The sequence below is a fragment of the Balaenoptera physalus genome (genome assembly GCF_965194825.1).
Source record: "Balaenoptera physalus genome assembly, chromosome: 12".
Classification (NCBI taxonomy): domain Eukaryota; kingdom Metazoa; phylum Chordata; class Mammalia; order Artiodactyla; family Balaenopteridae; genus Balaenoptera; species Balaenoptera physalus.
The window spans coordinates 83,557,908-83,702,086 of NC_138897.1; the positions used below are offsets into that span (position 1 = coordinate 83,557,908).

The 144,179-nt window shown below is 44.5% G+C and overlaps 2 long non-coding RNA genes across 2 annotated transcripts; one reads left to right on the plus strand and one right to left on the minus strand.

The window, feature by feature from the left end:
• Nucleotides 1-11,463: 11,463 nt before the first annotated feature.
• On the minus strand, nucleotides 11,464-90,791 carry LOC309639549. Its single transcript, XR_014251729.1, has 3 exons — nucleotides 90,715-90,791; nucleotides 33,352-33,514; nucleotides 11,464-14,030 (listed from the first exon to the last, which is right to left on the minus strand). It is a non-coding gene; the product is annotated as an uncharacterized lncRNA (long non-coding RNA).
• LOC309639543 lies at nucleotides 71,919-101,626 on the plus strand. The gene is made up of 3 exons (XR_014251723.1): nucleotides 71,919-85,480; nucleotides 85,793-98,832; nucleotides 99,156-101,626. It is a non-coding gene; the product is annotated as an uncharacterized lncRNA (long non-coding RNA).
• Nucleotides 101,627-144,179: the final 42,553 nt, after the last annotated feature.

Here is a 144,179-nt window from a genome sequence, read left to right on the forward strand (position 1 = left end):
TCCAGTGAGGTAGAGGTATTTTTCACCCCCATTTTATAGATGGGGAAATAGTCTGACTAAGGTGAAGAACATGAGTGAAGGTATAGAGCTAGTGAGTGTCAGAGGCTGGGCTTGAACCCGGGATATTGAACTCGGGGTCTCACAGCAAAAGGCAGGTTCAGTGGATTCTCCATCCATTATTGTAATTGAGCTTTGTCTACTTTATTCACTTTTTCCAATGTCAGAAACAACAATCATTAAGGGATGCTAGATGTATATGAGGAGTGTTCCAATGAGAAAAGAAATAAAAGAAAACCAAAGGAAGGAAAAAGAAAGGAGAGGGGCAGAGAAAGAGACAAACTCTAGGGGGTAGATAATGAGGGGGAAGAGAAGAGAAGAAGGGAGAGGGGGAAGAGAAGGTTATGGTTGCATATGATGCCAGTGATCTAAAGACAGCTACCAACTCTGATGCTGTTGGAAGCCTGCCTGTCGAGTCATGGGCAGGCCATTGACTTCTGGAGATACCCATGGCAGATATCTGGAGGATGCAGGAAGTGGTGCTTCTGCATCATGACCAACAGAAGATATAATGCTTTCAGCTTGTGATCCCTGAATACCATCCATTTACAAGTAGATTTAGAATCTTCTGCTGAAGGCAAGTAGAAGGTACTTAAATTTGAAACTGATGAATATTTTAAGTTACCTGGGTATTATTTTCCTCTAGAATAGGGGCTCTTAATATTGGATGCCTGCACTGAACTTCAAGGTTAAACGGGTCTTTGAACATCTTGAAATCAAATGCAAAATATTGCGTGAATGTTCAATTATCTTCTTTTTTTTTTCATATTTCCACCTCCTTATTTGTAATATGACTTTCGAACACTGTCCTGATGGAGGTACGGCTGATAGAACAAAGCAACCCCAGAGTCTGGAAGAGGAGCCCTTGATCTCAGATTTCGATCACTCACTCGCTGAAGGACCTTTGTAAGCCACTTCCTCTGTGTGGGAGCAGGACGGGAGCTAGAAGCAGTTAAAATGTATTCGATTCTGTTTGGAGAGCCAGGGAAGGCCCTGAGAATGGCCACCTGTCCTCCACCATCCGCTGCCCACCTCCAATAAGGTAACTTTACAGCGTATGTGCTGTCACTGTATATGAAACCCCATAGCCACGCTGTGACTGACTGGAGTAGGCCACTTCAGATGCTCTCTCTCTGGGACTTGGAATGGAACACAGAGATGCTGGTCAGTCTCTGCTGGTTGGTTAAACCAAGCAGATGGAGACCCGAGAGCTAGGGGTTCACCATGTTAGCCACGGGACCACAGACGCAAAGGCGTGGACTCTTAGGAGTCGAAGGGAGGAATAAAGAAGATGTGAGGAGATGATCAGAGAGAGCCTGTGGGGCGGGGGCGGGGGAGGCAGAGAAAGAGAATGTGTATATATGCGTGTGCGTGCCTAGAAGAAATGTCTGGAAAGATAACACACCAAAATAACAAAAATTGCTCTGGCTGGGGAAAGTGCGTGCTTTCTATTCTTCAGATTTCTCTGTATTGCCTGCCTTTTTACAGCCGGCACATATTAATTTTACAATCAGCAAAAAAATGATGAATCTATTTCCATTTGGGGAAAATTTTCTTTAAAAGGAATGCGTCTGGGGACACCAGAGTTTTCCCCCATGCGAAGCCCAAGGGAGGGATGGAGCCAGTGCTTAGGCCTTTGTAGTAAATATCTCCAGACCACACTAAATCCAATCTTCTTATTTGGGGTTATTTGCTTTCCGGATGGCAGGGCTGTGATGGATCCCAGATTCAGCACTCGTGGCATCTCAATCAGCTGTGTTTAGATGCTGCTGTGACACAAGATTATGACGTTTTGATGGGATTAGGAGATAACTTTGCTTTAATCTATAAAGCCCTGTATGCTTTGGGATCTGATTACCCTGGCAATTCCCTTCCTCAGCCCTAGCAATTAAGATTAGCCAGAATGCTCCTGTTAATGATCCCCATATTGAAAGCTCAGGAAATCAGAAATGGGTGGTTTTGTTTTGTGTTGTTTTTTTCTGATTTTGTTTCCTGTTTCCCTTTTCTGCTGAAGGCTCTAGGCTCTCTCTGAGGCTCTTGTCTTCAGATCCCAGCAGGCTGCCTGTTTCATTCCTCTCTGCTTCCTGGAGAAGCCATCTTTGGGATGCCTTCTCGTTCTCATTTCTGCAGCTATAGCTCTCTCCATGTTCTAGCAATTTCTCCCCCCTCCATGCTTACCTCTTTGGGCCTAGATTAGGTAATAGTTCAGGCTCTTGCCAACCCCAGGGTATTTCACTAGCCTTAGCAGTCTCCTAAAACCCTGCCCACACTTTTGCCAATGGTCCCTTAATTACATTTACTTACATTTCTCCTGTTGAGTGAGCCTTCTCTCCTGTAGGGACCCTGACCAATCCCACCATCATGCTTGACAGCTGGATTTCTGGAATCAGAAAACCTTCAAACTCAGAGGCTCCATCCCTCCCTTGGTACAGGAACTTAGCACGTGATTTCATGTCCTTGAAACTGAATCATCTCATCTATAAGTAAGCACACAAATAATACCCAGCTCATAGGGTCATTAGGATGGTTAAGTCCACTTAGAATGGGATAGTCTGTATGGCACATAGTAATCACCCAATGAAAATCCGTTTTCTTCCATTGACTCCCATACCCAATACCAACTTCTCATTAGGCCTGGTGTCCATTAATTGTAAGGATTTTCTTCTCTGAACAAGTTATTTTTTCAGTGAATGACATGATTATGACCCATTGACATTATCGAGTACCATGCGTTGGAAAATGAGGTGAAAAAGAAAGACTCAGTAGAAAGAAGGGCCACCCAAGGGCCCATCAGTTGCCCTGTCACCTTTGCTAATTTTATCAGAATAAACCCAGGACCTGGCAAAGTAATAATATCTATGCATATTTTATTGAATATTCATTGAGTATTTATTGAACACTGTCCTTCCAAAACTGGGTTAGGCATTCTTTCCCTGTGTTCCCACAGCCCTCAGTAAATCGCCTTACTTATTACAATGGTTGTGATGTCTAGTTTTTGTTTCATCTATTTTCCTCACTACACTTTAAGGTAACATGGCCTAGAATTTGTCCTCTTCTGAATACTTAACATACTTCCTGAGACTCATGAAAGTACTCATAAAGCATATTAAGTAAATGAGTGAATGAATACTGTGTGTCTCTTGAAGGATGAATAATATAGGAAGGCTTCACCAAAGAGACGGGACTTAATTTGGACCTTAAAGATGAATATAGTTTGAAATGGGAAGAAAATAATTGAGAATATTCCAGGCAGAGGACATCCAAGCAGGGATGGAGGAAAGAAGTATATAAACTCTTTTGACCAGAGGGGAGATTTTCTATATTATAGTGGAGAGAAATGTGACTGGATACCGTATTAGTTAGGACAATGCTAGTTGCTATAACAAATAAGCCCTCAAATCTCAGGGGCTTAAACCAATGAAGTATATTTACATAAAGTCCACAACAGGTATTACTAATCAGCAGGAAGCTCAGTTTCAATAAGTGAATCTGGAACCATGTTTCTTCCATCTTGTGGCTCTCCCATCCTCTACGGTCACCCAGAAGTGAAAAGACTGCATGTGATTGCACAGCAGCACATTGCATGTGGACATTTATGGACCACATGGCAAACATCACTTCCACTTATATATATCCCGTTGGTCAGAATTCAGTCACTTGATCCCACCTAACTGCAGGCAGGCTGGGAAATATAGTCTAGGTGGGTGACCACGAGGGAGAGTAAATGGATTTGCCCGGCACAGATTGCTAAGATTGGAAGATCCCGGAGAGCCCTGAGTATCAGACTTACTTCTGTATATTACGTGGCCAGAAACAATTCTCCTTTCAGAAAATAGAAGGTGATCTATGGAAACATGATCACAGTTGAAAGACTGCCAGGGAAGGGCTCGAGAAGGTTCTGGGGTGACCCTAAGCCCAAGGAGGAATAAGTCATCTCCTGTGCAGAACCTCAGCCCCAGAAAGTAGCTTTCTCCAGACCCAGGCATTATCAGGTTTCAGTAATTCTTGAGCCTCAGCCAAAAAAAATAAATAAATAACCTCTTCTCCTGCAGTAGGCGATGCAGGAAAGGAAAAAGAAGAAAGGAGGAAATACAGTTCTTAAAAGACACTCACGATTGGTAGTATCAGGGTTGCTCTCATTGCTTCCTCCCCTGACTACAGGCCATCCTGGGTTTTCCAGGCCTGAGGGGGTTTTACGGGACTCGGGGCTTATAGCACTAAAACTGGGAATGTCCCAGGCAAACTGGGACAAGTTTTCACCGGAGCTCTGGCATCCAAGAAACGTGGGTTCGCATCCTAGCTCTGATGCTTAGCGAATTTGTGACTTCGGGCAAGTCACTTAATCTCTGTGAGTTGGGGTTTCATCACCTTTAGTATGGGAACAATGAAATAGCCACCTCCTTGGGTTGGAGCGAGGATTGACTGAGATAATACACGGAAAACGCTTAGCAATGTGCCTGATGCGTAGAGTATGCTCAGCCAGTGCTGATGGGGGCTCTCTTCCTTTAATTGAGGCTTGTTTAAAACAGAGCCCCTGACCAGGTTGAGGTTCCCCGTGGAGGAAAGTGAGACAGGAGCACATGCCGAGGCCACGGCGCTCACTCCCCACTCAGGTCCTGCTGGGAATGCGGCCCAGGCGGTGCTCAGATGCACCAGGCAGGCGGGGCTGCACGTGGCTCTCAGCTGCCTGTCGTCAGGGACACCAGGGCGAATGGGGCTCAGATGATGCGTGAGGAAGGCAGCCCGCCCAGGAGGTTCTGATCCCCAACTCTCGCCACCAAGGGAGGAAAGGCAGGGGGTGAGGGTGACGTGATAAAAAGGCCCCGAGGAGCGTTTTATTCCCGAGCTTTCAAAGTTCACCCCTTCCTCTTACAGGAACCTAACTTTAATAACCAGAGCCGGGGAGTGAAAGAGAAAGAAACCAGACGAGCAAGCCAACCCCCTTGAAACAGGTCACGTTGTGCTCAGGAGGTAGCTTTGAAATTGTGCATGTGTAACCACAGCACAGAAGGTTAGGGCCTCCTCTACTCCCGCCTAGGCGTGAGCTGGAAGAAAGAGAAGAAATGAAAGGGAAGAAGAAAGGGGAGAAATGAAAGGAAAAGGAAGGGACTAGGAGAGATGATCAGGAGAGAGACGAGAGAGGAAAGAAAACCATTTTCCTGCACATACACACTAGACAGAAGGGAGCCAGCCATGGACCACCCATCTTTAAGATTCGTCATCTTCTTGAGGTTGTAGGCGATGGTGAAGAAACACAGATTTTTTTTTTTTTTTTTGAGCAGTACTCTGTGCCATTTTTCCTGGGCAGTATCATATTTAATCCTCATAACCAACCTCTGATTTTAGAGATGACGACAGTGATGCTCAGAATGGTTAAGTAACTCATCCAAGGACACACAGCCAGTAAGTGGCAAAGCCAGGATCTGGACCCAGTCTGTAATTTCTAATAATGTTGGAAATGTGAAAACCAACTTTGCTACCTAGCATGCTATAAAGGCAAAAGGGTATGGGAGTACCAAGTATAGTACAGGGATACCAAGGAGGTAAAAGTACAGAATGTACGGCCTAAAGCAAGGTTTCACAACCCCAGCACTACTGAGCCTTCGGCTGGATAATTTCCTGTTGCAGGGGCTGCCCTGCGCGTTGCACGATGTTGAGCGGCATCCTTGGCCTCTCCGAGCTCAATGCCAGTAACACCTCCCTCCCCCAGTCCTCACAACCAACCGAAAACGCCTCCAGACATTGCCAGATTATCTCCTGGGAGCAAAGTCACCTTCCGTTGAGAACCAGTGATGTAGAAGCAGGTATAAAAAATAGAAATTACTGGGCTTCCCTGGTGGCGCCGTGGTTGAGAATCTGCCTGCCAATGCAGGGAACACGGGTTCGAGCCCTGGTCTGGGAAGATCCCACATGCCGCGGAGCAACTGGGCCCGTGAGCCACAACTACTGAACCTGCGCGACTGGAGCCTGTGCTCCGCAACAAGAGAGGCCGCGACAGTGAGAGGCCCGCGCACCACGATGAAGAGTGGCCCCCACTTGCCGCAACTAGAGAAAGCCCTCGCACAGAAACGAAGACCCAACACAGCCATAAATAAATAAATAAATAAATAAATAAATAAATAAATAAAAATAAAAATTTTTTAAAAAATAGAAATTACTATGAATTGAGAGGCTAAACTCACCATGGAAGACATTTCATCCCCTTTAACCTCATTTAATATCTCATTTAATCCCCACAAGAACCCAATGTGGAGACATCATTTCTTCTGTTTTATGGAGGAGGCATCGAGTTCTTTGAGAGTTTAAGTAACATGCCCAAGTTCATACAGCTGGTAAGGGACAGAGCCGGGGTGTGAACTCAGGTCTGCGTACTCCTCTCCCCAACACTGTTCAGAGAGGCAAACAGAAGACAGGACGAATCAAGGACAGAGACAGAGCATCACAATGCCAGGTAGTAATAACGAGGCCAAAAATGCAGGGACAGGTCCAGCATGGGGCCTGCTGGTGTCATGCCATCTCCGGGACAAAATCGCTTTAAACTGCCGTGTCGCAGGCAGCTCCCAAGCTCTCACCTCCTTCTCCTAATCCATCCCTTCCTGTGAGAGTGCCCTGCACCTGAGTCCACCCTGACTCTCTCCATCTCTCACGCTCTCTCTCTTTCTCTCTCTCATATCTCATAAGCAGAGACAATATATTCCCAAATGCTCAATGATTTATGGGGCAAAGCCACTTCCCCTGACCAATCGTCTCTCTTCACAGGGACACATATGTTGGGGAGCATCTATCCCAGAAACGGCCCACGTTCATTTTTTGCCAGCAGCCAATGGCTTGGGGAATTCAAGAAATGCCCCTAAATTACAAAGGAATGGGGGTGGGGAACCTTCCTCTAGAAACCTTCTCCCCAGCTTGAGCCTAGCTGTAAATCACCCTCCAAGCATCACACCCCACCGTAAACCACAGATGTGTGGGGAACAGCAAGGTGAACTTCTGCTGGCAAGAGAGAAAGCAAGATTGACCAAGAACTTGGAAGGGGTGGCTGTTTGAGGAACTCACCCTGACCTCCCCCACTTCCAGCAGCCTGTAGCTTGGCATTTCAGGGCTGATACCTTTTGAGCAGGAAGCAAGTTTCTCCCAAGGGATTTTTTTTTTTTTGCCCTCACCTCCCCCCCTCCACCTTTCCATCCCCTGTAAAATTGCATAGCATTTGTTCTTAATCTTTTCGGGGGTGAAGGTTCCCTTTGAAAATCTGATGAAAGCAATGAACTCCTCCCTTCATTACATAAATGATTGTTTACTTGTGCTAAAACCTCTGAAAATGGTTAAGACTGGTTTATGGTGGGTTTTCTAGGAAAATAAAGGGCTTTTTCCGCTGTCATATTAAAAAAAAAACAAAAAAACCTTTTTTTGAATGTATTGATTTTTTTTGAACTTTTACTGACATACACATACAGAAGAGTGCACAACTCGTTAAGTGTTCGGCTTAAGGTATTTTCACAAACTGAACAAACCAGTGTAACCTGTGCTCCAATCTCGAAGGAGAGCATTAGTGCATCTGGAAGCTTCCTTACATTTCCCGCCAGTAACTACCCTCCACCAAGATTAGCCACTAGCCTGACTTAAAAGAGCCTAGATTCGTTTTGGCTGGTTCTGTTCTTTGCATCAATGGATTCATATAGCATGTGGTTCATTGTGTTTAGCTTCTTTCACTTAATATTACATTTGTGAGGTTTATTTACAGCATCTTGTGTAGCTGCAGTTTGCTTATTCTCATCAGCACACACGGTTTTCCATCGTGTGAACACACCATAATTCATTTCTAGCCTAGTGTTAAGAGGCATTTGGGATGTATTCTCTGTCACAGAATTTTACTGAAATTTTGTCCTTTAGAGTTGTAATTTTAACTTTCCCTATCTTTGAGCATGTTTCACTTGCTAATTTATGTTAGAAATGCATAATAAATTCTTTTTGTTAAAAATCCAACATTTCAGGGAAAGAAAGCAGGGAACGTTCCTTTTGCTTTCCTTTCTTCTCTCACCCATTTTAACGTAGCTCCATTGTTACTGGTTTGCTGAGCACCATTCCAGATATTTCTCTATGCATCTATACACAGATGTATGCAATGCATGAATATAGGCTTTTAAATTTTGTTTTTACATGGATGCAGTTGCTGTGCCATTTTTTTCACTTACCAAAGTGTCTTGGGGATCCTTCCATAGCTCAACCTCACCCTTTAAACTGCTGGACATTCTTCTCTTGCATGGACTTGACATGATAGATTTAACCAGTCTCCTACTGATGTGCGTTTAGGCTGTCTCCAGTTTTCTGTTCTTGCAAAGAGGGCGGCAGTGACCATCTTTTTATGTGCTTCTTTATGAGCATTTGCAAGTGTTTCTCTAGCAGATAAATAGGTGGAATTGCTGGGTGTACACATTTGCCTCTAAGTGGTTTTTATGAGGTCAGATGGATTGTCCAAACCACCATGAATTCTGGGTAGCACTTGCAATGTATGTGAAGGCATTTGGCAGAAAGATCCAAACCCACTTGGATTTTCAATTTCACTTAGATCCCACTTAGAGACAGTTTCCCAGCACCCTGGTCCCTTGGGATGTGACACTTTCCAGAGATTTCATGAAGGAAAGAATCTATTGTCTGCCTATGGGATGGCTGGTTGGAAATGGGATATCTGAGACTCCAGGGACAGTCCTTCCAGGACAACTAGAGTAATCATCATAATAGCACAGCAAACATTTGTTGAGTACTTACTATGTGTCAACCACTGTGCATGGAGTGCCTCATTTAATTCTTATCACATTCCTAGGGGGGAAAGTACTATTTTTGAGTCTCATTTTCCAGCTGGACGAACTGAGGCTCAGATGAAGTCACTTGCCCAGAGTCACACTTCTGTGAATTACTGGGAGATTATATCATGGAGCAAGCTTGACATGGCTTTCGCCTACAGAAACCTCACTGTCTACTGGTAGAAGCAGAATAAGGCACCAGGCGTTTACAATACAGTTAGGATGAGTTGCGTCCTGGAATCCAGGCAGTGTGCTTCACAGACTGCTTACAAAGGCTGCAAAGGAAAGGCAACTTGGAGAAAAGAGGAACCTACAATCCGTCCCAGGAAGATAAAAATCTGTCTGCCTCTCTGGTCCTTCCAGGCTGTGCTATCCAATGCTGGCACCCTAGCCAGGAAAAGGCGACTCATTAACTAGTTCATACTAAGAGCACGAGTAGGAATCGACTGCAAGCGAACGGCTCCCCCGCATCAATCCTCCAAACAGATCAAGGGGGAAACTGAGGCTCAGAGAGAAGTGACTTTCTCAGGAGCCAACGTGAATACGGACCAGAGCCAGGAGTTGAATGGGGTCTCTTTGTGCAGCCTGGAGCCTCTGAGTACGCAGCGCACCGCCCACCCCCGGCCCTACCCCTACCCCACCCCGGCCTTCCTGCCCTTCGGACAATCACAGTCTAACATTCCCTAATCAAAAATATTCCAGGGCCAAATTGGTCCGGATGTGCTTGAGTGGTGGAAAGGGCTGAGAGCTGTTTAGATTCCAGCCCCAGCTTCCAGACTCCTCACTTAACAATTAAAAATATCAACTCACGAATGTCGTGTAATATCGCTTATACGTGGAATCTAGAAAAATGGTACAGATGAACTTAGTGGCAAAGCAGAAACAGAGTCACAGATGTAGAGAACAAACTTATGGTTACCAAGGAAGGGGGGGGTGGTGGGATGAATTGGGAGATTGAGATTGACATATATACACTACTGTTTATAAAATAGATAACTAATGAGAACCTACTGTAGAGCACAGGGAACCCTACTCAGTGCTCTGTGGTGACCTAAATGGGAAGGAAATCCAAAAAGGAGGGGATATATGTATACGTATAACTGATTCACTTGGCTGTACAGCAGAAACCAACACAACATTGTAAAGCAACTCTACTCCAATAAAAATTAATAAATAATAATAATAAACAAACAGAAAGAAAAAAAATAAAATTAAAACATATATATCAACTCACAGCCCATTGTCCCCATGTCAGATTGATGGATGCCAACTTTCTCCATTTGCACTGATGCCTCCTGACTTTTTGATGCGGGACCAGTTGATGATGACCCTTTTTAATTTTTCTTCTGTTTTTATTTTCAAGTCTGCTAACCAGGCAATCGCTGACACTGTCCATACATTCTGGGCCTGATTCTGCAGAGGTCTGACAAACCCACCCAGGGGCAGGGGATTAAGCTCTTCCAAATTGCTCAGATCAAGGCGAGCCCAGATTGGGTGCTCTGAGGCTGAAGTGGCGGTTGCGGGGGACATCCTTTCATTCCTGCCCTTTGGAGACCTCCAAGACTAAACAGTTTAGGCCACATCTTGAAGAAAATTGCTTTATCCTTTCACCTTTAAGTGGATTCAGGCGCAATCAGTTGACTCGGGAGCACGTGGAGGTCAGCGCACACACGCCAGGATGGGAGGTTGTCTGCAGAATCACCGGAAGAGGGGAGGCGAATACAATAAAGGAAGATGGAAAAGCTAGGGGGTCGGTTTGCAACCTCGAACATCTGGTGACAAATAAGAGTGTGCCGGGCAAAGCATTTGGGCTTGGAATGGGGGAGCGAAATGGAGAGGAGGGTGCGGTGGAGGAGGCTTTCAAAGATGGTGACCGGGACAAACAAGGCCGCCTGTCCCTCTCAGATATCATGGGAGGAAGGAGGGGCAGGGGTGGGAAGAGGAAGGGAGAGGGAGGAAGAGGTCAGGTCTCCAGTCCCCAGAGCGAGGGGACACTCAAATGCTTGCAGATGGGATGCAGAGGACGGTGGAGTGCAAATTGCATCTGGCTGTCCGGGAGCACAGCACAGAGACAACTGGATTTATTAATACTGGGAGAACCTTTTGCACAAGTAGGAACAGCAAAGTCCCCTTGACCGAGAGCACCTCAGAACTAGTGGGCTGGTGGTAAGGAGCCCTGAAAGCAGAAGATCTCCCACTACCTAAGTTCCTAGCCTGAGCTCCAATGACCCTGGCTGGCCGTGATTTCATGAGCCCTTCCTCCTTGGTGGCAGTAAGCCTGGCTCCCTAAAATTAGATCTCGGGAGAAGACACCCAGGGAGCGATGTTTAGCTGTATGAACAACTTGGATCTGTTCCTCCCTGAGATAACAGGAAAGATGCTCCGACCTGCTCTGACCTGTAAGAGAGCCAGACATCCACTCAGATGGCCAACATCTAAACTGCTTTTATGTGGGGGATTTGCATGTGTTCAGAGACCTTCTACGTATCCATTCCAGCAAGTGCATCCATCCCCTCTCACTCTGTTTTCCCAGCACAGGGGAATAAAGTTGCATCCCCACCCTCAACTTGGTTGACAAATCTCTCTTTTCTTCTTTCATCTTTCTCAGGAAGTTTTCAAAGGGACCTCTCAGATACTTAAGAGCCCAAAAACTAAACTTACTTTGACATCCGTTAGGATTCCTTCAGCTGCAAGCAACAGAAAAGCCAGCTCACAGTGGATTAAACCTTAAAGATATTTAAGTTGGATATATTTGAACATGTGTAGACAGGAAGTTGTTTTCCGTGTTTGGGGAATCCACTCAGCCGGGCATCAAGGCAAGCTCTGCCCATCAAGCCAGTCTACTGGGCTCAACATATTGACTTTTCTTCATGCTTGTCAACTCATGCTCACAAGATGGTGGCCACAGCTCCAGGTCACGACCTGTGCCCAAGGCAGAAAGTGTAGGCCAGAGGGGAGGCCTTTTTCTGGCATCACTTTCTCTTTCGAGCAATAAAGAAGCCATGTTTCCAGAGTCGTCATAGCCTCCATCCTACTCTCACTGGTTAGAATTGGGTCCCATGCCCACTTCCAGACCACAGGCCAAAACATAAACAAAATCAATTTGCAGGGAATAAGGGGGATGGCTGGTGGGCTGGTAACCATAGTGTCTGTCTCACCATCTCCCCCAAATCTCCTCCTTTGGTACCCTAATCTGATGAATGGCTCTACCATCGTACCTGGTCACCCAAGGCAGATACGTCGGCCTACATCATCTAATAATCAAGCCATCCCCAGGTCCTCCCTCTCCCTCATTCACTCCTTCCCCTGTTCCTGTCCTGTACACCCTTCTCTGAGCTTCTGAAACCCCTCACACAATGCTGAGCTTCCAGCAGGTACTCTGTAAATGCCAAGATTCACTCTGTTGTCTCTGTTCTACAATCCTGCAGCTCTAGGACCAACTCAGTGAACTAGGAAATTCCCACTGAGAAACTCAACTCTCTGAGCCCCAGTCATTACTTAAGAAGAGATTAGTGGTTAAATGACCAAGTATTGGAGTCATAGAGCCTGGATTCAAATTCCCACTCCACTACACCTTAGCTATCGTGGCCCTGGGCAACCTGCTAAAACACTCTGAACCTTGGTTTTCTCATCTGTGACACGGAAATGATAGCACCTCATAGAATTCTTGTGAACGTTAAATGTGGTAATACATTTAAGGGCTTAGCACAGTGTCTGGTACCTAAGAACTGAAGAAATGCCTGCTATAATTGCTATCATTTCCCAAATGTTCGAGTGAGTTGCTGTGTAACTTCATCTCCCAGCCAACACTAGGTGCCCCACGAGCTCTGAATCATCTCTGGAACTTTTCTCCTATCCTGATTTATTTTTTTTAATTGTATCTATTTAAGGTGTACCACATGATATTATGATACACATACACATATGCTGTATGAATAGATCCATATGTGTTATGATGTACATATACACATGTATATATTAACATATCCATCTCTTTATATCATTACTTTTCTTTTTGTTGAAGTGGCGAAAGCTCCTGGAATCTACTCTCTTAGCAAATTTCTAGTTTTCAGTACAGCACTCTTAACTATAGTCATCATGCTGTACATAAGATCCTTATTCATTCTACATTACTCCAACTTTGTATCCCTTGACTAGCATCTCCCCACTTCCCCCACCTCCCCACCCCTGATAACTACTGTCCTACTCTCTGCTTCCATGTGTTCAACTTTTTTTAGATTCCACATGTTCATGAGATCATGCAGTATTTTTCTTTCTGTGTCTGGATTATTTCACTTAGCATTATATCCTCCAGGGTCATCCACGTTGTTGCAAATGGCAGGATCTCCTTTTTTAAGGCCGAATAATAATAATATATCATATTAAATATAATTTATATCTCATATATATGACAATTTCTTTATCCATTCATCCCTGGACAGACACTTAGTTATCTTGGCTACCGTGAGTAACGCGGCAACGAGCAATGGACGTTTTCTCCCCAGCCCACCCTCGGGAGGCAGAGCACCAGCAAAGTTCTTGAGAGCCACTGGATTCCCATTGCAACGTGGAGACCACATTCTCATCCTCACCAGTCCTGGGGGCAGCACAGGGGCTCGGTGATTGAGACCTATTTCTATTGCTTTAGATGGAAATCGGGCAAGAGAGCTCTCGACAGCTTGTCTTATATTTATTTCTGGCCAGATCAAAGGTCCTGTCGGCAACCCGTCCTGACGTCTTGATTCCTGTTTTCCTTACCGAAATTTTTTTTCCGGATGGTGTTCGCTCCAAATAAGCTACTAAAAGTTCCCCTGGGAATAAAAGAGAGAGAGAGGGAATGAGAGTCTGGATGAGCAGAATTTAGTTATGTCTTGCTATAAATAAGTATATGGAATTGTACAGATCTCAAAGGCCTGAGATCAGCCACTGTTCTCCATGGTGGGAAAAAGACAGGCTCGTGGTTATTTCTGGATTCCGAGTGAGATTCACACAACTCACATGCACCCAGTAAAGACTGGAAAAATAAAATACTGATCATTTATCATTTATTGGGAGGAAGTAGTACCCAGTGGTCAAGGGCACAAGATCTGGAGTCAGGCATCCTTTGAATGTTCCTTTTACGACTTAATTTGTAACCTTGGGAAAGTGACCTCATCTGTCTGTCTGTTTCCACATCTGTAAAATGGAGACAAAAATAGTTCATACCTCACAGAGTTGTTGGGAAGATTAAATAAGTTGATGAATGTAAAGTGCTAAGAATAGTACCTAGAGACTCAGCCATAAAAAAGACTGAAATCCTGCCATTTGTAACAACATGGATGAACCTGGAGGGCATTATGCTGAGTAAAATAAGTCAGACAGAGAAAGACAGATACTGTATGATCTCACTTATATGCGGAATCTTAAAAATGCAACAAACTAGTGAATATAACAGAAACAAAGCAGACTCACAGATATAGAGAATAAACTAGTGGTTACCAGTGGGGAGAGAGAGGGAGAAGGGGCAGGACAGGGGTAGGGGATTAAGAGTTACAAACTACGATGTATAAAAAAAGCTACAAGGATATATCATACAACACAGGGAATACAGCCAATATTTTATAATAACTATAAATGGAGTATGACCTTTACTCAGCCATAAAAAGAAACGAAATGGAGTTATTTGTAGTGAGGTGGATGGAGTTAGAGTCTGTCATACAGAGTGAAGTAAGTCAGAAAGAGAAAAACAAATACAGTATGCTAACACATATATATGGAATCTAAGGGAAAAAAAAAAAAAGGTCATGAAGAACCCAGTGGCAAGACGGGAATAAGGACACAGACCTACTAGAGAATGGACTTGAGGATATGGGGAGGGGGAAGGGTAAGATGTGACAAAGTGAGAGAGTGGCATGGACATATATACACTACCAAACGTAAAATAGATAGCTAGTGGGAAGCAGCCGCATAGCAAAGGGAAATCAGCTCTAGAGGGGTGGGATAGGGAGGGTGGGAGGGAGGGAGATGCAAGAGGGAAGAGATATGGGAACATATTATATGTATAACTGATTCACTTTGTTATAAAGCAGAAACTAACACACCATTGTAAAGCAATTATACTCCAATAAAGATGTTAAAAAAATTATGAATCACCGAATTGTACACCTATAACTTATATACTACTGTGCATCAACTATACTCAATTTTTTAAAATTAATTAGTTAATTAATTTATTTCTGGCTGTGTTGGGTCCTTGTTTCTGCGGGCAGGCTTTCTCTACTTGCGGTGAGTGGGGGCTACTCTTCGTTGTGGTGCGCGGGCTTCTCATTGCAGTGGCTTCTCTTGTTGCGGAGCACGGGCTCTAGGCGTGCGGGCTTCAGTAGTTGTGGCACATGGGCTCAGTAGTTGTGCCGCACGGGCTTAGTTGCTCCGCAGCATGTGGGATCTTCCCGGACCAGGGCTCGAACCTGTGTCCCCTGCATTGGCAGGTGGATTCTTAACCACTGCGCCACCAGGGAAGTCCCAGACATACAGTTTCGCATTCAATCCTTGCAACAGTCTTTGACATAGACGCTGCTACTCATAGATGTTATGTCCATGTATAACTCATTTTGCAAGAGAGGAAACAGAGAAGCATAAAGACGGGAACAACTTGGCTACAGCTAGTAAGCAGCATTACCAGGGTTCAGAACCCGGTTTGCCTGATTGCCGATTGCGAGACCGATGCCCTCTGCCCTCTGCTTCTCCTAGTTAAGTGGGACCAGCTGTGCCGATGAGCCGGCCCGGCAGGATGCCATATGTTTACCAGGGGCACCTAGAGCAGGGCCCACCTTGACTGCTTAACGTTTAAGGGAGTTACCCCAACCACGCAAATTAGCTGCTCTAAGTGCATCATGGAAAAGGGAGACAAAAAACTCCGTTCACCTCTGGCTGCCTAATGGTATCTGCAAGGTAAGCTCTGGACCTGTGTAAACATGACATAGTCCAGGCCACAAGCCAAGCCTGCAGGTAGCACCAGGAGTGACGGACTGCACAGTTAGAGTTTGGGATAACTTGTCAGCTCAGAAAAACTTTGCCTACAAACTGGTTACGCCACCCTGGTTAGGACATTAACAAAGGCCCACTACCTACCCCACCCATGAATGTTCTCGAGTTGCCCTCTAGGAGGGGGTCAGCTCCTGCAGACTTAGGAAGAGGGAGCCCTGGTTCCTTGAGATGTTCCTTGATTAAAAATCCAGCCTGAAAAACACATTCACCCCTTGCATTTCAAAATCCTTCCAAACATATCCATCGTGTTCCTGCTTCGGTCAAACCAGACACTTTGAAGATTTCTTTGAGAAGTTAAAATCTTAAAAGAGGACTTCCCTGGTGGTGCAGTGGTTAAGAATCCGCCTGCCAATGCATGGGACAGGGGTTCGATCCCTGGTCCAGGAGGATCCCACATGCCACGGAGCAACTAAGCCCGTGCGCCACAACTACGGAGCCTGTGCTCTAGAGCCTGCGAGCCACAACTACTGGGCCCATGTGCCACAACTACTGAAGCCCAAGCCCACATGCCACAGCTACTGAAGCCCGTGCTCCTAGAGCCCATGCTCCACAACAAGAGAAGCCACCGCAATGAGAAGCCCGCGCACCACAACGAAGAGTAGCCCCCTCTCGCCCAACTAGAGAAAGCCTGAGTGCAGCAACGAAGACCCAACGCAGCCAAAAAAAAAAAAAAAAAAAAATCTTAAAAGAGCCTCAAGATCCTGAACAGGAACATCAAAGACATTTGTCAACACCGGACAGGGCAACAGTAGAGCAGCTTGGGCTGCCTTTCTATAGACCCAGAAAAGGGCTTTGTTTTGTTTTGCTTTGCTTTGCTTTGCTTTGCTTTGCTTTGCTTTGCTTTGCTTTGTTTTGCTTTGCTTTGCTTTGCTTTGCTTTGCTTTTTCTTTCCCTAATTTCTAATACATGCATGTGCCCTCTGATTCACTTTTTCCTTTTGAAAGCTTCCTCTGGCTCCCTGGGTTCCCCTGGAAATAATAGCAACTGCTGTTTATTGAGCAATTCTTGTGAGCCCAGAACTGGGCTAAGCCTTTACACATCTCCTCGGCAAACCTGTGAGTTGGTACTAATAGGTCATTGTCCCCATTCTACAGATCCAAAAACCAAGGCCCTGGGAACCAAGTGTCAACCCAGTGCATAAGCAGAGGCGCTGGGTTTGGAACCAATATCTATCTCCAAAGCCCGTGATGCTAGCCTCTATGCTTTTCAGTCTCTCATCACTCCCTTCAGTTCTGTTTCTAAAAGCACCTAACCACATATATTATCAATTTTTTCCTATTACATATCTGTTTCATTTGTTAACATGAAGTTAATCCTAACAACCACTTATTAAATAAGCCCTTATATGTGTCAGGCGCTATGCTGGTAGATCTATACGCATTTTCTCTAATCCTGTTGACAGCCCTGAGAGCTAGGTGTCAGGCACTCCATTATACAGATGAGCAAACAAGTTCAGAGAGGCTGAGTGAATGGCCCCAGGCCAAGGAGCTGGTGCGTGGTGGAGCCAGTTTCGGGAATCAGGTTTGATGGGTCTAAAGCCCATGCGCTTTGTTCTGTGTCTTAACCACTCCTACTAGTTGCCAGCTTCTCAAGGGCTGGGCTGACATTTGATGTTCTTAGTGTCCCTGAGTGGCAGGCTGTGAACTGGAGGAATTGAAAAAAAAAAAAAAAAAAAGGAAGAATCAAGGGGCCAAGCCAGTCAGCTGGGTGTTCTGCTCAGAACAGACTTTAGATTTGCAAGCTGGTACAAAAACGATGGAAACAAGATATGCGTATTTCTTTTTGTTTAATGGAGCAACTGAAGAAAACTGGAAATAAAATTGAGTGTCAATCTCTCATATCCAGGATGACTAAGTCCCAGGTATATATTTGAGCCCAACAGATATCTGTTGAGTGAATAGATGCATGGATTCCACTGTGTCCTTGATATCACCACTCAGATATTGAATAGGCATCTCAAACTTCTTAGGTCCACAGCTAAACTCTTGGTTGTCCCCACCTCAGAACTGCTCGCCAGCCATCTCCCCATCTTCATCAACGGAGATCTATCTTTCTAGACTCTCCAGCCTTTGTGTCCTGCTTGACGCCTCTCTTTCTCTCACACCCCTGCGTTAATCCAGCAGAAAAGCCTATCTGCTCTACTTTCAAAATATCTCCTGAAATCGGACTTTTCAGCTCTCCTACTGCTGCTGCTTTGGTCCAAGCCACCATCACCTCTCACCTGGGATATGCCAGTAGCCTCCGCACTGCTCTCTCTGGGAGCCCTCCTTCCTCTCCCCTCTGGTTTATTCTCCACTTGGCAGCCAGAGGAGATCCCTCTAAAACCGAAGTCAGATCGTGTTACTCATCTTCTCAAAACTGAGTGGCACGCTTCCACCTCAGGACATTTGCCCAGCAGTTCCCTCTGCTTGCAATTCTCTGCCTCCAGAAACCTGCAAAGCTTGCTCCCTCATCCCCTTCTTGATGAGCCTTCTCTGACTATCTTTTATAGAGCAGAACCCTCTCCACTTCCTAGCACCCAGAATTCTTCCTTAACTTGCTTTATTTTCCACCATAGCCATACTCTATTTGTATCTCTAGAATGTCTGTTATCATATACTAGCATTTAAGCCTCACAAGAAAAGGAACTGTCTGTCTCAACTGAATTCTCAGCATCTAGAACAATGTCTGGCAGGCAGTAAATATTTGTTCAATGAATGAATGAATGAAAGGCTATCAAACTATGGTTTCCTTTCACTCTTTGGAATGTGTAGGGAAGAGTCCAGAAAGGTACTATTTCCCAGACCAAAGTTGTCCAATTGAACTTTCTGTGATCATGGAAACAGTCTACATCTGTGCTTTCCAATACAGTGGCCACCAGCCATGTGTAGTTACGGAGCACTTGAAACGTGGCTACTGCAACTGGGAAACTGTATTTGCTTTTAATTCATAGACTTGCATTTTTAGAGTGGTTTTAGGTTAACAGAAAAACTGACCAGAACCTACCAAGAAGGGACTGCACGTTCAATTTTATTTTGTTCTGGTTCATTTAAATAGCCATACGTGGCTACTGTCATGAGCAGGGCAGACTTAGATGGAGCCGGGGAAGTAAAGCCCTGTCCTACCCTCACCGCTCCATGTATAGTTAATCCCGCAAGGGGATCTGGTGAGCAGCCCCGGGAAGACCTGCAAAGGGTTTTCTCTGGAAGGATTCGCCAGAGCCCCAAAGGCTGCTTCAGCCCTCCGAGCAACAAAGTTTGCAGATCAATCTTGAGGAAAGAGGGAAGTAGACAGCACAGCGAGTCAAAACGTTCGCTGGGGCTTCCCTGGTGGCGCAGTGGTTGAGAGTCTGCCTGCCAGTGCAGGGGACACGGGTTCGAACCCTTGTCTGGGAAGATCCCACATGCCGCGGAGCAACTGGGCCCGTGAGCCACAACTACTGAGCCTGCGCTCCGCAACAAGAGAGGCCACGACAGTGAGAGGCCTGCGCACCGCGATGAAGAGTGGCCCCCGCTCGCCGCAACTAGAGAAAGCCCTCCCACAGAAACGAAGACCCAACACAGCCAAAATAATAATAATAATAATAAATAAATAAATAAATAAATAAATAAAATTTAAAAAAAAAAAAAGTTCACTGAAGACGTGAGGATGGCAAACAAAAAAGCCCCCCGCTGCTCCCCCCCGCTCGCCGTCTGGTGTTCCTGTGAGCTTCTGTTGAATCAGCTCCTGGGGTCTTAGGTCTGAGTCACCTCCTGTCCACCACCTCGTCCCCCTCCCACTTCTCTGTGCTTCTCTCTTTATCTCTCTCGTTATCCTCAGGGCCCCAATCTTCCCCTTCTGTTTCACATCCATCCTTCACAGCCGTCTCCAGCTGGGCCAAGGGCTACCTTGGGTCCTCCTGCCCATTCTTCCCTTCCCAAGCCTGCTCTGTCATCTGGCTCTTCATCTCCATAACAACCAGGAAAGCAAATATCCTCCAGAGGCGACAAAAAAAATTTTTTTTTCTGATGGGTGAAATGGAAGAAGAGGACTAGGAAGAGAGTTCAAAAGCAAAAAAAAGTAGATAACCCTTGCCAACAAATAAACAGAGACCTTTCTAGGGAAGAGCAAAGGGACTTGGAGCTGCCTGTAATTAGCGGCTACCACAGCCCAAAACAAAATCAGATTTTCAGTCCTTGCAGCATCGTTGCCATAGAGATGGGATCCAAGATCCGCCAGGCTGTCCTCCTAAAACGATTCCTTCCCTGACCATGCCCACATCAAAAGAAGCCCTTCCATGCTCCTTGGTGGGATGGACGGTACCCAGGACCCCAGCGCGTCTCCAAAGAGTGCAGGCAAGGGAGGGAAACAGACCCAGTAGGAAAAATTCCAAAGGGTCTCATGCCAGACATGTCAGCTTCTCACGAGACACAGCAGGGGAAGGATTCAGCCAAGTAGGACTTAGGGACTTTCTATTATATGATGCATGTGCTGGCCATCAGAGGCTGCCACTGATCACTTTGATTCTTTTCATTCATTTTCCTTCTTTTTTCTCTACACACTAAAAAAATAAAATACTCAGCGATACAGAGAACAAATTGATGGTACCAGAGGCGGAGGGTGGGGAAAATGGGTGAAGGTGATTAAAAGGCACAAACTTCCAGTTATAAAATAAATAAGCCCTGGGGATGAAATGTATAGCATAGTGATGTTAATAATGCTGTCTATTGGGAGAGGTACAAAATAGGTGAAGGGGATTAAGAGGCACAAACTACTAGGTATAAAATAAGTAAGTTACAAGGTAGTAATGTACAGCACAGGGAATATAATCAATAGTTTATAATAACTTTGTATGGAGTGTAATCTATAAAAATATCGAATTACCATGTTGTACACCTGAAATTAATATAGTATTGTATGAAGTCAATTATACTTCAATTAAAAGATTAAAAATTTAAAAATAATACTGTATATTGTATATCTGAACGTTGCTAAGAGAGTAGATATTAAAAGTTTTCATCACAAGAAAAAAATGTGTAACCATGTGTGGTGATGGTTAACTAGACTTACTGCCTACTTGTTGAAATTGTAGACTTAACTAGCCTACATTTTGTAATATATATGTACATTGAATCATTATGCTCTACACCTGAAGCTAATATAATGCTATATTTCAATTATATATCAGTATTTTTTAAATTTTTAATGAAAAAGACGACTTAAAAAAGATAGGTAGCTAAGAAAAAAATAATAAGGTTCCAATCATATTGTTCTGATAGTTTTGCTTTCTGTTTTTTTTACCCATTTCATATTAGAAAGTAAACATGGCCACATGTTATTTATCCTTTGCATAGCTGTGTCTGTCAGTCATGACCCAGGCTGGAGACAGAAAGCCCATCACTTATTCTAATAGAAAGAATTTAATAGAAGGAGTTGTTAACTAGGTAGTAGAGAAGAGATTATGTATTGTGTTATTTATGCTATCTCTAGAAGGTAATTCGCTTATTGTCTATTACCCCAAAGTTTCTTCACTTACCATCTGCAGGATGCAGGCAAAGTGTCCTCTCCAATCTGAATCATCCTGTAGAATTTCCCACTCCCTGATAGCTGATGAATTGCCTGCACTAGACTACAAGCTCCTTTGGGGGCAGAACCTATATCCATTTTGGTCACCATGGTATCCCCAATTCCTAGCATGAGGTGGGGCACATAGTTGATGTGCAACAAATATTTCTTTGAAGACAAAAATGAATGAGCTAGTGAATAAAGCAGAAACTAACACACCATTGTAAAGCAATTATACTCCAATAAAGATGTTAAAAAAAAAATGAATGAGCTAGTGAGTGAATGAGTGATTGGATGGATGAATAGATGGGTGGATGGGTGGATTCATGGATGGATGGATGGATGCATGGATGCATGGATGGATAGATGATGAGTATTCCATTTAGAGAAGCAGTAAATTAAAGTCTAGCCTGGTCACCCTCTCAATTCTCAGGGTAACTTTTCATTTTCCCTGAGTTGAGGCAAAGAGCATCTAAACCAAGGAACAACTACGATACTCCCCAACCACCTCCCAAAATAGAAATATCCTTTCCAAGGAAGAACTGGCCTGTGGGTCCCATAGCACTGTTTTCTACTGCTGAGGTTTAACTAGTTCTCTCCAGGAAAGATAATCCTCTGATTTCATAATATAAAAAGAAGCAGATATGATCATACATATGCTGGGAAAGCCAAAAGAAAATCAGATACCCAGTAGTAAGAGATGTTTTCTGTTTTCTCTCTTTTTCCCAAACCCAAAAGGAAGAAAATAGAGGAGGAGGCTGAAAGAGAGAGAGAGAGAGGAACACAGCAAGGGAGGAAGAAAGGAGAGAAGACAGCTGCCCCTTTCTGAGGGCTTTCTAGATGTCGTGTGCTGTATGCATGTTGTGTCATTTATTCATTCAGCAAACACTTATTGAGCTAGGCAGTCTCCTAAGGCACTGGGGACACAGCAGTGTCACAGAAAAATATAAACATAATCTTACCTTCACAGGGCTTACATTCTAGTGGGAAAAGCCAACTGAACTCCACCAAGATCTGAGCCCAGACAGCTACATTTTAAGTGTGGAGTGCCAAGCTTCAAACAGGAGAAAACCAAAGCTCAGAAAAGTTAAGCAACTTTCAGGGGCAATTATCAAAACCTTTACAGATGAATTATACATAAGAAAAAAAAATAGTGTGGATGCATAAATGAAGGGAGAATGAATTAATGTCCCCTCTCTCATTAAATAGAACAAGATCACTTTATGGCTCCCAGACACTTCTTGCAATAATCCATCCCTGTTAAACCTACAGTGTGACGGTAGGGGATTTATTCAAAATAAATCCGTACCATTGTGAGCTGTGGCTTGGCTCCCCAGGGAGATCAACACATTTCCTCTGATCAATGTACAGTCTATCACATTTTTGAGTGTTTTCATATGAAATCATTAGCATCAACAGAATGACATGGAGATTTATTCTTCAGCCAGGCCTTCTCCACATGCTAATGAAATCTTTACACAGTGTGTCAACTGTGCTCATTAGCTAGGCAAATCCTAAACTGTCCTGCCCGAGGGAGGTCAAAATGACCCAGACAGAAGCCGGGATCAAAAGACTGATTTCCACCTCAGCCTTTAAGCTTCCCAGGCTGAACCAGAATGTTCAAACTCTCTCAAAACCCTCAAACCAAAAACCTCTCTTTCCATTTCAACAGATGGCTCTACTTCTCTCTCACCCTGTATCCACTTTGTCATCAAATCCTGCCCATCCTTCCTCCAAAATATTTCTTGAAAGCGTCCACTTCTCTATAAATCAACCATCAACTCCTGGTCTGAGGCTCCTTACCTAGCCGCCCAAGGGGACTCCCTACTGTGTGTCTTGAAAAGCAAATTTCATCAAGTTCACCGTTTCCAATTTTTCACTGATGTCCCAGAGGCCCCAGTATAAGTGCCAGAAACTGTTCCATGGCCCCTGTGGGCCTGTAGAACATGGCCTAGGCTAACCTTTGCCTCCCTTCTCAGAGGCTTATTGCTGAAATGTTCAATCCAGCCACTGGCCTGCTTGTCCTCCCTCCAGTGTTCAGACTCTCTTTATTTCATCCCCTTCACACACATGGCTCTCTGTACCTGGAATAAATTCTTGACCCTCTTTGTATCAGTTAGCTATGCTGCATAACAAATTATCCAAAACTTAGTGGCTTCAAACAAAAATACATTTAATATCTCGCGATCACTGTGGATCAAGTATCTGGACCTGGCTTAGCTGAGTCCTCTGCTTTGGGTCTCTCATCAGGTTACAATCCAGTTGTCACCTGGGGCTGCATTCTCATCTGAAAGCTCAACTAGGGAAGGATCCACTTCCAAACCCACTGGGGTGTTGTTGGGACTCAGTTCCTTGCTGGCTGTTGGCAGGAGGGTGCTCCCAATCCCCTGTCACGTGGACCCTCTTCAACATGGTCATCTCATCTACACGCAAGCCAAGAAGGCAAAAGAGACAATCTGCTTGCAAGACAGAAGTTGCAGTCCTCTGTTAAATAATCATGGAAGTGACATTGCATCTCCTTTGCCTTATTCTATTAGTCGTAGCAAGTCACAGGTCCTGCCCACACCCAAGGGGAGAGGATCACACAGGGCGTGAACATCAGGAGGCAAGGATCATGGGGGACAATCCAGGCCTCTGTCTGCACATTCCTCCTCTAGCATGACAAAAACGTTATTTTCCCTCCAAGCTTTGCTTATATGTCGCTTCTTTAGCTTCCAACAAAAACTGCTTCCCTCCATACATGCCCATGCAGTGGCCTGCATTTTCCTTAAATTACACCTATGCACTTTTAATGGCTTGCTTCGTGATCGTCTTCACCATTAACCTGTTCAGTTCCATAAGGGCAGGGCAAATATCTGCTCATAGCTGCATACTCAGAGTCTAGCTCAGAGATTAGCTGGTCTGTTGTGATGCTCAGTAAATGTATTTTTGAATGAATGAATGACCAAAGTATTGTGAGTGCACCCTTGTCCCAAACTGGGCAACTTACAAAACTACCCAGACCCTCACATGTTGACCTGCCTCCTCAATATCTCTGCCTGATCTTATTCTCCCTGCCCTCTTATCAATACTGGAGTGAAAGGAGATCTTGGAAAACTTTAGGGACTTTCCAAAGTAACACTGCTTACCCTGGGTAACCACCCATGCTCCATCCTAAGATGCCTATTCTTTCCTACTCAGTGATGTTTACTCATCCCATAAATCCAGAGGAAAACTGAACCCATGGTGAACTTACCATATTAGTTCAGGAAGAAGAGAGTGTGCTGGACAGGGAGCTAGTGTGCCAAGGACCATACTGTGTCAGTACTTGTGAAATCTTTCAAGGTCAGGATTTATATCCCCATTTTTCAGATAGGGAAACAGGCTCACAAAGAGGAAGTGAATTTCCCAGTGATGTGCTGGCAAACTGGTGTGAGGGAGCTGGATTCTAGTGTGTGCTGATTTTCTTTTCTTTTTTTTTTTAATAAATTTATTTATTTATTTGTTTATTTTTGGCTGCGTTGGGTCTTCATTGTTGTGTGCGGGCTTTCTCTAGTTGCCGTGAGCGGGGGCTACTCTTTGCTGCGGTGTGTGGTCTTCTCATTGCAGTGGCTTCTCTTTGTTGCAGAGCACGGGCTCTAGGTACGCGGGCTTCAGTAGTTGCGGCATGTGGGCTCAGTAGTTGTGGTGCACAGGCTTAGTTGCTCCACGGCATGTGGGATCTTCCCAGACCAGGGCTCGAACCTGTGTCCCCTGCATTGGCAGGCGGATTCTTAACCACTATGCCACCAGGGAAGTCCCAATGTGCTGATTTTCTTGATGAGTGTATTCTCACCTGGCCAATCTCAAGCCACCCACAGTTTAACAACTAGCTCACAAAATTCCTGAATGCTTGTCAATTGGCCTTTGCAAGCCCATGAGTGCTGGCTCCAGGTCACCACTGCACCTCCTCAGGAACAGGCCAGGGGTCCAGTTTTCTTTCTGTCATCTCTCACCTTCCACCAGATAAAAACGCCACTGAAATGTTGGGTTGGCCAAAAGGTTTGTTTGGGGTTTTCCGTAGCATTTTAAGGAAAAAAACTGAATAAACTTTTTGGCCAGCCCAATATTAAGCTCCTGGAGGTTGAGGCTTTGTCCAGCCCAGAGCCTTGCTGGAGGGAAATGCTCAGTAAATATCTGTTGTGTCATTGTGATTGGAATTTTCAAGGGCAGCCCAAGAGGAGCCAGATCACCCCCCTGACAGAGGCTAAATGAGGAAGCTGCAGAGGCAAATACAGGAGGGACTGGAGACCTCCCCTGGTGACAGCCTACGAGGCAGGAGCCCGTGGAAATGGCCCTCCTCTGACTAAAGCAGCTGAGCAGGAAAGTAAGCAAACCAGGGTGACGCCAGCTTGGTGGGGGACTGGGGGGCATACCTCTCGCCTTTCTGCCCTCCCGGCCCCTGCTGCTTCTGAACTGTTGCCCAGCAGATGGATTTGTGGACTTAGGATCTTGGGAGTACCAGAGAGAAAGCTGGTGTCTGACAGGTGCTGGAAGCATACCTGGATCCTTCTCACCTGCCCCAAAGCTCCAGAGAGAAAGAACGACATGAGACCAGCCCTGAGCAGGATTTTGGAGAGCACCTGAGTCTTTGCTCGTTCATTCAATAATCACCTATTAAAGGTTTTGTTGTAGGCAGAGTGAAATAGTGATGAGCTAGACAAAATTAGTTCTTGACCTCATGGAGTTTACTGTCTGGTGGGAGAGAAAGAGAGAAATAAAGCATAACGTCAAGATGCTTCTGATTCCTGCTAACCAAGGGGGAGAAAGGGAGGAGACATCTAATCCAATCTATATAGAGCTTCCTGGAGGAAGTGACATTCAAGGTGAAGCCAGTCTTACTGAGGCCAAAAGAGGGGAAGGGACACGCCTACTGTGTCACATCATCTGATTCTGTGTATCTAACCCCTTGTTATCAGCCTTGCCTTTCTTTATCGGATAATGAAAAGTCTATTTTCTTACCCGTTGCTGTACACCAAACTACCCACCACTTAGAGGCGTCAAGCAACAACCATCTTGTTACGTCTCATGATTTCACAGGTCAAGAATTTGAGTGGGGCTCAGCTAGGTGGTTTTGGCCCTGTGTGGTATTGATGGACGGCACTCTTCTAATCAGCTGGAGAATGGGCTGGTCTGGAGAGTCCAAGTCTTTTATCTGTGCCTGGCGATTTAGCAGGGATGAATGGAAGGCCAAGTTCATCTGGGATGGTTGATTGAAGGCCTGGACATGGCCTCTCCACATGGCAGTCTCAGGGCTGTCGGATGTCATGTATAGTGGCTCAGAGCTCCCAGAGAGAGTATAAGAAGATCCAGGGAGTGAGGCTTCCAAATTCTTGAGACTTGAGCCTGAAATCTGGCACAGCATCTCCCCCACCGTATTCTATCTGTAAACAGTTACAGGGCCTTCCCAGAATCCATGGGAGGAAACAGAGATTCCACCTCTCCACGGGAGAAACATTAAAGAATTTGAAGACAATGTTTTAAAACAATAAGACTCACAAGAAGTTGCAAAATAGTACAGAGAGTTCCTTGTACTCTTCACCCAGCTTCCCCCAGTGATAATATCTTACATGACCAGAGTATATAGTCAAGACCAGGAAATTGACTGCAGTGCTTATTAATTCATGTACAGACCTTATTCAGATTTCACCAGTTTTCACATGTGCTCCTGTGTGTGGGTGTCTATGTGTGTGTGTGCGTGTGTATTGTGTGCAGTGTGTGTGCAGGGTCCCATGAATTATCATCACATGTATGCAGTTGAGTAACGATCATCATAGTCAAAATATGGAACTGTTCCATCTCTACAAAGAGCTTCCCTCATTTGGACAACTTTAATCTACTGCAAGGTCTAACGTTGAGATCAGTTTGATACTTCTCAGTATGAAGCCCAACTCTCCTATTTAAAAGTGACTCCATCACTGATCCTCAATTTCTTTATCTGTAAAATGGGTCAACAATACTAAACCTAGGGTTTGCAGTGGGAATTCAGTGAGAGAACTCAATGGAAATCAGGAAGCCCAACTCACAGATTTGACTTCAAATCCCAATTTCCTGCTTCCCCACCTTTGCAAACATGGGGGAATGACCTTCCGTTCAGTTCATTTCAGTTCAGTTCGTCAGTAAAATTGGAATAAAACAGCACCACACGTTGTAAGAATGTGTTGATGATTATGGGGGACGATGTGGGCAAGACCCTCAGCCCATCGCCTGCCAGAGAGAACCTCTAAGATTCTCTGCCTGCTGTTCATCTGTATCTTTCAACTTATTTATAATTCTGGCATCTTGAAGAGTTTGTATATTTACATATCAGGCTTTGTGGTAAATTGGTTTTGGTTGGTTGTATAATAGGTTAGGTAAAACCTTATATTGACTCTTAGCAGGGTATTGTCTAAAAGAATCCTTTTTGTTTTTTCAGGGTTTTTTTTAGTTTTTTTAAAAATTTTTATTGGAGTATAGTTGCTTTACAATGTTGTGTTACTTTCTGCTGTACAGCAAAGTGAATCAGTTATACGTATACATATATCCACTCTTTTTAAGATTTCCTTCCCATTTAGGTCACCACAGAGCACTGAGTAGAGTTCCCTGTACTAGACAGCAGGTCCTTATTAGTTATCTATTTTATACAAAGTGGTGTATATATGTCAATCCCAATCTCCCAATCCATCCCACCTCCCCCTAAAGAATCCATTTTTAAAATAATTCAAACCATCCTTCTCCCATTACTCTGAATAATCATAGACCATGAAAAATAAGTCCCCAAAAGGGTTATAACCTGACTAGAGAAAACCCAACGTGAAAAATTCAACCATCCAATTTTCACACATCTTCAGTGAAGACGCTCTATTTGGATCTGGGTTCTGAGTAGCCCAATCTCTTACTTCCCTGCAATGTGACCTCAGGAACTATGAAGATGGAAAACAAAAGCAATTTCCCTCCTAAGACAAAAGAATTATGATTCTTTGTCTTGATGTTGGCATCTTCTCGTGCTCAAGAATTCCTTTGCAGCTCCCTGACATTTGCCTTCTCTTCTCGGGCAGTTTTCAGCCTGAATGCATTTCTGAAATGGAGAATCCCTGGATCTACAATCAAAGCAGAATCTCACTGAGATCACAAACGATGCGTCTCGGTCTGCAAAGTCTCGGGGTCTCAGGGCTGCCTCCTTTTTCTCGCCCACGGTCTGCTGCCTCTTTCTCTCACACGACCACGTCCCTGCTACAGCCCATGTGTGTGCTCTTGGCAGTGTGCAGACTTAGAAACACGGCACTTGTATGGCTTTACTTAGGGAGGATATAAACTGAGACAGCCCCATTGCATGACTTTAAAAAAAAAAAAAAAAAAGAGCTTCTGAGAGTCTGCAACGTACCCAGGCGACATTGGACAGAAATTAAATTATGACCATTTTGAAGGAAACATGAGTATTCTTTTGTTCATCTATCCTTTGAGGGAGCCTTGCTTCTCAGCTGGGTGAAACCTCTGGCCCCTTTCCGAGAACATCACAAACTTTTCTTTGTACGTATTTCCTGGAGAAAACACACAGGTGTCTGTTTTCCCTCAGCCTAGAAACAGCATCAAGTGACAGTGAGAAACCCCATGTGCATCCTGAATCCAACCCCCAGCCTCAGTAGCTGGGGACACTCGTCCTACTTTTGCACATTTGTTCACATTCAGGACCACCTCTACTTTATATGTAAAAAGGAAACAACCATTCTGACGCGCTCTCTGAGGACTTCTGGAGAGATGGGTCAGTGCAGGAAGATCTCTAAAATAGCGCATCTCAAAATTTCACGCACACATAGATCTTCCGGGGATCTTGTTTAAATGCAGATTCTAACTCTGTAGGTCTGTAGGCAGGCTCTGCGATTCTGCATTTTATGGGCTGGCTTACCAAGATGACACTGCAGCTGTTGGTCTGGGGACCACACTGAGTAGCAAGATGCTAGGGCAGTTCAGTGATGAAACATTGGGAGAAAACTTTGAGGTCCCTCACAGGTATTTTCTCATTAGAAATCTTATCTCCTGAATGTCAAGAGTGTTTGGGGTAAAGCTTTAGAATCCATTGTAGCCAATTTTTAGGCTCCGACTGCCTCAGAGTGAGCAACTAGGTCACACTCAGTCTATAGTCTTCTGAGTTCTGAAGGCACCACTGCTGGAGAAAGAGGCAAAGCCAGACAGAAAACCAAAGAATATTCTTTTATGTATTAGTTCTCCTATGGCTGCCATAACAAACTATCACAAACTTATTAGCTTAAAACAACACAATGTCATTGTCTTATAGTTCTGGAAGTCACAAGTCTGAAAATAGGTTTCACTGGGCTAAAAATCAAGATATTAGAAGAGCTACGTTCCTTCTGAAGGACCTAGGGGGGAAATCCATTGTTTTGCCTTTGCCAGCTTCTCGTGGCCACCAGCATTCCTTAGCTTATGGCCCCTTCCTCCATCTTCAAAGCCAACTGCGTAGTAGTTAAAGAGAGAGATCAAGCCTGCTGTTGTCATCCCCTCTCCTTCTCCGACTCTGACACTCTTGCTTCCCTCTTATCATCTCTCCATCTCAAAATAATCACATCTGTGAAGGCCCTTTTGCCATGTAAGGTAATGTGGTCACATGTTTCAGGGATTAGGATGTGGACCTATTTGGGGAAGCCATTATTCTACCTACTACATCTTATATCCATTCATGAATCTAGGTGGAATAATCTCACACTGAACAGAACTGAGGTGCAGACAGGTTCTCCAGGAGGTAGTCTTAAGATGTTGATTTCAGGGATGCTGAGAAACATCTTTCTCCAAAGCTAGAAACTCCTTCATAGACCATCTTCTTTGGTTTAAGTCGTGTGGTAGATTATAGTTTCCAAAGATGACCATGACAACATCTCCCACCCCATATGCTCTTATACAGTGTGACCTTGCCAGCCTCCCATCCAGAAGTGGGGGTCTATGCTTCCCCCCTCCTTGAATCTTGGTGGGCTATGACTGTTTTTGACAAATAGCGTCCAGTAAATTATGGCAGAAGTGAAACTGTGTGACTTCATAGGTTAGGTCCTAAGAAGCAATACAGCTTCCATCTTGTCCATTGGGGCACTCATGCTAGAACCTTGAGACATCATGCAAGAACCCTGAGGCTGCCGTACTGTGAGGAAGCCCGGGCCACATGGAGTGTCCACATATAGGTACTGAGTGAAGGCACTTCGAAATGAGCCCAGGCCCCAGCTACAGAGTCACTGCCAGCCCTGAAACTCTTCCAGCTAAGGCCTCAGACATGGAGCAGAGACAAGCTATCTGCACTGTCCCCTGTCCAAATCCTGACCCACAGAATCTGTTACATAATAAAATGGTTGATTTATGTCCCAATTTTCATTGCAGCACTGTTTACAATAGCCAAGACATGGAAGAAACCTAAATGTCCATCGACAGATGAATGGATGAAGATGTGGTACATATATACAATGGAATATTTTTCAGCCATTAAAAAGAATGAAACAATACCATTTGCAGCAACATGGATGGACCTAGAGATTGTTATACTGAGTGAAGTAAGTCAGACAGAGAAAGACAAATATCGTATAATATCGCTTATATGCAGAATCTAAAAAAAAATGATACTAATGAACTTATTTATAAAACAGAAATAGACCCACAGACATAGAGAATGAACTTATGGTTACCAGAGGGGAAAGGTGTGGGGGAGAGATAAATTAGGAGGTTGGGATTAACATATATACACTACTATATATAAAATAGATAGCCAACAAGGGCCTACTGTATAACGCAGGGAACTATACTCAATATTTTGTAATAACTTATAAGGGAAAATAATCTGGAGAAGAATTTACATATATATATGACACTGAATCACTGTGCTGTATACCTGAAACTAACACAACATTGTAAATCAATTATACTTCAATAAAATATATATATGGTCCTTTCCTGCCTCAAAGTCTTTGAACATGCTGTTCCCTCGGCCTAGAATATTCTTTTCCCGATTCTTCCCCCGGTGAACTCCTACTCAGGTTTTCAGCAGAAGGAACTCTCCAGACTCTTTCATGTAAATCAGGCTCCCCTGTTATTCAGTCAAGACAGTCTTTTTTTTTTCTTTTTTTATCATCAAGTAAATATTTTTTAAACAATGTAATTTATGGAAAACATGAAGACCTAAATAAGAAATTGCACACTCGAAAACACACTAAACAATACAGTATTTTTAACTACAGGTACTTATAGTATATAGATCTCTAGGACTTATTCAACTTGCAAAACTGAAACTTTGTACCCTTTAACCAACACTTTCCTGTTTTCCCCTCCACCCAGCCATTTGGTGACCACATTTCTAACTCTCTGCTTCTATAAATTTGACTATTTTAGATTGCTGATGTAAGTAATGTAGTATTTGTTCTTCTGTGTCTGGCTTATTTCACTTAGCGTAATATCCTCGAGGTTCATCCATGTTGTCACAAATGATAGTATTTCCTTCTTTTTAAAGGCTGAATAATATTCCACTGTGTGTAAATACCGCAATTTCTTTATCTATTCATCCACCAGTGGACATTTAAGTTGCTTCCCCATCTTGGCTATTGTGAATGATGCTGTAAGGAACATTGAAATGCAGATAGCCCTGGGAGATCCTGATTTCAGTTTCTTTGGTTATATTCCCAGAAGTGAGATTGCTGGATCATATTGTAGCTCTATGATTAATTTTTTGAGGAACCTCCGTACTGTTTTCCATAGTGGCTGCACCAGTTTACATTCCTGCTAACAATGTACAAGGGTTCCCTTTTCTCCATATCCTCACTAACACTTGTTATCGTCTTCTTTTTTTGATAATAGCCATGCTGACAGGTGTGAGATGATATCTCTTTGTAGTTTTGATTTGCATTTCCCTGATGATTAGTGATGTTGAGCACATTTTCACGTACCTGTTGGCCGTTTACATGTCTTCTTTGGAGAAATATCTTTTCAGTTCCTTGGCCCATTTCAAAAATTATTTGTTTTATTGCTATTGAGTCGTAGGAGTTTCTCATATATTGTGTCTATTAACCCTTTATCAGATATATGGTTTGCAAATATTTTCTTCCATTATGTAGGCTGCCTTTAATTTTTTTGATAGTTTCCTTTGCTGTGTGAGAAGCTTTTTAGTTTAATCCAATCCCACTTGTCTATTTTTCCTTTTGTTGGCCTGTGCTTTTGGCATTATATCCAAGAAAGCATTGCCAAGACCAATATTAAGAAGCTTTTCCCCTATGTTTTCTCCTAGGAATTTTATAGTTTCTAGCAATTCCAGTCTTAGGTATGTAGCTAACAGAAATGAATGCACCAAGAGACAGGGAGAAGAATATTCATGGTGACACTAACTCCAAACCTAAATGTCCATCAACAGTAGAATCAATCAATAAATCATGATATAATCCTACAATGGAATAATACGCAACAATAAACAAACAGCTTCACAGACAGCAGAAATGAAGCTCACACACAGTTTCAAGTAAAAGAAACCAGCTACAAGAGAGTAGTTTCATTTATATAAAGTCCAGAAACAGTCAAACTCATCTTTGGTGTTAAAAGTCAAGATAGGGATCACTTTGGGAGAAGGCATAAAGTATGGCGACTGGAAGGGCACAGAAGGGAGACGGCTTGGGGGCCTGGCAATGTTCTGTTTCTTGGCCTGGGTGTGGTTGGATAGGTGTTTACCCTGTGATTTCATTGAGCTGTTTGTTTAAGTTTTGTGGATTTTTTTTTTTCCTAGAGATATCCTATAATTCAGAAAAAGGTTTTAAAAAATCAGAAGGCCCCCATCTCTGCTGCCATCTGACTTAACGGGCAACGCCCTCCTTACAGCCGCAGCTGGGGGCACTGTTTGCCTTCGCATGGGGAGGGTAAGTGCTCTGAAGCCCCACCATCAGACCTCCCTCTTTGGGCCCAGCCACTCTGATACCTCCGGTTGGCCTTAGGCCAGCTTCCTCTACTCCTGGGGTCCTTTGTGCTTCTCAGGTGGAAGTGTTTTCCCAGCATGCTCCCACCCCTCAGCCAGAGGCCTGGGGGGTCTGGGTTTTGTTTCCTCAGCGACACCCTTCCCTGTGGGCTGCTTCAAATGAATCCTGTGGAAGACAGAGACATGAGAGAGTATTAAAAATGTCAGCGGCAGATCCTGAGATACACAGCTGGGTAAATAGAGCCAGTGGAGATGTTTTTATTAGTGGCTTTATGGTAAGAGTCACTTAAGTTATGGATTTCATGTGGGAGGTGGGACAGGCAAAGAGGACTAAAGGGCCTTCCATCCATTTCCGGACCTGCTGGGACCAAAGCATCTGATGTCCTCAGATCTGAGGGGAGCTCCATCAGTTCTTGGGGGCTCCCATCATTTTAGAAAATGTCAGCCTTTGCATTATCCCTTTACAAAGAAGTTTCCCTCCCAGAGAGGGAAGCTTAAAGCGCCCTTTCTCTTGAATTTCTCTAAGAAGCTTCCCTCCACTGGAAGAGTTGATATCAGATTGTTTCTCTGGCAAAACATGGTTAGTTTTCAAATGGGAAATAGGAAAGGCCAGTATAGCCACTCTGATCAAGTGTCATGGTCAACGTCCTCACAAGAACCAGAAATGAGTGCCGTCTCTGTAATTAAAATGTCCAGAGTGATTATTTCATGATCACTCATTATGTGAGTTAGAAAGACCAGAGTTCATATTCAAGTCTAACGACTTGTTAGCTACATGACCTTGGGGAAATTATTTAAGCTTCTGTCTCTTCATCTCTAAAAGATAAATAAAATAATACCTACTTCACAGCGTAGTTGTGAGGATTAAATGAATATATACCTGTAAAGCACCTGACATATATCAGGCACGTAGTAAACACAGGATAACTGTTAGATACGATCAGTGTTAGAATATGTTTTCCCAACAAAACCATTATCTTAAATAGCAACATTCCCATGTTCATTGCAGCATTATTCATAATATCTAAGGGATGGAAACAACCTAAGTGCCCATCGCCAGATGAGTAGATCAAGAAAATGTGATATATATAACGTAATATTATATATAATGTAATATATATATAATACATATATATGTAATGTAATATTATTCAGCCTTAAAAAAAGAAGGAAGTCTTGTCATTTGTAACAACATGCATGAACCTGGAGGGCATTATGCTAAGTGAAATAAGCCAGAAAGAAAAAGACAAATACTGCATGGTATCACTTATATATGGAATCTTAAAAAAAAAAAAAAAGTCAAACTAGAAACAGAGAGTAGCAAAGTGGTTGCCAGGGGCTGGGGGGTGGGGGAAATAGGGAGATGCTGGTAAAAAGGTACAAACTTTCAGTTATAAGACGAATAAGTTCCGAGGATCTAACGTATAAAATGGTGACTAGAGTTGATAACACTATATCAAATAACTGAATTTGCTAAGAGAGCAGAACTTAAATGTTCTCACAAACACACACACGCACAAAACAGGAAAGATAAATATGTGAGGTGATAGATATGTTAATTAACCCAATGGGGGAAATCCTTTCACAATGTACACGTATATCAAATCATCACATTCTACGGTTTAAATATCTTACAATTTTATTAGTCAGTTATACTTCAACAAAGCTTAAAAACTAATATGTCTTCTTAGAAGACATAATATTTGAGTGTTGCCTTGAAGGAGTATAATAATACAAATAGTTCAGGGCATTCTAGTTATTTTTACTGCTGAACAATCTACCTCAAACATCATGGCACAAAACAATTATCATCTTATTATGCTCATATATTCTGTGAGTCAAGAATCCGGACAGGGCACAGAGGAGGTGGCCGGTCTCTGCTTCACTGTCTAGAGTCAGCTGGGAAGACTTGAACAGCTGGCACTAGAAAATCTGCTTCTAAGTGTCTAGTGCCTTGGCAGGGATGGCTGGAAGGCTGGGTTAAGACACAACTGTTATCTGCAGTGCCTACCAGCGCCTGACCCAATATGGTGGCCTCAGTGTAGTTAGACTGCTTTCCCAGTGGCTAGTGTTCCAGTGAAGAAAGCACCAGTTGCCTTGCCTTTTATGATGTAGCCCCAGAAGTCACATAGTGTCACTTCTGCCATACTCTATTGGTCAAAGCAGTCACAAGTCCACCCAGATTCAATTGCAAGGGTCTTAGACTTCATTTCCCCATGGGAAGAGTGTCAATATATTTGTGGCTCCCCCTCCCTTTTCTTGGTAAACTACCACAGAGTTTACTCTGTGCCAGGTCTCTAGCTAAGTTCTTACTACCCATGGTGTCATTTGATCTTCACGATAAGCCAATGAAGTTAGCATTATCATCTTTATTTTTGTAATATATGTAGATAAGGAAACTGAGGTGACAAGAAGCGGTTTCTGGTCCAAGGGCAAACAGCTGGTCATTTGAACCCACATCTGTCTGAACCATGTTATTTGATTTTAGAATCACTGTTCTCATTAATCTCATAAATATTGAATCCCCCCCATAAATAACAGATAGGATGATAGATAGATAGATAGATAGATGATAGATAGATAGAGATAGATGCGAACCCTAAGTTGAACAGAGTTGAAGCCCAAATTCCTAAGGGACCACATACTCTTGAGAGCCTGACTCTCTGAGAGAAAGAGAAATCTTAGGAACCTAAAAGAATACAAATACCCCTATGATAGCCACCTAAGAACACTGACAAAAGCCTCCTAGGTAGAGTCTACAAGATGCTGAACATCTGGCTACTTCCAAATATTTGGATGATGGACTACCATATTTTGTCCAACTTTTCTTCCATTTGTTTGATAAACACAGCTGGCTTGGAAGTTAGTAGTGGAATCTAAATGCCAGGAGAGCCCTTAGAGATTTTCTCATCCAAATCCCCTCTTTATACAAATGAAGTAAATATATACCCATAGAAAGCAAGGGGCTTGGACAAAGTTGACAACCAAGTGGCTTTGGCATCTTTGTTTCAACATGACTTGAATAGAATCTATCCTGATTTAAGTAAGATATATCTTAGGATCCAAGAATCTACCTCCAGGAAAAATCTTACACATACCTTTATAGTGTAGGTTGCAGTGGAGAGGAATTGGAAATAACCTAGGTGTCCAGCTCTAGGGGAATGATAGAGAAAATGTGGGGAGTGCACACTATGCATTAATTAGAAACAAATAAAAATATAAAATATATGTATACATTTTAATATATTCATATAGCAACAAGGAAAGTTTTTAAAACATAATGTTGAGTAAACAAATTAAGTAACAAAATGAAATTGGTACCTTACCGATTTTATGTAAAATAAGTAGATGCAAAAACTCACTATATGTTTTTAAAGGAAAAATATTTAAGGATGTATTTTAGACATATGAAAGTGAATGCCTTTAGATGCCTTTAGTGGGAGAGGGAGACAAAAAATGGGGATTGGAATGAAGACGGAAAATACAATGCATCCAGTACAATAAAATACAATGCAATACGATACAATACCATGAAGTGAGGGGGTGTTTTGCATAAACTAAGTTGATAATATGCTATCAAAAAAGGCGCATAATCACCTCTACTCTGCAGAAGAAAGCCCTCCTATGTTTCAGCCCAGTAACATCATGGGAAATACCAGGAATTCTTTGGCTGCTGACAACACTCCAGCTCTTGGCTAAAGGTCCACTGAACAAGGTTGAAGGGTGAAAGAAGCATGTCCTTTAAAAACCCTGTTTTCATCAGCAATAATGGGCTTAAGCCACATGTGAAATATGGCCCCAGTTTCACCTTTCAGGACTTCAGGAACCTGGTTTCCCTTCACATGTCTGGGGGATTTACATCTCAATGGGCGATCACACTGTGGTCAGCTAGGGAGATCACCTTTCGGAAATGATGGATGAATTTCCATCTTCCCAAAGTGGATGACTTTCTTCAGCCATCCGACATGCTTTCTGGACGGTCCCATTCACCACCAATATCACAGAGGGAAAAAAAGTCCCTTCCATTTCTAGAACTGTTTACACTTTGTAAAGTACTCTCAAAATCATCACATAAGATATAGATGGATCAGGAGTTATTATCCCTGTAGCAAGAAAGTTAAAAGGCCTGGTGTTGGGGGCAGGGGCATGCAACATTCAATGATGTACATCTGTGTGACTTTTGAATCCAATCCTACATCTTTTTAATACATTCTTTCTCATGTAATATTTGCACTCCTACAATTGCTAAGAATAATAACTTCATTGATCAATTTATGACTCTGTGCCAAGTACTTTACATAGAGGAGGTCACTGCATCCTTTTATGTGTGACATACTATTTTATCCATTTTGCAAACAAGGAAACCAAGGAACAGAGAGGCCACGTAACTTAGGTGAGGTACCACAGCTATACATGGCAGAGCTAATGTCTGAATCTTGCTGATCAGTTCCAAAATCTTCACCTGTAACCACTGTACTTTGCTACCTAGGTCCATAGATCCAGTTTGTCTTGTACTATGTTCTTGAGATACAAGCATCTCATTAATTTATTCATGCATTCACTAAGAATGTTTTTGCACCTATTATTATGTCTCAGACATTGTGCTAGGTCTTTTAGTGGGGACATACAAGCATGAGTGGCCAGGGGAATAATCAGAGTTTCAAATTCTAGATTCAACACTATTTAAGCCTGAGTTCCCCAGAAAGCAGGCTGAGACAAAGATGTATGCACTGGTACTTTGATGGCCAAGCGTGGTCCCAGGGAGCAAGTAAGGGATGGAGGAATGAAACAGGGAAGGAAAGAGAGTCAATACAAGAATGTGTCACCATTGAGTGGACCACCATGAGGCTACAGGACTTTCTGAGAAGCCGCATGATATGGGCCTCTGGCTGGTCTGTCTCTGAGGAGGAAAAAGGAGGCTTTCTCTCGAGCTTGCATCCTCCAATGATCAAGGACTGCCCAAACAGGCCTTCAACTTCTGCCATTTCCAGGAAGATGAGTTAGTTCTTTGCTGTGTCCCATATTTTGACACCTGAAGAAAAGACCTGGGGCCAGAAATGAGAGGTACACAGAGCAGGCCTGAGGTGAAGCCCTGTGTATTGCACCTGCATGAAATATGGTCAGACTTTGTATAGAACGGGACACCAGGTAACGGCTGAAATCAAAGACAGGTGAGGCAAGGGGATTGGAAGTGTTCATCGGAAGTCTCCACATCAACTATTTATCAAGTGAGTTCACAAGCCAAATATTAAATGATGATAATAATTAGAGAAATAGCTGTGTTATTATGAATATGGCACCTGTCACAAAGGACAGATATACTGCCGGCCCTCTATATGTGCACATTGGACAGTGTTTTCATGCATGCAGACAACGCCCCAATTTTCATCATGATCATATGAACCAAGAGTGGAGTTCCTCATTTACAAATGAGGAACTGAAATTGAGTGTTGATGTTGGTTGCCATGGTTACCCAGACAGAGAGTGATGGCTGGGATTCAAACTCAGATCTCCAACCCCAGGGCTATTCCCCTGTTATCTGTGAAAACCTTGAATTCTTGCCCTATCCTATTTCAGGAAAGGACAGCTGAGTCGGGGGAAGAACAGCTGCCATCAGCCTCATAAAAGATGAGTTTCTTGCCCCCCACTGCTACAGAAGGAAGGCAATGAATCTTTGGTTCTAACTGGAAATAAAGAAAATTTAGCTAAACCATTGTGGGACAGGAATATTTTCCCAATTTCATTCAGAAATGGATTTAACCCATTCAGCTGTTCACTACCAGTTCCTGTATGCTTGACTCTGGGTGAGTTACTTTTCTTCATGCCTCAGTTTTCTTATCTGTAAAGCAGCAATAATAATAGCACCTAGATGATTGCTTAGAGGATAATAAAAAAAATCAGCATCGAACACGGTAAGACACCTCCAAAATCAGCAATTATTATTACCATCTCTAGACTACTTTCACCACCTGTCACTGGCCTGTCATGTTCCCTCCATCCAGGTTATATGAACAACTCACATCACGCTATTTTCCTTCTCAGAAGTCTTCAGTGATCGCGTTCAAGTGCGTCCAGAATAGGATCTTTTCTCCCTCTTCACTCATTTTCACAACCTACATGCCATTCCCAGCACGCACACTGCAATTTCCCGATTCCGGGATTCTTCTGTCTATGCTGACCTTTGCGTTCACTCATCCGTTCATTCAATGACACTCAAAGCCACCCCTGCGGCAGGCCCACGGCCCAGCCATGGAGATATAACACTTAACAAGACAGGTGCCTGTCCTAAGGTACTTGCCTTCTCATTTGGGGCAGGCAAATAGGGTGTATCTTGAGAACCAATTCCAGTTAGTTGTAGCTGGTTGGGCTGCCAGTACCCCTATATTGAAGTGGATTCTAGGGATCTAGGGCCACCTTCAGGCTCAGCTAAAATCTTCTGTGGTGGATTATGGATGTCCACCATTGGCAGAGGAGATGGATTTGGAACATCCTATTTGCCATTCCTTCCCAAGGGGAAGTTTGACACACACGTAGCGTCCTTCTCAAAGTCTACCTCCTCTTATCTAAATGGACCACTTTCATCGATCCCCATCCCCAATCAGGTGTCTGTTGTCTCTCCATTTGGACACTACTAGTACTTTGACCCATCAGAGCCTCTGTTTTAGCTTTATGCACTTGGGACCACATGGATGTTCAGGTGGAGACCTGAATTAGGGTCATCTTTTCACCTCCAGGGTCCAGGTTCCTCTGAAGACTTGTAGGAAACTAGACTGGGGATGTTGGAATCAAACTTACTTGCCTTTAAGCCCTGGCAGGAGACCCTTGAGGACAGTGACCACTTATTGCCTCTCCATGTTTCTCTATCCAGTGCCTTGTGTCTGATTTAGATTTATCTTCAGAGACAGAAAAGCAAGGTTTTCTGCTTTTCTTTGCTGTGAAGTTTGTTGGCATTGTTTTTTAATGGGGGTGATGGTGATGTTGAGTGGGTTGGCCAAAGTGCTGACGGCACTGGTGGTGGTGATGGTGATGGTAGTGATGGTGCAGTTGTGGTGGTCGTGATAATGGTGATGTTAGTGATGGTGGTGATGGTTTAGTGATGGTGTTGCGGCCACTGCTGCTGGTGTCTATGGTGTTGCTTCTCTTGGTGGTGGTGATGGTAGTGTTTTGATAGTGGTGGCTTTTTTCCTCCAATTTCCCACAAATTGATTGGGATATATTGTCATGTTGCATTCAAAGAACTGGCCACATGACTCTCAAATGATTCCCTCCAACCCTTGAATCCATGCATCGAGAGCATCCCAATACCTCTCACAGGTAGCCCAATTTTCAAGCAATTCACACAACTCAAAAGAAAGAGGTGTAGAAGGTAGCCATGACAAACCCAGGTGCACCGTTCTACTTGAAGGTAATTTTTTACAAAGTACATTAGATCGTGAGTAACTGATCGTCCTGTTTTGTTACCAAGGGAAACATGTTGTGTATTGAGAACTTATTATGGGAATGAACTGCACTAAGCACATTAGCCATAGTTTCTCCTCTAACATTTACAACCACCCTGAGACTTAGGTCCCATCTGACACATTTTACAAATGAGTAGGCTGTGGATCAGATTGACTAAGAGACGGGCAGGGCTTAAAGGCAAGTACAATTCTAACATCCCCAGTCTAGCTGCCTACAATGTTTTGGAGGAACTTGGACCCTGGAGGTGAAAAGAGGACCCTAATTCAGGTCTCCACCTGAACATCCATGGTGGTCCCAATGCTCATGGACCACCAATCCCATTCTCATTCTGATGCAGCCTAAGATCCACGATGATTATCTCAGGCCATGCACTTGGAAGACTGCACCCCGGACCCCACCTTCACTCCACAACATCATCTGTGCCCTGCTTCCAGCCCTGATGAAGCCTCTCTGAGAAGCACATCTATCCTGCCAAGACATCAACCACATCATACCCTTGTCCTGCTTAAACCCTCAAACGACCTGCTGTCATATTACAATGAAACTCATGCCATGACTGGCCAGTCTCTGCATGATCAGTCTTCAGCCGCTCCTTGACCTCATCAGCTCCCACCTCCATCTTGCTCTCTCTGCCCCAAACGTGCCACCAACTTGCTGTTCCTCAAATACTCCAGACAGTCATCTCCTCTGGGACCTTTCTCTCCAGTCTGTCTAGAACGTTCTTCCCCCAGTTAACTGCATGTTTCTCTCCTTCCCTTCATCCAGGTCTCTCTTCCAATGTCCACAGAAAAGGCCTTCCCTGACCACATTGTCAGAAAGAGCCCCCTCACTCCCCTTGTCCCTACCCGACTCGACGGCCCATCTTAGTCTTGACAGCTACTTGACACACTTGCTTGTTTCATGTCTCCGCAACTTGAAAGGAAGCATCATGAGAGCAAGGTCTTTCCTTGACTTATTTACTACCATAGTCCTCAGCACCCAGAACAGTGCTTGGCACATGGGAGGAACTCAATAAATGGCTGTAAAGAGGGAAAAGGAAGGAAGGATGGGGAGGGAGAAAGGGAAAAAGGAGAACATAAATGAATCAATACCTAAGTGAATGAATAAAGGATTGAAACACATTTGGTAACACCTAAGAGGTCAAGGGCAGGTCCCAAATCGGTCCCCTCCAAGGTCCCCTATTCAGTCCACTCAACCTGGTTCGCCTGCAGTCTTGGAAGGAGCTCCCCACGCCCACCCCATCCGTGTCCTTCATTCTCCGCATTTCTCCCTTTATTGCCCTCCCCCCTCCCGCCTCCCCCCTCCGCCCTGGCCTCCCACCTCCCATGTTAGAGATTAAAAACAACAGCCAAGCTGGCATTTACTGACTGTCAAACACCTCTTTGAGTTTCTTCAGAACAGACAGACTCAGCCGACTTTTTTGTTTGTTTTCTCCCTTTTTCTAAGCTGCTGAGCTGCCCCTGGCATTGTGCAAGAGGTCACGTGGAGGGACTGTCAACAGCTCCCCAATGTCAGCTCCTACCCCAGAAAGGGTGTCCAGGGTTAATGGGCCTCAGTGCCTGGGCCAGAACACACACACACACACACACACACACACACACACACACACACACACACAAACAGATGATTGTTTCCTCCCATAGGTCTGGCTTTTCCCTCATGGGAGAGTGGAGGTTTGAAACGCAGAAGCCTCCCTTCCCTAATTGGACATGAAAAACAGTTTGGATAAACGGAGACGCGTCACCCCAACTGTCTGATCCCTTCCCGGAGACCAGGAAGGCTGGCCGCGTTGAGGGATTTTTTTTTTTTACTTTGCGTTTAAATTTTAAAAGTTTCGCAGTAAAACATTCATGTATTTTATGTAATAAAAGAAAAGACAAAAGTCCCGAACAAAACCTTTATTTCCACATCCCAGAGTCAATAGTGACAGTTTGCTGTTTTATTATGCATCCATGTATTCATTCAATAAATACTTATTGAATGCCTACTATGGATCAGACACTCTTCTAGGTTTGGGGGATGAAATGATGTGGAAAAACAGATTCTGGTTCTTCTAGAAAGTTTCTCTTTGCAGCCCAAAATGAAAGAAGGATCTGTGATAAATAGGAGAGAGAGGTGGTCACATCTGTGTGATCTCACATCCCCCTCACAGAGTGATTCTTCTAGACACACTGTTCTGCAGTTTAATTTTCCATATTTAAAAATACATCTTGAACTCTTTTTCCTATCAGCCCATAAACTTCTACCTTTTGCATTTCAAACACTGCACACTGCCTTATTGTTCAGATGTACCAAAATGTATTTTAACAGTTCCCTGTAGTTGGGTGTTTGGGTTGTGTCCAAGCCGATTTCTAGAAGTGAGATTGCTAGAAAAGGAAATTAGTTGAAAACTTGACAGATATTGCAAAAGAGGCTAAAGATTTTGAAAAGTGAAAAGTGAAATTGGCCTTTTCCCTCAGTTACACATACTCTGTCCATCTCGCCTTAAAAGTAAAGGAACTTGTCCTAGGACACTCAAGGAGTTGGGACTTCACTGATATTTACTTGGCATGAAGCTACACCCAACTTTAAGAAACCTAATTTCCACTTGTCTTTCTGGGTGGTAATTATCTAGTGATATGCTGGTTTTTGCCAGGACACCATGTGCTTCTGAGAAGCCAAGGTCCTATCTTTCCAGTGCCTAGAATAGGACTAGGGACAGAGTGAGTACTCAGTAAAAGTCCATGGAGGAATAATTAGTTAAAGAACAGAGGAAAAGAAGAGCAAATGGCTGAATAGATGTTGGGTGGTTGGAGACACAGATGGGTAGGTGAGGGGATGGATGGATGGATGCATGGATGGGTGGATGGATGGATGGATGGATGGATGGATGGATGGATGAATGGATGGATGGATGGATGGATGGGTGGATGGGTGGATGAATGGATGGATGGATGGATGGATGGATGGATGGATGGATGGATGGATGGATGGGTGGGTGTTTGGATGGATGGATGGATAAATGCATAGCTGGTTGGATGCATGGACAGAGAGGTAGATGGATAGATGGGGAGGTGGATAGATACATAAAAACATGGAGGAATGGATGAATGACTGGATGCATGAATGGGAAAGTAAATGAATAAATCAATGGACGATAGGTAAATAAAGAGCACATGCATTAGTAAGTAAATAAGTGAAAGGGTGGATGGCTGGATGATTAGCAACAGCCAAATTTACATGATTAACAAATTATAAAGATGACTACTTAGCAAAATACTCAATAGGTTATTAAAGAATTCCCCCCATAAGACTCCTTTTAATAAGCTCCTTGGGAAGGAAGAGGTTACATACCTATCAGGGCCAAATGTGTCACGTGAAGTCCAACTACCAACATCTGGAAAAGAGGGATGCCATGCCAGGAACCCTTTGGGCCTGGAACATCACCACCTAAAACCACCACCTTCATGAATATAGTTCCTCCTGCCCAGAGTGTTTCAATGCCCAAGCCATCATCAAGGAATTAAAAGGTCCCCCCAGTCTCCGTAAGTGGCACATGGAGCCATCTTTCCAAAAGCAACAGGGATTAACCAGTACTCCACTTTGGATCAATGCAGCACCAGGCTTCTGTCCCAGCTTGTCTAGCAAGCCCCTTTGACCTGACCAGGAGCCTCTGGGTCTCCCGATCCCTTGCCCCAGCCCTCAAAGGCCACCAGGTAAACAGACCACCTTGGGAGCCATCAGCACATCTTCCAAGGCAAACAAGCCTTGGCCCCAGTGACGTCAGCAACCAGGAGGGTGAGACGATTAAGCCACTGTCTTTGTCTGAGGTTTGTCCCTCACTGCTGTTCTTGACAGACAGCAATGTGGCAAGAATCTAATCTGCATCTGAGAAGAGAGGAGCAAGCAGTATTCATCAAGTACTTACTGTGTGCCAGGTATTATGCTGGGCTCTGTACAACATCCCATTTTATCCTAAGGAATAGGGAGCAGTTTTCAAAAGAGAAAGCTGAGAGGCTCAGAGAGATGAAGTGGCTTGCCCAAGGTCACACAGCTAGCAAGTGACACAATGAAGATTTGAGGTCAGGTTTGCCTTTTTCCAAAGCCATTTTTTAAAATATATTTCAGCTTGTGGCTGAAAGGGTAAGTAATGGAACCTGTCCCCCAGTTTGGTGTCCTCATACTGGGAAATTGTAAATATCAGAACTTGTGAATGCATTTTTTTTTTTTGGTCAAAATTTAAAAGGTGTCATAAAAGGAGGTCTTCTATAGCCCAGTGGGAACAGAGAAGAGGAAACTGATCATTCTTGAGTGTGCCTATGGGCCAGGTGGACGCCATGGGGAACCCAAGCTCACCCAGATCCTGTTTCTCACGGAGCTTTCAGTTGATAAGGAGGAGAGCAAACAAAGGCTCACACGAATAAATCTGCAATTGTGACTGGTGAAGGAACAGCCCATAGGGTACTGCTGGCACAAAACAGGGGATCCTGAATGTATCAGGGTTTCAAGGAGGGCTTCCAGGAGAAAGAGCCATTTGAATTGAGATTGATAGCACAAGTTAGATGTTGGTCGGATAAAAACAGGTAGAAAGAGCATTTCAGGTAGAGAATGTGTGAAGGCCCGAGGCACAAAACAGTATGTGGCACTCGGGGCAAAGAGAAGAGGTCAGTGTGGCTAGAGCACAGAGACTGGAAGAGCAGTTAAGTGAGAAAAGACTGGGGTGGTCTTTAGCCCGTATCGTGCCGGGCCTTGTAGACCACTGAAGTGGACACAGAGGCACACTCTCCAGATCCTTCTAAGGAAAAGCGTGTTGCCCCAGCTGCCAAGAGTTCTGTTAGGATTTGAGTTGACCTTCAGCCATCAGCCCCTTCAAGGATTCCCCCAGGAGCAGACAGCAGCCTAGCCCAAGGTCACATCCCTTCTCAGGGGAACCCACCCCAATGGCCGTCCATGTGAATATAAAGAACGTGAAGATCTAGCCGTGCCAGCGCAGTGTGAAACAACACCGAAGGGCCACTCTAGCTCCAGACTCCTCCAGGGGTTTGGCCAAGTCTGTTGTCAGGCCTGCCTCCTGGCCCAACTGCCCCTTCTGCCTGCGCCTGCTTCCTTCCCCTCCTCTCTGCAGGTGTTGGTCCCAAGAGCACACCTGAAAAATCGGCCTGTGCCCTAGACTCCGTCTCAGAGGCTGCTTCCAGGCGAAAGCAACATGCAGCGGCTGTGGGAAGGGCTCATCTCAGATCGTGAGAGCCGTGAGACACCAAAAGAGGATTTTAAGGAGAGGGTGATGTGACACCATTTGCGTTTTCCAATGTGGAAATGGATGGGAGAGGTAGTAGCAGTGAATCCTTTCCTTATTCTGTCCCAGGTCTCCCACGATCAGACACCCTAGACCCCGGAATCTTCCTTAAATGGGAACATGAAGGAGAGAGATAGCAGAGAGGTGTGTGTCCCTTGGTCCTGACAAAGTCTTCAGGCTGTCTATGTCCACAAGCCCAGCTAAGCCAGTTCCTGGACTTGTGGAGACCAGGTAAGTCCCTCACCCACTGTGCGGGACATGGGGCTAGGAGATCATAAGCAGTCAAAAAGGCCCAAACCCAGCTCCCCATCCTTCCCTCAATGGGCCCCAACCTTTCATATCTGGGCCAAAGGCGCCATCGCTCACCCAGGCACACAAAATCATTTTAATTCCTCCCAAACAATCTTCATGCCCTGCTATCAGAGCCACAAGAATACCAGCTAACTCTCACAGAGCACTTATATATGCCAGGCACGACTTAAGAGTAGTTTTATATGAATTATAGATTATAAATATTCTAAAATTATACAACTTATAATTTATAAAGCATTACACAGAGTGTTTCACATGAATTATCTCATTGAGCCCTCAAGCAACTCTGTGATGCAAGTACCATCAGTGAACCTATTTTAGAGATGAGGAGACTGAGGCTGGGGGAGATGACGTTACTTGGCTAAAGGCACACAGCTAGTAAGTGCATGAACCTTCAAATAAATGCAAACAGTCTCATTCCAGGGCTTACACCTACAGCCAGCACACTTGGCTGCTTCTCTGAGTACCAGTGCGCTTTGCCTGACTATTCCACCAGCCTCTTGCCTTTTTTTCTTTTCCACTCTTATCTGCTTCTCTATCCCCATCACCCTGTGCTCCATACTGCTCCAGAATTAGCATTCTAAAGTTAAAAATTTTCTAATCTGATTATATCCTCCCCTGCTTAAACATCTTTGATAAAGAACCAAATTATTTGGAAATATTAAAACCATACAAATAACATTAATGACATGGGGAAATGTCCCAAGATATATGTTTAAGGGCACCTTTTTTTAATAGTAGGGTCTTAACTGGTCTTAACTATGTGGATAACATGAATAGGAGGAGACAAATATCCTAGAACTATCCTAGAACATTATAAGCAGTGTGGTGTCATTGGGGTTCATGGAGCAGATATGCCAAGACCTGCAAACCATTCCCAAGGTAGGTGTCCAAAGAAACAACTTACACAAGGACTGTGCAGAATTTGGAAGTGTTGAATTGATGTTCAATGCACATTAGATGAATGGACCTTCCTGGGACACTCTCTGAACCCCACTCTTTGGAGGAATTCGCCCATGGATGAGTTCAACGGGCAAGTTCACGTAGATCTTATTAAGCAGAAAATACCACCTGTGCCTCAGGTAAGAGAACACCTGTGCCTTGGGTAAAAGAAGGGCTATCAGGGCTCATGGATAGGAGGCCCTGAAGAATGTCTAGGGTCCCCAGCCTCTCCTGACCTGTGGCTGCCAGACGACATGTTCCCATGGCAACAGAGGAGATGGGGAAAGGATGCCAAGAGCATCCTTCCTTTCAGTCTTGGGATTCTGTCCTGGGCTAATGAGATGGTGATGTGGGTGAAGATCTTGGCTGTTAGTGGGCAACCCAACTCGCTAGTCCAGTGCCAGTCTGATATAGTCATTGTCTCTAGAAACTTCTTTTCTACATTCTTTTCCAGAAAACATTCATGTGCCTAGCTCAGTGCTAGGTACTTGGGAATAATACCTAAGATATGGCCTTTACCCCTAAGCACCTCCACTGAAGATGAGTAATTATTTCTGAAAAGGTCATTTAAATACACTATAGTATGTGGGATTAATTTTAATTTAATTTTTATCTCACAAATTATCTCTAAACACACGAAAAGAGTAGACTCACCACTCCATTTAGCTGAAAATACAGTATGTGCAATTGATTTTTCATATTTATCTCATAAATGATCTCCAAACATATATGAAAAGGGCAAAGCCATCACTTTAATTAAGTTGAGATGCAAAAATGCTTGTCATAAGCTAGATGTTCAATAAATATTGAATGAATAAATATTGAAATATTGAATGAGTAAATGAATATTGAATGAATATTGAATAAATAAATTGAATGAACTAACCATCACGGGCAGAGACTGACTAGCTGCCCTCCCAAACCCCACCTTTTCCTCTCCGGTAGATGGCTAGACTGTATTTCCCAGAATCCTTTGCTGTTAGTGTAGTCACGCGACAGAGTTGTGGCCAGTGGGATGTGAAAGAAGTGTTAAGTGCACATCCTGACGTGGCCCATAAAAACTGCCCATGATGATCATTTGCCAGCTACATGGAGAGGCTAAGGCTCTGGAAGGAACTTGGGTCCCTAAATGAGCATCGTTTGGTGGTCATTGGTGGAAGACATCTCACCAATGAGGAGCACCTGATTGGCCTTCCATTGGGTGAAGCCACTGAAGTTTGGGGTTATTTGTGACAGCAGCAAGCTTATCCTGCCTTACACCACTCAGCCATTCCCTATCCGTTGCCAACTTTCAGACCTACAGCTAACACCTATGGCACCTTGCTGTGATTCAGAAAAGGCACCCTTTCCCCATGCTCACCCTGTCTGCTCTCTCTCCATTTCTCATCTAGACTGATATGTCCCCCAACATCAGTCATCCTGTATTATCGTCATGAATTTTGCAACCTCCATATACTGCCTGTACTGTTATACTTAATGATGTTCTTCATGCCAACTCATTTTGCTGTCTAATACGTTTATTTCAAAAAGCAACTTTATATTACTCCAGTCATTGGCATCCCAGGGTCCTTTACTCCAAATAGAAAGTCACCTTGAAAATAAACATACGGAACACAAACTATTGATGCTAAATTCTAGTCAGATAACTCTGGAAGGGCTCTGGGCCTGAGGGGAGCCGTCCTTCTGTTTAAGAGAGGTTAGCAAGTGTTGGAAGAGGTAAAGCAGTCAAAGCACGGAACGAGGATCTGCTACCTGAAGAAATCCAAAGGAATGCGAAGGAATAGAAAAGAGAATACGTTTTCCACTGAGTGGTGTCATGTTATATAATGTCCTGGTCCTGTATCTTCTGAAAGTCCCTCCCAAACTGAGAAACTTTGTTCTGAAGGGTCACGGAAGATGAAATGTGATCAGTTTCTGGGTCCTAAATATGTGGTTAGGATCAATGACATCTGGAGGGTCTTTGGCATTTTATCTTTTACTTTCAGCCTATCCTGCCCCATCTCTACCAACCCTGTCATGTAAGCTTTCAGAGCCTGTGGACCTGCCCCATCTTGGTTGCAAAACCGAGATGCAGTTGCCTCCAGTTTTTCCCAGGCAGAATCATTCCTGCTCCTGTCTCTGTGCTGCCTCCCCCCCCAACCCCATTAATCAGCTCCAATTTCTCTTTCTCAACAATGTCCCCCTCCTGGGTCCAAGCCACACTTTTATTCCCAGGAAACCGAACTCAGGTGGTGGCAAATATGACCTCCTCCAGGACACACACGGATCCCTCGTGACCACTTCGTCCTTGAGTGCCGTCTAAGGGGAAAAAGAAACAAATACACACACCTCACATATCAAAACCCAAAGCACTACCCAAGGAAGATTGGTGTATGTGTATATGTGTGTGTTTCAGTGGGGTGGTGTTCTCAAATGCCCCACCAGGCTGCTTAACAAGTTATTATTTTAATGACTTTGCAATTTTTTTTAAATAAATTTATTTATTTATTTATTTTTGGCTGCATCGGCTCTTTGCTGCTGCACGCGGGCTTTCTCTAGCTATGGCGAGCAGGGGCTACTCTTTGTTGCGGTGTGCGGGCTTCTTATGGTGGTGGCTTCTCGTTGCAGAGCATGGGCTCTAGGCACACAGGCTTCAGTAGTTGTGGCATGTGGGCTCAGTAGTTGTGGCGCAAGGGCTTAGTTGCTCCGCGGCATGTGGGATCTTCCCGGACTAGGGCTTGAACCTGTGTTCCCTGCATTGGCAAGTGGATTCTTAACCACTGCGCCACCAGGGAAGCCCTGACTTTGCAATTTGATTTGCACAAAACAGAGTGTGGATTTACAAAAGATCCCCAAGGCCCATTGCAATTCTTAAAATAATAATAATAATAATAATTTAAAATATTTTAATTATGTAAAATAATAGTAATTATAATTATCATTATTCTACAACTCTGCCAGGAAGTCTGTAGCTAACCAGCCTTATGATCGTTGGTGAGTCACTTTGCTTCTCTGGCTCTTATTTCTTCAACTATAATATTTCACCTAGATGCTCCTTATAGCCCATCCAGCCCCAAATATTTATGACTTTATAATTCTATAAAGTATTTACAAAGTCACTGCCACTGGGAAGACGGCGTACAGCTCTGTCATCTACTAGCTGTGTGTCTTTGGGCAAGTGACTCGACCTCTCTGTTCCCAGTATCTCCATCTCTGTAAATAGGCATAAGGATAGTGATTACCTGGTTAGGTCATAAAGAAGATTAATCGAATTAATCCAGGTAAAACACTAGGTATGGCACCTGGTATAATGCAGTAATTAAACACAGTGCTGGAATCCAAGCTAGGTGGACTTTTCCCTGCTTCAGTTTCTCTACCCATCAGATGGGGCTGCATACGGCATACCCCTCACAGAGCTGTTGTGAGGACTGAGTGAGAGCAGTGACTGGCACATGGTCAGCCCTTTGGATGCAGTTGTTATTATTACTGATGTGCTGCGGTGGCTGTTGTTATTCCCATGCCTCTGGCCCTGAGACCAGAAGAGGTGATCCCCGCAGGTGAGAGGTTCCTCCTACAGAGGTTTAGATTCTTTCAAGACTGGAAATTTCAGAAAGCCAGAGATAAATACAAAACCATTGCAACAGGGCCCTGCTCAACATCCTGGCTTTCCTGGGCAGCTCCCAAGGCAAGGTGGGAGCCGGGTGGGAGGGAGGGAGGATAGAGCCCTAGAGCAGGAAGGGCTGGGAGTTCATTACTGACACGCTGAAGATTCCAGGAAGACTAATAGGGCCCCCACGGCCCCAGAGATGAACAAACACAATCTTTGTGGCGTGCCTTTGTTAAGTAACTAGGGCAAACTCTCTGTGTGTGTCTGTCTTCCTTCCTTTTATTCTACTAATGAAAGAGAAAGAGAAGAAAGATTGCCCTTTAGAAAATCAGGAGACAAGGGGAAAGCCTTAAATGCTGAAACCCCAGAGGGCATTTTTGGAATCTACCCACACAAGGCAAATTCCTTGTCTTTCTAAATCCTTCCAACTGCTCCGCGGGCCAGGTGTTGGCGGCTAAGTTAATGACTGTCACACAGGAGATGAACAAGTTCAAGTTGGCTCTCGGGATCCGTGACTGTCAGAGTCAAAGAGAGAGAAGGTCTTCATTTGGGGATGTTCCAAGAGGTTGCCTGGGAGAGGCATCTGAGGACAGGGAGGTCTGACAAAACAAAGAAAGCCAGGTAGCACTTTATAGCAGAAGCTCTGGTCTTGAACCCTGAGTTCTTGTTTCAGGTCTGGTGCTCATCTGCTGTGTGACCTCAGGCAAGTCCCTTCCCTCCTCTGGGCTTTGATTTCCCTGTCTGAAAAATCAAAGGGTCAAAACAAATGGCATCTGGGCTCCCCTCTAGTCTTATCTTTTTGTGCTGAGGAAGCTGGACCAAGCTTTGAATCAGCCTCTGGGATATCATATTGAGAAGGCATTTAGAGACAATTATAGTGAACACTTCTGCAGTGATGTTGAGCTATATCCATTTACTATGGTGCCATGTTTCACCAGGCGTCCTTTTATGGGACACATGATAGATTATTCTAGTGTACGCTTTTCCCATGTTTGGGTTCAGAGACGGGATCAGAACCCTCGGTGATAAAGACTTAGCATGAATATATTGCTCTGAGTGCCAGAATGCAATTTTTAAAATGATCACCCATTTACCCATTCATCCGTAAAACCACTCAATCATCCATCCATCTATATATGCATGAATGCCTCCATCATCCATTCATTAATGAGTCCATTCATCAGTTTATTCCTGTATCCATGCATCCATACGTTCACCCATTCATACATATACATACACGTGTTCATCTATCTATTCATTTACTCAATCATCCAAACTTCCATTCATCCATTGATCAAGTCATACACACATACATACATATATACACCCATCCATACATGCATCCACCCTCTCATCCATGCATTTATACATCCATAAGTCCATCCAAATATCCATTCATCTATTCATACACATACCCTTCCATCCATCTAGCCATCCATCCATCCATCCATGTACTTATCCATTCATTCATGAACCCATACATGCATATATAACTACATACCTACCTACCTACATACATACCACACAGCCTCCTATCCATCACTTATCCATCTATGCACCCATTCATTCATTTGTCCATTCATCCATCCATCTATCTGCTCTTTGCAATGCCTTCAGAGAGAGAAGACCTTTGTCCATTCCTTTAAGGAGCTCACTATTTAGTGATAGATAGACAAGAGTACAGATATTTTCAAGAGACTGTGCAAACTCCTATGATAGGAAGTAAAGAGACAGAGGTGAGAATGGGGGAAAATATGTTGATAACAATAGCTACCAACTAATAAACAATTTCTTTATGCTTAGGTCATTGCTCATTGTTCACACCAGTTTTAGGAGCTGCATAGTATAATCTTCATTTTGATGATAAGGAAACTAAGGCTTAAAGAGGTTAATTAATTCTCCCATAGTCACATAGCAGGTAAGTAATACAGCTGAGACTCAGACAGCCCTGTCTGAGAGCCAAGACCCCTTTTCCCATATTCACTCATTCCAGAGGAAGAATAAGCAAAGAAAGTCAGAAACTTAAAGAACTCATCAGAAGCCTCAAGCCAGAAGGGACCTCCAAAAACCTCCTGTCTTGGCAGATAAACTATATCACAGGGGACAGGTGAAGGACCATTTCCTTTTTAAAGGAATGGAGATTCTAACACCCTGTAGGAGGTAGAATAATGACCCCCCTCCAAAGATGTCCATGTCCTAATCCCCAGAACCTGTAAACATGTTACTTGACATGGCAAAAGGGACTTTGCAAATGTGATTATGTTAAGGATTTGAGGGGGAGGAAGATTATCCTGGATTATCCCAGTGGGCTGAATGTAATCACCAGGTCCTTATAAGAGGGAGAAGAGAGGGTCAGAGTCAGGGAAGGAGATCTGAAGATGGAAGTAGAGGTCAGAGATTTGAGTGTGATGAGCCAAGGAATGCAGATGGAACATAGAAGCTGGAAAAAAGCAAGTAAATGGATTCTTCCCTGAAGCCTGCAAAATAAAAAGAGCCCTGCTGATACCTTGATTTTGGCCCAGTGAAACTGATTTCAGACCTCTGACCTGAAGAACTATTAAATAATAATAAGTTTGTATTGTACGAAGCCACTAAGTTTGTTACAGCAGCAATAAGAAACTAATACACACCATTTTGGTGTATACTACCATTATCAGCATCTCCTTCCCCAAGAGTCAAGAAAGACTTTTTTGTATTTGACAGCAGTATCCCTTCTGATTTTGTTTCTTAGAGAATAAACATTGAATAACTATTTTTATAACAGCATTATTGAGATACAGTTCACATGCCACAAAATTTATCTATTTCAAGTATACAATTCCATGGTTTTTATAGTATATTCACAGAAATGTGCATCACCACAATCAATTTTACAACATTGTTGTCACCTCAAAAAGAAACTCTGTACTCTTTAGCTGTCACTTCTCCAACCCCCATCTCTCCCCCAGCCCTAAACAACCACTAAGCTACTTTCTGTCTGTATAGATTTCCCTGTTCTGGACATTATATATGAATGGAATCATATAATATGTGGTCTTTTTTGACTGGCTTCTTTCACTGAGCATAATATTCACAGGGTTCATCCATGTTGTAGCATGTGCCAGTATTTTATTCCTTTTTATAGCTGAATACTATTCCATTATATGGATAGACCACATTTAACTTATCCATTCATCTACTGAAGAACATTTGGGCTGTTTGACCCTTTGGGCTATTATAAATAATACCACTATAAACACTTGGACAAGTTTTTGTGTGAACATGTGTCTTCATTTCTCTTTTCATTTCTCTTGGGTTGTCTCACTTCATCCCATTCTCTTCTAATACCTAGAGGTGGAGTTGCTGGATCATATGGTAACTCTGTGTTTAATCATTTGAGGACCAACCGAACCGTCAGAGTGCTGTGGCATTTCACGTTCCCACCAGCAGTGTAGGAGGGTTCCAATTTCTCTATGACTTCACCAGCACGTGTTATCTGTCTTTTTTGATTCTAGTTCTTCCAGTAGCTGTGAAATGGTATCTCACTTTGATTTGGATTTCCCTGATGACTAATGATGTCAAGCATCTTTTTATGTGTCTTTCTGCCATTAACATATCACCTCCTTGGAGAAATGTCTATTTAGATTCCTTGCCCATTTTTTAATTGGGTTATTTGTCTTTTATTGAGTTATAAGAGTTCTTTATATACTCTGGATACCAGTCTCTTATCAGACATGTGATTTGTAAATATTTTCGTATTTATCAAGTATTAATTACATATTGATATTTCTTAGTATTAATTAAATATTTCAAATATTTTCTCCTGTTCTATGACTTGTCATTTCACTTTCTTGATAGTGTCCTGCAAAGTGAAAATGTTTAATTCTGTTGCTTGTGCTTTTATCTATTTTTCTTTCTGTTGCTTGTGCTTTTGATGTCTATTGAATAATTATCTAAATAGGAGAATAATATATGTAAAATATTTAGCACAGGCAGGGTCTAGCATATTGTAAGTGACTGATCAATATTGAGCTGCTATTATTAACAATGTAAGGAGGCTCTAATCCAGTATTTGATACAGGCACTTGCATAGACATTCTCCCACCGATTGCTTCTAACCACCCTTGAAAGGTAGAGATTATTATCCCCCATTTACTAACAAGATACCCACGACCTGAGAAGTTAAATGATGATTTAGGTGGTTAAGCCAGGATTCTCACCCAAGTCCTTGCCAGATCCCAAGCCTGGCACTCTTCCCAGTATTGAACAGTGGCCTCAGCACTCTTCTAAGCCCTCTGGGCCAACAAAAGACAAAGTCTACACATTAGTGCCTGACTCAGGAGAGGACCATTTCTCAAGAACTAGGGGTCACTCATAGCAGTGCAGGATGGTACCTGATTGAGGAGGGAATGATGACACTCTGTAAGCAGGGCATATTCATAGAAGCACAGGGTTCTGCTATAGGCTGGAGTGACTTGGAGAGGGAATAGAAGTCCGTGAGACCTGGAGAAACCAGGGAAGGCTTCGTGGAGGTGGTGGCTCTTAAACAATAGTAGGATTTAGGTGTTCGAAGCAGGAAGTAGTAAAGATGGTTAGGTAGAAATGACAGAGACAGAAATGACTTTTCTGCATTAGACAAAAGGAGAAACAACTTCTAATAAGAAATAATGATAATGACAGTAACTATAACAATTATAATTGTTCACATGCCAGGTATTGTTCTAAAGTTTATATGAGCTTACTTAAGTCTTTATAATGATCCTTTGAAGCAGGTAGTATTATCATCCCCATTTTACAGATGAGAAAACTGAGGCACACAGAGATTAAATAATTTGACCCAGGTCACAAGTTAGAACTGGGAGAAAACCAGAATCAGCCAGTGGGGTTGTAACGAGAAGTAGAAGGCAAGAGAACATAAAACTGCTAAATAGCGTAAGAGCAAAGGCTATATACACCTAGACATTCATAAGTTGAATCTAGACATTTTGGGGTTCAATGCATGATTCTATCCACTTTCTGGCTATGAAATCCTAGCAAATTTCCTTAACTTTGCTGAGCCTGGAGTCTATGCCTGAAAAATAGGGAAATGGTTAAAGTTCCTAGAACGTTGATGTGAGGATTTCCAGAAATCAGTCATCCAAGTAGGGACTCAGTAAATATTTAAGTTAGTGGGGTGTGCTGACATTATTGTCTTTTAGGGTGAGGGCCTTAGAAACACAAGATGAAAGTCAAAGGAGGCCCGAGGATGTGAGCAGGTGTATCCCGGAGGTTTAGAATGCCACCTTGGGACCCACTCTCTGGATTCAAATATCAGCTTGGCAACCTCCTAGCTTTGTGCCTAGAGATAAGTCACTTTGTGTCTTTGACCCACACTTTTCCACATGTTAAAAGGGGATGGAAACAGGGTCTGTTTCCAAGGGTTGCAATGAAGATTAAATGACTTCAGGTACCGTACTCAGTGCGTAGAACAAGGCTGGGGAAAGGGAGGCTCATTGTGAGGGTTTATTCTCATTAATGCGAGGGGCCAGGCCCCAAGGGCACCCCAAAACCTCAGAACACGCCATGCAAGTGTTTTCTGAGGACGACCAGGCACGATGCATCCAGCACCCACAGCGGGAAAGCTGAGTGTATCAGCTATTATGCTGCCATCAATAGCTGTTGGTGTCATGGCCTTGGAGCCTCCTGCCTTATACATCAGAATCCATTTCACTCCCATGAGCATATGAACATTCAAGAAAGAAGGGGGGCGGGCCTCATTCTGTAGCTGAAAAGACTCCAGCAACTGCCCCAGCCCCAATACACACACACACACACACACACACACACACACACACACACACACACACACTCCCACCAGGAACCAGCCATTGTGTGATGCAGTTGAACTTTCTACTGTTCCTATTTGAGCAGCACGAGCAAGCGATTGCTTCCCAAGTCCTATTTATGGCCTTTTTGTTTTGCAGTAGTTGGCGAGGGCGCGGGTAGCAGACGGATATTGCTGTTTTCCAGAAAGTCTATTTAAAAAACAGAATGCCGTGACGGGTTGGGTTTGAAACAATGAGGATAAACATATGCTGTCGGTGATGTTTTTCTCTTCATTCGTTTGGACTTTTGTTGAAACCCAAATCTGAAACAACCATGAACATAGACATCCTATTGTAGAGACAGGGTTTTTTTTTCCCCCTTTATTTGTTAAAAAGATTCAAAAAAGAGACACCTTCAATATTTGAATCAGCTCTCTGATGAAATCTCTATGAACATCCACACTTGCCCTCAGAAGGTCTGGCAAAATCATAGTTAGTTCATTTGATGTATAATTGTGTAGGGCCATCTAGCTCATGGGGCAGGTAGAACAGGAATCAAATTTTGGCTCTGTCTTTTACTAACTATGACAAACAATTTAACCCTTCTGAGCCTCAGTTTCTGTAAAACAAAAGATAATAAGATTTGTTTTCATTTATTCATCCATTCACCTACTCAAATATTTTTTTGAGCACTAATTTGGGGCCGAGTAGCATTCTAGGCACTGGAGATAGAGCAGTGAACAAAACAGACACAGATTCCACCCTCATTCTTGTGCAGGAGGAGAGGTCATGAACAAAACAAGTAAGAAAACTGCATAGGAGGTTAAATGAAGAAAAACCAGAGCAGGGAAGGGGGATTGGGTAAGTGAGACTCTGTGTGTGTGTGTGTGTGTGTGTGTGTGTGTGTGTGTGTGTGTGTGTGTGTGTTGGAGTGGGTTGAGGGGGAGGGGTGGTTAGATACAGTGATCCAGAAAGGCCTCACTGAGAAGGTAACATTTGAGACAAGATCTAAAGGAGGTAAGAGAGCAAACCATGCAGATACCTGGGCAAAAATGTTTCGTGCAGAGGGAACAGCATGTGCAAAGGCCCTGAGGTAGGAGTGTGCCGGGTGTATTGAAGGAGCAGCAGGGAAGCCAGGGGTGGGGACAGTGGGGGGGTGGTGAAAGGGTGAGGAGGAGGAGATAAGGTCAGAGAGGTAAATTTATGAAGTGTTCTTGAGGATTAAATCATTGCATGAGCCACATACGTAACAGATATACAATGACCAGATTTTAGATGGTGAACCCATGAAAATGAATGAGTGAGTGGAAACTGAATGGATATCTCATTTATCCATCCAGACACTAGGACTCAGAGAGGTCTATTGACTTCCCTAAGTCCACTCAGCTGGCTCATGAAGAATCTGTGGCTAGACTTCAGGACCCTTCCTTACTACCCAACATTTACTCTTCCCTAGGTTATTGACGCAGATAAAAATCTTGATCATTGCCCTCCCCAATGCCAACAGTTGACATTGTGAAAAGAAGGCATCCTGGGTGCACAGGACAGCACCCCATCACAAAGAATTATCCAGTCCCAGATAGCCACAGTACTGAAGTTGAGAAACTTTGGCTTAGGGGAAGAGCCCCAAATCTACTACTGTTTTTTCCCTCTTCGAACTCCCATTGTTTTAAACTCCATTTGGTGATTCTAAGGGTGTGTGAGGAGCTGATAGTACAAGATTGAATGGGGGGTGGGACCCACTAGTCCCCCCACCCACTCCGGGGTTGGGCTGGGGGGTGACTCCTGGCTTGGATGAACTCAATGTATTTCGCCTTCGGGGGGATCTTTGTTGAAAGCATTAGCATGGACTGTGGGGTGGGGGGGGGAAGGGTGGAGCTAGGAGCGAGCACAATTTTCCAAAATAAAGTCATAGATAAGAGATTAAGATCCCTGAGACTGTTGCTGTACTGTTCACAGCACAAAGCCTTTATCCAGGGCTTTCCTAAGCATAGAGGGATAACAGATATTATCAGGGTAGCACATGAAAATAATGGTATCTTAGTTCGAAAGGGTGGGTCTTCTCTTTTGTAAAGAGTTCAGCACACTTCCGTCCACACTCGCCTTTCACAAGGACCAGCCTACGGGGAGACCCCGTATTAAGCCAACTTGGAAGGAGGGACTGGATTGAGAGCACGTTTAAGAGCATGCCCAGGGCTTCCCTGGTGGCGCAGTGGTTGAGAGTCTGCCTGCCAATGCAGGAGACACGGGTTCGAGCCCTGGTCTGGGAAGGTCCCACATGCCGCGGAGCAACTAGGCCCGTGAGCCACAATTACTGAGCCTGCGCGTCTGGAGCCTGTGCTCCGCAACAAGAGAGGCCGCGATAGTGAGAGGCCCGCGCACCTCGATGAAGAGTGGCCCCCGCTTGCCGCAACTGGAGAAAGCCCTCACACAGAAATGAAGACCCAACACAGCCATAAATGAATAAATAAATAAATTAAAAAAAAAAAAAAAGAGCATGCCCAGTGGGAGCATTATAGGGGCCGTAAAGAAGATAACTTAGTTTTCTTGAGTCTCAGCCTATAGATTCATTCATTTATTCAACCAATATTTACCGGGTGCCTACAATGTGTCAGGTTCTATGCTAGATCTTAGAGACACAACTGCGGACAAGGCACGGCCCCTGACCTACAGAGACTCACAAGCTAGAGAGAAAGGAAGACAAAGCTGTAGGTACAATCATATACGGGCTCTTCCCCTGGAGTCCAAGGATCACACAGAGTGATGGAGGCTGTGACAGATAAGATCAGAAGGGCGTGGGAGCCAAGGGACGTACCTCCTCCATCCAGGGATTCAGGGAAGGCTTTCTGGAGGAGGTGAGATCTATACCAGTTTCTCAACCTTGATGCTACTGACATTTTGGACCGGCTGACTTGGTGTCATGTGAACTGTCCTGTGCATTTCAGAATGTTTAACAGCATCCCTGGCCTCAACCCACTAGACGCCGATCAGTAAATAGCACCCTCCCCCCAAAGTCGTGACCACTGGACATTGCCAAATTGTGCCCTGAACGACAAAATCACCCTCCCCTCCCTTTCCTCTGCCCCCGCACCCCCAGTAAGAACCACTGGTCTAGAGAGAGGTGCGAAGAATGTGCGGAAGGCAGGGTCGTAGGAGCCTCTGGACCACTGCACTCTGTGGCCTTGTGCTGTGTGAGCCAATGTAGGAGGTGGAATGTTATTCCAGAATCCACTGAAGCTGCTGGTAAGTGCCATGATCTGGTCTTGGTTTTCAAAACTCCCTCAGTGACTGAATGGCGGGGGTGGGGGTGGGGCGGTGCTGTGAAGGTGGCATGGGTGACCAGAAGGAAGGTCTTCCCCAATGAATCAGTCTGGGGCCTGCAAGTGACCCCAGTGGACCTTGCTTGGCGCCAAGACTGGAGAGAGGAGCCCCTCCCGGGCCAGGCTTGGCCCCTGGGCTGACACATCCTCTCGGGCAGCAGTCCAGGCGCTGAGCCAGGGAGGAGTTCCTCTTCCAGGTCCGCTGGTTCCAGGAGACAATACCGCCATCCCGGCCACCCCGTGACTCAGAGCAAAGGGCCTTTCCCTTTCTGGAAAGATTGCTCAGTTTTCAACGAGGATAACGTGTCAACGGGAGAACATTGAGCCTTTACATCAGAGCCAAGGCACTGTGGGAGTTCTCCTGGCTGAATCCACAGCGCCCAAGGGAAGGAAGGGACCACAGGCCTGAAATCTATGATGTGCCAGGCCCAACGCTCAGCCTATGGGACCCTGTGTTAAAACGTACAGCATACTTTCTTGTCACCTCATCTATCATACGTGAATGACCATTTTTCAAGGAATTAGAATAAAGTGCACTTCGCACTAAAACTATTTTAAACTTAATTTCAACTAGGTTCCTTATTAATATCAGTGATCACTCTTCTGAAGGAAGTATTGCCATCTTACAGATGAGGAAACGGGCCCTGAGGAGTGCAGTAAATTGCCCAAAGTCACACAGTTCAGGAAACTGGGGATTCAGGGATTCAAATTCAATCTATCTAAGAATAAACTCTGAGTTTCTGTCCCTTCCCATTCTTTCAAAGCTCTTCAGACTTCACACATAAACATTTAAGACTCTAGATAGTAACACTTCTTCAAATTCTGGGTGTTGGAATTATCAGGAGCTATAATTCTCTTTCTAATTGATTTTCCAAATTTCTCAAAAAAAAAAAAAAAAAGAAAACACCCAGCAATCTTGCAGCTAATAAAGATAAGAGCAATGCATACCATTTATAGACTGTGATGTGCTTATACAGTATATACCATACCTCTCTCTCTCAAAGTTCAGACCTATGCTACAAAGTCCATACTGTTATTATTCCCATCTTATTTTTTTTTAATTTTTTTAACGTCTTCATTGAATTCGTTACAATATTGCTTCTGTTTTATGTTTTGGTTTTTTGACTGCGAGGCATGTGGGATCTTACCTCCCAGACCAGGGATTGAATCCTCACCCGGTACATTGGAAGGCTAAGTCTTAACCACTGCACTGCCAGGGAAGTCCCTATTCCCATTTTACAGATGAGAAAATCAAGGCTCAGAGAGGCCTTCCAGTTAGGAAATGGCAGAGGTACAATTCAGAGTGGAGTATGTCTGGCTCCAAAGCACTCAGAGAACACAGCATGATTTTAGTCCCCGCCCACACTGTGGGCTGCTTTCTCCTCGGGCTGAGGCAGCCTTGACAGCCGCAACCAGCAGGAAGGTCATGGGCAAGACAGCAGCACCTGAACCCACTGCTTTTCTTCCCTGGAAAACAGCAGGGCTTTTATGCAGCACCAGGCAAGTATCTGGGGCTCTTGATGTGACCTTGGGAGCTCTCAATAGGAACCGGCTTTTCTCTCGCTCCCCTACATTTTCAAACCTGCAAACTCTTCTGAAAACTCAGGCACCAAGGAAGGTCACAGGGACAAAGGCACCCACTCTGTGTTTTCAAGAAGGATGTGCCAGGATTCTCCCTGCAGCAGCCAAAGCCATCACCTTAAACTGGTACAAGATCAAATCATTCCCCAGCTGAAAATTCTCCACCTTTTTTTTTTTTTTTTTTGGTATCAGATCCAAATTCCTTATGTAGCCCCTCTGACTTGGCCTGGCCAAAACTTCTACGCTTCTTCCCCTTTCTGGCCACAAACACCCACACCCATGAATATCCATGGTCCTCTGCACTTCCTGTTCTCTCTGCCTGAGACACTGTTCTCTCCATTCATCACTGGTTCCATCTCCTCCCCAGCTTTGATCGGGCTGGTAGCAGGGAGCCATACAAGTTTCCAGAACAGAGGAGTAGAAAGAGAAAGAAACTTGCCTTACTGATCACCTACAACGGGGCTGGCAGTGTGTGGCATTTAATCGAATTCTTTCACCATCCTCTTAGGCAGTGTTATAGATGAGAACATGGTGGTTTGAAGAGGGATTGTCCTGCCCAGAGCCAGCCAGTTTCCAAGGACAGAGGTGAAATTTAAACCCACTCTGCAGTCTGCCTAATTCCCTTCCCCTCTTTACATCCATGGTCAGAGCCTTTTGAGTCATGAGCTTGGGAAACTCTGGGAAGCTCAGCTCTGGGGCAATTCATTGTCCCAGTGGGAGCTGGCAGCCTTCACAAAGCGTCATTAACCTCCCAGGAGGCAGAACTCACCAAGGATTTGGACTTCTTGCTCAGCCAGCCCATTGACCGGAGAATAAAAGAGCAAAGGCACCTAGGAGCATAAATCCATCCAGTATATCTGGGGATTAAGAGCCTCTTAGCATTCTTGCTACCTGTAATTAGATCCCCCAACGAACGGGAACGCTGGTGATGGTGGAGAAGAAAGAATACGACCAGTAAGTGACAAGGGAGTCTTGTCAGCATGGTTTATGGCCCTACCTCAGCCCTCCCCAAACAACTTTCTGCCTGATCTCTATCAACCCTGGCTCCAGGGGCAGCTGTCCTTCCGTGTTATCTGCAGATCAGCTGAAGAACCAAACAAGGCTTAAATTCCCACCCAGGGCTTGTTGGTGGATTAAGGCAAGACTCCCAGACATCACATGGGGGCCTAGAGCGGAGAAGGTGTGTGACCTTTGATGGAGCTGTCAGATGACCCCGACAAGTCCAGAAAACACCACTCGGCAGGCCAGATGTTCGCAAAAGCGCAGAGGCAGGGCGCGGTCCCTCCTCTTCCGGAACTCCAGAGCGCCAGCGTAAGCTGATGTTTTACTCTCTCATCCAATCATATGGACTACTTAGGACACCTGCATGCCTGGGCCACACGAAGCTCTCCACAGCAGGGTTGGCAAACTTTTTCTGGAAAGGGGCAGATAGTAAAGACTTCCTACTTTGTTGCAACTCCTTGAGTTTGCTGCGGTGGCACAAATCAGCCGTAGGCAATATGTAAATGAATGAATGAAAGAATGAATGAATAATGAGTGGGGCTGTGCGCCAGTCAAATAGGCAGTGATCCCTATTTAGCCCGTGGGCCACAGTTTGTCAACCCCTGCTTTACAAAGCATGTGAGATCCTCACATAAGTGTATCAGCATTTCATGAAATCATCTTTTGTCCAAGGTAGAAAGAAGGTCCTTCTTCAGGGGAAGATTTTCCTGAAAAGGTGGATGAATATGGCTTGGCATCCTTCCAATGACCTACTTTTCCTGGGCCAGGTTGAAACTACATGGACACCTTGCCTCACTAGAATCCGGAATTGCAGGTCTGTTCTCGGCTGCACCCCCGATGTCTAGGAAATGCCTGGCACGTAGTAGGTGCTCGATGAAATAATTGTTGAATGGATAAATCTGCTGAGCTTCTGGCAATAACTCAAAACATTCTGGGCAGGCTTTTTTCACCCTCTCAGTGATAACCTTGCTGGTCCAGCCTGGTGTGTCCCAGGAGCTTTGAAAAGGGTTCCAACTGGAGTTCTCATGAGTGGCAGCTGCCCTGGACGAGGCCACTTAGGCAAGCTAGAAATGCCCTTCCCTCTTCCTCCGCTGGCTAAAGTAGCTGTTAACCACTACCCAGAGATATAAATTGGTAAGTAGAAAACACCCCAGTGAACATTTCCACATGAATCATTCTGTGAATGTTCCATCTTTAATTACTTATTAAAAGCAGACCAGATTTTCCTAATTGGTTACAGTGAACATGTGTTACATTTGTAATTTAAAAAAAAAAACAACCTTTTCATGTGCAAACAAGGATAGAAAAGCAGGAAGAATTTTCCTCTAAAACATTTGGTCAGGTTTCTCAGACTTCGGAGTGGGTCGGCACCACCTGGATGCTTGTTAAAAAATACCAATCCCCAGGTCCACCCCCTAGCAGCTCCTCTGTGATGGTTCTGGGAATCTGCATTTAGAAGACGTGTTCCCTTTAATCAGCTTCTACCAATTGCTGCAGCTTTTAAAAGGACAGTGCAAGGCATCAGAGCCCACCCCACCCCCAGAAAGAATCCATATTTTGAAAAGGAGAAAATGGACGTCCTGTGGCTGTTATGGAGGAATCCAGTCTGTGAATTACCTGTGAAGGCCTTTGACCCTCCCAGTTTTCTCTCTTATCTGCTAGGTCGCCTATTTGCTCTGTTTCCAAAGTGAACAGAGCTGACTCCAAGTCAAAGCATCTTAGGCTGCTTAATTACCGTAATTGCCACCCCAGGCTGTAGATTTTATGTTAATGCTCTACCAGGTGATTCATGTGGTAATTTACACACTGAAGATTTCACCAAGATTTACCTTTTAATCCTAAACTCACTCAAGACACTAATGCCCACACCCCCAGCCCTGGAGCAGCTGGAAGTGAGTTACAGGCAAGCCTAGGGACCTCACACAATGCCTCCTCCAATTCCTGTCCCCACCTTGATTTCCTCCTTGTCATCTGTCCTTGGGCAATCCGAACTCTCCCTTCCCTGTGACAGGCAGAGCCCTACTTGCAGAAAAATGCCCTGGCCAAGTCGTCAGCTCCCAGGGAATAGAGACAAAGGACTCAATCTTCACCTCTCAACAGCTGTCCCCACATCCATGGAGGAACCTCCTGGCAGGAGCCTCCAGATTCATCTTCCCAAATCACTACTTTGATCATGCTAGTCACAGCTCAGACACCTTCGTGGCTCCCACTGGCCACAGCTTTAAATCCACACCTTTTAAGCTGACTTTCACAGCCCAGCCCTGCTCTGTTATCTATCTCTGCATAACAAATCAACTATCATGTATTATTCTTATGTCTCTGGGAAGCAACTGGGCTCAGCAAGGCAATGTGTACATAGAGTCTCTCATGGCCTTGGAGGATCAGTGGCTGGCGCTGGGGCCACGGTGAAGTCTTCTTCACCTGCACATGTGGTACCTGGGCTAGGAAGACTTAAACAGCAGGGGCTGGAACAGCTCCAGCTCCCTGGGCATCTCTCTCTGTTCTTTGTGATCCCTCCACGTGTTCCCTCCAGCATGGCAGCTTCAGGATACCTAGACATTGTATAAGATGGCTCAGAGCTCCAAAGGTGAATGACCCAAAAGGGAGGGCCAGGCAGAAGCTGCATCTCCCTTTATGACCTAGCCTCCAAAGTCACGCAACATCATTTCCATTGCAAGACACAAGGATCGCCTATATTCGAGGCAAGGAAATGAATATCCACCTTTTGATAGGAAGAGTGTCAAAGAATTTCTGAGTGTGTTTTAAAAGCACTGCAAGCCCCAAACTCCTTTTCAACTATATGGGGCAGGATTTCACTTTTCAAGAGGGCTATCTGCCTCCAGTCAAACTGCCCTACTCATTGTTTTAAAACCACACTCAAAATTTGCCCTCTCCAGTCCTCCATTCACCCTATTATCTCTGCAAGCAATGCTCCCATTTTGCCCCCTTGATCCCGCAAAGCCCATCTCACCCTTAGGTCTCCCCCTTATAAGCTCAGTCTCTTGGGACTTCCCTGACGGTCCAGTGGTTAAGACTCCGCGCTTCCACTACAGGGGGCGTGGGTTCGAAGCCTGGTCGGGGAACGAAGATCCCGCATGCTGCGCAGGGCGGCCAAAAAAAAAGCTCAGTCTCTTTCTTATGCCAATTATTCATTGTAAAATTTTGTTGGCAATTAGTCATTCTGTGCTTTGTGACATCTATTCCTATCTTGATGTTTGGTTTAAATCTTTTAGGATTTAATTTCTCACGTGGATACTTTACGTCCTTAGTTGGCTGGCCAAGTCTTCGTCATAATCACCATCTACAGGGCACTTGCTATGGGTCTGGCATAGTATCGATAATTGGTCCACTGCCAACAGTCACTAAACTTTTCTGGACAAGAGGCTGGAAACACAGGGATTAGTAACTCGTTTTACTGATGAGAAACTAAGGCACTGACAGGTTACCTCACACGGCCAAGTTCACATAGGCTCGGAAGCCACAAAGCTAGAACTCAAGTCCATTTCTCCATATCCCAAAGCCTAAACTCTTATCCCCTTGGTTGACCCATCTCTTACTTTTTATCTGTATGTCTTCTATCGTCTCACTCAGGCCACTCAAAGAGCATTGTCAATTTGATTTTAAGGTGTCTACCTTGATTTGATTTTCATTTCTTTACCTGGGGCTTGGGTACAATGTCAGACATAAGCCGAGCATAAAGGAGTTTCTTAGAAATAAATAAAAGTGTACCCAGTTAATAGTGTGGGTTTGATACAGAAAGATGACTTGAGTTCCAAAAAGTACTGTTGCAAAGACTTTGGAATTAATTTTTGGGTCTTCTCCTGGTTCCTGAGTTGCCTGTATTGCCTGGTCCAAACTCTTTCCCAGCTACATTTCCCCACTTCTCAAAGACGAACACCACTTTCTTACACATTCTTCAAGCTTCAGCTTTTCCGAGAAGTCTTACAAACCCCCTGATAAACCACCATCCTTCCCTTCGAGTCTAGATCAGTTCCCCCATTACGCCCTGCTACAAGTTGAATTATGTCTCCTATAAAGGTATGTTGAAGTCCTAACCCCAGGAGCCTGTGAATTTGACTTTATTTGGAAACAGGGTCTTTGCTGATGTAATCAAGTTAAGATGCGGTCATAAGGTGGGCCCTAATCCTGTATGACTGATGTCCTTGTAAGAAGATGAGAAGTGGCACATGGGGAAAATGCCATGTGACAACAGAGGCAGAGCTTAAAGTGACGCAGCCAAGGATTATCTGCCGCCATTGGAAGCTGCAAGAGGCAAGGAAGGATTCCACTGTCCAGGCTTCAGAGAAAGGAGGGCCCTACTGACACCTTGATTTTGGACTTCTGGCCTCCAGAACTGTGAGAGAATAAATCTTTGCTGTTTTAAGCCACCCAGTCTGTGGTTCTTTGTTACCACAGCTAGGAAATGAATACACACCCTATCCTACAGTATTTCTTGGATGCCCATCTGCCAGGTAAGTGTCAACCCTATGAGAGCATCAGTCCTGCCTTGCCTGCTGCCATACCCTCAGAAAGCACATAGTAGGACCTCAGTAAATAGTCCTTACCTGCATGTACGGGTGGACGTTCCTCCGCCCCACGTTGGTTGAACATTATCCAGACCCATCACTGTTCATGTCACCCCAGAACCACATAGCCATGGATGGTGCCCATTTGGCTGGATTCTTCCCTCACTGGGACACACAGTGAATTCAGAAGGGCCTGGAGACTTGTGTCTGCCCCATCTAACTGTCTTAATCCCCCTGGTCAAGGATACCCTAAGGATCATCTTCGCCCTGCCCAATAAGCTCCTCACCCTCTGAGTAATTAACTAATGGGTGGTTAGAAGTAATTCGACGCCTATCAGAGTTGAACAGCCAAGACCTCTTTGGAAGTCTTAAAACAGAGATTATTTACGATGCACAGGCCTCAAAACCAGGGAAATAAACCTAAAAACTCCATGGACTAAATCAAACTCCTTGCCTCAAATGGAAGAAGGCATAGGCTCCCAGCATTCTTATAGCCTGAGCTGTATTCAGCCACTAACCTCTCTCCTAAATTGCCCATCCAAGATAGACCATTATTATAATGAAATACCTCAGCCAGGAATGTTCTGGGTTTCAGCTAAAAGGTTTTCTTTCTGACTGCTGTGCTCACAGGCACTGCCTTAATTTGGGGGAACTTCCCCTTCGTTGTCTTGAAAAGACTTCCGACAGGTCTCTTTCTATTCTATTTAATTTGCTTCATTTCGGCGTGTAGCTCAGCATGCCCCATCCTAATGATGATGAAAACTGGAAAAGATGGGGCAGCCCCAAGAAAGGATTAAGGAAAGAGAGCCATCATTTTAGTGAGGGAGACACGGGAGCGAAGCCTCAGGTTCTAGAAGGTCCCGTGTCTTCCTGCCCTCTGTGAGACAGAGCTGAAGGGAAGAGGTCAGACTCGGATGTTTGCAGCCTCTGGACCCTCCGGGCCTCCCGGTTAGAACTGTGAGTTATAATGGTCATTGCACAGGGCTGTCCCAGGAGGCTCTGACTTTAAGAGAAGTGTTAAATGTCAGTGCTAAATTCTGAAATGCTCAGAGCTCAAACTTAAGGGAGGCCGAGTGACTGGAGGCCTGGTCAAGACTTGAGGAATAAAGGGCTTGCAGGCCAGCTGGCCGTTTGAGGTCCTGTTTACATGATGTCTGCATGTCTCTTCCAGCCTCCATCCCCGGTCTCAAATTGGCGGTCCCAGGACCAACTCTGGCCCTCACACATGTTTGGTTTAATCTGCCCAGTGCGTGTTGGTTTTATATTTTTTAATGCAATTTTACAAACTGGTCATGATTTTAAAAATGAGAAATTCCACACTAAAATTTCCAGTTCCTCTTGAAAAAATCAAAAAATCTAGTCCGATAAGCCGGTATCTCCTGTCCCCAGTTAGGTGGAGAATACCCACCCTTACCCACCTCACTCACTCCTCTCACAGGCCTGGCTCTGGTGAACAGATAGTTTGGGACACCCCACCCCCCAACCATTTAACCCCTAGGCAACATTGCCCTCATATATTCTACAGTAACAAAGCAAATGTCACCCTTTCCACAAAGACTCTCCACCCAACCCAGACAGAAAGATTCCCTCCTAGTTCTGTTATAGGTTTGTGTTTCATTTGCCTAACTCATTTGGGTATAGATCCTCCCCTCCGTCCGAGTTATCTGAAATAACTCCATTCATCCCTCATGATGATGCACAGGTGTCACCTCCTCCATGAAGCCTTCCCGGATTGTTTCTCCTTCCTGCCCCTCCAAGATAAGTTAAGCACCCCTCCTCTGTGTAGCCATTAGCAGTCTGTTCCCCCCCATCCAGGCTCTTAGCACCCTGCATCAAAATGTCTGTTTCTTCCCTGTCTCCCCTGCTGGGCAATGGGGGCTGCGTATGAATTCTATGAACTCAGCATGAAGCTCGGAACCTGGCACCTGGGAGGGTCTCTGAAAGTGTTTGAAGAGAGAGAAAGTGGGACAGAGAGGAAGGAAAGGCTCTTCGCTCAGGACAGTCAGAATGTTGACAGCAAGAATGCATAATAATAATAATAGTAGTAGTAGTAGTCATGATAATGATAGCACCTAACACCTTGGGGGGCGGGGGGCTTTCCGTGTGAGTCTTTCACAAATTAACTCACTGTGTTAGCTTAGGTGTTCTGGGAAGCAGATGCCTAGGTGGAATCACAGTCAAGGGATTTGTTGGGATGCCTGTGAAGGATGGAGGGTCAGGACACAGAAGGAGGCAGGGGCAGCATGCAGACTACAGTGCGGTCTGACCCCTGGGACAGGAGAGGGGGAGGAAGTAGAGGGACTGGGCAGGAATTGCCTAAGACTGCAGCTCTGAGAAAGTCTCAGCCAGGGTGACAGGGAGTGCCCAACAAGGACCACTGGCGGAGGAGTCCCGAGCTGTGCAGGAGGGGCCTGGCTGTAGCAGCTCAGGCATGCACAGTCATTGGCTGGGGGCAGCCCCGTGGACAGCGTGCCTTCGGGGTGAACACTGCGGTGGAACTGAAGACGGGTCTGCTGAGGGCTGTCAGCCGGCCCCTCCTTCGCAGCTGGGAGGTCCAGCCCCACTGCTGCAGCACCTGCTTCATCCTCATGAGAACACCTAAAGAGCCATTGTTCTTATGGCCCTCTACCAGAGGATGAAACCTGGCCTTGGCAAGGTGGGTGATGTGGCCTAAGGCCACACACACACACACACACACACACACACACAAACGGCTCTCAAAGATGGAAGCAGATATCAATACCAGACCAGCTGGCTCCCACTTGTGTGTGTCTGTAGCCACCCTGCCCTGGGGCTCAGGGATCTCAGCAACCCTTGGAGAAAGACACTGATGGCTTAGAGTGCGGGCTGACGGCTCAAGGCCCATTTTACCGACGGAGAAGGAGCATGAGACTGTGGGCCAGGAGCTGACTCGTCCATCCCGGAGTGAGGCCAGCAGGCAGGCCCAGGACTCCTGGCTTCTCTCTGTAGCCCAGAGGAAGGAGACTCAGAGGCACCAATGTTAGGGCTTAACAGAAGGTGGATTTCCACCAGCTCCTTGTCAACCCCTCTCTCCCCACGCCCCAATAACGATGATAACACCAGCCAACGCCTAAATAACAACTTTTATGTGCCGGGACTGTTGAAGCATTACACCTTTGCACTCCGTTAACTCTCCTGGCAGCCCTATGGTGAAGGCACTTTTTTATTCTCCCATTTGACAGAGAAAATTGAGGCACAGAGAGGGGAAGATGCTTACCCAGGGCCACAGCTTTGTAAATGGCGAAGCTGAGATGCAAGCCCATTAGGGCTCCGCTGCCTTCAGCAAAGCAAGTACGAAGAATGTATTTGACATACGTGTTGTGTGAACAGCATCTTTGGAAAATGGTGGTTTTTATTGAGCTGTGAAATACAGATGTTGTTCAAATGCAGAAGCTTTCTAAACACGCCGTCTTCAGCCCAGCCTCCTGGCCCCCCTCCATCCACACCCCACCACCACCGATTGCAAGCCCCGGGGGACGGCAGGGGCTGTTGCCACCCGGCCTCCGCTCAGGTCAGGTGGTTGGGGCAGGATCGGGGCGGGGCTCGGGCGGGCGCCGGGCTGGTGGGGCGCGGGTCCAGGACGCTCGGCCGAGCAGCGGTCACCGGCCTGCGTGCGAAGCCGAGGCCGCGCCCGCAAGCCCCTGCTCGCGCCGTGCCTGCCGCCGCCACCACCCGCCCGGCCGCCCGGCCGGCCACGGAGCGGCCGCCGCAGACTCGGCGGCGCCAGCGCACCTGCAATAAGGCCCCGCCGCCGCCGCCTTGCGCCCAAGGCCGCCCGGCCGCGCGCCGCTGATAAGACGCGGGGAGGGGGGCGCGGGGCGCAGGGGGAGTTCCCGGATCGCGCTCGTCGTTGGCCGTGTCTCTCCCCAAAGGCTCTGCCTTGCCGATCTGCTTCTCCTGTCTGTGCCCCTCGGCTCCGTGTCACTTTCCTCTGCCCCCGCCCCATCATGTGCCTGTGTGTGCCATTTTCTCCCGTATATACCTGTCTGTGGTCACTCCCAGCCCTTTCCGTCTCACACTACCCTCTCTCTGTTTCTGTCTCTTACTGTCTGATTCTCTCCATCTCTCTGTATTCCCTCCTCTCTCTCCTTTTTGGTCTCTCTTTCTTTTTCTTTCTTTATATTTTTTTTTTTTGCTTTTATTTATTTTTCTTATTTTATACGTATACATGTATCTATTCCTTTTCAAATTCTTTTCCCATTTAGGTTGTTACATAATATTGAACAGAGTTCCCTGTGCTATACAGTAGGTCCTTGTTGGTTATCCATTTTAAATATAGTAGCATGTACAGGTCAATCCCAAACTCCTTAACTATCCCTTCCCCCCTTCCCCCCCATATCCATAAGTTCGTTCTCTAAATCTTAAGTGAGTCTTTCTTAGCATTGAATCACTCCACCCCTGTTTTCTCTCTTGTTCCCCTCTTTCCCTCTCTCCCTGTTGCCTGTTCCCTTTCTCTCTCTTCCTTCCCTCGCTCTCCGAATCGGTCCCCTCCGCTCCCCCCTCTCTGTCTTCTCTCAGTGTCTCTCACTGTGACTCCCCCCTCCCTCTCTCCCCCTTCTCTCTCCCTCTCTTTTCTTTTCCTGTTTCTGAGTTATTCCTTGCCCTCCTTCTCTCCCTCCCGCCCCCTCACCCCATCTCCCTTTCTACTCCTTCACTCTCACCCTCTTTCTCTCCTTGACCTGCATCTCCCTCCTTTCTCCCTCTGCCCTCCCCCCCCCCATACCCTGGCCTCTCCCATACCCTGGCCTCTCCCCTGCCCCACTGGGCTCTCTCTCTCCATTGCACCACCACCCGCGTGCCGGCAGGAGCTAGGCCTTCGGGGCCAGCTGGGGCAGGAACAGCTGGACCCCAGGCGGGTGGGGCTCAGCAGGTGTCCTGACATCAGTGGGCAGGGCTGTGCTCACCTGGGCGCCTTTCATCTGAGGCTCTCCGCACACTTCACAAACAGTCATTAAGGCCCGCCTGGGGGCGGGTCAGGGAATATCACAGCCTGGACTGTTTGGTTATCTTCATTATTAATAAACACCCCCTCTCCCTTAAATGAGTTTAGTGCTGGGGACAGAATCCCGGCTGACGCCCAAGAGATTAAGGTCTCTCTGGTTTGCACAGGACAAAGATGACAAACTGATAGAGCGGGGACATGAGATTCTGTTGCTTCCTTCCCGCTGGGAGCTTAGGGGCTACCCGTTCTGAGAGCACTTGCCAGGTCAAGAGAGGAGGCTGGATTTCTCAGAATAATGGGTCCCAGCCCTGTGGTCTACCAAGCAGGTAGCCCTGCCTCCAAGGAAGAGGCTAGCAGGGATCCCAGTGAAACCACAGCCTCTTTGCTCTTGGCTAAATCAGGAGGAGTGGCAGGGAGACCAATATTCAGGCTTTATTTCAGTATTCCTTTTCTTGATCAGGCGGTACATCCAGATATTACCCGTAGGTAAACAGCTAGAGGCCTCAGAAGATGTAAGCATGGGCAACTCAGGAACTGGATCCAGGGCAAAGCCTCTGGGCAGAGAAGGCCATGCCAAAAGCACATTAAGGGGCAGCAAAAGCTCTGCCTTTTGAAGGCAATTTAAATCCACATTCAAGCCAATTTTCCCAACCAACATTTTTCCCCCCAGACTCCCCAAAAGGGAGATTTCTGGCACCTACGCTGGTGGTGGCAGTCACAACTATTGTTTATTGCTTAAGCACATAGCTTCCTGTAAATAAAGTGTTCATTGAAGCCTCCAGGATGGTCAAAATGGGGCGAAGGTGACACAGACAAAATGCTATGAGCTTTTGAGTACTTTCTGCCAGCTCTGCCCCCAGTATCAGAAGTTACTGGTATAATTCTGTCACTGAAAGACCCTCACTGTGTGACCTCAGGCAAGGCACCTGGCCTCTCTGGGCCTCCTCCATAAAATAGGATGTAAAGATTTCTTTGGCTCCTTCAAGTCTCTGGCCAGGCCTTTTCTATCTCCTGACCTCACACACATTCCCCATAGGAAAGACCTAAAGCACCTATTCCAGGGTTGCCAAACTCCCTGTTCTAAATCCCTGTTTTGATTTATTTTTTAGCTGTGGGAGGGGATTTTTGGTTTTTTTAAACAGACAAATCTAGTAGAATATCATGACAGTTTATTTTAAAGACTCATGCTAGGATATATTCTCAATGTGAAAATGAACATTCTTGAAACCTGCTATAATTTCCCTTTGGTAGCAAATACTCTAGTCTATTGGTAAAGACCTGAAAGATGTAAAGAATTTTTTTAAAGACTTTTTCTTATCATTTGCAGATATTTTAAAAGATTTTTAATAGCATCACTTATTTTGACTGTCATTGAAAAGAATTTCGCCTTCACTGCTTTAGCAGTAGTTCAGCTAATAAAGTAAAATTAACAAAACATTAATTGTAGAATCTAGCCACTGGGTACACAGGTATTTGACTGTAAAATTCCTTCACTTTTCTGTCTGCTTAAGCATTTTTATAATAAATTCTAGGAACAAAAGCATAGAATGTCAACCAGCACCTCTCTTGTTCTTCTAAGAGAATATTTAGTTTTGTTTTTTTTTTCTCACTTAGAAGTTTTTATTGACTCCCAAGAATTCAATAAAAAAGCTTGAAGAAAACTCCAGTTTAAAGAAATGGCATTAGGTCTACATAAAAGCAAATTATCAGCAACTATAAGTAGTTGGAAGCTTAGTATCTGAGATCGTGAAGGCAATCTGACACTAGCGATGTATCAATTCAGAAAAACTGTTAAAATTTGTTCTTTAAATGTCCATGAATTCTTTAGACCACAGCCAAACGAAAAGTCAAATGCAAAGTATGGAGGGCTATTAATAAAAGTATAGAAATCTAGGAAACTAAATGTTTTCCATGAGTCTTACTCATAACTAAATGAGTCCTTAATTGACCAAAGACCAGAAAAGGGAAAAACTGTATTTTAGATTTGGGTAGTAGTCTTCAAAAAAAGATTTTTTTTTCATTATATGTACATCCATGTTACATTAGGTGGCTACTTGAAGTTACCAGACAAATTAGTAATACCTTAAATACCAGAATGAAAGTGTTTTTCTTAAAACTCAATTAGAATTTTGAAAATCACTTTAACATTCAATTTTCACACTTTTATTCCATTCTGGAAGGTGCCCTTGATTTTGATTTACAACAAAAGCAGATTTTTACTGCAGAGTCCAGCATTTAATTAGAAACCATTTTGATCTCTTCTTGGTACATATCAGTCTTTTTCTTTTTTTTTTTTTAACATCTTTATTGGAGTATAATCGCCTTACAATGTTGTGTTAGCCTCTGCTGTACAACAGAGTGAACCAGCTATATGTATACATATAATCCCCATATCCCCTCCCTCTTGCGTCTCCCTCCCACCCTCCCTATCCCACCCCTCTAGGTGGTCACAAAGCACCGAGCTGATCTCCCTGTGCTATGCGGCTGCTTCCCACTAGTTATCTATTTTACATTTGGTAGTGTATATACGTCAATGCTACTCTTTCACTTTGTCCCAGTTTACCCTTAACCCTCCCCGTGTTCTCAAGTCCATTCTCTACCTCTGTGTCTTTATTCCTGTCCTGCCCCTAGGTTCATCGGAACCTTTTTTTTTTTTTTTAGATTCCATGTATATGTGTTAGCATACGGTATTTGTTTTGCTCTTTCTGACTTACTTCACTCTGTATGACAGACTTTAGGTCCATCCACCTCACGACAAATAACTCAATTTCATGTCTTTTTATGGCTGAGTAATATTCCATTGTATATATGTGCCACATCTTCTTTATCCATTCATCTGTTGATGGACACTTAGGTTGCTTCCATGTCCTGGCTATTGTAAATAGAGCTGCAGTGAACACTGTGGTACATGTCTCTTTTTGAATTACGGTTTTCTCAGGGTATATGCCCAGTAGTGGGATTGCTGGGTCATATGGTAGTTCTATTTTTAGGTTTTTAAGGAACCTCCATACTGTTCTCCATAGTGGCTGTATCAATTTACATTCCCACCAACAGTGCAAGAGGGTTCCCTTTTCTCCACACCCTCTCCAGCATTTATTGTTTGTAGATTTTTTGATGTTGGCCATTCTGACCTGCGTGAGGTGATACCTCATTGTGGTTTTGATTTGCATTTCTCTAATGATTAATGATGTTGAGAATCCTTTCATGTGTTTGTTGGCAATCTGTATAACTTCTTTGGAGAAATGTCTATGTAGCTCTTCCGCCCATTTTTGGATTGTGTTGTTTGTTTCTCTTGATATTGAGCTGCATGAGCTGCTTGTATATTTTTGAGGTTAATCCTTTGTCAGTTGCTTCATTTGCAAATAGAGAATATTTAGTTTGAAAATCAAACTTCTTGTCTTTAAAGGTCAGAGTCTAGCTAATAACTGAATTACTTGAGGAATCCGGATGTTTAATGGCTCTTTTTGAGGAAAAAGAAATGCTGCCTGTTTGGCAGCCCAAAGCTAGCCTGGAGGATTCATAGAAAAGACCTGAAGGTAGAGAAATCTGGAATCTGTTTACACATGGGCCACTGAGTCACACTCTGACCTTGGGTAAGTAGGTTACCTGTTTTTCCATCTGTGAGATGGGGGTGATAATGCAGGGCTGTTGGGACAAGCAAGCAGATAAGTTCCAGAAAGCCCTTTGAGCTTCTTGGAAATAGCACTCAAGATATGATTAGGCGCCAGCATGCTGCAAAGAAGGGTGCCTGGTGGCAATGGGAATGATCCGAGTTCACTCTGGGCAGACGTGGTCATCAAGCTATAAACAGAGCTTTTCAATTCCTCCACCTGGTGTCTTTCCTCTCCTTCCCCACCCTTCTTCCCTGCAACCCACCACCAACACCAGTCCCACCACCAACACCAACCCTTCACCAACACCAAAAACACCACCAACACCACTCCCAACAGTCTCTATCATCATACTCTCTCTGGAAGCTCCTCTCATCATTCCAACCTTGCTTATATCATCCCCCACAGCCTGAAATGCCTTCTTCTCCTAAAACTACTGCTCTCTGAGCCCAGTCACTTCTTAACAGTAAAAATGCCCGTAAGAACCAGTAATTACTATTACATCTATCTCCGTGTTATTGGGTCAGTCCTGTGCTAAGTGCTTGAAAATCATCATCTCATTTCATCTTCACTATCTCCCTTTTACACATGTTTCTAAGACTAATAGCTACCAACTCCAAAAAAACTTCTCCTAACTTATTCCATTAAGATACAACTCCTGCTGGGTGATTTCCATAAACAGTGTCCTGCCGTCCTCACCATAACCAGGCAGGATAGAACATCCTGTCCTCACTCCACAGACGGTCTCCCTTTCAATCTTCTTAGTGCTGCTACCCTCCCCGTATTTCAGTACATTTTCTTTGACTTTGTCAAGAAGCTGTTTTGTCAGTTTCCCTGGTATTTCAAGGGTGTGTAGATGCCTGTGAGGCATGTATTAGGTTAGATTAGATGCTGTAACAAACAACAACCTCAGTAAAAGTTTGATTCTCTATAATACGAAGTACAACAAAAGTCAGCAGAGGGCTTTGTTCCATACAGTCATTCAGAGATTCAGCCTCCTTCCCTTTGGTAGCTCTGCCCTTCTCTACGTCCTTGGGGTCTTCTTCATTTGGCAAGTGGATGGGAAAAGAGAGCACAGAGGATGGCCTAGACAATGGGAATATCACTAATGCCCACCATCTACTGGACATAACAACCACAAGGTCTTACCCAACCCCTGGAGACACTGGGAAAAGTAGTGTAGCTTGTGCCCAAGAGGGAAAAAAAAATTTTGGTGAATTCTCCGTCACAAACTATCAGGAATACATATATGAAGCAAAGAAACATTCTTCTTCTGGAACAATTCCAAGGTCAAGCATTTTCAGAGCTGTGTGTACCTCACCTCGGCCCTAAGTAACCTCTCTACAATACACCAGCTGGGATTCCCAGCCCCTTGAAAAAAAATGAAAATATCTGACCTAGAAGTCTTGACTCTCTGCTAATAGAATTTCCTCAGGGCAACAATAGGAAGTCTGACCACTTCCAAGTTTAAAATCTATCAGTGACTCCCTAGGAAAAAAAAATCTCCTCTTCTTGGCATGTTATGCCCACCCTTTGGGACATGGCCCTCCTCACCTTCTTAACCTCATATTCGATCACTGCCATGGGGCTATTGCAGTTTCCTGAACACACCAGGCTCTTTCTCATCCCCAGGCATTTGCACATGCAGTTCCCTCTGCCTGGAATGCCCTTCACTGTCTCTACCAATAGCTCAGAGCAAACCCCTCCTCATCCTTCTCAGTTCAAAAGCCACTATTTGTTGAAAGCTTTCTCAAATGCCATCGTAGGATCCTAGGAGATGTATGACATTGCTTATAGCTATGGGTTTGCATTTTCTTCCGACAGTGACCCCCTACTCCCACCTCTGACTGGCAGACATAACCTCTCAGAAGTCACAGTCTTTGAGAGAGGGAGGCTGGGGTCGTGAAAATAGCGATCTGTGGTCCTTCAAACTGGCTGGCCTCTCTCCACCTACAAGTTACAGTGGTCGCTATTCTTTGCTGACCCCAAAACATCCACTTTCTACGTCTTCCCTTCTGAAAGAGTCCAGTTTCTCTTTCCTTGTCCAGTGGACCCCTGTGTTGATTGAGAAAAATCCTGATTAGTCCAAGCTAATCATGTGACACCCCCCCATTCCCTTGCTATGATTGGTTGAAGAGAGAACGTGTGACTCATGAGGGGCTATGTGCTAGGAGCTGCTTGCAAAGCTTCTTTGTTCTTATAAAGAGATATAAGGAAGAAACGGACCTTTGTCTGCCTTTAGCCATTGGTGTGTGAGAAAGCTGCCTGAAACAGCAGGGCCAACGGGGCAGAATCAACCTAGAAAGCTTGGCCAAGGAAAAGACAGAAGGAACCTCAGTCTTCAGTGTTGTTGAGCCTCTGAATTACTCAAACCTGGTGCTATCCTAACTGTACTGCTTGATCTGTGAGATTATAAAGTCCCTAATGTCTAAACCTCCTGAATCTTGGCTTCTTGCTACTTGAAGTCAATAGCAATTCTAATAGGTGACAAGGTAATTTATCATTCAGACACTTTTGAGGTGTGCAAGGAACCACTATTCATAATTACACCAAGACAACGAACGGGAACGGAGACTAAAGCAAGCAAAGTGGCGTGTTCATCTTAAAGCTGAATTAGATACATCCGACTTAATTCAAGTTTATATACCTGTTGGACATAAACTTTCATTTCCTCATCTGCAAAACGGGGATGATGTTATCTAATTTGAATCATTGGTGTGAGAATTAAATAAGAAGGGATGTGAAGTACTTCCAACAGTCTTTAAAACATAGCAGGTAACTTTCCTTCTTCCTACATACTAAGGAGAATTCTGGTCTACGTATTCAGTTTATTTCCCTAACTCACCTTCAACTGTTGCCATGCTGAATCTTCAGGTTCCATTATGCAGAATCACAAGAACAGAGAATAGGAATAAGGAAAAAGTGTCCATAGGTTTTGTGCCCATTTCCCAGTGTCCAAGAGATACAAATAAAGAACTTGAGGTATTAGGAAATTACTTTTTGGTTGTCTGTGTTTTATTAACAGTGATGGGGAACCTAAGCCTGAATCACACAGCTCACAGATGCCTTACAGTAATAAGTGAGTGAATGAATGAATGAATGAATGAATGCCTTACTTGGACCAACAACCAGGCAAGAATCTATCTACCAAGAATACGGCTCCTCTAAGGGTGGATCTGAAAAGAAATATGTTTAGAGAAATGTGCTATTCCACTTCATTCCTACTTTTCAGTAGCTGTGCTTTTATGCTGGCCATTCTGTGTCCTCTTGTTCTCCATGCGCCAGTTAGATAGTAACCTCAGGAATAAAATCAGTCACACCTATAAGACAAATCTTGCAGAAATCCCTGTGTCTATATTGTTCTTTGAGGAAAACAATCTGATGTAACTAACAAAGTAATCTTATGGTGCCTCTGTCTTCAATTCAAGTCAATCAACGTTTATTGAGCACCTACAAGGACTCAGGCACTGTTACCCCATCCACAGGTACCTGAATTTAAAGAGGAAAGGGAAGGGCAATACTTAGTCTAAACTGATCGATTTCAAATGCGCCGCCAAGCCCCTAAGGGAATATTTCCCCACAAAGGGAAATATTTGTGATTTTGGAACCTCTCTGAGTCTTCATCATCCCACTGAAAGAATGTTCTGTTTATCTCTGACCTACAAGTTTGATAAGTCATGAAAGAAAGTAGGCTAAAAATAAATAACTCGGGCTTCCCTGGTGGCGCAGTGGTTGAGAGTCTGCCTGCCAATGCAAGGGACATGGGCTCGAGCCCTGGTCTGGGAAGATCCCACATGCCGCGGAGCAACTAGGCCCGTGAGCCACAACTACTGAGCCTGCGCGTCTGGAGCCTGTGCTCCGCAACAAGAGAGGCCGCGATAGTGAGAGGCCCGCGCACCGCGATGAAGAGTGGCCCCCGCTTGCCACAACTAGAGAAAGCCCTCGCACAGAAACGAAGACCCAACACAGCCATAAATTAAATAAATAAATAAATAAATAAATAAACAATATGAGTTAGTCTAAACTATAAATAAAATAAAATAAAATAAAGAACTCAAAGGACAGTCAGCTTCTTGATCAGCCATATTGAAATTTTTAAAATAAATATTTAATATGATTTTTTCTTATGATTAAAGAAATAACACAGAAGAATTTGGGTAATATAGAAATGTGCAAAGAAGAAAATACAAGTCACCAGTCAGAGAATTACTGGCACTATATCCACCCTTACACAATTTTTCTTGATGTGTGGATACAGATATGTTTTGGTTTTTGGCTGAAGTGGTATCATGTACTGCAGATTCTTTTTATAATTTTTTATTTTATCGATCATTAATATTTCCTCCTGTTCTTTAAGACCATGGTTTGACTCACTATATATAGTTGTCCCTTGTATATATTTTCTGTAAGCATCTGCTGCTGAGTAGCTAATTTCCCTTTTCCCTATCATGTCGTTATGACCATCTTTGTATACATATCTTGGTGACATCTCTGCCTATCTGTATAGCATCTGGCTGTCCCCACCACCTCAATAATTGTCACTATTTTTTCCCCCATTTGATAGGCAAAACACAGTATCTTGTTTTAGTTTGCATTGATTTTACTGTAATGTTATTGAATAGCTTTTTATAGCTTTAATTCACCATTTATATTTCTTCTTTGGAAATTGATTATGCATATCCCCACCCTTTTTTCTACTTATACATTTATCTTCTTACTAATTTATAATAACTCTTCTTTACATAATAAAACCAATAATCATTTTACTCCCATAATGTATATATTTTCTCCTAGTCATCTTCCTTTTGATATTTATGGTGTTTTTTGGTTTTCATTTTTTATTTTGTTTAATATATAACTTATAGTTTTGCCTTCCTTTTAATGACTAAAATAAAAGGCTCCTCCATCCAGTGTTCAAATAAAGGTTTATCTATATTTCTAATTCTTTTATAGTCTTACTGTTTACAGGTGACTCAATCTACTTATATTAATTAATTTTGCTACATGACATAAGGTAAGTGTTTGACTTTATTTTGTCAAATAGTTTATCATACATCACAGCATCATTTTTCACTTAATGGTCATTTCTCCATTGATTCGAACTTCTACCTTTACCATGGATTTTATTCTTACCTATGATTGGGAGTATTTATGGGATTTTATATTTAATTCCATGTATCTAGGTGTCTATTTTGCATTAGGCCCATACTGTTTGAATTATTGTAGCTTTACTATGTTTTAAATTTGGTAGTGTAAGACCTCTTTTATTTTTCACGTAAAAATTTATGGCTACTCTCACCTAATTTTAACTTTGAGGTTGTTTTCACTTAATTTTGATGAGTTCTTTTTAAAAGTCTTTCTTTTTGGAATTTTATTAGGTTAATTTTTAAAACTAGAGGAAGTTTTGGTTCTTTTTTTTAACGGTCTGATTATTTCTTAAAATTTTCCATTGATTCAATCAGGTCATCTGCACATAATTACATGTTTCTCTCTCTCTTTCTAGTTTATCTTTATCTTATCTGTTTTTTCTGCTTTACTGCATTGGCTAAAACTTCTTAAAAATTATTAAATTAAGGATGATCACAGGACTCCTTGTTCCTGACTTTAATGGGAAGGCTTCCATTATGAATGATGTTGCTAGTGATTTGAAAAAAGATAATCAACATTAGGTTAGGGGAGCATACTTCTACTTCTAGTTTAATGAAGGTTGGTTGTCATTTTTTTGTTTTAAATCACATGGATTTTGTATATCAAATACCTTTTGATCTACATCAAAATAACTCTGTTGGACCATCTTATATTTCTGGTTTAGACCCTGCTTCATCATGATGATTATTCTTCTAATGTTGGATTTCCAGCTGTCCTTTGGAGAGCACTAGGGTTCTATGGAGCCCCTCAGGGAATATGTGGGAGTGGGTTTAGGAATGAGTAGGGAAGAAAGGAGAAGTTGGGGTTTAGGGAGAAACAGACCCAGAAAGGGCTGTCCACACCACCCTTGCTGCAACAAATTCAGACCTCACAAAGTATTTTATTGGAACAGAGCTTCTTAAGCAAACAAGCAAATAAATTAAAATACTACTTTTACATACCACGTGATTTAATATCTATGTTTCTTTGTCTACTATGTTCTCATTTATATTCATAAGTGGATATGGCCTGTGGTTTCCCGTGTGTAGTGCTGAATTGGCGTACTCTCTCCCGTTATCTATGGGAAAGGTTTAGGATGACCAATCTGTCCAGGTTTCCCCAAGGCTTTCTAGGTTTTATCAGTAAAAGTCCTGCATCCCAGGAAACCACTCAGTCTGAGGGAAACCAGGACAGTTGGTCGCCTTGGCAGTTTATGGAGAATGAAAATTTATTATCTCTTGAGCGTGGAATACAACTCACTGATAAATTCCTTTTGACCCAGAATTTTGTTCTTTAAAGGTGACATGTTGACAACTTTGCAAAGGTTTTTTCCTGGTTTTTATACATATATAGAGACACATACACATAGATGCGTATGTATATATTAAAGTTTTAGTAAAATCATTAATATTTCCCTAGAATATTTTCCATGTCACTAAAATTTTCCAAAGTGATTAATATAGAACAGGGGTTCTCAACCAGGGGTGATTTCTCCCCCTCTAGATATTTGGCAACATCTAGAGACATTTGGGGTTGTTATAACTTGGAGACAGGGGGTGCTACTGGCATCTAGTGGGTAGAAGCCTAGGATGTTGCTAAACATACTGCAATGCCCAGGACAGCCCCTCACAGCAAAGAATCATCCAGGCCAATAGGGAGGAAGTTGAGAAATCTTCACACAGAGTTGCATATAGCACCCTCTTATAATTTAAATATCCCTATTATAACTTCATATCTTGTTTCTCATTGTTAACTTGGGATATTTAGGTTTCCTCATTTCCTTTTCTTCTTTGATGTTTTCAATAACTTGTCCTCTTAAAAATGTGTTTGTTTCTCAGAAAACAATCTCTTAAATTTACTAATCAAATGTTGGTCATTTTTCAATCCTTACTTTCTGGTTTTATATTAACCACTTCTTTTCTTCTGCATTTGCTTGGTTTGTTTTGATCCTCTTTTTCTAACTCCTTTCATCGAAAGCTATTAGGTGTGAATCTACAAGACCCATTCCCAGCTGACATTCAGTGACACACACTGTGGCTTGACATCATTTTAACCATCAAAGTCGCCCCAAAGGCAGGGGGCAAGTGGTGGAAGCATACATCACAATCTGTTTTCCAGCAGAAATCCTGGCTCCAACAGCTGGATCGATTCAACTCACTGTGTTTTAACTAAGCCTACTAATGTCCACAATTATAAAATGGGATTTTCTTTCAAAAATACAAAGCACTTGAGATTAAAAAAAAAAAAAAGATTCATAAGGAGACCCAAATTATATAGGATAGAAAGCAAGGGGATGAAAGGAACAACTTTAAAAGTTGGAACAGCTGGAAGGAGGGATAGGGTCCAAAACAAGCACCAAAAATGAATGGAAATAATGGTGGTGGCGAAAAGGTGGTGAGAGGGAAGACAGACTGCAACAAAAATAAGTATCAGGATTGGACGAGAAGGCGATGCATAGTCATGACTATCCTCTCTGCATCCCCCCAGGATAGAGATCATCATTCCTCTTTTATAGATAAGGACGTGGGGAGGTTTAGAAAGAGCAGATAACTTGCCAAAGTCACAGGGCTCCCAGAGGCAAACCCACGTGTTTTTCTGATTCCAGAACCAACATTTTTCCCCTACGCCAGGAATTTCCTCACAGTTACCCCTCTCAGGTAAGAACTAGTCTAAGAATCTCACCACAAAGCAGTTTCTCCAACGTCCTCTGTTTCACACACTTCCGCCTGAAGGAAAAATAAACACCCACAACTGAGAATTCAGCTAAGCTGGGAAAAGTCCACATAAGGAACATAAATCTCTAGTTTACAAGAGCAAGGAAAATCCCCCTTGGGAAGGTTCTGGAGATGGCTCAAAAAGACAAAGTCTGGGAATTTAGAAAGAAAAGCTAAAATGGGTTTGACAGTGATCCTCGTGAGCTGTCACATCCCGGGGGCACCCACATCCACGGAGAATGATGGCAAGGAGGGTTATTATTTGATCATGTGAGGGTTGCCAAATGCCCAGTGGGGCAGTGAGGGTGGGGAAAGGGATAAACGTTCCTTCTACGTGGTATCTGCACACAGGAGTGTGTAGCTTTGCCTCTGCTTAGATTTGCCTGTGAAACCTCTTTCATTCAACTCCACGAAGTGCACTGACCCAGATGTTGGCGATCTGGGGATTATAAAGAATCAGCGTGCGGGCGGAGAACTCACAATCAGTTGGAGGAGACAGGCTCATGAACAAATAACCACCACAACGTCCTCCCCAAGTAAGATGCTGTTGGGATTCGGTGGAGGAAGAGAAGTTCCAAGGTCAGATTCAAAATACTCATCTCTATATATTGGAATATTATTCAACCATGAGAAAGAAGGAAATTCTGCCACTTGGGACAATATGGGTGGAGCTTGAGGACATTATGCTAAGTGAGATAAGCCAGACAGAGAAAGACAAATACAGCATGGTATCACTTATACGTGGAGTCTGAAAAGAAAGTCAAACTCGTAGAAAAAGAGAGTAGAAAAGGTATTGCCAGGGGCTGGGGCGGGGTTGGTGGGGGGAGGGAAATAGGGTGAGGCTGGTAAAAGGGTACAAATTCTCAGTTATAATATGAATAGGGTCAGAGAATCTAATGTAAAACATGATGACTATAGTTGTTAACACTGTACTGTATAATAGAGATTTTCTAAGAGTAGATTTTAAATGTTCTCACCACACACACACACACACAAAGATAAATATGAGAGGTGATGGACGTGTTAATTAGCTAGGTGAGGGGAACAGTTTCACAATGTACACATGTATTGTCAAATTACCATGATGAAAACTTTAATACCTTACAATTTTATTTGTCAGCTATAACTCAAAAATGTTGAAATGTTTAAAAAATTAAAATTAAAAAAAATTTAATGTAAAAGCCCCTACCTCCTCGTTGTAAAAACAAGTAAATATCCATTAGGTGTCTGACTTACAGTGAATGCTCAATTATGGTAGCTATTAGTATTGATCATTAATATTTAATAAAATATTTAATAGTTTAATTAATATTGATATTATTTTACAATATAATTATTACTCTTATATCATTATCATAATTATTGTTATAAATGTGATATATAAATTAATATAATTGACTATCCTATTGTTGCTATAAATGTTTAATTTTTATGCTTTAATATTAATATTTTGGTGGATCCTTATTCTTTGGGAATGCCAGCCCCCTTGCACAATATATACTATAGAGTAGTTTTTATGGAAATGACCACCTGAGCAACTCTTCATTCTTTGCTCTGCAGGTTATGCAAATGCCTTATGAGGGTCAAGACCATGGATTCAAGCCAGACTTACAAGATCTGTGACCTTGGCCAAGTTATATAACCTTTTGTACCTTCATGTTCTCATCTGTAAGTGATGCAGTGGTACCAACCTCATAGTGGTTGTGAAGTATAATTAGGTTAATTATATATAACACAGCAGCGTGTCAGGCACATAGGAGAGTGCTATGTGCTTGTGTATTATTATTATTATTATTATTATTATTATTATTTGATGGTTTCTTCATCTACAGATATTCCCTGTGAGACCCAAACCTGAATCCCCATGAGCTGCCATTTTCCGGTAGGTCCAACTGAAGAGGCTACCAGTGATTCTGGCTTACAGAAAAGGTGGAGGGCTTCCCTGGTGGCGCAGTGGTTGGGAGTCTGCCTGCCAATGCAGGGGACACGGGATCGAGCCCTGGTCTGGGAGGATCCCACATGCCGCGGAGCAACTAAACCCGTGAGCCACAACTACTGAGTCTGCGCGTCTGGAGTCTGTGCTCTGCAACAAGAGAGGCCGCGATAGTGAGAGGCCCGCGCACCGCGATGAAGAGTGGCCCCCGCTCGCCGCAACTAGAGAAAGCCCTCGCACAGAAACGAAGACCCAACACAGCCAAAAATAAATAAATAAATAAATAAATAAATTTATTTAAAAAAAAGGTGGAGAGTGTGCTCACATTTTTGTCTGCTGTGAAACAAGAACCCACAGATAATAATCTCATAGTTGAGGCAGTCCCACCCTTGGTACCAAAATTACTGGACTCAGAAAAGACCCATTTATTGTTTTAAAAGTGGCTGGAGAATTTTCCTTCGGAGCAACAAAGCTCTCTCTATCCACTGTTTTCTTGCTGGGCAGCCTATACTTATTCGTTCTTTCATTCACCAAATATTTATTGAGCCTCTACTCTGTGCCAGGCACTCTGCTAGCAGCCAGGATCTTGCCACAAATAGCACAGTATGGGCTTGTCCTTATAGTTTTACATATAACAATAATACATGCACATATTATATATAATGTATAAATAAGAGAGCTTATAATCCTCTGTTTAATATATTTTAACATATTACTAATATATATTATATTACATATATATATGAGCTTATAATCCAGTAGGGAGACAGGCATTATTAAAACAGCTTTTATCCTAGTGGAGAAATAAAGGAAACAGCCCATTTGAAACAGACCAGGCCTTCTGCAAAATATTTTTTGCTCTGTGTAGAGAATCAGATTTTTTTCACTTCAGTCAAGTTTAGCAAACATTGATTGAGCATCTATTATGCTTAAGGCCCCGTGCTAGGTACTCTGAGGATACACTGACAAAAGAGAAGCTGCCCTCAGGAAGCTTGCACTCTGGCATGATTAAGACCCCAAAGTGTTCATTCTCAAAGTGCTCATCTCTATCACACGGAGTGGGATGGCTGAGGGGGTGGGGCCTGGGACCTGATCACAGGTCCCCTGAGTCCTAGCTGCCTGCAAGTGGGCACTGCCTACCTATGACCTTGGACAAGTGACCTTGCCTGAGTCTCAGCTGTGCATCAAAGTAGCTCCTACCTCATGAGTTTGTTGTGCAAATTCAATGAAGTGCTATGTCAAGGGCCAGCAAGGAGCATGGTAAACACACTCGAAAGATAGCTATTAGTATTGCGATCATTTTAGTGCATCATGGTGGAGTAGAAGGATATCATTTTAAAAGCCCTTTTTTGAATTAAGAAAGTGCTGGATTTAATAAAGAAGACTGTTGGATTTTTTTTTCCTGTTGTTTTTCAAAGTCAGAACGGACTTTGCCACCTTCAACTGCAATTTTCTGTTACACGGGTTGTTTTTGAGGGCCTCTTGCCTTTAGACAAGGCTTACCTGTCAACCTCTATTTAGGGTGACCAGCTGCCCTGGGTTGCCAGAGCCTGGAGGATTTCCCAGAATGTGGGACTCTCGGTGCTAAAACCAGGACAGTCTCCCACAAACCGGAATAGCTGGTCCGTGTGCTGGGCCTTCACGTACAGTAGATCACACGCTTGCATGTGTAAAGACTCTGCGTGTGCTGCGGTGTGAGCCTCAGAAAATGAAAGCGACACCCGGACAACACCCAGCTGGGTCTGGCACATAGAGGACAAGGTCCGTGTGACACAGCAGGGTCATGAGACCTGCTGCCATCCACCTCGGCGGTGCCTAAACCACACGCAGCCTTTCAGTGACTCATGAGGCTTCCAAGCAGGAAGCTGGGAAGATTTTTAAGTGATCTGGGCCTCAGCTTCCAATGACTCAGGGCAGCCCTGGCTCCTGACAATAGATGTGACCCCTTCTGAGTCACTCTGGGAGCCTTCGGGATGTTGATAGAAATGAAGGGCTAGAGGGTCCATGCGGGGTGGCAGCGTGATTGCCTTTGCTTTTTTCTGAGGGTTGATCCTGGATTCAAATGTTGGCCCTGCTACCTTCTAGTGATGACTTGGGGCAAACTACACACCCGCTATGAGCATCAGTCTCCCCTTTGGAGGACTCGATGAGATAATACATACTTCTCACTTAGTGTAGGAAGGGCATACAGACAGGACTTCATAAACAGTAGCCATGACGGATTATCGTTACTATTGGATCAACATTATTATGAATAGTATTGGTATTATCAGATATTGTGAACATAGCTATTTCCTATTCTTCATCCTTCAAGTAAGCCATTTAAAATAGCTGCAGAATCTCAGATGAACACTTCCAGCAACAATAGCAATCATTTAGAAGTGGTGGTGAGCCTATTTACAAGTTTTAAAAAATGATATTCACGTAGGATACATTTAAAACACAGATTTTAAAAAGATTTAAATCTTTTCTTTTTTTTTTCCAGCCTTGGAGAAGACAATTTTCTCTAATTCTCTTGGTCTAAATCAGTCTCTCCCAGGGAAAGTATGTGTTATTTTATGAAATCACACCAAAATAGAAGGAGGGATTCAAGTGTTAAACAGGTTTGGACAGATGAATGGATAAAGAAGATGTGGCACATGTATACAATGGAATACTACTCAGCCATAAAAAAGAAGGAAATGATGTCATGTGCAGCAACGTGGAGGGACCTAGAGATTATCATACTCAGTGAAGTAAGTCAGATAAAGACAAATGCCATATGATATCACTTATATGTGCAATCTAAAATATGACACAAATGAACTTATCTACAAAACAGAAACAGACTCACAGACATTGAAAACATACTTATGGTTACCAAAGGGGAAAGGGGGTGGGGGAGGGATAAATTAGGACTTTGGGATTAGCAAATACAAACTACTATATATAAAATAGATAAATGACAAGGTCCTACTGTATAGCACAAGGAACTATATTCAATATCCTGTAATAAACCATAATGGAAAAGAATATGAAAAAGTTTATATAATTATATACATGTATAACTGAATCACTTTGCTGTACACCAGAAACTATGCAACGTTGTAAATCAACTATACTTCAGTTAAAAAAAAATAAAAATAAAGTGTTGGGGACTTCCCTGGTGGCGCAGTGGTTAAGAATCCGCCTGCCAATGCAGGGAACACGGGTTCGAGCCCTGGTCCGGGAAGATCCCACATGCTGCGGAGTAACAAAGCCCGTGTGCCACAACTACTGAGCCTGCGCTCTAGAGCCCGCGAGCCACAACTACTGAGCCCGCGTGCCACAGCTACTGAAGCCCGTGCTCCTAGAGCCCGTGCTCCGCAACAAGAGAAGCCACCGCAATGAGAAGCCCGCGCACCACAACGAAGAGTAGCCCCCGCTCACCGCAACTAGAGAAAGCCCACGCGCAGCAACGAAGACCCAACGCAGCCAAAAATAAATAAAATAAATTTATAAAAAATAAAAATAAAAATAAATAAAGTGTTAAATAGGTTTGGAAAGTATTGAGTTAAACCAAATTCAATCCATTTCTTTACTGAAGGACTTCTACAAACTTTGTGGCTCTCCAAGAGGGAGGTAGAGTGTGCTGCAGTCTCCCCTCTTACTTGGCCACAGTACCCTTTGTTCATGGAGTGTGAATCAGTGGACTGGTGTTGGGTAGAACAGAATTGGAAACTCCTGATCTAGATATTTCTGTGCAAGTCCTAGTTCCCGCTACAGCTCAGCCCACACCACATGGCCTGGCTTCCTTGGAAATTGGTGCTTGATTCCTGGTCTCTGAGTTCTTCCATTTGGCCACGCAAGAGCTCTCATTCCTGCACTTGGCCTTGACCCTGGGGTGAGTCTGGGTCCTCCCCACTGACCTCCCAGGGAGTGTGGCACCACAGTCTGAACAACCATAGAACTCTCTCTGTATGTCTCACGCCTCCTTTCTGGGACACTGAGTTCCTTTATGATCCACCAAGATGTTTCATTTCTCCTAGGAGAGGCTCGCCATTTGATGAAGATGATGAACACATTGATGACCATCACGATGATAAAATAATTAAGAGCGTATCTTTACCGAGCACTTACCACATACCAGTGCTGTGCTTCACCCCTGGGAAGTGAGTACTATTAGTATTCCATTTTCCAGATAAGGAAACTGAAGTTCAAGGAGGTTCTATGACTTTCCCACAATCACCCAGCAAGTCAGTCTGGGGATCTGTATTTGTATGGACCACCATGAAATTGACTTAATCCAGAACCCATGTTCCTAAAGTACATGATGCGGATTCACTCAAAAATACAAGGAATTGGAGATCTTAAATGAACTCACACTGGCCGAACTACATCCAAATGATCACACACAGGGGCCCTGAAAAACCTCAGCTCCAAAAACCAACCTAAAATGCCTCAAAACGTAACACAAGCAACCCAAGCCCCACAAAATATGGCGGCCAATGACCTGAGCCTTGGAAAACCACCTCATCTTCAACTTCACTTTGGCACGCAGCCCCATGAAACATGCCAATGTGACTCACAGATGCTTTGGCTTTACTCCATCTCTGCCTTGGCCATTTTTTGTTTTTTCTCATCTATACAGTGGGGTAACTCAACCCTAAGGGAAATTGCCCCTCCTCGCCCCATGACTAAAAGATAATTCCCTCACCTGGGTTTCTCTGAGAGTTGATCCTTCAATGAATTAATAACAGGCCCAGGATCACCTCCGCCCACTCCCCCACCCCAGCCAGAGGAGATAAGGCACCACCTTACTTCCTGCATCAGACTGTCTCCTCGTCACGGCGCCACTGAGGTGACTGGCGCCTGACGCTGCCTCCCACCCCATTGGGTAGCAGCTTATCATCTGGGGGTGAAGGGAAGTGCTGCGTGTGTCCTCACAGGGGCCGACTGCAGAGAGGCTTGTAAAAGGTGCTGTATAAATCAATTATTAATACTAATCAGAGCATAACAGCACCACGAGCAGGAGACGGGAGGCCTGGAGACAGTACCCCCTTTGACACCGTACCAGGGGCCAGGTTATCTCACGAATTATGAAGAGCTCTGAGGAGAGATGACCCGAGAGCAGTAAGAATTAACCCCTTCTCCGCAAATCCCGCCTGGTCTTTCAAAAGCCTCTGCCTGACAGCAGTGCCTGAGGTAGAGAAGGTTCCAGAACTTTGGAACTGTGGCACCTTGAGAGCAACGTTTTAGGGCCACCACTTACTTCTAAGCTCTTCGTCGAATTCCGTCAGGACTGCTGTTTGCCCCGCTGGACTCTGGAGAAAATGGTGCCCACCGAGACGTATTTCTCACAAGCCAGCTTGCCACTGCTGGGCGTGGGGAGGGCGCCATCCACAGGACCAGTGAGCTGGGTGTATTTTCTCAGGCCACTTCCTGTTCCCTCCTGGGATCCACCTTGTGGGCTGGGGACAAAAGGAACAATTTGTTCAGGTAATGGATGAGATGAATTGATTCCTTATTTATTCTCTGACGTTCTAAGACCTTGGTCTAGTTTGGTGACCCTCCTGAGAGTATTCAGATGTCTCTGTGGGTGGTGCAGAAGTCACACAAACTAAATTTCCCTGAGAAAAATTCATATGGGTTCTTTCAGAAATAAATATTATGTATCCATCCCATGGCACTTTTAGAATCTACTGGTGACAAGATGGCACGTCAAAAATGGACAGTGGGGCTTCCCTGGTGGCGCAGTGGTTGAGAATCTGCCTGCCAATGCAGGGGATACGGGTTCGAGCCCTGGTCTGGGAAGATCCCACATGCCGCGGAGCAACTGGGCCCGTGAGCCACAACTACTGAGCCTGCGCGTCTGGAGCCTGTGCTCTGCAACAAGAGAGGCCGCGATAGTGAGAGGCCCGCGCACCGCGATGAAGAGTGGCCCCCACTTGCCGCAACTAGAGAAAGCCCTCGCACAGAAACGAAGACCCAACACAGCCATAAATAAATAAATAAATTAATTAATTAATTAAAAAATGGACAGTGGTTAATACTAACATCCTAAAGGATGGCTATCCCTGCCCCAAGAAAAAAATTTGACAATGAATATTTGTGCAGCATGAACTGCCTGAGAATCTAAGGGTACCAAAAAAAGGTGGTATAGGAAGGATGATGGACTCTTGGAGGAAATGAAATGGAGGAGACTCAGAGAGAAATGGGACAGAGAGGGAGGCCTGAGGATGGCTGAGTGATGGTGGATCCAGATAGCAGGCAACAGCTCCAAGAACGCCTCAAATCATCCTTTTTTTTCAGCCAGTAAAGGTGGCACGGTGGGCAGAACAATGGTCCCCTGCAAAGATGTCCACATCCTAATCCCCAGAACCTAGGAATATGTCACCGTGCATGGCAAAAGGGACTTTGCAGATGTGATTAACCTTAGGATCCTGAGATGGGGAGATTATCTTGGATTATCCGGGTGGGACCAATGGAATCACAAGATCCTCATAAGAGGGAGGCAGGAGGGTCAGTCAGAGAAGGAGATATGATGACAAGCAGAGTCAGAGTGATGCAATTGCTGGCTTTGAAGAATGGAAGGGAGCCATGACCCAAGGAATGTGAGCAGCCTCTAGAAGCTGGAAAAGGCAAGACTCTCAGTAGAGCCTGCAGAAGGAATGCAGCCCTAGGGATACCTCGATTTTAGAAGCTCTGATCTTCAAAACTGTAAGATCGTAAACTTGCACTGTTTGAAGCCACTGTGTCTGTGGCCATTTGTTACAGCAGCAATCGCAGACTAATACTCTCAGTAAGGTTGGGCCATTCTCCATTCTCAGCCCTATAAGGAATGCGTGCTCACTTCACAGAAACATGTTAAAGAAAGGTGGTCAATGTGGAGTATCAGACATGATTAATTTCTAATAATCATTCAGTTGCTAAAGTTTGGGGATCATTTACTTAAAAAATTAAAATAGGCTTGTGCATTTATTCATTCATCCAACAAATATTTACGGAACAGCCTCTGTGTGCCAGGCTCTCTTCCCAGTCTTGGGGATGCAGATAGGAATGGTCCAGACATGGAAATGACAGCCTCGTGGAGAGACACATAGTGACGAGGTAAACAACTAAATGACTTACATCATTGCAGATAGTGATGAGGGCCATGAAGACAAGGAAGAGTAGGTCCGTGAAGGCTTCTGAGGAGGTGACATTCGAACTAAGATGAGCCCATGAAGCCCTGGGGGAGACCCCATGGAAAGCCCTAAGGTAGGAACTGGCTTGGTAGGTCAGAGGAATAGCAAGGCAACTAGTAAGACTAAAGTTGAGAGAGCCCAGAAAGCCTGGTAGAAAGTGAGGTCAATGAGGGACTAGAGACATATCATAAAAGGTCTTACTGACCACAGTAAGGAGTAGGATTTTAGTGTAAGTGAATGGGAAGCCATTGGAGAGTTTTCTACAGAGCTGAGTGATCCTTTATATAATGTTCTAAAAAGATCTTTGGTTATCATATCATCACTCATATCACATCATCCTCAATTGCATTGCAGGATGCTTCCTTGAGGGTAAGAGAAACAAAGCAGAATTAGACCAGGACCTGATCTTAACCCTACCGACGCCCACAAAAGAGTGTGTTCTGCAGGCCAGCATCTCTGGTCAGGCATGTCAGAGAAAGAAACAGGGCCCTGGGTCAGTGATTCTCAAACTGCGTAATCCATGGACCCTTGGCATCAGAATCCATGGGTGCTTATTAAATATGCAGAGTCCTAAGCCTGCCCCAGACCAGTGAAATGAACATCTGTGAGTTGGGTCCTGAATCTTCCTACTTGAGAAGCATTTCGTGAGATTCTAGGCCAAGGAGGGTTTGATCCCCACTGCCCACCTTAGGGAAGACATTGCAGGTAGTGGCAGAATCCTGAGGGGTCAAAGAAACGAGGGGCCAAAACAGTGTCAGGGTTACTTCCTATAGGTGTCTCAAAGCTTCCTCCCAATCCAGTTACCTCAAGGTTATACAAGGACCAAACCGGGTTAGGTTAACATGGGTCCTACCTAGTTGGTATTTGAATTATGCCATTGAAAGGATAATTTGCACATATAGACAAACATTTCTCAAATTCCAATGGGCACACAGATCCCCTGGGACTTTGTCATAATGAGACTGATTCAGCAGGTCTGGGGCAGGGCCTGAGAATCTGAATTTCTAAGCAGTTCCCAGGCAATGTCAGTACTGCTGGTCCACGGACCACCTGCTTTGGACTAGCAAAGGTAGAGAGACATCCAAATCTGCCAACAGCCCTCAAATGGGTAAATCTCCAAGGGTCGATGGGTAATAATTACCCTCTTGTACACCTGAGTGGTTTCCCACACAAGAGCTGGAGTGTAAAGTTCCATTCTGACACTAGTTGTGGCTTTTGGGATAAGTTACTTAATGACCATGCCCCCAGTTTCTCCATCAAAAAAATGGGATAATAATGGTATCTATCTCAGAGAGCTGTTATGAGGATTCAATGAGCAAATAAGAGAAAAGCATGGCATGTCGTAAGTGTGAACACAGTATGTGAGAGCTATCAGTCTTAACATTTCCCTCCCTCTTTAGACATAGCCTCACAAAGCATCTAATATTTTTCTTCCATACCCTTTGGCCAAGCCTGGATTCTGGCACCTAGTAAGTACTCAATACGTCTGAGGAATGAATGAATGAATGAATGAATGAATATAAGCACACCACATCTATTTACCTTCCGAGTCTCAAAGGAAAGAATAGGGAAAAGGGGAATTCACATTTGGTGGATACCAACTCTGTTGGGCAGGATGCCCGTTGCTTTTCATACATTATTATGGTTCATCCTCCCAAGAGAACCTAAGATGTAGGACATGGAAGATCGGCAGATTGAAGCTTAAAGAGGTAAAGACACCTGCCCAAGATCCCGCGGCCATTAAGTGACAGAGGCAGGGTTCAAAGCCATTTCTAGCCAGGGCGGCTTTCCCTCACCAGCCCCATGACCCCAAACCTTCTCTGACGTGCAGAATTTCCCATTGAGAGAATTAGTCACAACTGGCTTTGATCAGCTGGGCGGCCAATGCAGTCCTAGTTCAGGGCATTTCTCTGGGGCCCTTATCTTTATTAACTGTGAATTTATCTCCCTGCAGAGATAGGGCTCTGGGTGGAGGGTCCCCCTGTCCACACCTGGGTGAGTCTTACCTGCTTCAAACAGGTCAGCAGGCAACTGGGAGCCTTGTAATTGCCTTCTTCCTCACCTCGCCCCCTCCCTCAAGTTCAAACCAGCACTGTAAACACAGTCTCCAAGACCAAAGGTATGGGAGGTGAGGCATCAGGGTATTAACCTGTAATCCCTTGATAAGACCAGCGCATTTCACAGCACCATAAATTAATTCCTGTCCTCCAGAGCCTGCGAGGAGTGCAGAAGGTGAAGAACAAATGGAGAAATAAAGAGAGGCCAACAACTGCACAGGGAGAGCAGAGCACTGCTATCAAAGCAGCAGGAAGTCCCCCTGATTGTCCCCTCCTAGCGGGTGAAGGGTTTGATCTGGACCATCCCACATGGTCTGTGACATTCTGTGGATTCACGGCAGGCTTCACAGAGAAGAAAAAAGAAAACACTCTGAGAAGGGGCACGAGAGGGCTTGACCAACCTCTTCTGTATGGCATCACACTGTTCCTCTTATGGCCCACGAGAAAGAAGTATGTGGCTTTCAGTTTTTCAACAAGGCGGAGATTCCCCCCCAAATCAGGCCGAAATCCACCCTCTCAGAGTGAGCCTAGAATGCGAGGATAGTGACCTAAAATCATGCTTGAACTCATGTCAGCCTCATCGGTCAAAAGCTTGTCATCCTGATCTCGGGAGCCACCTCAGTAAGAGCCCTTAAGATTCTAAAAGGTCCACCCATATGAAACTTGAAAAATGGTTCAAAAGTCTTCCGGTCTACAATGATCCCTAATGAACAGAGTCATTTCCCAAGTACTTATTTGCAAGATTGTCTATAGCTAGTTTTCTCACTTGTTTGCTTCCTTTTAACAAATTTTCGGAATGCCCACCCACCAAATACCAATTATTGTAAGGCCCTGGGGATACTACAGTATCCCAGATGTAAATCCATGGCTTCCTGAAATTCCTGATCTAGCGGGGGATAAAGACAAGTCTACAGGAAACTATAATATACTGTGACAAATTATGTTATGGGAGCCAAGTCCTGGTGGGGTTTTGAACAAACCCCCATATGGGCTTGTTTTTGCTACCCAGCAAATCTCTCTCTGATCCTTCACCCATGTGGAGTCAGCATACACGTGGAAAATGCAAAATCATTTCATTATTAACTAAAACCAATTTACAAGGTAAAATTGCTGTTCTAATAACACATTCCACAGCCAATCATCAAATATATTTAGACTTTCTGCTTCTTAGGATGGTCTGCTCATCAACTCTCTTCCAATATAGATGGTATGAGATTGCCCACACTCCAAAGGCTTTAAAAATATCCTTTGAGTTGTTGAAAATAAAATGTAAATCTATTTAGCCATAGAAGAGAAGGTGAGCCTTTAAGAGTCCAGCTTCGAGGAATTGTTTCAGGATAGAGATACGGTTAAATTCAAAGACTCATCTGGACCTGGAAACTATGTTTACCTCCCTAAGACAAGAAAGAAAGAAAGAGTGAGAGAGAGAAAGGAAGAGAGAGAGAGAGAAAGAAAGAAGAAAGGAAAGGAAGAAAGGAAAAGAAGGAAGGGAAGGGAGGGAGAGAGGAAGAAAGAAAGGAAGGACTCAAAACCACAACCTGATTTTCAAAATCAGTCCACATAAACGTGTGTGGGCTTAAAATGAGTTGAAATCATTTTTGAATCAGAAGTCAATAGGAGCCAGTGTCTCAGACAGGTCTCCCCAGATTGGTAAAAGAAAAACATGGTAATGCAGCCATCTACCCTAGGATCTATTTCCAGGAAGCAGGGTCTGGACTGCTGAAGCGATGAGGACCACAGATGTGACCTGAGCGAGGTGGAGGGTAGAAAGTGGGTAGGAAGAACAGGATACTTTAAGGCCTTTCCTTCAGAAAAAAGACTGAAATGGGTTATCAAGACAACGACAATAACAGTACATGTTAGTAATGAGCCAAAGGAAACAGCTAGAAATAAATCTTTTCAAAATCATCTATTTAAAGAAAAATATGTAACAGATGTTAAATAGGAATGTTGGCTTAAATACATTGATGAGGGGTGGAAAGAGAGAGAGAGAATTTGATCATGTGGTTTTAACTCCTATAGAGAACCTAGTCAAGGGAATCTGGGACCAAATTGCACACAGGTGCCTGGAAGAACAATGAAAACTTCTGAGAACCCAGTCAAGGAAATGATGGCAATGGTCACAGACTCTAATGTGCTGAATATTCTGGAATTGACTCTTTTACTTCAAAACTGTAACTTATCCATTCTTCTGTTTATCCATGCATTCATTCACTGCTCAGATGTCCGGTATCTACACCCCAAGTACAGCAGTGACACAACACCAGTAGCAGCAGATAACATTTATTTATCCCTCACCACCATGCTGCAAATATGGTTTTAAGTCCTTTACTTGTGATTAACCTATTTCATTCTCAGAGCAACCCTACAGTGGGTACTAATATCCTCATTGTGCACCAGAGGAAACTGAGGTACAGGGAATTAAGTGACTTGTCCAGGATCACACAGCTGGGAAGAGGGAGAATGTCGGCTCTAGACCCCTATCCCTTAAACACCGTGTTCTCTGTCTTTAGGTCCCTGGCATATAGTTGGCATTAGTAATATTCTACCCCCACTCCATCCCTCCCACACTTACCCTAAGTAGATATTGCTAATTGAGTGCTACACTCTTTCCACAGTTCTTGCATGAATCCTCTGAATCCTTCTTAACACAACACTCCATATAGTCACTACCAATCAATTGGAATTGGCATGGGTGATAAAGCCAGTTTGACTGAACCATTTAGGACTATTTGATTGCAAGCAACAGAAGCCGACTCTGGGTATCATAAGCTTAAAAGGATATGGGGGAACTCAAGATGATTGATGGGTGTGTTCAGGAACCAGGAACTTCCTGGAGGCTTGAGAACAAGTATGCATATGACAGGTTTGTCTGGATGCCTCCACTAAAATTAATGTGTTATAAGCATATCTTTTCCCCCTGTCCTTGAGTCCTTCCGATCAAGATATAAATTCCCAGGAGAATCTCTATTGGTTTATTGGTGTAGATCATCGTCCACTAAAACAACAAGAGTGAAGATGAGTAAAGTGCCCACAGAGGTAACGAAGGGGCTATATTAAGGGGGGAAAATTCTGGGAAGCCCAAAACCACATCGCCAGCACCACCACCAACTACCCACTGCATCAGATCTGATCTACCCAATTATCCTGGTCCAAGAATTCTAACAGGGCCATGCACTGCTGAACGGGTTATTTGGTTGGACTGCAAGTCATCACTAAAACAGTTCTGCTGACGATTATAAATCGAGCCTGGGTGTCTTCATGTGGGGAACTAACTCATCAACCAGAGGAAGAATTGGCAATGTCCAGGATGGGCCTTTGAAAGCCTCTGATGAAATCAGCCCATTGATTAACGCAATTAGCACCATTAGGAAAGGAAGTTGTTAACCTAAATCAATTATCCACAGACATCTATCACACTAAGCATTCCTCTTTGTCTTGAGCGTATTGTGTTGTTGGTGTTTCAGTGGTGATGGCCACTAAAAATAAATGATTACTGTTGATTTTCTATTGATATAGCTATTAATGTATCGGTGCCTGTGTGTATAGGCCGCTTACATGTAGTGTACAGAAAATAGATGTACTAACAATAGGAAGTAAGTATTGACTCCCATTTGTCAATTCAGGAGGTAAATATTGACCAAAAAAAGCGCTACTAGCTTTCGACGAGCTAAAAGGCAAAATGTTCACATCAGCTCAATTTTTCTTGAATTCTTTGTATCATTTATCTTCTGCAGTGCAAAGGTTCAGATGCATGGATGTAATTCTTTATCTCTGCCTCGGTATCTAATTCAGCCTCCTTAATCATGATTCTAATGCTCTTTGTGCCAGTCGGTTTCCATCTATATGAAAACTCCTCTGAACATTTCCACCACTTTACACTAGCAAATTTAAGTCTTCTGTACCAATCTTCCATACTAACCATGATATCATTTTCTTAAATCCAGCCTCAAATGCACAGAACAATTGTCTATGACAATGACAATTCACATTTATTGAACTTCGGCCACCCAGCCCTTTGCATAGACCTCTGGTGATTATATCCATCTTATAGAATAATAATAAGATAATAATAGTTATTGTTTATGTGCCAGGTATGAATTAATTCAAGTATGAATTAATTCAAACTGTCAACTAGCTCTGAAGGTCACATTATTTTTTTTTTTTTTTTTTTTTTTTATAAATTTATTTATTTATTTTTGGCTGTGTTGGGTCTTCGTTTCTGTGCGAGGGCTTTCTCTAGTTGCGGCGAGCAGGGGCCACTCTTCATCGCGGTGCGTGGGCCTCTCACTATCACGGCCTCTCTTGTTGCGGAGCACAGGCTCCAGACGCACAGGCTCAGCAGCTGTGGCTCACGGGCCCAGTTGCTCCACGGCATGTGGGATCTTCCCAGACCAGGGCTCGAACCCGTGTCCCCTGCATTGGCAGGCAGATTCTCAACCACTGCGCCACCAGGGAAGCCCCTGAAGGTCACATTATTATGGCCATTTTACTGATGAGGAAACTGAGGTATATAGGAAAGGTAAGTCCTAATATATACCTGGTAAATAAACCCAAGTATTCTGAATATAATCTCCCCACCCCTGCTCTCACTTGTCCGTGCTTCTCTGTATGTACTTACTGAAAGTTTTGTAGCAGGTGTCAAGTTTCAGGAATACATTTTTGCTCTCATAGAAACCTGTCCTGGTGTGTAGCATGCCCACGTTTGTGTGTGTGTGTGTGTGTGTGTGTGTTTGCCCTCATTTCACCCCCAGATAAAGGAACTGGAATTTATCCGTTCAGGAAATTTGCTAAGGTTATACACCCAACAAGTGAAGCAAGAGATTCAAACCAACCTCTGCCCCCAAACTTTCCTCTTTAGGACAAGATAGAGTCTGGAAAAGTGTGATCTTTTAAGAGAAACGTAGTTTTTAAGCTTTTTGTTTTTGGAATGAACCACTGGATTTCTGCATCACAGCAGTGCCTAGAATTAGCACTACAGGAATAGAGACGACGTATAATGCCTATAATGCTTTATGTTCTGATTGGGGTCTGGAATATGATTGCAACATCTAGAAATGTCTGCTTGATCGATTGGAGTGACTAGATTCAACAGATCAAGTAAGCCTAGGCTGGGGAGGGAAGGAAGGTTGCTGAGGGCAACCAGGGAGCATTAATATGAAGAAAATCACATGAGGGAGAAGGGCCAATGGTTCCAAGCACCCTGGCTGACAGTGCCCGAGAAGGTCAGACTTTCACAGTCATCAAAAGGAGGTTTAAACACAGCAAACCAGAAAGGCAAGCTGGGCTTTCCCTTGGGAGTTGAATTGCCAAGAACTTATTTCAAAATATCTTAGACTTTCTGTCAAGACAACACTTCTTCAGCTGCTTAATTAAAACTGGGTGTCAGCAGTGCTTCAAAAGCATGAGGAGAGGTGTCAGCTTCAGGGCATGCTTGGGAAACCTCACAGGTTTTGACCTCAGGAAGGAGTTGCTTAAGGGCTCCAGGTACCTCTTGGTAAAACAAGCTGGGGAAGAGGGGTGGGAGGGAGGGAGGAGAATGGAAAGGGAGGAGGCCACTGAGACAGGGACTCAGGATCGATTTACTCCTTCAAGTCACTTAGAATCACACCCCAATTTCTCTGGAAAGATTGATCTTCCAAAGTGAAAGTTCCATCTCACTTTTGGTTATTGTTCCTATTAAAAGTTCTTTAAAGACAATTACTACCTGAAAATCCCAGATCACCATGTATTGCTTTGCCCTCAGAAATAACTTAATTAGCTAGGTGGTTGGTTGGATGGTGTGGGAAGTAGAATAATCCCCCTCCCCCGAGAGATCTACTTCCTAATCCCTGGAATCCCAGGGACCTGTGATTATGCTAGTTTATGTGGTAGAAGATTTTGCAAGTGATTAAATTAGAGATTTTGAGATGAGATTATTCTTGATTATCCAGATGAGCCCTAAATGTAATCATAAAGGTCCTTCTAAAAAGGAGGCAGGAGAGTCAGAGAGAGGAGACATGATGATGGAAGCAGAGGTCAGAGTGACATGGGGCTACAAACTGGGGTATTCAGGCATCCCCTGGGAGCTGAAAAAGGCAAGAAACAGGTTCTCCCTTGAGCCTCCAGAACACGTACAACTCTGCTGACACCTTGATTTGAACCTCGTAAGACCCATTTTGGATTTCTGACTTCCAGAAGCGTAAGATAGTAGATTTGCATTATTTTGAGCTACTAAGTTTGTGGTGATTTGTTACAGCAGCAAAAAGAAACTAGCACAGATGTTGAGCTCATTTCTTTCCTTTAGGAATGACTTGAGCTCACTTCCAGTGACACATAAAATGCAACAAAAATAACCAAAGGTATAGTTGGTTTAGGAGATTTTTTCCTGAAAACAGACAAGACCATCGAGTTTGAGGGATAAAACATCAGAGAAAGAATTATCTCCACGGTGACCCATCCATCTGCTAGGTACTTGTCCGGCTCTCAGCTTCCTGGCAGCCAACATGAAAAAGACGAATTGGAAAGTTGTGTGATTCTCAAGCCTGCACAAACCCAAGCCAATTGCTCAGAAGAACAGCTATTCTTCATATTAAGACCAGGAAACCACCTTTTCTTGGGGTCCCCATCAACATCTTCATTGTGTGATGAAATGGAACAGAAGTTACCTGACCCTGCATTCCCTCCCCACCGACGCTTGGGACATCGCTATGGTCTGGAAGCTGAGACACGGAGATGAAAGGTATTCCCGGGGACAAAGTGCCTGTAGCCTGAGGGGAAAAGTGAAATAATAAATATGATGCAGTTAAATGGGGATGATCGAATTGGGGAGGATGAGAGAAGCCCAGAAGAGACACCTACCCCAGCCTGGGTACAGTGAGGAGAAATTGCTTCCAGAGGTATCCAGGTTGAGTCTTGAAGGCTGAAGAGGGATAACCAAGGTAACCAAGCAGAGAATGGGTGTATGTGGGGGGGGGGGAGGTATGGGGGAGGTTGAAGACATGGTAGGAAAAAATGGAATAAAAATAGATACATGGGAACTAGGGGTGCCCAGCAACTGCGCTGAATTATGTAGATCACCTCCACCAAGATTCCAGGGAAGGGGCAGAGGGTGGAGGGTGCAGGCCTGGGAGGTAGGGAAGGGTCAGATGCTGTCTAAAGAGCTCCTACTTCTAATACGCTTCCCTACAGAAGAGGATCACAGCATTAGAGAGCCACAGGTGCTGCCCAAAACACTCCCTCCTAGCATCTACCACTAGAATAACATTCTAGGGAAGAACCTGAGTATAAAAACTGACTATTGCTTATTGAGCAGAGACTATGTGACCTTCATTCAGTAGATACCATCGTTTCTCTCATTTGACAGAGAAAGGAGTCCCAGTGGACTTTCTCAGCATCACACAGCAACAAAGGGGCCCAGCAGAAGTTGAACTGGGTCTGTCCCCTTCCTAAGTAGGAAGACCCATCAGATAACAGGAGATTAGGGTTTAAAGAAAAGTCAAGGTAGAGTTCCTCCTCACCCCCTACCTTGAAATGACTACCATGGATAAGAAAGAATTTCTACCATGAACATTCATTCATTCATCCATTCATTTATTCAGTAAATATTTATTCAGGGCTTACTATGTACCGGGCACTGTAGATAAAATAAAGAACCAAACAGGCAACATCCTTGAGCTTTTCGGAGCTTAGATTTTTGGGGGGAAAAGATAGCAAATGCACAAACAAATAGAAGTATAATAGGTCGGGCAGTGATAAATGCTACGCAATACATAAATCTGGGCAAAGGGTGAAAATCCACCGTAGTGATTATGCTGTGGTAGAATAGGGGTGAGGGAGGAATATGGGATTGGGGCAGAGAGCAGAGGCAGCTCCAACAGAAGTAGCTGTGTTTTAGCTCTTCAGTGGTGGGCTCACGGGGCTTTATTTTATAAGCAGGCTTTCATAATTATATAAATGCTACGTATATTCTTTTGGGTGTGTCAAATATTAACTGACAAACATTTTAGAGGTTTAGGGGATGCTATTTTACATTGGTGGTCAGGAAAGCCTCCAGGTTGAGTCTGCATCTGAGCAGAGATGTGAAGGAAATGAGAACTTGTGCCATATCTCTGGGAATAGCATCCAGGTAGTGGAAACAGCAGGTGGGAAGACCCTATGTGCTTGGAATTTTGCACAATCGATGGTAGGAACAAACCTTGGAAGCACAGAGCTTCCCAGGATATCTTCCTGATAGATATAGATGTTCTCTGTATTTTATATTCTTCCTCATTATTCCAAGGTCTTCAAAGGATATAAGAAAAAGCCATTAATCCGCGCATTCATTTATTCACTAGACATTCATTAAACACCTGCTGCGTGATTAGCACTGGTGATAAAAACAGTGAAAACATGGACCATGCCTTTAAAGCGTTTATAGGAATCGAGGGGAGGAAATTGGGGAAGATGGAGGCGAGACTAGATGTTCATCTTGCCCCTTCCTAGGACCCTCACACATGAACTTGATTTGAGTTCTTCTAACCTCAGCTAATATGACAGGGTACCAAGTCTGAGAAAGCTCTTCCAGGTCAGGCAATTACTCATGACTCAACAATTAGAGACTTTCACGTTCCCGGCCGGTGGCTTTCGCACCTTGTAAGAAGCCATGCACGACAACGTTTCCAGCCAGCTTTGGCCTAGAAAGTGCCAGGGTGCACATAAGTTATCTGCACCCAAGATTGCTCAAGCACCTGCTTTGTATAGTGACAGACAGGATCATGTTTAGGACATTCCACCAGAACTACAGATTCCCAGGAGAATTAGCACAAACTTTCCAGCTCTCTACCCACTATCAACTGCTAGAGAAATCATAGGAGAATGAGGTAAAGAAAGTGGTTTGTACAAAATGGAAAATTCTGTAAATCTAGTGTAAAGATTTTCCTAGGACCTATGGTGTCAAAGAAGGTTGCATTAACAATAATAACCCCAACTTTTTGGGCTACTCTCCCCACTTGCTCAAGCAAGAGCTTAGCTGTGTGTGTACTGAGCTATCCTTGCCCCCAGGTTTCTTGAAGAGTCCACAGGAGTACCTCACACATGGATAAAAACAGGTCAACTGATTGCTCAAAAAGTTAAACATAGAATTATCATAGGAGCCAGTATTTCCACCTGTAAGGATATACCCCCCCCAAAGGAACTGAAAATAGATACTCAGATAAATGCTTGTACATGAATGTTCATAGCAGCATTATTCACAATCGCCAAAAGGTGAAGAAAACTCACATGTCCATTAATCGATGAATGGATAAACAAAATGTGGTATTTTTATACAATGGAATATTATTCATAAAAATTAATGAAATTCTGATACATGGTACAACATGGATGAACCTGGAAAATATGATGGTAAGTGATACATGTCAGAGACAAAAGGTCACATATAGTATAATTCCATTTATATGAAATTTCCAGAATAGATAAATCCTTAGAGACAGGAAGTGGAAATGGGGAGTGACGGATACAGGCTTTTCTTTTGGGATGATGACGTACCTTTGAACTAGATAGAGGTTGTGGTAGCACAACACTGTGAATGTACTAAATGTTTCTGAATTGTATACTTTTAAATGATTAATTTTGTGGTATGTGAATTTCACCTCAATTGAAAACAAATGGTCAGCTATTGGCTGCTATGATTTTCTCACTATGCTGTGGACACCCATTGGCCACTGCCAGGTAACCATTGGGTTTCACCACGTTTGTTAGCCACAACTTGCTTTTGCCAGCATCAGTTGGGTACCACTATCTCCTGTTGGGTAACCTGCACAGTTGAAGACCTGGAGTTCTAGAAAGACCAAAGTGTCCAATCCCTTTATTCTACACACTTCACTTGGATTTGATTTTGAGCAAAATGCAGGCAGGAGTCACTTAGAAACAGAAGGATATGCAAAGCAAATGGTAGATGTTTGGGTCTCACACTAAACCTACACCAGAGTCCTTTCAACTTAGAACCTGGTAAAAGGATTAGCCCTTTGCCATCTGCAAGGCTGCATGAAAGCCAGTCTGTCTGTTAAAAGACTCCTGTAGGCACACCCCAGCTCAAGCATCAAGCTCTCCCTGTCCTTTGATAAAGCCAGGTCTGCTTATACGGATGTGTGGCAGGGGAATAACGGACACCTGCTAAGAGAATAAGAGAACTTTGCTGGGGGGAGGGGGAGCGACGCTAGATACAAGCACTTTGCACTGTACATCATCTGTACGGATGGTAGAGAATGAATTATTTCTTCCCAATTCGGCGCCACCATCCATCATAGTCAATTTGCAGCCCATCTGGAAGGTTTCAAAAACCCGAGAATGGGATCAGAGTCACAAAACAGTCACAGCAACAAGCCTTTCTAAATGGATTATAATAAATACAAACATAAAAAGAGTTCCCTGTTTAGAGGAATTTACCCTGTGCTGTGCCTTACACTCGAGTTCCCTCATTGAATCCTCTCAACAAACTTATGAGGTGGGAACTATAATCATTCCCATTTTGCAGATGAGAAAACCAGGGCTCAGAGATCAATGGAATTCCTGTGGTCACACAGGTAGAAAGTGGCGGATTTAAGATGTGGAGGTAGATGGCACTGACTTAAGATACTGCATCGCGGTCATGATGCAATTGTTATGAGCTCAATAAATCCTACACTCCTCTGTCTACACTCTTTCCACTCAAAGTTCACCTTGCTTCTTTGTGATGAAGTAAAACTGCATCAGAAAAAGAAATCACTCCCTTTAGACCCTTCTGTCTTTTCTCATCTTTCTTGGATATTTTCTCATAGCCTAACATAGAGGTGACTTAGAAGACACATGACATAGATTTGGAGACAAAGGAAAATGTGTTTTGTGTGTATTGAATTTGGCTTTCCCCAGTGGGGTTGGTTCATCCTGATAGCCCCAGTATTTGCAGGCAAAAGGAACCCACCAGAGAGAGAAAATATGTGTGGGAGGCTGCATTAACTGACTCTTTCCCTGCATTAACAGACTGGGACCTGCTGCAGGGACTCAGAGCAAGAAATATTTGCTCATTCTATAATCATCAGTGCCTCCTCTAGCCTAGCCATCTGCCACATGCTAGGGAGTAGCAACAAATAGGAAAGACACAGTCCCTGCTTTCATGGAGTTGCATCCTTTTGGAAGCATAGATTAAATAATAACAATTGTAAAATAAATAATGCAATCAGACTGTGATAAGTGTTATGAAAGGGACATAGAGGATGTCATAAGAACATATAAAAGAGTCTGAATCAGAGCACATATAGGAGAGAGAAGGCTGCAATTGACAGAAAAACCAACATGACGTGGCTTAAACAAGGTAGAAGTTTGTATCTCTAGCGTCTAACAGAAGTTGAGAAAGAGCAGTTCAAGGCTGATATGGCAGGGGAGTGGTGACATCAGGGACCGAAGACTCAACTTTTTGTACTACTTTCTAGTATGTGATCAAGTCTCATAATTGCTTCATGGTTCAAAATGGCTGCTGAAGCTCCAGCCATCACAGTCAAGTTGTAGCCACAAAGAAGGAGGAAAGAAGGCAGAGAGCTAAATAGGCTTCTCCCACTTGGGTCACCTCCCTTTAAGCAGTCTTCCTACGAGGCCCACACATCAGTTCTGCTTTTATTTCATTGGCCAGAGCATTATAGATCACTGGTTGCAAGTGATGTTGGACAATGTACAATAGTTGTTTATGATAGGCAGCCATGTGCTCAGTTAAAAAGTGGGGTTCCTGCCACAGGAAGTCCAGACTATTAGAAAGTGTTTGTATTGAGATGAAGGTTTCTGTTCAAGCCTCATTTTCGTCATTTACCTGCTGTGTGAGCTAGGACAATTCACTTAACCTCTCTGAGCTGCAGTTCCCACCAACAGTACTTATTTCACAGTGGTGCTAGAGTCTTAATTGAAGAACGTAACTTGAATGTAATTGCTTTGCAGAATCAAAAGCTGAGCATGCCTGAAAAGACCCATTATACTTCATAAAACATTTTCCCTTCCTCCTTTTTATTCCTCAAGATCTGGCAAAGCTGGAATATTTCCTTGGGGCAACTGTTCCCAGATTTCTCTTCCGAAGACCTTGACAATGACCTTCCTGCTTAAGGGGCTGATCTCAGAGATGGAATACAGGAACTTTCAACACAGGTTCTGAATCATGACAGTGGTACAGGGGTCATGCAAAGACACCTTACAGGAACAAGGAACAAGGCACGCTAATGAGGGCTTTCAGAGGCTGTAATCAACACCCCAAATTGCTGTCAGAAGGAAACCTCTTTAAAGTAAGAGGGGGCTAGCTGGTCTGCTTTGCAGGCTAGGAAAATGTTCATGGTGCCTGGTTGCTAGATGGAACTTCAGGGAGACGGCTGCCCCTGGAGCTGTAAGAAATCAAAATAAGCCTGGGTAGTTGGGGAAGCGGTACTTTTGACTATAGCAAGAGCAGTGACAGCTAACTGTGAGCCTACAGTGTACCAGGCACTGTGCTCTGCGCTTAGCACGTAATGTTTTATTGACTCCCGGATATAGCCCTCTAAGTATGTCATCTTATGATCCCTTTTTTACAGATGTAAAGTTTGATGCAAGAGGCAAAGTACCTTGCTCAAGCTTGTGCCACTAGCAAGCAGAACAGGTAGGACAAAGTTACAACAGATGGAGCAGAAGTGGGAAAGGCACTCCATGCACCAGGGACCTGATGAGCAAAGCCTGGGGGGCTGGAAGGGCATGGCGTGGTGGGGCAGTGTGGAAACAAGACTGGTTGGAGCAGGTGGTCCACAGATGGACAGAGAATAGGACAAAGTAGGTCCAAACCACATCATGGAATGCCTTGAATTCTGGGTAAGATACTTAGACTTTACTCCCAAGGTAGCAAGGAGCCATTGAAGGTTATTGAGCAGAATAGTGACACAATGGAGGAAGATTTAGGGGAAGCTTTGTCTGACCAAAATAGAGTCTCCAAGTTATTATTGGTCCCTGAACTCAGGCCATATGGTTGCCCTGCTACACGGTGGGCAATGGTATTTCCAAGGTAAAAAGTCACGAGTTAAGTGGAAATGTCATTAAATCCTTGGCGTGGGAAACTCTGCAGGTTACAATGTCAGGCTGAAGGACCATCAAGAGGAAGCCATGGTCCCAGGAGCAGTTTTGCAGGTTAAGTTCTGAGAGCAGCTTTCCCCAACCGGCCTGCATTGGCCCCAAGAAGTACCCCTCAGTGATCCCTGACCTTCCATACCTCTCATCCCTGCGGAATGAGGGGAGCAGAGAGATGCCCCCAACTGCCACCCTGGAAAAGTGGGGCTATGGAAACCCAGAGGCCAGTATTTCTAACAGATAATTGCTCTAGCATATAAACAACAGTTACTGAAGTAGCTCATTAAAGTGACAAAGGCAGTAATTACCCAGATTTTTATCTGAGGAATCTAAGAGAAATACCAGGGGTTACATTTCTGGGTAACCTAAGAACCTGAGAATCACAGCAAAGCAGAAACACGAGGGCCCAGACCAGTTTGGCAGAAATCTTTGCTCCCCTCTTAGGGGTTCACTGTACTCAGGAATGATCACAGATGTGGCCAAAGTTCCTGTGCATTTCATGCTCACCAGGAATTATGCTCAGTGTACGCTTGTTGTGTCTTTGAGGTTGCACAACAACCCTAGGGTGAAGGTACAATTAAGAGCCCCATTTTACAGATGAGGAAACTGGGGCTCAGAAAGGGGATGTCACTTGTCCAAAGTCGTTAGGCTTGTAGGTAGTGGTGCTGGGACTTAAGTACAGGTGGTTTGCCCCATTCTGCTCTCAACTCAAGGTCTTTGGGTATCGAGATCTCTGCCTCAAAGCCCAACCAAGGGGACCCTTAACAAACCCTCAGAGATCGGTGATCGCAGCCTGCAGGGATCCAGGGCTGGTCTCCTGACCCCCTGGGAAGGCCCAGAGGTCTTTGTGCTAGCCCAGTCGCCCCTGACACATGACTTTCTCAAGCCAGGTGGAGGCCACAGGAGGGAGGCCAGTTTGACCTGCAGAGACTGAGGGTCTGGACACTATGACCCGTGGCCCAAATCCAGCCCACCACCTGTTTTTGTATGGCCCATGAGCTAAGAATGGTTTTCACCTTTTTAAATGGTTGGAAACAGTGAAAAGAAGACTATTCTCTCACATCTGAAAATTACATGAAATTCATATTTTAGCGTCCACAAATTCAGTTTCACTAGAGCACAATCATACTCATTCGTTTATGTATTATGTGAGGTTGCTGAAACTTTACAAAGGCAGAGGTGAGGAGTTGTGACAGCGACCACACAGCTTGCAAAGCCTAAAATACTTCCCGTCTGACACTTTAAGGAAAAGTTTGCCAACCTCTGACCTAGATCATGAAGGTTTCACCTGTGGGCATCATCTTGACTAGTTTGAGAATGTGCGATGGTAGAAAAACCCTAGTTTCTTGGGAGAGGAGCGGAGGGAGAAATACACACACCACTGGGGGTTTATACACAAAGGATCACACCTTTTAGGGTCATGGAGGAGAACCCAGACGACCAGGTATAAATCCACAGAGAAATGCAAACATCCAAGGGAACAGGCAGAACCACAGAGACACAGGGACATACCCAAGTGTACACACTCAGAGTCTTCAAACCATCCAGGTGTACACAGACACTAAAGCACATAGGTAAACACACACAGGAAAGCCATACCGCCACACGTACAGACACACACAGACTCCCAGGGACCCAAAGAGAACATGCCAGCTACCAGGTGTACAAATATATATCATGCTACATAAACAAGGGGATGTACCCAGAGCCATGCAGGCAGATACACACACAAAGGGAACCCCGTACTGTCTGGGTATCATACACTCACAGGTAAAGAAAGAAATGTCTTATTGTACACAGTTACACAAACATTCAGAGAGAGAGAAGGAAGGGCAGAGAGAAGGGTAATGAGAGACAGAGAGAGACAGGGAGAGATATTGAGAAAGAGGGAGGGGGGAGGAGGGGAGAGACAGGGTGAGGAGGGAGGGAGAAGGAAGAGGGGGTGGGGAGAAGAGAAGAGAGGAAAGGGAAGCAGGAGACGCCAGGTTCCGTCCCTCTCACCACGTGCTCAGCCTCTCCTGGAAGGTCACTAATCTAGGAGGATAGAGATTTCTTCCCTCATTAGAAGTTGACACAGGAGGAGGAAAGCTGTGTGCTCATGGCCAGAGCAGCCCCTTCCCTTTACTTGTTGGTGCCGGGGACCCCGCTGGCAGTCTGGTGATGCCTCAGACCCCACTCCCAGAATAACATTTCTAAATTATGAAAGGAGATGAGGATTCCATTGAAAGAGCGGACTCAATCCCTAGAACCTGGGCACAAGGACAATCACGCCCAAAGATGCTAACCTGTCCCTTCCTTCCAAGGGCAACTTGTGCCTCGTGACTCAATCCTTCTTCCTGCCACTCTTAAGAATTCCTTTCTGGGGCTTCCCTGGTGGCGCAGTGGATAAGAATCTGCCTGCCAATGCAGGGGACACGGGTTTGAGCCCTGGTCCGGGAAGATTCAACATGCTGCGGAGCAACTAAGCCCATGCGCCACAACTACTGAGCCTGCGCTCTAGAGCCCGTGAGCCACAACTACTGAGCCCACGTGCTGCATCTACTGAAGCCCGCACGCTCTAGAGCCCGTGCTCCGCAACAAGAGAAGCCACCGCAATGAGAAGCCCGCACACCGCAATGAAGAGTAGCCCCCGCTCGCCGCAGCTAGAAAAAGCCCGCGTGCAGCAACGAAGACCCAACACAGCCAAAAATAATAAATAAATAAAAATAAATAAATTTATTTTTAAAAAAAGAATTCCTTTCTGGAGGCATTTATGGAGCACCTACTGGGGTCCAGGTGCTGGGGAGACAGAGGTGAATGGAACGGGGTCCCTGCTCACAAGGAGCTCGCACTTGAGCGGGGATGAAGGATGGGTACCCAACGGTGATGCGAATGATAATCTTTTTGCAATCGTCACGTCAAAGATCACTGATCACAGATCCATCGCAAATATAATAGTAACGAAAAAGTTTAAAATATTGCGAGAATTACCCACATGTGACACAGAGACAGGAAGTGAGCAAACACTGTTAGAAAAATGGCGCTGATAGATTTTGCTTGACTCAGGGTTGCCACCAACCTTCAATTTGTAAAACACAAAATATCTGCGAAGCACAGTAAGTGCAACGAAAGGAGGGATGCCTGTATTTGGTTTGAGACTTCTAGAGTCAGAAGGGAGGTTTTGTTTGTCTGTCTTTGTTGGTTTGTTTCTCTTTTACAGAAATTCTCTCCCTGGGGAGAAGGAGAGAAAGCCAACAGGATGATCTTCCTAAGAGTCAGCACTCAGCCTCCCCCGTCCACAAGCAACAGAGGAGACCCCTCTGCCTGCCCGCTTCCCCTGTCCCTGGGGATCTCTGGGAATCAGGCTGAATGACAGTGCCAGCTGAGATGTCCTGGGGGTTCGAGGTAGCAGTTGCTTCCTGCCCAGTGGGAGCCCAAAACACAGAGGAATGTTGGAAGGAAACCTCCCAGGCGGGTGGGCGGCCCCTCAAGGAGCCAGGGAGGGCTGAGAAGGGCAGCTATTCCTCCCTCTGCAGGAATATAAGTATCCCTGGCCTCAGACATCTCGGCCACTCATCTCTGCTTCATCAACGCCCAGGATCTCTGACTTGGCCTCATTTCCTTGGCGAGCTGGGCTGCACACTGGGGATGCAGAACAGAGGGGGTTGGGGGTCAAGGTGGTCCAAAGCTTCCCATCAGAAGGCATGTGGCCTCAGACCCTTCCGAGGCAGGACAGGTGGCACGTGGGCTGACCAGGCATGCCGGGGTTTGTTTGTCTACCTGCTCAGACCACGCCCCCAGAGCCGGGAGGCCTGTTCAGACCTGGAAGTGACAAAAGAGTGAGCTAGAAGTAGAGATGGGCCCTGAGCCTCCCCGTCCCGCCAGGCAGCATGGAGGGGGAGGAAGCCGGCATGCAAGGCCCGGGCACTGAGCACCTGCTCTGTTGCCACAGAGATGGGTCCTTGCTACCTCCCATCGTACAAAAGCAAACTGAGGCCTGGAGAGGTTCAAGCACCTGACTGAGGTCACACCGGGAATAAGAAACAGAGTTGGGTTCCCATTTGATCTAGTGAGGACTGAACGAACAAGGAGATGGATAGATGAATGCCTGACTTCAGACCCAGAAACCACACAAGGCTAGCTCTCAAAACTGCATGATCAGTGCACCCATGTTCACCGCAGCACTATTCACAATAGCTGAAGCACGGAAGCAAATGAATGGATAAGCCAACTGTGGGCTATCCATACAATGGAATACAATTCAGCCTTGAAAAGGAAGGGGATTCTGACACAGGCTACAACATGGATAAACCTTAAGGACATCATACTGAGTGAAATAAGCCAGTCACCAAAAGACAAATACTACATGAGGTACTTAGAGAAGTCAAAATTATAAAGACAAAAAGTAGAATGATGGTTGCCAGGGGCTGGGGGGAGGGGAGGATGGCGAGTTATTATTTAACAGGTAAGAGTTTCAGATTTACAAGATGGGAAGCACAGTGAGTCTGGATGGTGGTGACAGCTGCACAGCAATGTGAATTTATTTAATACCATTGAACAATGCCCTTAGAAGTGGTTAAGATGGTAAATTTTATGTTTTGTGTATTTTAACACAACAAAAAAAAAAAAAAGAAAAAACTGAATGATCAACAGCAGCAGCCTTGTATTGCTTAGCTGTTGCTGTGCAACAGATTGTCACGAGGTCTGTGGACCAGGAATCCAGTCCTGGTTTAGCTGAGTCATCTGTTTCGGGCTGCAATCAACATGCCAGGCAGAGCTGAGGTCTCATCTGAGACTCAGCTGGGGAAAGATAAGACTCCTGGTTGATGCGGTCGCTGGAAGAATTCAGTTTCTTGCGTCCTGTTGGAGCAAGAGCTTCGGTTTTCTGCTGGGTGTCAATCAAAGGCAGCTTTCCCAGCATGGTTTCTGACTTCCTCAAAGCCAACAAGGGAGAGCATCTAGTCACTGAATGAAGTTACAATCCAATCGCCGGCAATGTCGTCATGGAAGCGACATCCTATCCCGCTGCTTTATTCTACTTGTCTAGAAGGAAGTCACACGTTCTGCTTATCCTCATGAAGAGAGGTTTATACAAGGGTGTGAACAATGAGAGATGGGGACCATGGGGGCCATCTTGGAGTCTGTCCTCCATAATTATCATAACCAGATTATCATCTTTGTTTCAGGCACTGGGACATTATAAAATCTCACTCCCTTACTCTAAGAGATGAGCTTAGAGATCTAAGAGATCTCGCAGGCCTTGGCAAGATAAAGATAAAAATTAAGATTTTTATGCCAATCTTAAAGCAATGGGCGTCATAGATGAATTTTAACCAGCCAGTTGACATAGTCAGATCTGTGAGTGGCTTTTTAAATTATTATTTGTAACTGCAATAAAATACAGGTAACAAAATTTACCATCTTAACCACTATTAAGTGTACAGTTCAGTGGCATTAGGTATATTCGCATTGTTGTGCAACCATCACCACTATCCATCTCTAGAACTTTCCACCTTGCAAAACTGAAACTCCATATTCCATTAAAACAACAACTCCTCGTTGCCTCCCCTCCCCAGCCCCTGGCAACCCCCATTCTTTCTTCTGTCTCTGTGAATTTGACTCCTCTAGCTACCCCATATAAGGAGAATCACACAGTATTTATCTTTTTGTGACAGGCTTATTTCATGGAGTGTAACATCCTCAAGTTTCATCCATGTTGTAGCCTGTGTCAGAATTCCCTTCCTTTTAAGGCTGAATACTATTCCACTGTATGGATAGACCATATTTTGTTTGTCTGTTCATCTGTCCATGGATACTTGGGTTGTTTCCACCTTTTGGCTATTCTGAACACAGGTGTGCAAATATCAGCTCGACATTCTGCTTTGAATTCTTTGGGGTAGATACCTGGAAGTGGAATTGCTGGATCATACGGTTATTCTATTTTTAATTTTCTGAGGCACTCCCCAGATCTGTGTTCTTGCAAAGGACACTCTGGTGGCTCTGTGCAGAATGGACCAATAGGAGGCAAGAGTGAGCTCTAAGAGACCCATCAAGAAGCGACTATGGTTGTCCATTAGGGGAAAAAAAGATGGGGGCTCCGTCTAGATGGGGGCTGTTGACACAGAAGGTGAACATGCCTGGAATGCAAATCACGGCTTTCCTAGGAGGTGTGGGACTCCTCCTCACAGAAAAGCTTTTTAGAGAAGCGCAAGGAGATTGCTGAGATGAACCGGAAGTCTTCTACCTTCAGAGAGTGGCCTTTCACCGTGGTGAATCACACGGGCTTTGAGGCCAAACAACCTGGGTTGAAATCCTAACTCTTGCCTCTTCTCCCTGAGCCTCAGTTTCCTCATTTGTGGAAAGGATGTAATAATACCCACTTCTTGGAGATTGTGAGGATTAAATGTGATCATTCGAGGGGGCAGTGCCTGATTAAAGTAAGTGCTTGGTAAAATCTAGATGAATATGAAACCCCTACCACATCTAGAATGATGTCGGATACCTAGCCTGCCTTCACACAGCGCTCAGCCAGGAAGGTTGGGGTGGCAGTGCCGCGTGTCCCAAGCTCCCTGTGGCATCAGCCCTGTCACTCGGGTGGTCCAGGGAGTCAGGACTCCAGGGCGCCCTTTTTGTATGTTTTCAGACACCTTCTGCATCGCCCCCATCCATCACCAGACCTCTCGCCTTGGTCCCCTCCAGTGACTGACAGGCTCCTGAATTATAAAAAAGGGTGAGAGATATTTATATCTCCTCTTGAGCCTCACCCCCCACCCCCGCCAGAGGAGTGGGAAGGTCTTTCCGTGCAGGGGAAATCTATAAAGTCCTAGAAAGAACCATTTTTCTGCCGTTCTCAGCATCCTCCTTTAGCTCCGTTCCCCCTCAGAGGACAGCTGCCTCACGCTGTCTGCCCAGGTGGAGGGGGGCAGGAAGGGAAGGGGGAGGGGGGGAGAGAGTGGGGGAGGGGAAGTGCCACCTGCCAGTCTCCATCAACTCTGCACCCTCCTCTTGCTGCCTCCTCAGGGCAAGCACTTTCCTCCTTTCATTTGTGTGTCGAAGAAGAGCCAACCCTTCAGATGTTCGTCATCTGCCTCTCTGTCTCCTCCTTCAATACCCTGAATCATCCTCTCCTTCTAGGTCAACTCGAAGCAAGCACACACTACTCGGACCTGGTTCTGAGCACTCAGGTTCACCGATGCCTTCAGTGTCATGGTTCTGTGTATGAGCTATGAAATACGACTGTCCGGGGTTCAAATCCTGGCTCTACCACTTACTAGCTGTGTTCATTTTGGACAAAATCCTTATGACAAGGTGCCTATTTCCTCTTGTTATGGGTTGAATGATGTCCCCCCCACCCCAAATTTCATAGGTTGAAGTCCTGACCCCTTAGTACCTCAGCCTGTGACCTTATTTGGAAATAGGGGCATTGCTGATATAATCAGTTAAGATGAAGTCATGCTGGAGTAGTAGCTGGGCCTCTAATCCAATGTGACTGGCATCCTTATCAAAAGAAGTTTGGACACAGGCATGCACGTAGGGACGACACGATGTGAAGATCGGAGTTGTGCTGCCACAAGCTAAGAAACTACTAGATGCTAAGAGAGAGGCCAGAAACACGTCCTTCCCTAGTGCTTTCAGAAGGAGCACAGCCCTGCAGATGCCTTGATCTTCAGCTTATAACCCCCAGAACTGTGAGAGAATACATTTCTGTTGTTCAAGCAAACCAGTTGGTAACATCATTATACCCATTTTACAGATGGGAAAACTGAGGCAAGGAGGAAGCTGAGCAGATGTTACCTGTCCCAAATCATACAGCTAGAAAGTGGCAGAGCTGGGATTTTTTTTTTAATTAATTAATTTATTTATTTTTGGCTGCATTGGGTCTTCGTAGCAGTGTGTGGGCTTCTCATTGTGGTGGCTTCTCTTGTTGCGGAGCATGGGCTCTAGGCGCGCGGCCTTCAGTAGTTGTGGCACGCAGGCTCAGTAGTTGTGGCTCGCGGGTTCTAGAGCGCAGGCTCAGTAGTTGTGGCACCCAGGCTTACTTGCTCCGCGGCATGTGGGATCTTCCTGGATTGGGGCTCAAACCCATGTCCCCTGCATTGGCAGGCGGATTCTTAACCACTGTACCACCAGGGAAGCCCCAGAGCTGGGATTTTGAACCCACTCAGTAAGGCTCCCACCTACCATGATAAGAGGTCTGGCTCACTGGGGTATCCACAGGTCAGGGGGAAAAAAATCTTTCAACTCAACCACGCAAAGACACTCTCTGAATCCGGTCCCTCCTACGCACATCTAGTGGTTTCCACAGAAAGCATTTCCCCGAGGCCTTCAGAGCAGCTCCTTGGCTCTCCAAAAGTCCCCAGCTGGGGCCTTCCTTCCTGTTTTAAGAAGTGAAAGCACAGGGACACCAGGCCGGGCCCAATATAGTTCCAGATCTAAATTTAACAACAATAACAGGACTCCAGCCTGACCCTGCAGAGAAGAAAGGGGAGGAGGGAAAGAGAAAAAAAAACAGCAACAACTAATTCTTCACAAATTAGGACAATAATAAAAGTTCCTTTCAAGTGTCAGGGCATATTCTTAGCTATAACGTAACACCTAAATCAAGTCCAGGTTGCAAAAATGGCATAATAGCAGGAAGCCAGGCTACAGGCCTAACTTCCTCCGGGGAGACAGGGGATCTAGGGGGTGCCGTAGGCTGGGCGGGCAGGGATGGAGCCAGGCAGGGCCTGAATCACTGGGAGGTGCACACCTCTGGCTGGCCTCCCACCAAGTTCCATCTGGGTCACCCACTCAGCCCCTCCTGCTCGGGCCTTTGGAGCCAGAGCTCTCAGCCTGCCTCTCGCCCACCTTCCCAGCCGGTCTTCTTGGCATAGCCCAAGTGCAAGCAGAAAATGCAAGCTGGAGAGGGTAACATGAGAATGCATCTCTAGACCACCAACTGCAGGGAGCACAGTGAACTGAGGGCCCCAGCTGCTGGGCTCTGAAAGCCACCCTGCATCTGCTGGGAGGCCACGGTTCCCACGGGCCGTGGCTCCCCGGGGGCCGCATTTAAGCCAACGTCTGAAATTGACAAGGACACTAAGGCAGGTCTGTTCCAGGGAGACAAGGAGTTCCTCTGACAGCTCTAGGCCTCCCTACGGCTTTCCCGAATCTTCCTCAGTCTGCGTGGCAGCCAGGGATGCTGCCATCCGGCCTTTTCTCCCTGTCTCCTCACTCAGAATCAGACCTGCAGTGAAGTTCAACAGCCCTCCCTGCCTGTTCTGGCTATCTCTACTTGCTCTCAAACAGGCACTTCCCCTAATTAAATCCCTGCACATTTAATCCCATCTTGGTATGTGCTTCTTGCAAAGGTCCAGACGAATACATAGAATCATATCCCTTCCCAGCATAACATGCTTCCAGGAGCTTCTTGTCTCACTGGAAGAAAATTCAAATCCCTTACTCTGGCCTCCATGGCCCCTGCCACCTCTCCTACCTTGACTTCTAATCTCACCCCCTGTCTCGATAGCCTTCTTGGTGTTCCTTGAACATCCAAAGTTGTTTTTGCTTCAGGGCCTTTGCACCTGCTGTTCCTCAGGCCCGGAGGCTTCCCGCTCATCCCCCAGGTCTCAACTCACATGTCACCTCCTCAGAGAGGCCTTCCTTGACCCACTTGATTGAAACAGGCTTCCTGTCTCTGCTCCCCAATCAATATCTGCTTCTTAGACTGAGAAAACACATCACTCTGTTCTTAGATGATTTGTCTGACAGCCCTTCTTGAAAGTAAGCATCTAGAAATATCATAAGAGCCAGCATTTACTGAAGACTGACCAGCTGCCAGGCATTCTTCTAAGAGCTTCCCATGTTTAACTCATTCAATCCTTCCCAAGCCCCTGTGAGATGTAGGTACTGCTCATATTACAGACAAGGAAACTGAGGCACAAGGCATTTTAATGAATTCCCTGGGACCATACAACTAGTAGACAGGAGAGCAGGATTTGGATCAAAGCCGTCTGGCTCCAGAATCCACACCCTTTTCCAGGACACAGTTTTGCTTACCGTGAAGAGAGAATACCTTTGAGTACTAACAAGGACCCCCATGCCTCATCCTGTAACAAAACTGAACGGATTTGTTGCACGCCTCCTACAGAACAGGTGTTGACACGAGTCACCCTATTGCGTTTTCGTGAGGACCTTGGAAGGTGGGACTCGCTTATTCTCCATTTGTCCTCTCCCCCTATACTCCACCCTTCTCTGTCCTGCTCTGTGCCCCAGAAACTGACCTCTATCCCTATGGACTACATTTCCCAGTATCCCTTGTGCTCTGGTTTTCGGTTGGGATCATCCAATGGGAGGCAGTGGCCGAAGGTCAAGGGGTAAAAGGAAAGAGGCTGGGGTATCCCTTCCCTGTTTTCTCTCTAATTGGGGATCACATCACTGGCAGGGGTTATGTCCCTCCCCACTGCAGCTCCTGCCAGGTGGCTCATCCACCGCCACCCCAGACCTCTTTGGGCTCCTGAAACCTCATTTCCTTACGCCTTGCTCCTTCAACCTACAGAGGGTGACAGCTCCCCACTGTTGCCAGACTCTGGGAGCCTTAGCATCCCTCGTTTGTTCACTTCTGCCCACCCCTCTCTAAGTCACCCCCTGATGAAACTCTCACAGTTTGAACCATCCAGGGTAGATTCTATTTCCTGCAGAGACTCTGGTATGCAAGCATTAGGACTCCCCATTTTACAGGTGAGGAAGGAGGCTCAGCAATTAGAGGTCACCAGCCCAAGGTTGCAGGGATGGCTAAAAGCAGAACCCGAGTGTGTCTGCTCCGTGCTTTCTTACAAAGGCCCATTTGAACCTAGTGGTTAAGCGCACGGGCTCTGGAGTCACTTCGACCTCGGTTCAAGGTCCAGCTCAGTGACCTTGGGCAAGTTATTTACTCCCCAGAGTCTCCTTTCTCCTCCTCTAAAAATACGCATAATAATAATTGTTTTACCTTACAGGGTTGTTGTTAGAATTAAATGCTACTGTATGTGCAATACTTAGCGTGCCTGGAACGCAGTAAGTGAACGATAAAGACGGCGAGCCTCATCACCATCGACATCATCACTGTTACTACTGTTGCTGTTATTGAAATTCCCTGTTCACCGATATCATTTCCAGACTCGCTACTCCCCAGAAGATAACACGAGAACAATTCACACAAGACTTGATGAGCTAATAACCCCCAAAGCTATTCATAGAGTTTTTTCCCACCAACACAGGATGACAGCGGACCCCAGAGTGACTTAACTGGGTCAAAGTTACACCTGACCCCTCCTTTCCTGCTCTCCCCTCCCCAGCTCTGGCACAGGAATTATCACAGCGTTCATCGCCTCTGAAGGCCATCCCTGCTGCGAGGCTTTGATAGGGAAAGTGTGAAGAACAAAGGCCATTGTTCACAGAGGCGGCTGGTGCCTCTCAGGCCCCAGGCCAGCTTCCCAGGGGTGAGGTCTGGCTCCGAAGACACAAAGACGAAAGTCATTAGGACTAGGGACAAACAATGATGGAATCATTTCTATTTACCTGAACCAGAGGGGGCTGCCAAGTGGGGAACAAAGAAGTTGGGACATTCTCCCTCTGCTCTCCCCTTAACTGTGTTTCTTTCAAAATAATGGGAGAGTGAGTGGTCTAGGAGTCTCAGACCGGCTTCAGATTCTATTTCTGGAAAGATGGCACAGGACAGTGCTTAAAAGAACAGTCTGTGACATCCAACTGCCTGGATGCAAACCTCGACTCCATCATAATTAGCTATGTAACTTGGGTAAAGTGACTTCATTCTGTAAGCCTCAGTTTTCTCACCTGTAAAATGGAGATAAGAATAGCTCCACCCTCTCCTAAAATGTGTGTAATTGTGACCTACAGGAGGGATCCCTACAGGATTTCAATTATCATCACCGTCTTCCTCCTCCTCCTCTCTGTAGACTTGGTCAAGTTCCCTGCCCCTCGATGAACTTTAGTTTCCACATCTGTCCAACGAGAATAAACAACCAGTTCAAAAAAATCAGGCGAGGACCAAAGGAGAAGAGGAAAGTCTTTTGGAAACTGCGACGCGGTGCCAATTTGGAAGCAAGATCTCATTAAGACTAGTCCCGGCTCACCTCTACAGAGCAGCCCATGTGAAGTTGGCCGTGCCCTTCCTTCCCAGGCTAGTTTCTGCATATATAAAATGGGGACAGCCATAGCATCTTCTTCACAGAGTAAGTGCCCTGAGAATTCAGGGAAGTATTTGATGTTGGCAAAGTGCTTACCACGATGCTTAATGTATACCGAGTGCCTAACAACACCTTAGCTATTTTCTTCCTATTAGGAGACTGAAGGTCGGGAGCAGATATAGACAAGTAATTAGTGGAAATTAACATGCTGCTCAACCAGGATGGCTGCACTGCACAGGCATACCCATTTTGTGGAAAGAAAAACTGAGACCTGGAGGACAATGTGGGGTGTGGGGTAGGAGATACACCTTCTAATGTTCAGTGGTATCTGGTGAGTTCAGGTCATTTTTACCAGTGTCCTAACCAGGCCGGGTCAAAAAACCTAGAATGAACCCTTGTCACTCGCTTTCCCAGCATCCTCACTCTCTTGTCCTCACCCCGTGAGGTGCTGATGGGGGTGTGGGAACAGACAGATACTGCCTAGTCCAGACAGAAACCAACTCAGGTTGGCTTAAACCAGTCCCTCTCCACCTCTCAGGTCTGCTTGTATTGGCTTCATTTGTAGGCAGGCCCATCTCTCATGGTGGCAAGGCGCCCACCAGAAGCTCCCAACAGATGTCTTACCAGTTCAGCAACTCCAGTGAAAAAGAGAGCTCTTCTTTCCCAGTACTCCAGCCAGAATCCAAGGAGTGTTGGTTCCCATTGGACTGTCTTGAGTCACATGACCATCCCTGAACCTATCACTGGGGTCCAGGGAATGGAATGTGCTGATTGGCCAAATCTGGAACAGGAAGTAGGTGCATTCTTCTTGGATGACGAAAGCGTGGGGAGGGATAGTATGTGGAGGGAAAATCGGGTTGCTATTACGGGAAGAAGGCAGAGTGGGTGTTGGGCGTGCATGGAGAACAGATGTCACCCCGCCACCACACACCGCTGCCCCGGCTGCCACCCGGGACCGGCTCCTCCCTTGCCACTGCTCAGGGTCCTCCTCTGATGTCTCCCTCTATGTGTTCAGTCAGGTTCAGAGGAAGGAGGCAGAAGAGCACACACTGACAGGCTGAGTTAAGTGACCTGACTGACTCCCTGAAATTCCTGGACCTCCATTCCTTCCTCTGCCATGGCAGGCAAAAGTGTCTGCCCTCAGGACATCAGTGAGCAAAATGATACAAAAGCCCTTTGCAAAGTGCAAAGACTTTTTAAGGGCAAGGTCTCACTGGATTGGACTGATATCTTTTTCTTTGGAGGCAAGAATCTCAACTTCAGTTTTATTTGTAACTCACCTGCTCACTCAGCTCTCACTCACCTGGTACCCAATTAAAACAGCTTTCCCTGATTAATCTGCACACAGTGATGCACGGGCTTAGTTATTCCCTCAGCCCACACACGAAAACCACAAGCAACAGACACCATTCCAATGCCAACTTTACAAGTGAGGAACCTAAGTAAGGAGATGTTTAATCACTTACCCAAGACAACAAAGGTGTGAAACAACAGAGCTGAGATACAAGAACTGCTCTGCCCGGATCGGGCCACACGCACGTGTGTGGCGGTCTGTGAGGCAACTGCATCCTGCTTTCTGAAGACTGTGCCCAGACCATGCACAGACATGTCTTTTTGGTTTATATTCAGCTAACAATTATTGAGTACCTATCGCATGCCAGATACAGAGATGAATCTAACCTCGTTCAAGCCGTCAAGGAGCCCCACTCTCTCAGTCAGTACCTCTCACCTGGGGGTGATTTTGCGCCCCTCCCCAGGGACATTTGGCAATATCTGGAGACAGTTTCGTCACTACTGCGGGTGGGGGTGTGACAGGCACCTAGTGATAAGAGGCCAGGAATGCTGCTCAACACCTCCAGTTCCCACCACAAAGAATTACCAAGCGCCAAATGTGGAGAGGGATGAGCTTAAGAAACCCTGATTCAGGCGAAGGAAAAATACAAAATCCATTTGGTGATCAGACTTCCTGGGTTCATCCAGGTATTTCTAAATACAATCTAGATTGTAATAGACAAAATATTCAAACGGGAATTGAAACAAACACCAGGTGAGGAGACACCGAAACTGTTAGAATGGCACGCTTAGCCCTCCAGTTGATGATGACTTTTGAGGTGACCCCTAGGAAAGTCAGCCACACCCCCAAGCCTCAGTTTCCCCATCTGTAAAGTGGACATGCCCTTCCCTGTACAAGTGGTGGAGGAAGAAGAAGCCAGATCTGTCCCCCAGACGTGTTTTGCTTGCCAACATAATGTTATTCTTCGTTTAAACTTTTAAATGAAATGAATCATGCAAACAGTAAAGTGAATGCATTTAAGCACTGAAACAGCTCAGTTTTGACAAAAATCAACATACCCCTGTCACCACCATCAAGATGGAAGCATAGAACACTGCAAGTGTCCCCACAGCCTCACTCAGTCCCACCCTCCTGGTCATTATCCCTTCCCAGAGGTGGCCCCTATTCTGACTACTTCCCCATAGTTTTAACTTGTACCTTTGAGTTTTAAATAAACGGAATCATAGAGCTTTATTCTTCTGTGTCTGGATACTTTTTCTCTATATTATGTGTGTGTGATTTATCCAAGTTGATGTAGCTGCATTTCATTTTCACTGCTATCTAGTATTCCCCTGGGAGGTGATACCACTATTAATCTATCCATTGTGCTGTTGGTGGGTATTTAAGTTGTTTCAAGTCATTTGCTGCTAAAAGCATCCTAGGGTGTGTCCTTTGGTACACGTATGACCCCATTTCTGTTGGGCCGGGTTGTGAGCTGGTCATGGACTTACAGTTCCTTTTTAAAATTCCATATGCTTTCTACTACATTGTGGTAAATTTTGAATCAAAACTGTAGCATTAAGTCCTGCCTAAAAGTTTCAAGCCTGTAAGTCTGGGCTTGCTAGTGCCCACAATTATGTGAGCCACTGCCTTAAAATAAATCTTTCAATACACACACACACACACACACACACACATATATACACCCCCTATTGGTTTATTTCACCAGAGAAACTTGGCTGATACAGACTGAAAAGGCACCGACTGAATTCAACCTCTCACTCTAACAGAACATACCCCAGCATGGTTGACAACTTGAGTGAGGTTTGACAAGGAAAAAAATGATGGTGACATAAGAAAACTGAGAAGGGCAATGAAGAGAAACTCAAAGAAAAGCCAAAGTCTTGCTTCCCAAGACTGCACATATCTAACCCTTGCAGGAAATACCAAATGAGCCCTTACTTTGTGCCACTTTTATGCCCATTATACAGATGAGGGAAATTGAGGCTCAGAAAGAGGAAGAGGGTTCTCCCAAAGTTGTACAACTATTAAGAAACAAGGGTTAGGGCTTCCCTGGTGGCGCAGTGGTTGAGAATCTGCCTGCCAATGCAGGGGACACGGGTTCGAGCCCTGGTCTGGGAGGATCCCACATGCCGCGGAGCAACTGGGCCCGTGAGCCACAATTACTGAGCCTGCCCTCTGCAACAAGAGAGGCCACGATAATGAGAGGCCCGCGCATCGCAATGAAGAGTGGCCCCCACTTGCCACAACTAGAGAAAGCCCTCGCACAGAGGCGAAGACCCAACACAGCCATAAATAAATAAATAAACAAATAAATTAATTAATTAAAAAAAAATTTAAAAAAAAAAAAGGAAACAAGGGTTAGATCTATTTGTCATCAAGACTTATGCTCTTAACCAATAAGCTTTGCTTCCACCTCCTTTGGAAGCTGTGGTTTGTAAGACCTTCCTCAAGGTTACTTTCACCTTTGAAGTCAGTCTCTCCTCCGTGTGCCTCTAGGCGGAAATGCCCAGGCTCACACCCACATGTGCACACAAAACCATATCACTCACCAGAGAAATTGAGTAGCAGATTTATTCTCAACCCCACTCTAATCCCAGATGACCAGTAAACCACCCAGCAGTGACTTTGACCACTTGACTCATGGTTGCATATTTTTATGTGCAATGGCAAGAATTGAAACTCAGTTATCCCAAGCCTCAGCCATACAACCTTTCCCTGGAGTTGTCTGGGATGCTGTCTCCAGACTCATCTCTCTAGTCTTACCCTGCCAGGCTGTCCTCTACTCGGGGGCTAGAGTGCAATTTGCCAAAACCCATATCTGATCACATCACTTCCCTGCTCACCATCCTTCAATGGCTCCCTATCACCTTCAGAACAAACTTCACAATTTGGTCTAAAAGGCCCTTCTTGATCTGACCCTGTTTGTTGTACTGGACTCCTCTCCCATCGTTTCCTGAACTTCCTTCCCCAGCAGTCCTGAGTTATTGGTAGTTGCCACAAACTGCACTCTGTCAAGCCCCCATGCCTTTGCATCGCTGTTCCCTCTTCCTGGAATGCCCTCCTCTCACCCTGTTTACCTGGCAGCTCCTCTTCACCCTTCAAAACCCAGCTTAAGCACCATTCCCTCCTCTGTCTTTGAAACCTGACTTTCTCTCTGGGGTCAATCCTGACTTCTGCCTACTTTATTACTGCCCAACTTTCACTGCCCACCCCTCCTCCCATGCTTCTACTGTCAGTACCCATGTCCTCTGTGCTTTCCCCGTCATAGCCCTTAACACACATCATCATGCGGCTCATTTAATGTTCTGTCTTCCCAGCTAAGCCTCAGCCTCCTCGAAGGCAGAACCATCCTGCCATGTTCATGATCATATCCCATTGCTCAGAGCCTGGCACATCAATAAATATTGTTGTAGAAAAGGAAGAAAGGAAAGAAGGAAAGAAAGAATAGAGGAATCAAGTGTCCTGACTATCCCATTAGATGATGAACTTTCTTATTGATCTCTATATTGACAGACCCAGATCCAGGTCCAGAAACACACTAGGCCATCCATCAAGGATACATTAAACAGCAGCTATGGAGACACCACTACAAAATCTAGCATAAGCCCCCTACTTTGGTCCAGTAGCCCTATATCTTCATTCCCCATCAGTCACAGCTCAAGAACACCCCTAAGTCTTCCTCCTCAAGGCCTTCCAACTCAAAGAGCCTTTGTTTTCCAACTCAAGGCGCCTTCAGTGGTTTTGTTTCTCATGGAAAAGCAGGGTGAGTTCATGACATTGTGTTCCTGACTTGGAGATCATTGTCATTCATCTGACTTCAAAGTCAGAACCATGATCAGCTCATTTAAGGCTCGTCCCACCCATATTTTCTTACAACCAGGAAATGGGGAATTTCCTTCATTTTTTTAAACCATTCCAGCGAGTCTCTGTCACATGGCTCCCTTTACAAACTTTTCTTGAAACACAAAGATGGAATGAGGCCTCCCCCGACTGCAGTGGTCATTAGGGGTCCCGGCCTTCCTCTGATCTCTATCAAACACTCATCCAGCACATTGGAATGACAGTATTTTTTGTTTATACAACACCTTTCATTGGGGGCCAGGGTTGGGCTGAAATTGGGTGGGAGCCAGATTAAAGCCTTATATAGATGTTGCTTCATTTATCCTGCAGAGTTGGAAATAATAGTCTTTAATGGAAAAAGATACAAAGCTTAGAGAGTGGGGTGGTTTGCCTCCAGAACGAAGGAATGTGTCAAGACTGGGACCAGTTACCTGACATTTTGATGGCTTTGTTCCACGTTGATTGTTACTTATTTGCCCTGATTCTTAAATCTCTAGATTTAACATTCACCTAAGAGCCAGCAACCCAAGCCCATTTCTGTTACCCACCTTCCTGCTGGGCTCCCAATCTTTCTTCCATCAGCATCCATGGCATCACTCTCTCCTGGATGTCCTCTGACCTCCTGCCATCAGCCCCCTTTGGAGAATCTCTCCTCCTCCTTTGGTCATATCCTAAAATTGCCTAATCCTGAGCATTCAGGGCTCTTTCTCATCTCACTATCTTGGTGATCTCAGGTTCTCTCACAGCTTTGATTGATGATAACTCCTAAGTCTGTAACTCTAGCCCAGACCTATTTGAACTCCAGATGTGAATGGTGTATTAGGGTAGGTGAAGCTGTTATAACAAATAACCCCCAAATATCTGTGGCTTAACACAGTAAAGGTTTATTTCTCATTCATGTCGCAGTCGAATGAGGATCAGCAGGGTGAGCTCTGCTCCACACAGGCATTCAGGGATCCCGGCAGCTTGTGCCTCATCTTCTAGGACAGTGGTTCTCAAACAGGGACATTTGGCAGCATCTGGATATGGTCCTGGTTGTTGAAACTAGAGGCAGGGAAATCTGGCATCTCATTGGTAGAAGCCAGGGATGCTAGTAAATAACCTACAGTATATGGGCCAGTCCTCCGCATCAAAGTATTATCTGGTCCACGATATCATCGTTCAGAAAACCTGTTCTAGGGCATCAGAGTCCTCTACTGGATCTTGAGCATCTGGCTCCTAGGTGCTCAAGGGAAGCAAAGGTGAGCAAAGGGAAGGCATGGAAGATTATGTGGGAGGTTTTAGAGGCCTGGCCTGGAAGGGACCCAGGTCATTCTTGCCCATATCCCACTGAACAAAACTCGTCACCCGATCCCACTTAACTACAAGGGAGATTGGGGAATGTAGTCTAGCTGTACGTCCAGGAGAAAAACAAACTAGGGCTAGATGAACACATAGTGTGTCTCTGTGACAGGTGGCATAAACGAGGTATGTCCAACCCTGAGTGTATCACCTTCCCCGTCTCCTAAACCTCCCCATCCCTCTCTACATAATTCACCCCAGTTCCCATTACTTCCAGTCTGTCCCCCATTCAATCCCGTCTTCTTCCACACACAGTGACTTTGTCTCAAAGGAACTTCTTCCTGGAATACCCTCCCAGTCCCCAGATCACCCTAGACCAGCTATGGACTCTCTAAATAGCCCTCAGCACTCACTATCACATTGCCTTTTTCTTTTCCTTCATAGCACTTAGCACCACTATATATATATATATATATATATAAAAAAATATAATAAATATTATTTATTATATAATATATTATTATATATAATATATATTATATATAACATTATATAATAATAATATAATAAATATTATATGTATTTATTTATAGAAATAAATATATATTATATATAATTAGATTGTATATAATATTGTCTCCTACACTAGATTGAACTCCAGAAGGATAGGGTGCTTGTTTGTCTTGTTCACTGCTATTCCTAACACCTAGCAAGAATGCCTGACATATGGTAGCACTCAATGTATACTTTTTTTTTTTTTTTTTTCCCCCTTGGGTTTTTTTTTTTTTTTTTTTAATACTTTATTTATTTTATTTATTGATTTATGCCTGTGTTGGGTCTCTTAGATTTCGTGTGAGGGCTTTCTCTAGTTGCGGCAAGCGGGGGCCACTCTTCATCGCGGTGCGGGGGCCGCTCTTCATCGCGGTGCGCGGGCCTTTCGGTATCACAGCCCCTCCCGTTGCGGGGCACAGGCTCCAGACGCGCAGGCTCAGTAGTTGTGGCTCACGGGCCCAGTTGCTCCGCGGCATGTGGGATCTTCCCAGACCAGGGCTCGAACCCGTGTCCCCTGCATCGGCAGGCAGACTCTCAACCACTGCGCCACCAGGGAAGCCCAATGTATACTTTTCGAATAAATAAATGAAGCTTCTCTATACTAAAGAGCCATATTGGTCTTTGTAAATACAGATCTGGATATAGCCCTTCCCTATTCTAATCTCCTAATATAATTGGATCCGAACTCTTTAGCTCGCTATTTAAGGCACTCACCACCTGGCCCTACCATACCCTCTCTCCCTGTTCTCAGACACTCCCAGCCGTGCACCCTACACTTTGAGCTCCCTTCACTTCAGCTCACAAGCCTCTGACTATAACACGTCTACCATGTTTTATTTATTTATTTATTTTATTCTCAGCTTTATACTTTTGCATGTGCTATTTCCATTGCCTGGAATATTTTATCTTCTTCCACCTGGCAAACTCGTACTCATCCCTCAGTACCCTGTTCCATGTCACTTCCTCTGAGAAACCTTTTCTGATGACTTAGGCAGTCACTCCCTCCCTCCTCTTCATTCCTTATGTGCTTTGAGAAATAAATGGTCATTATTTTCTCTGTGGTTGCTTCCTCCCCCATCAGACTCTGTGTTCTTCCAAAAAAAGGAAGAATGTTTTACTTGATTATGTGGCTGCCTCCCGCCCCAGTGCCAGGCAGAGTTCTGGGCCCTGAACAGGTGTTCAGGACACGTGTAAGGAAATAGAAGATGGATAGATGGGCCAATCTCCCCAGATTCTCCAGGCATTTTCTTAAAAGAGCCAAGAATCAACCTGATGATGCTATCCCTCTTGGAGCCACAGCCACTTTATCTGTAGAGCCAACGGGTGCTCAGAAATGTTTGCGGTTGGATCCAAATCGCCCAGATTGAGTGCAAATGGCAATCAATCGCTGGAAGCAAAATGAGCACGAGTGCCAGGAAACAGGGAGGGCAAGGAGCAGCCCAACCCCGCCCTGCCAACTGATGCTACTCATGGTAATCAGCAAAGGGGCTGGCCCCTGCCTCCCGGCTTGGGAATACCAGAAACTTCCCAGATGCCTAACTCCCGTTTACCCTTCAGATCTCAGCCTTTCCAGACCTCCAAGACTGTATTAGAGTCCCCAGGGCTCTGTAATGCCCCTTCTTGGAGGAATCGCCCTATGAGTCTGTCTGCCCCATCAGAGTGTGGGTCCTTATGGGGCAGACCCAAATCTGCATCATTCTTTGCCACATCCCCCGTCTTTCTATAGACCCCGGCTCAGTGCCCAGGTATCAGTCAGGGTCCAATTGTGGGAACAGAAGGTACTCTGGGTATTTGAAATCAAGAGATTTTAACGCAGAGAATCGGTTACCCAAAGGATGGAAGATCTGAGAAACCAAAGGGGATGGTGAGGAAAGCAGAGATTACTAACAGCTGGGGGTTACCGACACCCCTAGGCTAGAGGACAGAAAGAAGAGGTGATATGACTGCAACCCAGGCTTGGGGTCTCCTGGTGGAAGGTGGAACCACGGCGAGCCTTGTAGAGGGAGCTAAAGACAAAGAGAAGATGTAGTTTCTGCTGGAGTTGTTGCCTGACTGAAAAATGAAGGGAAAGAAATATCTTGGCCTCTCCCTTTCTCCCACCCTCTGATATGTCATGAGTCCCACCGGTGGAAACAAAAATGATAGGAAAGCTGCAGAGTACAGCTTGCAGGGCCAAGCCCCTGAGACACAGAGCAGAGCAAGGGAAGAGGAAGGAATGGCTCTGACAGCAGATGGGTCCTGGTCCAACCTTGAAGGAGACCTGAATCACCTTCTGTCCTGGACTCTGTATTAGTCAGGGTGAGCTAGGTTATGCCACGGCAACAAAAAATGCCTCTCATCTCAGTGGCCTAAAACAACAAAAAGCTGAGCACCGGTAATTTAATGCTTCCACTTGGAAGTCACATCTGTCACTTTCTCACATTTCACTGGAGGGGGAGGGAAGGGAGCCAAGGGACAGACATCTTGTCATTTTTTTTCTTTTCTTTTTTTTCTTTGAATAAATGTCATTTTTTGAGGCAAAAAAAAAAAAGCAAGTGATAGGCTCATAATTAATTTCAGGTGGGCAGCAAAGTGTAACCCCCTCATATGCTCTAAAGAAGAGACCTGGAAATATAGGTGGGCACCAATAATGTCTACCACTGCTATCTTACCTGGCCCCTACCCAATTTTGGAGTGTCTGCCAGTTCAGGTAACAACCAAAATCACCCTCCACACACACACACACACAAACACACATTTCCAACTGCCCCCTTAGGAACCTACTAATAAGATGCTATAAAATAATATTTATTTACAGTCAAAGATGATCATAATACACCAATTCAGAAAACAGCAAGTCATAGACACTTAGCAGCTTAACACAGTGACAGTTTATTATGTCACAGTTTCTGGGAGTCAGGAATTTGAGAGTGGCTCAGCTGGTCAGTTCTGGTTCAGAATGTCTCATGAAGTCACAGTCAGATATTTTGGGGATTGCAATGCCATCGGAAGCCTTCACTGGGGCTGGAGCATCTGCTCCAAGGTGACTCAGTCACATGGCTGGTAAGTTGGTATATAGACTACAATGCCATTTTTTTGTAAAAAGAAAAATGGTATGGATATTATATGATGTTATATATTTTTATAATGGTAGCCAACCACCAACATAGCCCCTAATATCCTTGCCTCATCACTCTTGAGTAGTTTTCTCTCATGTTGCATCAGGGTTGGTCTGTATGACCCATAGGATATGGCAGAAGTGATAAAGTATGACTTGGGGACTATGTCAAAAATGTCATTCCCATTTCTGCTTTGCTCCTCCTTGGATCACTCACTTTGGGGAGAAGCCAGCTGCCATACTGTGAGGACATTCGAGCAGCCTATGAAAACAAAGTTTCACCTGGTCTCCCACCAACAGCTGGCACCAAGGTGCCACCCATGTGAGTGCGCCATCTTGGTAGCAGACCATCCAGCCCCAGTCAAGCCTTCAGATGAGACTTGCAGCTCCAGCCAACATCTGGCTGCAACTTCACGAGAGATCCTGACCCACAACTGCCCACACAAGCTGTTCTCAAATTCTTGACCCACAGAAGCTGTGAGATAATAGATTTGTATTGCTTAAGCTGCAAGGATTTTGGATAATTTTTGGGATTCTTATTTAGTCATATATGGGAATATATGTGTATATATATTTAGAGAAAATTTTTAGAAGGATAAGATTATAGGATGGGGTATTTATTTTCTCCTGAGTGCTTATCCAGTTTCTCATTTTTCTACGGTGAACACATTACTTGGAATAGAAGAGAAGGCAAGAAGGAAGAAGAAGGGGAGAAGGAGAAGTAGCAGCAGCTGTTGGGTGATGGGGCGACTGTTATAGCTGCTTCAAACACTGCAATAAATCTAGACTGTGCCAGAGAATTAGCATAGCAGCTGCCAGTGTAGGTAACTTGTTAAGGAAGATGGCTGAGCCAAAGGAAGAACCGCCAGTGTCCATCTTGGGCTTTTCCATACATTTAGCTCTGCTCTGAGCTGCTCAGAGGATGTGTTTGGAAGGAACATGGCTGGAGACTGGCCGCCGGGAAGGGGCGGGGGTGTTGCATTTGGAAAACCTCAAGGTTTCTGAGCTGGCAAGATATGTCAGCAAAAAGCCCTCGCCTGTCTAGACAAAAGTTTGATTTTGAATCAAAAAAGGGAACGTTTGCAAGTAGGAAAGCAGTTTAAGCATTTTTTTCTCCTTTGAAAATAACCATGAATTTTTAACCATCAACCCTAAAGAGAGACAGTGAGACTCCAACTGTGACACCAGGGATTTTAGTATTGCCCACTCCCCTGGAGGGATTGTGAGATGGGGCCATTTCGGAGACTGGACATTGACTCCTGGAGCTGAAGAGAGAGGTTTAACAAGGCCCCAGGGCATCCAGGAGAAGAGACAGGTTTCCATTGCGAACATCTGAGGCTCGGGAATCAGCGTTTCTCAGGCAGCCTGAGAAAATGATCAATTCGGCTGCTGACAAGAGGGAAATCGGTGTGCTAGGTTTTGCTGACCTTGGGGGAAGAAATCCACGTTGGTTCACCTGGCCCGGATAGTAAGGGCTCCTGTGGGCTGCTGTCTGAAACCACAGTTCAAGCTCAGTCTGAGGGTTAGAGAGAAGGTCTGCTCGGAAGGGATTCCTCCTGAACATTCCTTTGCCCCATAGACTTGACTCAGCTTTGGGCAGAGAAGTTGGGCATTTGAGGCCAAGCCAGGGGGTTGTAAGTGACAGAAATTGGATGGAGGTTTTTTTAGGCAGCGTATATTATAAAGGACTAAGGAAGTCTTAAGGAAACTTAAGATTGGAATGCAGCTGAACTTGTGGAAGGGGTAGAACAGGAAAAGAGGCCCTCAGGGACCCAGGGGTCCCTTTTCTTTACTCCTTGTCTCCGTCTCTCTCTACAGGCTGGCTTCATTCCTCTCCCTTTAACTGGAAACAGATTCCAGATGCTTCTACTGCATCTTGGGCCACACCACAGCACTCAGGGGAGCATGTCATTGGTTCAACCACTAGAAGAGAAGGAGGCAACATGCATGTGAGTGTGTGTGTGTGTGTGTGTGTGTGTGTGTGTGTGTATGCGTGTCTTTTAATTCCTCTCTCTCAACTCCAAATTATCAGGGAAGGAGCTCTGATTGGCACATCTTGGGTAAGGTAACCACCTCGGTCTAAACAGGATGACCAATGAGTACAGACTTACCATAAATACCCTACGGGCATAAAAAAACCATCAGGACCCTTAGCTAGGAGTGAGGGAATCATGGTAAGCTGGGACTACATTCCACAAGGATTCAGCTACTCTATAAAAGGGACTCATGCCCTAGTATGGAGGGCTCTGAATGATCATTCTCACTCCAAATATTTGTGAATCTGAATCTATGTGCCTTTCTTTGATGCCTCTCCCTAGTATTTCTCATGGCACAAGATTTATTTTTATTTTCTGTACATCTTTTATTCCTAAGCCTTATTCTGAGCAATAATACCAACGAAATCACAAGTTTAATGTGATAAGAGGCAAAATTAGGCAGAGGTCTAGAGTCAGACAGACTGGGTTTGAATGCCTGCTCTGCCACATTGTAGCTGTGTGACTTTGGGCAAGTTGTTTAACCTCTCTGTACCTATGTTTCTTTAATTGTCTAATAGTTTAACTGGTGTTATAGTAGTAGTTGTGTTATAGAGATGCTTCAAGAATTAAACTCAGATATACTTACTACAGTGCCTGGCACAAGATAACTCTTAGTTACTTAGAGCTAGTGTTGTAATCATTATCATTGTGTATTTATTATATACTTTATCATATAAATAAAATAAATGTAAACACTCAGAAAATTTACAAATGACCATCTACGTGGTAGATCTGGTAAGAAAATGATTCCTAACATAAATTCTCCCTAGTAGTGTTCTCCACTGCTTAACAATAAAACTTTGTATAGGGGCTTCCCTGGTGGCGCAGTGGTTGAGAATCTGCCTGCCAATGCAGGGGACACGGGTTCGAGCCCTGGTCTGGGAAGATCCCACATGCCGCGGAGCAACTAGGCCCGTGAGCCACAATTACTGAGCCTGCGCGTCTGGAGCCTGTGCTCCACAACAAGAGAGGCCGCGATAGTGAGAGGCCCGTGCACCGCGATGAAGAGTGGCCCCCACTTGCCACAACTAGAGAAAGCCCTCGCACAGAAACGAAGACCCAACACAGCCATAAATAAATAAATAAATAAAATAAAATAAAAAAAGTTAAGGATGTACCTCACATATCTTAAAAAAAAAAAAAAAAACAACAAAAAAAACTTTGTATAAAGCAAAGGATCAAGGTCTCTAAATGAGGACGTGATGGAACAAAAGGATAAGATAAGAAGTAGATGGCATAACAGAAGGGCATTGCAGGGTCACATGGGAAGGCAGTAAGGGTCATATCAAGGGCACAGGCTTAGGAATAAGACCAACTTAAAATCAACAAATGTTGGTGAGGATGTGGAGAAAAGACCACCCTTGTACACCGTTGGTGGGAATGTAAATTGGTGCAGCCACTGTGGAGAACAGTATGGAGGTTCTTTAAAAAACTAAAAATAGTGCTACCATATGACCCAGCAATTCCACTCCTGAGTATATATCCGAAAAAAACAAAAACACTTATTCAAAAAGATGCATGCACCCCAATGTTCATAGTAGCATTATTTACAATTGCCAAGATACAGAAGCAAACTAAGTGTCCATCAACAGATGAGTGGATTAAAAAGATGTGGTATATATGTTACCAACCAGGGGTTTTGTCCTCCTTAGTCAATAGAAATTGATCAGAGGCCAGACAAGAAATTCAGGCAAGGCTTTATTGGGGCCCCCGCTATAGCAGGGGGGGAGCGAGAACAAAGGACAGGTTCCCTTGCTTCCCCCTCCCCCACCCCGAGGTGGGGTGAGCCTGTTTTTTTTTTTTTTTTTTTTAATAAATTTATTTATTTTATTTATTTATTTTTGGCTGCGTTGGGCCTTCATTGCAGCTTTGAGGTGTGCGGGCTTCTCATTGCAGTGGCTTCTCCTGTTGCGGAGCACGGGTTCTAGGCGTGTGGGCTTCAGTAGCTGTAGCTCTCAGTTTCCAGAGCGCAGGCTCAGTAGCTGTGGCGCACGGGCTTAGTTGCTCCGCGGCATGTGGGATCTTCCCGGACCAGGGCTCGAACCCGTGTCCCCTGCATTGGCAGGTGGATTCTTAACCACTGCGCCACCAGGGAAGTCCCGAGCTTGTTCCTTATATGGGGTGAAGGTAGGGGTGTGTCCAGGGGTCGGGACACAGTGGTGGCTTAGGTGTTTTGCCCACCCCTTAGGTGGTGCTGTGTGCAGGGGGCATGCTCAGCACCCTGCTTTCGCTCCCGACCCCCTGCTTTTGCTCCAGGCTCTTCAAAAGTGGCAGCTGGGTTTTGTGGTCTCTGTGTATCTTTTGTCCAGAATTTGCCCCAACTGTGCATGCGTGCAGTTATTTTTGGTCCTGTACAGTTTCTTTGTATTTTGTTGCTCAAGGAGAGGTGTGTCCAGGTGTAAGAATTGCAGCAGAGGGGCCCAGGTCCCAGCCTGTCTCATATATACATACAGTGGAATAGTACTCAGCCATAAGAAAATAACAAAATGGTGCCATTTTCAGCAACATGGATGGACTTGGAGGGCATTATGCTAAGTGAAATAAGTCAGACAGAGAAGGAAAAATACTGTATGATATCACTTATATGTGGAATCTAAAAAATACTACAAACTAGTGAATATAACAAAAAAGAAGCAGACTCACAGATACAGAGAACAACTAGTGGTTACCAGTGGGGAGGGAGGGGAGAGAGAATGTAGGTGGGGGAGTGGGAGGTACGAACTATTGGGTGTAAGGGAGGCTGCAAGGATGTATTTTACAATACCAGGAATATAGCCAATATTTTGTAATAAATGTGAAGGAACTGTAACCTTTAAAAATTGTATAAAAATTTTTAAAAAATAAATACAATGAAGGCAAAAATTAGTTAATTAATAAAATCAAATAAAGCAAAAGCACACGTCCATAAAATCATTTTGAACAAGTAATTCAGCCCTTCTATATCGTAGTTTTCTCAACTGTAACGTGGGGATTTTTATGATGCTTCTCTGTTGTTTGTCAATATCCACTCACCCTTCTGAAAAGCAGTACTCTGAATTTAGTTGGGAAACATCCCTCTCCCATTCTCACCCACGTGGTTTGGGTGGGGTGGGCCTTCTCCACACCTTGGCTACAAGAATAGGCCCTGATGAGACTAAACTGATTGTCACAGTGATCGAGTTGGTGATGACACGTCACCTTCTCTCTGAAAGACAACGAGATCTAATGAGACTTTTGCCGATGCTTCTGGGAAAGAGACTCTTGCTTTGCCTCTCTGGGGTTCAAAGCTGGGAGGAAGTAAAGACTGGAGTGGTTACAGCCATCTTGTGACCTTGAAAGAGACCCTGGATGAGAAAAGTGCCAACACAGGGGAGGTGGAATCAGCGAGGCCCAACAAGTGGGTCCTGGACCCAGGCATTCCCGAAGCTGGTTACCCCAGGACTGTTCAATTCCAGAAGCCAATAATAATGATCATTTGCAACTACGCCTTTTTGGCACAAGGCGACCACAGTTGGGTTCTCCAGCCTCGCAACCAGCACAGTCCTAACTGCTGCTCTGATGTACAGGATTAAATGAGATGGTAAGGCTCAGAAAATACTTAACACAGAGTAAGGCTCGTACACACAGAGTTATTATATTTTCAATGTGACTGGGGGGAAATCTTTCATGGAGTGCCATACAAAATGGCATGCCAGCCAGATCCTAAAGCCTCCCCTCCCTTCTAAAACCAGCATTTTTCAGCCTGCCTAAGAGTCACACAGACAGCAGCACACCAGTCGGGTGCCCTGCTAAGCTAATTAGCCCAGCGACACAGGCGTTACGTGGACTTGCCGGAGATGACGTTTTGCAAAGTTGGGGTGAAATATTTAATTAATCAAAGCTGCTCAGCCAGTTGTCACACCGAGTCAGTGTGCGCTTGGGCGAGGGCTGGGGCTCCGTGGAAGGATGCCCGGGCGGACTTCTCCTCAGCCTTCCATCGCCTTCACCACGGAAACCGACTGAACAGCATCGGCCACGCTGGTGAATTTAGAGCACTTGCTCCTGGCACCTGACATTTCACAGCTCCAGGGTGTCTAGGGTGCCCAGTGGCAGGTCGCCATGTGTCCCCGGCGTCTCTACAGCACCGTGCCAGAGCAGCTGAGATTACATGGTTTGAGGAGTAGACATTCCCACTGGGGGACCAGGTCACGGGAGAGGAGACCAATGTTTTATGTATGTGAGTGTGCATGCATGTGTGTGCATGCGTGAGTGTGCATGCGTGAGCGTGCATGCGTGCGTGTGCATGCGTGCGTGCATGTGTGTTTGGTAGTTTATCCATAAAATATTTCAGGAGAGACACTCATTGCCTCCAAGGAGAAAACTAGGGGCAGAGAATCCTGAAATACTTTTTTTCTGTTTCCAACATATTAAGTGACAAAGTCAGTTACAAAAATGCATGTCAAATATTTTGATAAAAATGTATATCAAAAATAACAATATAATATTTTACATAAAATTATACCCATGCCATACATATTTTTAACCACAATAATGTATATTTTAAATGTAGTTTATTTCTGATATTATGCATTTTTAAGTAGGTAACATACTTGCATGTTCCAACATTTTTAAAAATAATAAAAATAATTACAAGTACAGCTATACAACTTAATGTGTTTTTACACACATACACATTTTTTCCGTCCTCACAACAACCCTATGAGCTACATACTGTTATCCCATCCATTTTACTGATGAAGGAACAGAGACACAGAGAGGTTAAGTTATGTGCCCACAGACACACAGCCAGTGAGCAGCAAACTGGAGCAACGTGCCTTGGAATCTGAGCACTTAAGCTCTAGGCGGGGCTGCGTCTCACTGCCTCTGGGTCCTGTTTCAGTGTTCAGATTATAAAAGTAATATGCTCACTGGGGAAAAAAAACTCAGAAAATACAAAAGAAAGGAAAAGGGATCACCTGAAATTGCACCACCTTAAGGTATTTTGTTATATATTTCTCCAGCCCCATTCTGTATGTATTTATGATTTTACGTAAAAAATGGGATAGTATTTGACATACATTTTTGTAACCTGCTTTGTTACTTACTGGAAATATACTGGAAATATAAAAAAGTATTCAGGTATATACATATTGAATACTACCTAACTAACACACACAAACACACACACACACTCTATATGTATTTTTTTCCAAATGGTAACCTATGCCTTGTTTTTTCTTTTTCTTTCCTTTTCTTTTCTTCCTTCCTTCTTTCCTTCCTTCCTTCCTTCCTTCCTTCCTTCCTTCCTTCCTTCCTTTCTTTCTTTCTCTTTCTTTCTTTCTTTCTTTCTTTCTTTCTTTCTTTCTTTCTTTCTTTCTTTCTTTCTTTCTTTCTTTCTTTCTTTCTTTCTTTCTTTCTTTCTTTCTTTCTCCCTTCCTTCCTTCCTTCCTTCCTTTCTTTCTCTCTGTCTCTCTGTCTCTCTCTTTGTTCTACTTATTTTTTCTGCAGCTCACTCCTTATTCATATGGGCAGAGCTTCTCATTCTTTTATAAAACAGCATTGTGTTCCATTGTTTGCTTGTACTCTAATTTATTTTACTAGTCCATACTGGTAAATATTAAGGTTAAATCAAATCTTCACAGAGGAGGTGACATTTGAACTGAGACCTAAAATAAGGCAGAGAGGTGAAGGTCAGGGGAGGAGGGAAAGAAAACAGAGTCAAGATGTAGGAAATAGCACATGCAAAGGTCCTGAGGCCCATGAAGTAGAGAGAAGTTGTGCATGGCAGTGGCCCAGAAGAAAGCAGGGACACCGGGCAGTGTCTGAGGTGGGCAGCAGAGAACAGACCCTGTTGGGCATTGCTAGTTCTGGTGAAAAGTCCCATCTCCATCCTAAGAGCAATGGACACCACTGACAGGCATGCATTTCTGGGAGCTAAATAGAAAAGTCCCACTTCCCCTCCTCTAAGAAGCCCCACCCAGGCCTGAGCTCCCCCACCGCCAATGGTGTGGATTGAATCGGGCAGGAGTCTTGACCCCATGCTCTGTCCCAGGTGGCCTGTCCACTTTCTCCCAGTTAGCTAGAGTCAGAACTCAAGGAACTTCCTCCATCCTGCCCAGGCCCCCTCATTCTGCCCCAGGGCAAGTGTTCTCTGCAGTGTACTGGGAATTTTTGTCATCTCCCACCCAGGAGTGGGTATATAAAGATACAGGGGAGGTGTTAAGCCTTCGGTAATTATCACCTCTGGGGTGGGAGGAGGGAGTCCAGATGGGGTCAAGTGGAGAGTGAGTTTATTTCCCTCCAAATCCCCCTGAATTCCATGTTCTCCTTAAGTCCTAAGGCCTAGGCTCAGGGATGTGTGTATATATCCCTCCGTCAGAAGCAAGGGGAATTGGTGCCATTGCTGCCTGATTTCTCAAACAGAGGGGTTCCTGTGGAACCCACAGAAGCAAGTCCGCTTGGGCTAGAATTAGGCTGGGTATGATGGCAATCTCCTCACAATCTAACGACAATTTTCATTTGATTGGACCAGAAAGCCTCCCACTACCACCACCTTTCTGTAAATCAGGAATGCTTTCTCCCAAGCCTCACTTCCAGAATGAGGCATGTTCATGTTTTAACTACAATGTTCCCATTTTATGAGCCTCAGAGTTCCCCTGAAATGCCAAAAAAAAGGGCTGAGAGGGAGACAGAAGTGGATCCCAGATTTCAGAAGTATTCTAAGACCTCATGAACCCTATGGGGTCAGAAGGAATTGATATTCTGAACCCAAGCCACATCTCTGAAAAATCTTCTCTTCTAGTCCTTGAATCTCTTTTGCTAAGATGCCAGCAACAAATGTGTAACTGGTCTACCCACCATCCTCCTGGCATTTCCAATTGATTCTATACCTTTGCCAGGGTGATGGGTTTTCTTCATATAGTTATAATTATCATTGTTGCTGTATGTTTTAGGTTCTTTTAAGTGTATCAATTTATTCAATTCTCTCAATAGTTCTATGAAGTAAACCCTATTGTTATTTCCATTTTACAGATGAGAAAATAGACTGATGGAAGAAATTGGGCAGGTTAAACAGCTAATTAGTGGCAGTGCTGGAATTTGAACCTAGGTGGTCTCACCCTACAGCTGCTCTGTCTAATACGGCAGCCACTAGACACATGTGGCTATTACACATTTGAAATACAGCAAGTCCTCATGGAGATGTGCCATGAGTAAAATACACACTGGATTTTGAAGGCTCAGTACGAAAAAGAGAATGTAAAATCTCTCATTCATTTATTTTATGTTGCTTGCATGTTAACATGAGAATACTTCGGACATACTGGGTTCCATAAAAATATATCATCAACATTAATTCATCCTGTTGCTTATTTTTGTTTAAATGTGGCCATTAGAAATTTTAAAATCACGTGCACGACTCATGCTTTATTTCTACTAGACTCTAGCGCTGGGCTAGAGTCTTAACCGTCAAGCTGTATTGTCTCTCAATGCAAAACATAGCACCCCTCTACCCCTCAGGGCTCAACCATTTCTTTTCCCCTAAAACCAGACGATGACTTGGCCTGCACACCATCTCATTCTCTAGGTCCTGCCTCTCTCCATCTACACCTCCCACTGCCCTTCTCACTGGAGAGGTGTCCCCACCCCAGACTCACCACCCTTGCACTCACTGTCCCGAGCCACTGACCAGGGAGGCCAACGTGCCCCGTTCTCTCTTTCTGCTCTTCTTGTGCATGCTGTTCCTTGACCCAGAACACTGTTCCCCGCCTTCCTTGATTAACTCCCACTTACTCCATTTCTTCAGGGTTGCTTCCTCTGTCCCCCAAGTTTCCCCATAAATACTGTCATGGCATCCTGAGCCTTTCCTTTATGGCACAATCACCGTTTATGATTACATATATGTGGGATTTTATGATTACTGGCTCTATCTGTTAGAATTCAACCAGGAGTCAAACATCACACCAGTTATTTTAACAGAGAGAATTTAATATAAAGAATTGCCAACCGGGTTAACTGGAAAGAGGGACACTAACTTATCTCGGGGGTACCAACTGCTACCACCTCCAGGACTGGCAAATAAAGGGAAAATGTTGGAATTATTAAAACTTAGAAGCTTAGAAGAGACGCCCCACGGAACTGACACTTGGCTGGTGACTCTAAGCTCAGAGAAGGGTCCCGGTGGGGCTGGATCCCTGACCTCTGAGGAAGAGCACTGTCGGCTGGTGTTGTTAAGAGGGATGTGACGAAGCTGGGTCTGCATCCACTGGAAAAAGTTCAAACGGGATCCAGCTGTTGTTACAAGAAGGCCTCATCCCTGCGGGGGGGGGGGGGGGGCGGGGCGCAGTACTGGGTGATTCGCACAGGAGCTGCCAGTGGACGGAAAGGAGCAAGTCCCCTCGCCTTCTCCAGACTCCCTCCGTTGCTCCCCGCTGGCAGAGCCCAAGAGAGGGCCAGGCAAGGCAGAAACGAGGTCTACAGAGTCCCAGCCTCGGGATCCCAGCACAGGGTATAGAAGGGGGGTGCGCAGCTGAGAGGTAGGCATAACTGGAATGATGGCTGACTTCTTCACCAGCTTGTAACCTCCATGAGAGCAGGGACTGGGCTGAACCATTCTTCTCCCTGCATCTAGAACACAGCGAGTGGAACGTGGGAATCAGGAACAAAGACCTTCGCCTTGGAACTGGGGGCATACGGGAAGTCACTTCGCAGTCCCAAGGCCCATCAAGGGCTTGCTTTGGGGATAGTTTAAGGACGGCTGAAGAAGAGCAAGGAGTTATAGATTCTGTCATTGGCTTAAACATCATAGCCCACAGCTTTCTTATCTATGGTGATGTACACGCCCAACTACATTGACTGTGTTCCCTAAACCTCGGCTAGGGTCATGGGTCTGACTGAGAAGAGGACAGACTACTTTAAATCAAGACTTGATCAGGAATGTGGAGAAGCGTGGGTGCCAGGGCTCTTGGTCTGTCGTGCCCAATGACATGCACATCCTAGGTGGCCAATAAATACTTGTTGAATAATACATAGATGGAGGGATGGGTGAATCTATGTGCAGGAATGGATTCATCTAGAGACACTCCAGCCTATTCACAAAATAACAGGACTCCACGTGTAGAGAAAACCTTGGACTGGGTTGAAAGAAATAATGGAGCTCAGCTTCAAGGACTCACGGTAACAGTTTACAGATTGGGAAACTGATCCTCAGATCCCTGGGATTTGTTGGGAAATTCAGCAAGTGGGAGCTCTCATCTTTAGTATCAATATTATTATTTTTCAAATAAACTCTTCATGCCTATTAAGACTATAAAAGTGAGACTTTTAATAATGTAAATATTTAATTCACTGTTGCCCAGTTCAATAAATAATGTAAGAATCATTTATTTTTAACTTCAAATGTTCAAAATTATGCTCATTGATTTTTAACTCACTCTTTGCTTGTTTTTAAAAATAAATTATGGGGCTTCCCTGGTGGCGCAGTGGTTAGGAATCTGCCTGCCAATGCAGGGGACACGGGTTCGAGCCCTGGTCTGGGAAGATCCCACATGCCGCGGAGCAACTAGGCCTGTGAGCCACAATTACTGAGCCTGCGCGTCTGGAGCCTGTGCTCCGCAACAAGAGAGGCCGCGATAGTGAGAGGCCCGCGCACCGCGATGAAGAGTGGGCCCCGCTCGCCGCAACTGGAGAAAGCCCTCGCACAGAAACGAAGACCCAACACAGCCAAAAATAAATAAATAAATAAATAAATTTAATAAAAAATAAAAATAAAAATAAATTATGTGTCAGAGATGTTAATATAGATATAAGTGCACATATGTATACTTTTGCCATCAGCTGCTCATGACAAGTGACAGTTAAGAAATTACAAATAATCAAGGTTGGGCCTGGAGCTGCTCGTATTAATCCCAGGAATCTGGGGGTGAGTTTTACTTGTCTTCTCACTGGCTCTCTCATGTGGGTGAACCACAGTTAGATTTATCCCGGCAACTCAGAATGTTTGTTACGTGTCCCTAGCAAGTTGGTGACCTCGGACAAACCATGTAACCTCTCAGGGCCTCAGTTTCCCAATTTGTAAACTATTAGCCATCTCCAATGTTTCTTCCAGCCATAAACAACCATTCGAATAATCAGAATCCTCAGCCCCTGATTTATATCAATTAATGGAATCTCAGTGTATTCCATAGGTCTTTCTTACTCCTAATGGTGGGGACAAAGTGATTTCAGAGGCTCAGAAATAAGATGTGGGCAGCCTACATGCGCTAATAACAACAGAATTGGACTCACACACAAAGGAAATGAGATTCCCAAGAAATGCCCCCATTTATGAAAGGGCAGAAGGAAAAAAGGGAGAAACTTTTCATACTGCTGAGGTTTAAACACTTGAGAACATTACCCAGGCATCGGATATCTCGGGAACCAAGGGAGCTGGCGTCCCACTAGGTTAAAACACATATGGAAAATGTTAAACAGGGAGGCGAGGGAAGTAAGAGTCTACATGAGTTCAGGAGACACCTCGATTTGTTTCTGGGAAAGGAGGAAATTGTCGTACACGGCAAACAAGTCGAAAGGTTGAATTAAGCTAAATCCCAATAGAGGAAATCGGCACAGAGTGGGGATGGGTCAGAGTATAATTTTTTCTTTCTTTCTTTCCGTGTGTGTGTGTGTGTGTGTGTGTGTGTGTGTGTGTGTGTGTGTGTGGTGTTGGGGGAGGGGCGTATCGTTCTCATTCCTTTTCCTCATATTCTTCTATTACTAAAACTTCTCTGCTCAAGATTCTTAACCAACACACCGTAGAAATTAAAGTGTTCTGAGTTCTAATCCTAATGTCACCACCAGCTTGTGGAGTGACTTTCAGCAAATTTCTTAACCCAATATGGACCTCAATTGCCCCTAATGGCATCTGGTGGTGAATTTGCTTATATAGACCTCTTTGGGTGGAGAGCAGGAAGATGGGATTCAAGACCCAAGGTATTCATTGGAGGAGACCTGAGTTATCCACACTTCCATCTGCACATCCCAAAGTTCACTCAATCCCTTGAAGAGAAAGATGCAGCTGGAGCAACCCTTCCTCCACTGTCCACGGTTAAGGATGGCTCTGGATTTTGGATAAAGACAAAGTTGTAGGAGTCTTTCGGATGTGTAACTGAATCTTTTTTTTTTCATTTAGAAGGTACAGAATAAATTTTATCACAGCATTGTCCATAATAGCCAAAGAAATGGAAACAACCTCCACTACAAATCAAAAGGAATCATGAACATGTATATACGAGAACATTGAACAGCCGGTAAAATTCAGGTTTTCGTAGATCTGGTCGCATGGGAAAGTTCTTTTATACACAAGCATAACAAGCAGGACTTAGAACTGTACATAAACTTCGAGTCTAAATTTATAATATATATGCCCATGTATGCAACAATTAGGCACAGATTTAGGGATTGGTAAACTACCCTGGAGGTAATATCCAGTTCAGTGTCTCCCTTTTTTTTTTGCCTGTGAGCTTAGAATCCTTTTTTAAAAAAAAAAAATTTTTTTTTTTAATGATTAAGGGGAAAAAAATCAAAAGAAGAAGAATGTTTCAGAGCACATGAAAGTTGTGTGAAATTCAAATTTCAGTGTTCAAAAATTGTTTGATTGGAATGTGGCCACGCTCATTCCTTTATGTGTTACCAACGGCTTTCACACTGCAATGGCGCAGCTGAGCAATGCAACAGAGAATGGATGGTGGTAAAGCAGAAAATACTGCTATCTGGCTCTTTACAGAAAAAGTTTGCTGACCGATGCACTAAAGGACAGCTAGGAAGAGTACATACCCAAGAGTTCATTGTGGGATGGCTGGATTGTATAGGCTTTTTGTTTTATTCTTAAAAGTTTCTGGCAATTTCTACCTTTTCCAAACAATGTCTGTTTGATTACTTTGATACTAAACAAAACATGCCCATTTATTAAAACTCTGGCAGATAGTGAAGACCTAAACAGACATTTCTCCAAAGAAGACATACAGAAAAGATGCTCAACATCGCTAATTACTAGAGAAATGCAAATCAAAACTACAATGAGGTATCACCTCACACTGGTCAGAATGGCCATCATCAGAACAGTCTACAAATAACAAATGTTGGAGAAGATGTGGAGAAAAGGGAACCAACCCTCTTACACTGTTGCTGGGAATGTAAATTGGTGCAGCCACTATGGAGAACAGTATGGAGGTTCCTCAAAA